The 144,179-nt window shown below is 25.8% G+C and overlaps 6 protein-coding genes and 1 pseudogene across 11 annotated transcripts in view; 3 read left to right on the forward strand and 4 right to left on the reverse strand.

Moving 5' to 3' along the window:
* Nucleotides 1-453, forward strand: part of LOC112604193 (N(4)-(Beta-N-acetylglucosaminyl)-L-asparaginase-like) — a 3,379-nt gene extending 2,926 nt beyond the window's left edge. Inside the window, exons 5-6 of the mRNA XM_025353119.1 lie at nt 16-123; nt 200-453. Coding sequence (XP_025208904.1) covers nt 16-123; nt 200-428 — 337 coding nt within the window. The 3' untranslated portion in view covers nt 429-453. The remainder of the gene's footprint in view (nt 1-15; nt 124-199) is intronic.
* A 4,821-nt stretch (nt 454-5,274) lies between these two features.
* LOC112604170 (zinc transporter 1) lies at nt 5,275-21,925 on the reverse strand. 3 transcript variants are annotated; one of them, XM_025353075.1, is made up of 10 exons: nt 19,552-19,778; nt 8,111-8,185; nt 7,566-7,764; nt 7,324-7,446; nt 7,012-7,252; nt 6,394-6,525; nt 6,198-6,323; nt 5,906-6,084; nt 5,555-5,794; nt 5,275-5,482 (listed from the first exon to the last, which is right to left on the reverse strand). In XM_025353075.1, the coding sequence occupies exons 3-9, from the start codon at nt 7,752-7,754 to the stop codon at nt 5,579-5,581; spliced, it is 1,206 nt and encodes a 401-aa protein (XP_025208860.1). In that variant the 5' UTR covers nt 7,755-7,764; nt 8,111-8,185; nt 19,552-19,778; the 3' UTR covers nt 5,275-5,482; nt 5,555-5,578. The 3 variants fall into 3 exon arrangements, with proteins under 3 accessions (XP_025208860.1, XP_025208861.1, XP_025208859.1); XM_025353076.1 differs by lacking the exons at nt 8,111-8,185; nt 19,552-19,778 and adding an exon at nt 21,836-21,925; XM_025353074.1 differs by lacking the exon at nt 8,111-8,185 and having other exon boundaries at nt 5,276-5,482.
* A 1,701-nt stretch (nt 21,926-23,626) lies between these two features.
* On the reverse strand, nt 23,627-31,386 carry LOC112604219 (isoleucine--tRNA ligase, cytoplasmic). The gene is made up of 20 exons (XM_025353153.1): nt 31,268-31,386; nt 30,428-30,584; nt 29,715-29,865; nt 29,464-29,652; nt 29,118-29,392; nt 28,839-29,054; nt 28,580-28,770; nt 28,318-28,518; nt 27,858-28,055; nt 27,646-27,784; nt 26,748-26,921; nt 26,289-26,680; nt 26,116-26,218; nt 25,836-26,051; nt 25,565-25,762; nt 25,237-25,500; nt 25,082-25,152; nt 24,892-25,012; nt 23,981-24,150; nt 23,627-23,812 (listed from the first exon to the last, which is right to left on the reverse strand). The coding sequence occupies exons 1-20, from the start codon at nt 31,384-31,386 to the stop codon at nt 23,641-23,643; spliced, it is 3,717 nt and encodes a 1,238-aa protein (XP_025208938.1). The 3' UTR covers nt 23,627-23,640.
* Nucleotides 31,387-32,168: 782 nt separating this feature from the next.
* Nucleotides 32,169-34,733, reverse strand: LOC112604160 (UDP-glucuronosyltransferase 2B33-like). The gene is made up of 4 exons (XM_025353061.1): nt 33,716-34,733; nt 32,841-33,060; nt 32,544-32,763; nt 32,169-32,472 (listed from the first exon to the last, which is right to left on the reverse strand). The coding sequence occupies exons 1-4, from the start codon at nt 34,553-34,555 to the stop codon at nt 32,187-32,189; spliced, it is 1,566 nt and encodes a 521-aa protein (XP_025208846.1). The 5' UTR covers nt 34,556-34,733; the 3' UTR covers nt 32,169-32,186.
* Nucleotides 34,734-37,947: 3,214 nt separating this feature from the next.
* On the forward strand, nt 37,948-40,374 carry LOC112604308 (annotated as a pseudogene).
* A 14,474-nt stretch (nt 40,375-54,848) lies between these two features.
* Nucleotides 54,849-71,498, forward strand: LOC112604245. The gene is made up of 8 exons (XM_025353195.1): nt 54,849-55,333; nt 58,951-59,045; nt 65,010-65,207; nt 65,317-65,427; nt 66,178-66,415; nt 69,435-69,678; nt 70,021-70,223; nt 71,225-71,498. Exons 1-8 carry the CDS (start codon nt 55,231-55,233, stop codon nt 71,389-71,391), a joined length of 1,359 nt encoding a protein of 452 aa, XP_025208980.1. The 5' UTR covers nt 54,849-55,230; the 3' UTR covers nt 71,392-71,498.
* Nucleotides 71,499-75,275: 3,777 nt separating this feature from the next.
* On the reverse strand, nt 75,276-112,184 carry LOC112604360 (tubulointerstitial nephritis antigen-like). Of its 4 annotated transcripts, none has more exons than XM_025353349.1 (9): nt 112,056-112,184; nt 111,876-111,929; nt 84,258-84,534; nt 81,246-81,309; nt 80,861-81,059; nt 79,823-80,118; nt 79,063-79,277; nt 76,132-76,283; nt 75,276-75,937 (listed from the first exon to the last, which is right to left on the reverse strand). In XM_025353349.1, the coding sequence occupies exons 3-9, from the start codon at nt 84,532-84,534 to the stop codon at nt 75,746-75,748; spliced, it is 1,395 nt and encodes a 464-aa protein (XP_025209134.1). In that variant the 5' UTR covers nt 111,876-111,929; nt 112,056-112,184; the 3' UTR covers nt 75,276-75,745. The 4 variants fall into 4 exon arrangements, with proteins under 4 accessions (XP_025209134.1, XP_025209132.1, XP_025209133.1 ...); XM_025353347.1 differs by having other exon boundaries at nt 111,876-111,934; XM_025353348.1 differs by lacking the exons at nt 111,876-111,929; nt 112,056-112,184 and adding an exon at nt 97,017-97,036.
* Between the last annotated feature and the right edge of the window lie 31,995 nt (nt 112,185-144,179).

Consider the following 144,179-nt stretch of genomic DNA (forward strand, 5'->3'; position numbering starts at 1 on the left):
TTATAAATACTGCAGAAGAGTTGGTGACTCTCCCATTCCTGGATCAGGTGCTTATGCTATGAACACAGTTGGTGCTGCTGTAGCAACAGGCGATGGAGACATATTAATGCGATTTTTACCAAGGTAATACTAATATTTTTGCATAGACCTAAAAACTAATTTGTGAATTGATTTGTATGTGTTTCTCTTTTATTACTAGTTTCCATGCAGTTCAAGAAATGAAGCAAGGCTATCTTCCTAAACATGCTGCTCAATTAGCCATAGATATGATTGCCAAATATTATCCTGACTTTAGTGGAGCAGTTATTGCTGTTAATAATTATGGAAGTTATGGTGCTGCTTGTCATGGATTTGACGAATTTCCCTATTCTATAGTAAATTCTGAACAGAATAAAGTGTTTATACTTAATATCACTTGTACCAAATAAAAATCATAAAATTGTTACTATTTTATATATATAAAATATTAGTTAATATTTAAGAGATAATATTTTAATAAATTTTATACCTATTTTAAAAATAAATATTTGTTTTTACTTGTTAAACAATAAATAATAATTTTTCAAACAAACAAATTATTAGATGAGTAGGGTCACATTTGTTTTATTGATTAGATTAAAAAATAATTAGGTATGATGCTAATATGAATCTGAGTTTAATGATTCAGTGAGTAAAATTTGATTTTTTGTGCATTGATGTCCCTCTACCTCCTTTAGTTACCACGTGCTGGGAAATCAGGGCTGTAGGTAGAAATTTATTATTATGGATATTACAAACCAATATTTAATGTAATTAAGTTCTGAAAATGACATTAAAAAATAAAAAATAAATATAGAATTCATGTTAAAATACTTTCAATTTTTTTTTTATTAAAATTTGTAGTAATATATCTAATTTAATTCTTTCGTAGTTTTTATATAAATTGTCTTGAATAAAATATCATTTAACCTAGTTTGGCTAGAAATAGTTAAAAACATATTGTTTAAAAAGAATAAGTTTCTCTAAATAGACGTCACCATTTTACTATTTTACTTTAATTATTGGGATAAAATCATCTGCACTATAGATCTATAATTTGTAGTGGTGCCCTGTAGTGGTGTAGCCAGGATAATAAAAGGGTCCCCGCGGATCAAGTATAAATTAAACTAAGTTTTTTACAGTTTTCCTTAGGTTTGTTGTTTAGTTTATTGAACTATTCAAGAACCAAGTTTAGTTGTGTATATACACAATAAATATATATTATAAACCCCCAATGTAAAATGTATTTATTTTTTCATAGAATCATATGTAAATAAAATCCATAATGATATGAACATAACTTTAATATTTACTATTTTTCTTGTTTTGGCTAAGTAATTGATAAAAAATGTCTTTCAACTATAATATTATTTTTAAAATTTAATATTAAATAGAAAGGTAATTGAAGTGTGGGGTGCTCCTGACTGCACCACTAGGAATATCAGTAAATATTTTAAAAACTTTTTGAAACTTTTTTTTATACCCGCCGTTATGTCATTTAATTTTATCTATACAATTTACTTCTGTTTTTTTGACTCCAGCCTCATTTTACTACATAAACAAAAAAAAATAATAGTTTATTTGATTAGACTACTTTAATGTCATACACTCATACCTATTACCTATACTTATCTAATAAATATTTACAAAATAAATGTCTTGGTTGTAGCCGAAAGTACCGTTATATTTTAATTCACCGAGTACAAGATAATTATAAATTAGTAAATTATATTTTTTATGACTCGAATTTGGCGGGTGGGTGACTGATAATTGCAGCTTATTATGCATTTAGAAGTATCAACATGCTGCATTGGATCGTTTAGACGCTCATGAATGAGCGGCGCGTGGCTTGACGCAGTGATAAGTAACTTATAGGCTATAGCTAATATATTATTATATTTTTTGTGACTCTGCGGTAACATTTGATATATTTAAAAAATATGACAAACTTAATACGCCCTTGTGGCGTGGAAATCCATTAAAACTGTTTAAAAAGACAAAAATGTATTTTATTAAAAAAAAAAATTACACACCCTTCACAATATTAAAAAATATTTCACTATTAACCTATTCATTTAAAAATAAATAAGCATTTATATCAAACATAATAACTATATTAACTACAACATTATTTTATACTAATATTATGTAGTTTGTTTGTTTTTTTTTTTTTTATTATTGAATTTAGGTAATAGGTATCAACCTGTTGAGCTTGGAATATTTTCATATCGTCTTAATGAATTCACTTTCTTTTTTTGCTAACCGATCTAATATAAATTAATATAAAATGTGAATTTTACTGCAGGCGCACTTGGCATCACGCCGATCACGGCTACAAATACCTATATTCGTCCTCGGAATATAATATCATATAATAATAACAACACTATGAGTGGTATACTGGTAGGTATTTATTATTACAGACGGACGTGGGCTATTAAAAAAGTACGATGTAGATAACCGGATGCTCTCAGACGATGCCCCGTCATTCGCCATGTATATAATATTATATCGATAGTCGACACTGTCTAAAAAATAAGCAATACATTTTAAAACGGATGGAATACATGAAATCACGATCAACAGAGGTATGTTTTATGAGTCATGTGTTCCCATACCCATAGTAAATATGTTAATATTAAATACCTATATGGGAATAACTTTCCAGAATTCCAGCAACACTAACCTATAGTCTATAGGTGCCTATAATAAGCCGGATGAGCCATCAAGAAGATTCGCAGTCAGGCCTGTTAGTGCTTTCTTGACATCGGTCCCTTATTTCCTGACGAAGTACATAATTTTAAATGGGTAACGTCATCCTACATACCTATATATTTTTTTTTATTTTCTAGCATTATTATATGTTATTTATTTGTCAGCGTACTATAGTTTAAATTAATAAGTCTATCGAACAAACCCTTGATGTTTTTAAATTATTAACATTAGAATCATAATATTTATCATTATAGGTAGGTGCAGTAGTAATTTTCGACTTAATAACACGATAACTCAGATTATACAATCTTTTCATCAATCACCACAAGGGTTTAACTCATTTAATATAGTAGCGAGCTGTATCTGGTGGATTTGAGGTAGAGGCAATCGGCTCCTTTTAACCTTTTTTTAACAGATTTATTTATTTTTTTTTGTTATAATATGTTTAAAAAATTTTAATAGTTTTGTAGTCTGCAGATAATACATTTGACTAACTACCGTTATCACTAGACAGTAGACACTAATACTTAACATCTTTAACAAACATAATTGCTCAGTTATAAAACGTTTATTAATCTATAAGTAATATTAAACTATAATTATTTAATATTAAAAATTGAATCGCCTACGTGTAATTCGTTAGGTGTTAATATTCTGTGATAACCTATTGATGGCGCGTTTTAGTTATATAAATATTTTGAAAACGGTGAAATTCTGTTTTCGTTTAACACATGCGCAACATAGGAACTTATTAGATATATTATATTTCCAACGTAAATCGTAACGATTGATCTGAAGAAGTAATTATAAAGACTATAAACACCACGGTTATATAAAAAAAATAGAAATGAAAAAAAAAAACAAAATGTTAGAGAAAAACGCTGATGAATCGATTGATCTCAATCAATAAACTTTACTATAGGTATATTTCTAGTATTTCTACATCGGCATAACTTAGAGTAAATTCTTGCTCTAAGTAATATTTATTTATATATTTTATTTGTTTACATTATAGCAGGTATTAATTTAAAAACCGTGATTTGATTGTTCTAAATGTAACATTACAATTTAACTGATAAATAATAATATTAATTACAACATTTATTGCGAAAAAAGTGACAAAGAATAAACTGAATTGAGACTCCGTAACATTTTTGCAATGGGTGTTGAACCCATTTACCCATATGAAGTACGGTGGTAGGTACGGCAATTGAAAAAGGGAGTAATTTCTAATAGAATGGGTAAGCACACGGAATGAAGTAGGATCCAGGGGAGGACTGGAGGCAAGTGCCACCCCCGTTGGAAAAAAATATTAAACATTTTTGTATTAGGGGGGGGGCTATATCTATATTATATAATTTTTCCTTTAAAGTGCCTCGACCGTAAATACATGTTGGATCCGTCCTTTGGTAGAAGAGAGAACATTGGGTATGATTTAAGTGATCTCTCAAGAAGTGAAGTGATGCAATGATGGTCAGCCTAAATGCGCCAAGAAGCTTAAGTAGGGATTCGAAAGGCGGAGGAAATAAGTGAGTAATTGTGAATAGGATGTTTGATTTTTAATATTAAGGCAGCATATGAAATAAATCTGTTTTTATACTCGTTCTAATTTTAGTTCATCACCCGCCGAGTATAGATGCCATACCAGTACACCACTACCCCATATTCTAAGATAGAAAGAAAGTAATGATAAATAAAAAAAGCAGAGACAAGAGCTAGGTGAGAAATTGATGGTATTACGTTTAACAAATACTAATATATTGAGCGCTCTATCGATTGTAATATAAATACAGTGGTGGTCAAAAGAGAGCGCGGGCGTGAGATAGATATCTACGTCTTTAATAACAAATACACGATCGAGAATAATAGGATTATAGTACCTAGTGGTGGTGAGGATGGCGAGTTGCAGTATTTTAATAGGACATAATGGGGTAAAATTAAAAATTTATTAGGAGGAAAAAAACTGAGAAAACACTATCTCCCTCAGATTATGCCTCTGCCTTGCTTTGCGATAGACATACACAGAATCCTTGTTTTTAATCCATTTAACATTAGTTTTAATATTTTCCACCGCTTGATTTTTCATCCGTGAGAATCCATTATATTTGTAACTTGTATTTACAAATACTTACGATTGTCAAATATTATCCAGACATTAGAGCGATTATTATTGTTGTTGATAACTGTATGGACATTATTGTACTGCTTATCATAGATTTGACAAATTCCCATAATTTACTGTACATCTTAAACTCTAAAAAGCCTCTACATTTTCACCACATACACCAAATACAAATTATGTAATAGCTATCATTAGCTACATTTTTTGAAAAAAATGCAGCTTATGTACTCTTAAATAAAGTTTTAAATGTGAAATGTATTACTATAATATTATATTGCAATCAGTGAAACATAATTTGTAATCGTCATTTTCAATAACATTTTATATTACAAAAATAAAATTATAATAAAAACAAATACGTTTTTGTACTTGTTAAACAATAATTAATAACGATTCAGTATAAATACATTCATAGTAACACAATAATGAGTACACATAGGAACGCATTTTTCATTAAAAAAAAATATATATATGTATAAATATATATATATAATAAATGAGGTCAATATAACCTATTTACACATGGTACCTATAAGGTAATCAAATTTGAAATATTTACTTTTGAAAAATTTGTAAAGATTTATCAAACAACAATTATTGTTGGTGAGCAAGACGATTGTTTCAACTCTAAAATAAACAGAATAAATTATATAGGTACATTTCGCATCACTGTATCGGAATGTGAACTGTTCGTTTTACCTATAAATTTGTTTTATTTGAAGCTTAACATTGTTGAATTGATTCAATGTCATTTGGTTCACAGCAATTTCTATCGAAACACTCGATATTATTGCACTGAACCAAACACTGTCCCATACCATATTCTGGAACCATTTGTATATTTTGATCGTCTTTGAAAAACTCTGGTTGAATAGTCACTTCTAAAATTCCATTATCGTGGAAAAAGTTAACAACCGCTTTATTTATTCGCAAATAATCCTTGAACAAAAAAATATTACAAGATCAATCAAAAACAATTAATCCACATAAACACAAATTAATGCTGCATGTATAAATACTATAAAAAATATCATTATATTTCCATTTTACTTGAGGGTTAAGAAACATAATATGTGCAGTAGATATTATTTTATCTTCAGTTAGTTGCCATATGTGTAGTTCATGTACATTTACAATGTCTGGAAATGTTTTCATCAAGTTTTTGCAAATTACATCAATATTCATATGGTCGGGCATGGTTTGAAGAAGAATTAAACACGATTCTTTCACTAAAATATTAAAATGTAAAAATAAAACATTACATAATACTAAACTTTAGAGCAATTGATGCGAATAATTGGAATCAGAGAATCACTTTTTAAACTTGTCAAAAATCACTTACTATTTGGATACTTAAGATAGAGCATTATAACAGCCGATATGATTGAAATTCCAGGATCAACAAATTTGCCTATACAAGGGTCAGTGAATAATACGATGATAGAACAAATCATCACCATCGTGCAACCTATAGAAATATTTTATTTATTTTATTGTAAGTTTACTATTTTCCTTTATTTTTTACAAAAATATTCTACCAACTACATCTCGACATATTTCTCTTGAGCAACAGTTTTTAATTTGTATTTTTTTTTTCAGCAATTGACCAGAACTTAAAAGAGCATTGGCGCTTTCTTCGTCAGGAACTCTTGCGTTTTGAACAAATGGACCTGCATTGAAAATGTTAAGCATTTAGCACGACGTAAAATTTATATTATGGATAATATTATTATTCATATATTATGGTAATTGTTTCATCGTTGAATAAATATTACATTATTGAAAAATATGATATATTTTTAGAACTAATGTTTAAAATATTATTGTAGACAATTTAAAATAAGACGTATAATATACTTATATTCTTAAAATATATATAAAATAAAATAAATCACTTATATTTCCAGAAGTAATAAGTTTCATTTTGCATATTTTTTATCTGTATAGAGTAGAAACCATTGGCGCACTAAGTATAAATTATTGGTGGCGGGCCTGTACTATTAGAACGCTACAAATAAATATAGTTTAAAAATATAAAAAATATTTAGGCGCTAAAATATATTTTTAGGGAGCTAAGCTTCACTTAGTTGCGTTAACGCTATAACAAAAACACCATGCACGTCTAATCTATTAGTTTATATATAATTATTGTTAACCTCCTAGCAATAAGCAACAGAGTCCGTGGATGAGTATACCAACAACACCGATAATGAACACTGATATCGGTTGATGCATTGGATCTTGATGATCGATGTGTATGAGAGTTTGAATGGCTTCGACCACCAAGGAGAAACTAAGAGACGCCAAAAACACGCAACCGCCGAGCATTAAGACTACTTCGATCCTTGCCCATCCGAATGTGTTCTTTAACTTCTTCTCGGGAAGACGATGTACGCACTGTAGAAGTTGAAAAAAATAATGGCGATAAAAATATTACGAATCCCCAATGAATAATGGGCAATATTCACACTGGAAGACGATAATTGGCCAGACTTGGATACTGCCAAGTTGAACTTAGGTGAATCGTTCTCCACTTTTAGGATTTTTTCCACGCAACCTTCATTTGAGCACATCTCTTCATAATCGTTTTTCTGTAATATCACACACAAAATTACTTGTTAATTGCTGTGTATTATATATATCCATTTTATTATACTATTAAATATGAATAGTTAAACCATTAATATAATAGTATGTACTTAGTCTTTACCTTAATACATAGTACAGATCCAAAAAAGTATATAAGTTTGCATAGCATGTGGTACGAGTCGACGAGCAAGGTGAGTGAATGCGATACATGACTGAAAACTAGTTGCACTAAGAAATAACTTAATGTTAGTAAAATGACTGTATGGACTGCATGAGGATTAAAAATACGAAGCACTTTTTTGACTGACATTTTAAAGCCGCTGAAACAAAAAAATGTCAAATTGTAAATAATCAGATGAGTATTTTATACTATTATATATATCATATATAAATATAATACAATAGAAAATAAGAATACATTATAATTTTAAGTATCGGTTTAAAAAAAAAAATGTGTATTTCAAACGATTAATAATTTTTTCAATTTAAATAGTATGAAAGTTTTTAAATAAGTATGTTTACCAAAAATATGAGTAGATTAAATTGAAAATATATGTATTAAGTACACATTTTTTTTAAAAATTAAATAACCAATGTTTGAATAAAATATAATCAACATAAAACAAAAGAGATGAGTACAAAGATTTTAGGATATGAGGTACCTACTGAAAGAGGCGTATTGTATAGAAATTTGTTAATAATTGTATTTGAAAGTTTAATTCTTTGTGAAGTTCTGTTTACCTAAAAAAATGAATTAAATAAATGAATACTTCAACATCTTCATATTTATTGTTTTTATTTTACTTTTTTTTTTTTATTGATCTTATTTTAAGCCCGGCAACTAAGGCCATAAGCTTTGGATAGGAACAGTAAGTAATTTATGGTTTATAAGAACGTATTTACCGTTTTTTATGATAATTTAGTTACTGGTAAATTTTTAAAATTACCTTCTTAAAGTATACAATTCAATTTTCAATCTATTATTTAATATAGAAGTGGTACTCCATGATGAAACAACATTGAATCTTATTACTGCTACAAAATATGTTTTCGAAAAACCCCATAAAAAGTCCAAATTATTGTACAACCAATAAACTCGGTCGTTCCGCTCAGAATCTAAAAATGATTATTATATCTAAAGATGTACTTATTCGTGAAATAAATACATTTGTGAAAGAGTCTAACAATAGGTAATGAACAATTTCTAATACTTTTAAAAATAATAAGATTTGGATATTTGAAACTAGATAAAATAGCATGCGAGGTTTGATACACATTATATTTACAGTCATAATGCTAGCTGACCAACAATACTAATTATAGATTTATGATACTAAATATAATACTCGACACACAACGACAAGATTACCGCAGACTTTTATGAAATCGTCTATTGAAAGTACTTCTTGCTAGAAAATATTTGATGTGTCGAATAACTCGACTATTATTTACAGTTTTCTGCAAACTGGTAATAAACATGGACAGAAACATACCTAATATTAATAAATAATAGGTACACGTCGAAGTATTTTGATAGGATACATACAGACAGCTCTTAAGAGTTGAGCGATTCAAAATTATCAGTATTTGAAGTATTTGATGTTCGAATATGATGAGTGTATCATTTATTTAGTGATTGAATGACAAATACTAAATTGCTAAATAACAACGCTTACATTTTTGCACGTCGCGCATACGTAGTTATAACATGCTGACGAATGGGTATTATAATTTATCGCCAAAATTATATTTTACCTGTATATATTATATATTATTAAGTTCATACACTTTTTCAGTATTTCCCGATATCGTATAAAATTCCACACTAAAAATTTTAACTTTATAAGAACCAAGTGAGCATAAAATAAATACTGGCATAAGCACATAAGTCTATTGATCGAGTTAACTCCAGGAAAAATTTTAATTTATTCACAGAAGTCTAATCGAATTACTTACAGACAATAAATGGGTATGTTTTAGAAAAAAAAATAGTCAAACATTCAACATAGGTAGGTGTTTATCCATTTGCAAAATCTACATAGTATTATAATTTTAAAATCTTAAAGAAATTATACAACACATTTTATAATTTAGGCGTATTATTTCAATTAATAACTATATGGAATGTTGTGGTACAAGCTTACAGTTAGGCATTAAGACACATGTATCTTATGGTTGATCAGAAAGTTAACTTTTCAACCATTCATTGTTCTACCAGAGTATACACAATAAAAATACAAAAATATTGAATAGGTAGGTATTGCTGAAACATTATTTAAGTGAAGAATTTATCAATCTAATGATAACACTCCGACTTCTGACCTACGTACACGAATAAAATTATTAAATATAGATTCTTGAACTATATAATAGTCAATAGTCCTCTTATTATATTTTAGTTTTAACTTGTTTAAAACATCGTACAATATACTCCAAAATCATTCATAAAATGTTCTCATAGTAAGAAGTTTGTTTATTCTCGAAATTTAAGTAGTTATTAATTTTAAATTTTGAGCATTGATTCTTTAACTTAAAAAAATAGATAACGGACATTACACGGAGATTTAGTGCAACCCATATTATTATTTTTCATTTACACAAAAGTGGTGATAAATCATTGTATTCATACAACTATTTTGATCAGTCATAAATGCTTACATAAAACCAGTTAAGATTTTGATATCACAAATGCTATGTGTGTCGACGTGTTGTAAACCCATGAAATTTATTAAAATATGTTTTTCAAACTAATTGAAAAATTAAAATAATATAGGTACCATTTATAAATTATAATATTATAATACTTATTAGTTTAGTCGTGTTTTTAAATTAACTATAAACCATCGTTAAATAATTATCATAAAAATCAAATAATTATCTATTGTGTTCAATTTGACATTTTATAATGGATATATAGCAAGGATTTTATATCCTCACAAATTATTTTTCTTAAAATCAAACAGAAAATGCATGCCACAAAATATCTTCTTAGTTCCGATCAGAAAACAACAGGTTTGGGTATTTGTTTACATATATTGATATATTAATTTAAAATGTAAGGAAAAAGAGAAAATTCATACACTCGAGAGTAAAATATAGAAATTGTAAGATGTGTGTTTTAATACTGATAATAATATTTAAAATAAACGATTATATTAATGTATTTTTTGTTCTTTTTATTTTTAAATTTTTAAAAGATATTTATTTATACATTTTTAAGCCATACATTATTTAAATCTTAAAAGGCATTTATAATACCTAATGTAATGTTTTTTTTAAATTATATTATTATAATGTGGGCTTGTATTATTATAATAAATAAACATTCATACGTGATAAGTCATATTTTAAACAAGATAAAATAAATTGATATAAATTTTAATTTTACCTATGTATTTTTTACTCAGATTAAATAATAAAATAATTGTTTTGTTCAAAATAGTAACAATTATAAAAAAAAAAAAATAGTAAAATATTAAAAATATTATTAATAATATTCAATAACATTCTGGGCAAACGATGACCTTCAAAGTTTAAATAATATGTTGAATTAGTTGATGACAAGAATACTATGATAATATAACTTATTATTACAATCGGCTTTTTAATATATTGGTTTTAAAGAGTAGGTACTTGTGTATATCATTTAGACGACTAATGGATAAATTATAAGCACATATCATATGCTTATCTAACAAAATTATCTGTTTGTTGTTGTAATATATATATATGAAGCTATGAAAGTAAAATAATCATTAGTTAGTATTTAGCATAGTAAAATATAATAAAACACAACCAAAACAATTTAATTTTGTTAACTTCTATCAGTTTTTATAAAGTCATACAAGCAATATAATTAGTACCTATTGCGTCTATACTACATTATACTTAAATGACTAAATATATTATTTTGTACGTTTTAATATTCATAATAATAGCTGTTATCATAAATTTTATTGCATAAAATAATGACTTTAGTCGACATTTATCATGAACAATATGCATATTGAATTGCGTTATAGTAAAATATAAATGCATATAATATTATTGTAACTTAAATATATAAAATTTTATTTCAAGCAAGCTTCATTTGTGTCACAAGATCTAATAAAATCTGATTTTAGTTAAATAATTTTAGTTTTTACTTCATTTACTGTACCGAAAATTGTGTTAATCAAATGTACACAGGATTTTGAAAGCGTTCGATCGATTAATTCTTAACTCAGCACCGCAATGATATTGATTGGCCATAATTGAAATTTCATTAATAACTGTAGGAATCAATAAATTGACTAAAAAAAATTACTAATTTGCTAATTTACGTGACAAAATACGTTATTTCGCGTTTAGCATTTATTTTTTTATCATTGATTTTTTTCCTGTTCAAAGAAATAAAAATTGTACCTAATCACTTTTTATCGACACACATTAATAATTAGTTATTATGTATGTATACTCTAGTCTACATTCCTTTTCCTAATAGTGGTTATACATTTATGTTTTAAAATTAATTATGTTCATTTGATTTTTATTATTATTATTTGAACTAATTTTTGAGTGGGTATATCATTTTTATGAATGCTTACTCGACAACTTGTTCACATAATATATATCATATGTATATTTTTAAGTTGATTTTTATTTTGTACACATACGACATACCGAATATTTTTGAACAAAATAAATAGGAATTTCTCACCAATGTAGTAAACCCCAGTTCTATCTAAAATATAAATCTGTACTTGCATCTGTCGAGTAAATATTTAGAACGATTAAGTTAGTGTATACGTTTAAATTAGTATGGCTAATGGACAATGGGACAATCAAGAATTATTTGTTTGACTATATATATGTCGTATATTTTATTTACATAATTCTTTCTAACAAGAAATCCAAAGAAATATAACCATGTATTAAATTTTAGAAGATTAAGTATATATATAGTATTTACTATATATATATATATATATATATATATATATAGTAATCTACCTAAAATGTAAATGATAGGGTCGTAAGGACCATGTAAAGAATTTTAAACATTATACATCTGCCTTAATTTACGATAACTGGCTTATACCTAAAGGGTATATTTTCGAAGTAATTTTTATTAATCAGGTCTTTACTCCTAAATACTATATTTTACACATACAATATAATATATTAAGCTACTATTTTTCCAATACAGTGAAAACAACATATAAAACATTTAATAAAAATATAATTTCCTAAAAAGGTACGAGACATATTATAATATATGTTTAATTAATAATATTAGTGTTTTATCTAAAATTCTAGACAATTATGTTAAACCCTAATGATAGATTATTTTTATCTATCTCATGCAATAAATTATAAAATTTTTATAATCTGTGTATTAGTTACTCGTATATATTATAATAATATATATTATTATTATCTTAGTTAGGTATAGTCAGCTATAAGTACAATTGTTTTTATATATAAATAATAATATTATTTTACTTATAAGTAATAAAAGGTTTTTTTTTTTCTAAAACAATTTTACAATAACTATTAAAACGATTAAATGAATGCAAGACTATGTAGAATACTCCAATAAAATGATTTAATTATATAATTTTTGTTATTTTTAGGTATAAATAATAAATATAAAATACAGTCGCATATTATTTATTACTTTAAAATAACACACCAGTTACTACTAGTTACTACATTTAATACTAGTAAATGTATTTTGATTTTAATTTAGTGTCATTTTTGTTAAAATTTTTTTTAAATTACAATACTTAAATTATAAATATCCCTATATTTATTGGGCTGAAATGTTAATATATATGTATTATACTTGATAAGTAGTATAATAAGTAAGCAACTTATCCATTTTATAGAAAACATATATTCGCATCAATTATAGCCTATTTTTAATTTTTTTTCAAGTGTCTAAATTTTAAACTTAGTTTTTTTAATACAATACAAGTAATATAAAAGAGACATTATTGATGTACAATTTATTGAACGTTTTTCTTGAACAAATAAACCATCAATTGAATTGATAAAAGAGTTGAGGTTTTTAAGTAGGACAGATAAGAAGTATAAGGACATAAGGTGGTACGTAAATCACAATTCGATTGTATCTATATATGATACAATGTATAAATATATGTAATTCAAATACGGTTTCCAAAATATATATGTTATTATTATTATGTGCAGAACACCATATTATTATATTGTGAACAAAAATAAAATGATAAAGTGTGACGAACAAACGTTTACTGTACCTACTCGAGTAAAAACATAAAATTTGTTTCAATACAAGATTACCTGCATTGAAACTTAAATCGTGAACGAATATAATCACGGTTTACGATGAAATGGATAGTGACCAAAATAATGTAACGCCTATATAGTACAAACTAGTAATTTGATGAAATTTATAAAGATTACATTACGTATTTTTTATATACATTAATACCATAATAACGAGCTTATTATCAATGAAGATTTGTGATGCATACAATACAATAGTACGATACTGCTTTATAGTTAACTTTATTTTTGTACAATAATCAGGGTACAATGCACATAGAGTAATATTATGTACAGGCTATAAGTTAAATGTATACATATTTTTTTTAAATGCTTAAATTAAAAGAACTGTTAATAAATATGTGAATATCTTCATTGTTATTACACAGCTGCCCCACCTTGTTTTTGAAGACCATAACTGGTTTTTAATTTATTTCCCTACGTAAAATGTTCTTAAACTCTATTATCTACACAATCCCTACAAAAACATACTCACTATATAGTTAGTTTATAATGCTGCAGTTCAAACAACGTGGTTTTTAAAAATTTATATTACGAAATATACGAATATAATATATAACATATATCGTATTTGGTGGGTACAAAAACAAAACTAAAATGCAAAATAAGTTAAATCTATTCATATACATGACGAGTATAAAAAATAGATATGAACATTGAACAATATGAAAAACAATCCATCCATCTCATTATATTATATTATATTATTAAAATATTGTAATATAGTGATGACGCTTCAACTCGATTATGCGGCAAGTGGAAGCATATAGGGTTTATTAGGTAGGTAACACCGTAACTTGCATAGGTATTGCTATATACTATGTAAAAATAATATAAAACATAAGCAGTATATTATCTGCAGATAATTATAGACTTGTTGTTGCGCCTAGCTTTGTAAAATCGCATTGAGGATGGAATATGCCTAAATAACAAATTCCAGTCCCTTATGAAAATACATTATTATGGTGCCTAAAACACTTGATTCTACGTAGCTTATGAGTAAAAGGTAAAGATACCCTTGAACGGTTATCTTGTTTAGTATAAGAATTATTGTAATTGAATCATTTCCCAAATTCTGCTTACTTATATGTATATGACTATTATCATATCCGATAAGGTAACACTAACTGAACTAAATATCCAAGCACCCGTCTTCGCTTGTGAAAACAAAATAAAAAACTTTTAATTATCAAAACGTCTTACCAAATAACTGGTACATTGAAATAAATGTGTTTTTCTTTCACAGAAAATGATATCATTTGACGCTGTATAATTTAGCAGCAAAGGGGGAAATTATTCAAATGTTTAGACAAAACCAAAACATCGAAATACAATGTGTGCCCTTCCGTCCACTTCACTCAAATAAAAAAGTTCGATAATGTCGTCAGAAATATAAAAAAGTCCTGTTGTTTTATATATTTATACGTTGGCCGTATATATATATTATTGTATAAAAACACATGTTCATCGCCAGAGAAGTTTTGTATGTATAATATTAAAAGGGCACGCCAAATGAAAGTTTTTAAATTACATATTATTTATTCATTATTTTATGGTACAATGTACCTACCAACAAACTACTTTAATATTACACTAAATGATTATGAAATACTCTGATTGTATTTGTATTTATGACATTCTATATAATAATATTGCAGTTACTTATTATTTATTCTAAATAAATAAAAATGACTGTATCCTGTCTTCGAATAACAATTGTCATAATATTAACATTAATATTTAATTAATTACATTATAGTATATATTACACATACCTATACACGTTATTTAATAAAATAATAGTAACTGAGAATTTTATAGAATTATATGTAATTTATTCATACAGTTCTTTTAACATTAATTAGTGATTTCTGATAGCATTCAAACCTTAATTGATAGGATGCAGGTATTAGTTAATTACAGTAGTAATATAAACAACATAAATATAATAATCACATATTTTGTTTATTAACAATAATTAGATAAACTTGATCGTTCGATAGCTCTTTAGATATTATAATAGGACATTGATACACATGGCTAATTAAATTCATATAATATAATATAATATAAATATATTATATAAATAATAAATTAAAATTCACCGGGCATTGCAATAAATATAAAAATAAGCACTGTAAATTTTAATATATTATTGAACCCATTATAAATAACAATTTTTTAATTGAAATAGTTATGAAATGTTTTTATACTTAAAAAATATTTTCAATTACTTTATTTATCGTCCATATAAAAAATAAAATTGTAAGTTAAAACGTAAAAAACATTTGAAACATTTTTCACTTATCAATTTGTTAATTGATTAATAATTATTTTATATGTTTTACATTTTAATTAAAATGCGTGATAATTTAAAAATATATCTAATTGAGTTATAAAAATTTGAATATAAAATTAAAAATTAATTTAAATGCTATTACAATAATATTATCTTTTATATATAAATTGAAAAATGCAAAATTACATAGAAACAAACAAAATAAAAAATTTAGATTATTTTAGTTATCGTATTACGGTTATTAACTTCTGTATTTAAATTACAAACAAAATGTTTACGAATAATTTTATTTTGTATTCTAAATTTAAAATATTATGTCTATGATTAGTACCAATCTCTTTTAAGTATAGTAGATAAAACATAAAAATATAATCCATAAAACAACATTTTTCACGAATTTTTAAGTGCATAATATAGATAATATAAATACTTCATATTTACATTAGCTTAATATTAGATACCTACTTACGTATTACGTTAATTTTTCGGTAGGTATTGAATAACAACAATTTAAATCAAAGTCCTTTATGCTCAAGATACAATTATTTCTTCAAAATTACTTGGAAATATTGTAATGCTATGGGTTTTAGATAATTAAAATAAAATATATTACTATAAGTCTCCATACATTTTTACTATACATAAAGATTACTTTATTCAATGTAGTATATCAAACTATAATTGAATTCATACCTCTGAATATTTTTTAATGGTTGGTTGCATAACTATTATGTTTATATTAAATAAGAAATTATTAAGAATTGCCTTTTAGTACAAATATAAAACACGATTTATCATAAAAATTAAATTAAAATATTAAATACCTTTATATATTGTAGCCTCTATATTTACCTTTTTTAAAGAATAGAGTGTGTTATTTACATTAATTATTTAAAGTTGTTTTGCTCAGACGTCCGTCCATGTATTAGTGGAATTTCGAGATTAATTATTTTTTCAATTAAAATTAGAATCCACGAAAAATGTGATGAATATACTTTTTTATATTTTATTGTAATATAATTTTTAATTTCACATGTTAGTATTCAATAATTTATCATGAACCATTCAATATGGATAATAACTTAAATTCTAATATAATAAACATTTTGATTAAGTATAAAAGTACCTACATAGGTATTATAAAATTTGGTATAAATTAATTTTGTTATTTTATTTCATTGTACATTTGTACCTATAAGTTATCGAGATCTAAAAAACTAACATTTTTATAAAATAATATTTAAATATATCATAACTAATATTTATATAGGTATCTACACGTTATTAAAATAATATAGAATTACGCAATATATTTTATAGAATCAATCATAAATTCAATATATTATTATTGATGTATTAATTTATTAATATAATATAGAGTATAAGAATTAAGTCAAAATAAAAATAATATTCGTATTTCTCAATATTATGTATACATTATAAATTATAGAGTTCTTAGTTTTTCTCTTGTGTATTTTAAGATAATTCGTAAGTGTACAATATATTATATGTATTTATAGTATTTACAGACCTTAGTATCCAAAATACGCAAAACCGTATTATTATAATAATATTTTCAGATGATTGTGGACAGAAATAGATCAGGGTATATCATAATCCTCTAAAAGTTAGAACTGTGGGAGTTGCAGTGTTCGACCAATTAAGTTTCGTTTATTTCTACGAATCTGTTAACCCATCATACTATACATACAAAAATTTAATAAGCGTTAGGTATAAAATTTTATTAATATGTCCTTCAGTATAAGTTATCAAAAAATAATAATGCAATAATGTCTATTATAAAAGAAGAGTTTAACACAAAAAGAGATTAAATATATAATCTACCAAACATTTTATTATAAGTATTTTTAAGTTGAATAAAAAAAAAAAATATTTGATTTAAAAAATTAAATAGATTAGTATAAGATATAAAAAAATCATATTTAAATGAGATGTATAATGGGCGATATAAACTCATAGTAGATATTTTATCTAGAAAAATATATACTTGCAATTAATTAAAAAGTATATTTTAAGCAATTTTAAATTTAAAATGTTAAAATGCATTAGTTGGTACATTTAAATTTATTTAAAAAACACTTGTTGGATAAATTTTTTTAGTGAATTTTTCGGGGAATTTGTGGATGGATCTAAATAGTTTATATTACTTAACGTCTAATTTATAAAGTTGTTCATTTCCAGTAAGCTAATATAATACACATTATATTATAGAAATTAAATCATTAGTCTAATTACTTACGTTTAAAAAAGAATTTAAATATTTATTTATGTACCTATCTAATAATATATAATATGAACTAAAAAATCTTTTGAATTTATATTGATATACTCTTGAATCGTTATTTTATTATGCTGATCCAAAATTCACTACCTAATTTTATTAGTGATCATAATAATACATGGTTCATAAAGAAATATCAAGTAATAATAATTAATTGGGAGACTAAATCAATAAAAACGAAATAATAGTTAGGTACCTATATATTATGATCTTCAAACTGGTAAAGTAGGTATTAAATAGTTCCTAACTTGCAAACATAATATTATAGCTATTTCAATTTTTAAACATAAAAAAAAAAGAAAGAATAGGTAGCACATTTTTTTATAGGTAGTACACAATAAAATAAATTAATCATCTATGTACGGGCGGGTGTAATATATATAATAACATATATATATATAACAATAAGCAATTACTCTTGTCGTAATTTCAAACTTATAACTTAACATCTTAATCATTAATCAATATGGTACAGACGTATGTACAATGTGTACATATTACTCGACATATTATATTTTGTAAAATCTATAAAAATTTCCACATTAAACAAAACAAAAAACAGTCGTTATAAATATTGTTCTTAAAATCTTAAAAAATATATAACCTAAGAAATCCTGTGGTCGTTTTAAGATATTGGTTACGGAACATTTAAATTTAATAAACAACAAATTTGTACATCATGATGTAAACGATGACCAAATGTTTAGTTTTGTGTTATGTATTCGATTAATATTAAAATACAGTCCGCGCTACGTGCGTGTTATATGAATATTATGATACAAGCACATAAGACGATTGTCAGCCGATTATATATGTATACAATGTTCATATAGTATCATTATATAATACGCAGGCGTAATAAAAAATATATTAATTATAATATAATAAAATAGATCATGAATAATAATACGCTAAGTAATTCCAAATCAAACCAAAACCCACGTAGGATAGGAGATACTTATCTAAAAAACTACTTATTTAGTCGCAATATTGTTAAGTTTGTTCGAGACGATGAATCGCTGTGAATATTATTACACGGGTATTGGTCAATGCTCATTGCTTATAGATACACACGCCATAAATAGGTACTAAATGGTATTAATGTGTTACACAAGTAGGTATATTATTATACGTTTTATAAGTTATAGTCATAATATAAATAAAGTAATGTGGATAATATGGTCGAAAACTCACTTCTCGTATAACAATAATGTATATTAGTGTATTACTGCAGCATTAGATGATGGATTTTACTTGTGCGACGGACATCGAACATTACACGGACACATGTTAAACGAGCAGATGACAATCCGAGTGTACGCACGTGTGCGACCGTAAGTATTTACTTAAGATGTGAATACTGAATAGTGAATACTGAATAGTGATTTCGTGTCACAACTCACAACTCGAACTAGCGTGCACGCATTTGCCACTCCTCCTTTTACTAACGCGTACCACAACCTGTTCTCCCCACCCGACGAACGACGAGAAATACGAAAAACATTCGGAGATAAATAACGATTATTTACACCGAGCTGAAGTGCAACGGTTGCGGCGCCGGTGGCATTTTTTTATTTTTTTTTTTTATGATAAATTCGAAAACGGTACCGGATAGCTGTTTTTTTGATATACTCGTAATAAATTGTAGAACATTTTTTTTTACGCCCAACTAATATTATGATATCGTTTACACGCTACAGATGTAATATTATAATATAATGAAATTTTCCATTAACGACAACGGCAATGACGGGGTCAAGAGTACTAAAAAAAAAGAAAAACAGATGATTAAACCTTGCGGTTGATCGGAAAAACAAATTGAATGTATTTTATTATAATTATGTAACGCGTGTTGATATCGTGCACGAGTGCCGCTTTTTTCTACTGCGTAAATCTTACACGTCTGTTCAAAAATACAATTGTTGTTGTTCGGAGGGATTTTTCTCGTGTCGGCCGGGGTAGGAGGCTGCAGAGTCGGGGGGACAAGTGGATAACTGGCAACGTGCGGGACGATCGCATTTTTAAATAGACACGAGAAGCGAAAGTTGAATAAAAGAAAAATAATATTATACTCAACAACACTGCGATACAGTGGTGTGTGGACACTATGGTCGCTGTGATATAGCCATAACCTCGATCGAGTTCGTTTACATAAAATATAAAAATAATTAAGTCATTATGTTAATAAGTCATCGATACACAGGTGCCTACTACACGCACGTGCGTATAAAGCATTCGTAGGTACAAGAATAGTAATACAATAGTAGATATTTACGTGTTGTTATTCTTTTTATTACCTATCTATTTATTTGTCTTATTTTTTTCCCCCATTTAAGTTACTTTGGATTTGGACAGATTCAGCTCTGTGTTAGCATATTGATTAAAACAAAATAATAAAATTGCGATTGACAATACAAAAGCATATCAACTAGGGGGCTGGTAGCCGAATATATTATAATATTTTATTAGTACCTATTATAGGTACAATATACAATATTATTATTATACTACGTACATTATTATTACCGCTACCTTACGTCGGTGTAATAAAAATATTTCTAACAGCTCAACGATTTCAAATGCAATATGTAAATGTATTGTGTCCGAAATGTTTTAACGAAACCAATCGTTATTTATATATTCCACATAAAAACGTATTAAGTCGACCATACTAGACATATTTGTTTGATTGCTGTAATTTGTATATAGGTATAAATATTGATATTGGTACTTACCTTTATTTTTAGGCATAGTTCATGAAGTCTTAACATAACGTGACTGAATGTTAGATAAGTGGCTATAAAGGTATTAACGAATTTTTGTTGATCATTGTTTTCGAGTACATATCCATATAATATAGGTATTCAATATCCACAGGTATAATAGATAGAAATTTAGTTTCTACGATTTAAAAATAAAAATATGTATTATGATTACCTAATTGAATAAATATAGCAAGCATTGTATAGGATTAATCTCTTAAAACTTTTCATTAAGTACCCAAAAGCTGTATCATTATTCTTCAGTGATTCTACAAATAATGTAGTAGGTATACCACGGTATATCAATTTTAGTATACAAGCACTCAATTGTTATTCAAAGCGGTTAATGAAATATTGAGAATTTAAACGTTTAATCTTCAATACCTATATTTTAATACTTTATTCAAAGTGTTTTACAAGACAAGTAGTACCGTGTTAGTATCAATAATGGTCGTTGAGTGGTAATGAGATTATAGAAAAAAATGATTTCGCGCGGAACAAATTTACGAGTACATTATTTACAATAGATTCACTCAATGTTCACACCACATAGAAGAGAACTTTTTATCTGTGTCGTAGCGTTTTTATATTTTTAATAAAATATAAAAAAGAAGAAAAAAATTAATCCGTATGAGTGAATCATTTGAATTGTCTCAAAAAGTAATAAAAAAAAAAATAAATAAATAAAAGTACCTTGATGTATTATGCATACCTACATTTCTTTAATATGTATGGTAACAAAAAATTGGTAAGGCTACTGCGGGTCTGAGAAGCGTCCGAAAACCGTTTTAATGCAGGATAAATTATTACTGGTGATGTGGCGTACTCTTAAGCAATACTGTTATTACATTGTATTACAGAGGTAAGTCAAAATAATATACATACCTATTGATAAAAAAATTAATCTTTACTTATCACAGGTAGGACACCTGAATTTATCATCGAACGAAGTCCGTGTTAAAATCAAGTTAATTTTATTGTTCTTGTACATTTCTATAATCGTACTTTGTACTAATCTATATATATTTGTCTAGTATAAAAATGTACTAATATATACATGTAAATATGTACTAAGTAGTTACCTACATTGAATCTCATTATAAACATTGTTATTTTTATAAAAGTTAAATGATGAATTTCACTCTACCTACGTCGAAACGCCTTGACGCTGACAGAGAACCACACGCAGCATATTAATATTAAAGAAAAGAAAAGTGTGGGAAGGTTTCTAATAAAAAGTTGGGCAATATTAAATGGCATACTTCCAATAATTTGGTGTTAAAAAAGAACCGTTACGATTTATGTAGAGTAATAAAAAAATTCACCAACTAACGAGAATATAAATATTTTTTGTTGGTAGTTATTTTATTGTAAATTTGTAAATAAAAATAGAATTTCAAATTTAATCAAGCTCAATATTATACTGAATAAATGATAGTATTAATTTTGCATGTAGGTATTTTAAATTAAATTAAATTGTTAATTGTTATCAAAACCATAAATTGTAACAAAAAAATCGAAAAAACTATATTACCATGTTACAACTTTCAAAATTAAATCTAAAAATAATGGGGATCTATTACAATTCAAGTATTAAAAAATATGGTACATAAAATGATTATTCAAATTTTAAAACATGAAAATAACATTGAAAAAAAAATTGTCCATCAAAATCTTTTGTATATTTTAGATAGTATTTCATATACACGAACCACATCTATTAAAATCATAAAAAAATTTTACAGAAAAGGATGAAGGTTCATACATTTTAATAAACTAGATAGCTACAGCAGAATGCAGTTAATATTTGTGTTAATTGAAAACATAACATACAATTTAAGATTATTGAATGCTCTTATAAAGTAAATAAGCGACATTTAAAAAAAATCCTCAATATAATTATTGTATAAGCCATTAATCAAACAATTCAATTTTTTTTTGATATAAGAATTCCGGCATTATCTTGAATTACATGAAATAAAAAACAAATCAACAATTGTATACTAACAAAAAAAAAAAAAAAAAACTAAAAATATTTGTAAATTCTTACACATCTTAGCTAAAATAAACATTTTTTAGTTCTGTAAGTATATTTAGGTAAAATTGATTTTATATAGAGCTCATCTTTAAAATTTAGTTAATATAAATTTCAACATGTATCACTATTAACATAAAATTTGATTGGTTATATTTGTTCAATTTATAACTCACATTCTAACGATAAACATAATTAATATTAATTTTTTATAAGTTTTTATTGTTTAAATCACGGAACTCTTTTGATAATAATTATTGATACAGGTCTCATAAATGATTGATATAAACATTTTAATCTACACACATTTTAATAATAGTTTTTTACAATATATTTTTAAAATAAATAAAAATGTAAAAATGCATATAATTTAGATATGAATGACTTTAGGATGAAGACATAAAATAAAATATACTTAATTGAATAATTTTTAAATCATATTTATATTGATATTAAAAAGTATGAACACATTTAAAAAATAGTTCATTATTCCATTTGTGTAATGATAACATTATTTTCTTGTATTAGTTTGATTTGGTTTATTTTCAAGTTGAAAATACGAGCAATTTTCGGTTTTAACTTGTTTAAATCATTTTTATCATCACCTTCATGAAGCAACACTGTTCCAGTTTCTGATCCAAATTTGGCATTTATAAACCTAAATAAATATGAATATTAAAGAGAATTGATAATAATAGTTAAATTACATTTAGAATCTAAGCAATTAAAAACAAATTGAATAAAATAAAATTTTAAATAATGTATATAAATATTAAAAATGTTTAAAAAAAAAAAATACAACAAAATATTTAAAAAAAAAACTTACTGGGTAAAAGGTGATTTTTGTTGGTGAATCTTAAAGGTTTCAAAAGAACTATACTTTTGAACTACAATTGTTTCATTGTTAATATTTTTAAGTAAATTGTCATTTAATGTTTTTCCATCAGCTGTTTTGATTACAAAATCAATACCAAATAAACCAAAAATATTTTGTACCTGTAACATTTGTTTAAACAAAGACAGCATAAAATTACTCAGAATTAAATTATCAATATTCAGACAATATGCTTTACACACTGCTATTGTCATGTAATTAGGCAAGATATTTTTATTTTTATTAAAAATAAATTATAATCTTTTTTTATATTGTCCATTGTCTATGTTAATAAGGTTATTAATTTTTAAAATAAAACAAACAACGGTGAACATGTATTGAATTTCATTATTTTTAAATGTGTACCGTGGAGGTTTATTACATAAACAAATAATTATAGTTATCAAGATGACCACATAGTTATAACAAGTGTGCGTTACTCAAGATCAGTGATTGATAATCATTTTTATATCAATGAGCAAAAAGCACATAATTTTTTTTAAGGATAAGTGGTTAACTACTTTATTTTTTTTTTGGCAAAAATTTGCTATATAGTGAAGAAATGTTATAATAAATATCATCATAGAAAGTAGATATACTATACAATATTGTGTGTAAAATTTTTTTTAAAAAGATACTGGTTTTACAGCAACTAAGATTAGAATTGATCTTTGCTCAAGGCTAAGCACATTTACTAGTAACTAATAAAGCATAAATAATATCATGAAAGTTAAGTAAACAAATTTATATTATATTTATCAAATTATCCACGGACTATAAAACATAATAATTTATTACTATTTAAAAATATTAAAAGTTAATGCAATTTGGATACTTTTAAGTTGATTTTACATGTTACTTACCTCTTTGGTCAAACTATTAATATCTAGTACATTTTTTCCAACAGGGTTTTCAAGAAGAACTGTAGCTGAATTAGAAGCACCATATCTAGGAGTTAATCCATGGAGTTCTATGTTAACAAACCTTTAAGGAATATACAATTTAAACATTTTTTTCCATAAAAATATAAATCAATTAATATAAAATATTTACTTGCAAATTGGTAATAGACTTTGATTGTCGTTTTCTTTTGTTAAAGCAATTTTTAAATTGGATCCTTTAAGCTAAAAAAAAAAAAAATGAATTTTTTTGTAAAATTTTAAATATGCTTTAATTATTTTGATTTGTTTATATATGTAATGTATTACTGTTTGAGTTTCTTCAATTATCACATTTCCTACAGCTGATCCATCAATAAAAGGAACTTTTAAGACATTAACAATAAAATCATTAAATTCCTTAGCTACTCTGGATAAATCTCCTTCTGGATTTATACTATAATAAACTGTTATTAAATCCGTAGGTACTAAATGAGCTTTTTTTCGCAGTTTTTGAATTCTATTGATTATTTCACGAGCAGTTCCTTCATCCAACATATTTTGGTCTGGCGTTACATTTAATAAAACCAAAATCTGTAATCAATAGAAAAAGGTTATTAATTATTAGTAATTAATTATTGTAATTTTATTTATTTACATCATTATCTAATTGAGCTTCATATTTTTTAGCCATTTCTTCCGCTTCTGGTCCAGTAAAGTCGTACAATATTCTAAATTCAGAAGCATCTAATTCATGTTCTAAGACTTTAAGAAGTGGTTTTTTATCATCATCATTTCCTTCAACTACAGCAGATACTTCATTTTGCCATGCTTGAAGTTGTTCATTTGTTAATTCCTAAATAAATATTGTATTCAAAAAATGTATAGGGTATATATATTTAAAGTAAAATTTGATTATATTATCATACTCGAATAGCTGCTGTAACTCTTTTGAAATCAGATTTCAATCTAGATCCTAATGTTTTATGATCCGGTTCTGCTCGAAGTTTCACATATCTACTTTTGTTTTTTGTGAAAGTAATAGTTTTCACGTTTAATTCTTTTTCGATGTAACTACGAAACTCTTCTACGTTTTCAATTATTTTAGGATCATCAGCAATGATTTTCAAATCCGGAAGAGGATACTTATAAAAATAACAATTAGAATTAAATAAAAAAATTATAAAAAAAATTCTGATTAGTAATTACTTTGACTGGTATTGTTTTTCGATCTCTCATTATTCTACCCATTTCAATAATATTTTGCATATTAGAAACACTTTGTTCAATATTTTTATCAATCAAATGTTCTCTGTGTAAAATATGCAAATTTTGTTTTTAAGAATTAAAATATTTGGTTTTAATAAAAATTAATAACTTACTGAACTGTAGGTACCATATGGAAATGAACACTACGTTCTTTAAGATTTTCGATTTTCTTTAAATTTTGATACATTAGTTCACATATAAATGGAGTATATGGGGCCATTAAGCAAACCATTGTCATTAAAACATGATACAATGTATCTAAAGATTGTTGCCAATCTGCATGACCGCATTCACCCTTAAGTCTTTGACGATTTAATCTAACATACCAGTTAGTCAATACATCAATGAATTTCACAAGTCTTGGAGCAACTGTATAAAGACGATATGCTGCCATTTCTCGACGTATGAATGCAATCAGTGATTGTGTCCAAGATGTTATCCACCGATCCATTTTATTTTCACTAGGCGCTGAATAATAGTTCTTATTGGGCTTGTACATATTCCCCTATCAATTAAAAATAGTAAATAAAATTAGTATATAAAATATTTACTATTTAATATAAATCACATACAGATGAATCTCGAATGTTTTGTATGAAAAATCGATAAGCATTGTACCAAGGCAGAAACAAATCCTTCAATATTTCTTTAACTCCTTCTTCTTTAAATCTTAAATTCTCTGCTCTTACCACAGGAGAATTAATGAGATATAAACGCAATGCATCAGCTCCAAATTTGTTGACAACCTATATAATTAATATGATTAATAGTTTTTTTTTTTTTTAAACTATGTAATAATTGTTTAATAATTTACAAATATATAAATTTACCCAGTTAAAATTTTTAAAGTCAACTACATATATAGTATTAATATAATATATTATAAAATATAGATAATACAAGTTGAAGAATCCTGATAAAAAACTTTTATCTATGTAACTATTATGAAAAAAAAATATTTAATAACATTTCATAGTATATAATATTACAATACAAATTAAATAATAAAAACTCTGAAGTTAAAAATAATTATATTGAATAGTGAATAATTTTAAAATTGATTTCAAATAAAATTTTATAATCAATTTTAACTTCTATGTGTATTAACAATAATGTGCTAGTACTCATATTTTATTAATTTTAAAATTGTATTTTTTTTATTTAAATTAATTTTAAATGGATTTGCTTTAATTTTTAAGAATAAATTTATATAAATCAAATAGTTAAATTTAGATTAACTTCCAATTTGTTTTCAAAATTTTAATCCTAATACATTGGTATATTTAAAAATATTTGAAAAAAAAAATGTTCATCATTTTCTTACACTAAATTAAACCATAAAAATTATTTTATTTTAACAATTAACGTATACCATAAAAAGTATACATCATTTTACAGCATAACTAACTATCCCCCTGTCTTTACTACAATCATAAATTAAAATACAAAATAAATAATCAATCATGATACCTCCATTGGATCTGGGTAATTCTTTTTACGTTTGGACATTTTCTGTCCATCAGAAGCAAGTACCAAACCATTTGCTATGAGGTTTTTAAACGGTGGCTTATTAAATAATGCTGTTGATATTACTAATAATGTATAAAACCTAAAAATATGATTGAATTAAAAAGTTTGTTTGTATATATTGAATTTTAAATAAAATCGTTGACTAGTCTCACCATCCTCTGGTTTGATCTATTCCTTCAGCAATAAAATCTGCTGGAAAACTTTCAGAAAATTCTTTTCTGTTTTCAAATGGATAATGTTGTTGTGCATAGGGCATAGAACCTGATTCAAACCAACAATCAAACACTTCAGTAATTCGGCGTAATGGCGGGAAACCAGGTCTAGCCGATGGAATTGTCAATTTATCAACTCTAAAATAAATAATAATGTTTAGTATTATTACTCCATGGAATAATTAATTATTTAGATTAGCTAAGAACATTTGGTTATTTATGATACACTAAGTCATATTTAAGATTCCATTAATTTACTCTTAATTCAATATATTACGTTAAGCGGGTGTTAATGTAAACCAGCAAAATAAATATTAATATTTACATGAAAGATGTCTATAAAACATATAAAAAAGCTGTAATATTTAAAAATCAAAGATGAAAACAATACAAATATTACGTTTCACGGTGAAGATCAGTTACAAGAACTCCCGTCATCTCATGTAACTGTTCAATACTACTAATACAGACAATTTCTTTCCCATCCTCAGATACCCAAAGTGGTATTGGAGTACCCCAGTAACGATTACGACTGATTGCCCAATCTCGGGCATCTTTTAACCAATTTCCAAAGCGTTTATCCTTGACAAAATTTGGTACCCTAAAATTTAAAAAATTAACTATAAAATCACAATATTATAATTTAATAAATTATTTATTACCAATATGTAGTACTATTGCAAGCTAAGAGATCTTGACTCATATGTTGCACTCGCACAAACCATGATGGTACAGCTTTATAAATAAGTGGAGTTTCCGATCGCCAACAAAATGGATAACTATGCTTAATTGAAGAAGAATTAACAAGCCTTCCTGCTTCTTTTAGGTATTTTATAATGTTTTTATCAGCATCCTATAAAAACAAATCATAATAATCATACATTCATACTAATAAAAGATTATGTTAAATTTTATAATTACTTTGACATATTGGCCTTCAAAATCAGTAACAGGAAGAACAAATTTTCCACTTTCATCAACAGGACAAATAATATCCTGATCTCTAGTAATTACTCCAGCAGCTAAGCATACTCTATAATCATCTTCCCCAAAATATGGAGCTTGATGAACTATACCAGTACCAGATTCAGCAGATACATACCCATCAGTTAATACAATAAAAGCAGTATTTTGATACTGTAAATAATATCATGATTAATAAGTAATCAATAAAAATGAATAGTGTATATTAAAATTTACTTGTTTGAAATAGGGAAAAAGAGGTGTGTATTTCAATCCTTTTAATTTTTCTCCTGGAAATTTGTCTAAGATAGTATAATTTTCTTTTTTCTTAAATAAAGTTTCTAATCGGGCCTCCATAAGAATAAATATTTTGTCATTTAAATCTTTTACTTTCACATACATTAATGCAGGATTTACACATAATGCTAGATTACTTGGTAAAGTCCAAGGTGTAGTTGTCCATGCAACTAGAGAAACTGAAGGATCATTTTCAAGAGTGAAACTAACTATGACTAAAATATAAAATACATATAAAATATTAATATATTTATATACATTGGTACTTGTTATCTTTATTATTAACCTGCAGGATCTACTACTTCTTTATAATTCTGGCCAGATTCAAAGTTGGATAATGGTGTACTACAAGCAGTTGAAAATGGCATTACTTTAACACCACGATATACCATACCTTTATTCCAAAGCTCACTGAATACCCACCATACACTTTCCATAAACCATGGATATAAAGTTTTATAATCATTTTTAAAATCTATAAAAATTAAGAAATTTAAAAAAATACATTAGTAAGTACATACAATAAATTTATAATACCAATCCATCGTCCTAATCTAGTGACAATTGTCTCCCAATCACTAGCATAACGCATAACAATTTTTCTACATTCTGCATTATATTTATCAATTCCCATTTTAGCAACATCTTCTGGTCCCTTTATTTCTAAAAGCTTATCAATTTCAAATTCCTGAAAGAAATTTAAAATTATAGACCTACTGAATTATTTATTTAATTTGACAATATTGCTAATGAGTTAATTATTAAAAATTATAAACAATTATAAATTAATTAAAATATAATTTTTAAAATTATAATCTTTATTATTTTATTTTTTGTTATTAAATATATAATCTGTAAAAGTTTATTTACAATAAGCTTAAATATGCAATGACAAGACTTATGTGAGAATTGAGAAAATAAGTAACCCAGAGGCTATACTTTATACTTAGTTTGGCATTATGACTGAGATTAGAGTGATTAATTAGTAAATAATATAGCGATTTTTTCTTTATCGTAATCAAACATATTAAAAAATAATTTTAGAACACGACAAAATAAAAGAATCAATTAATTTAGTACAAAAGCATTTTTAAAATAAGTTTATTAGGAGGTCTATTTTTTATTGAGAAACTATGCATAATTTTTAAGCATGTTATTAAAAAAATATTAAATAAACTTGATAATTTTAAGCCCAAATAAGATCAATCATTATAATTATTATCTAAAAGAGCATTATATTATAATATTACCACTGGCAAACCATGAGTATCCCATCCAAATCGGCGTTCAACATGATGACCAGTTTGATGTGCATACCGAGTAACTACATCTTTGATTGCACCAGCTAATATGTGACCATAATGAGGAAGTCCAGTAGCAAATGGTGGTCCATCATAAAAAGAAAACCTATCAAAATGTAAATATATTTTATTTTACATTTTAATATTATTTTTATTAATTTATTTAGATAAGCAATCTTAAAAATTAAGTTCTTAAGAAAGATTCTTAATACGTATAACTTTATACCTCTCTTGAATAAAAATAATCGTCTAATACTTTATTTAAGTTTAAATTAAAAATTTCAATTATTTACATAATTATACATATGAATTTATAAATAAGTGTTTGTGTTCCATATATCTATTACAACATTATGAAGGTGATTAAAACAAATTATATGATTATTTTGACTTGGATTAATGTCCAGTGCCAATTTAATTAATAAGTTTTTTACAACAGTATTAGATTACACATAATAATGAGCCCAAAACTAATTTATTTTCAATGATTTATGTTTTCATCTCAAATAATTGATTACCCCTTTTTTAATCTATAGTAAAAATATTTCTTTTATTAACTATTTATACATAATCTTCTACGTTAGTTCTCTTCTCACTAGATATTTTAGTTTTAACTGTTAGTAAAAATCAGTACAAATAAATAATGTTAGCTTGTATTTGAATGATGAACTGGTAGGTATACGTTAAATGCTAACTTAAATTTTTTAATATTGTTTTTCAGTTTTTTTAAATACTATTGTTGAATACTAGGGTCATAGTTATGTTAACCAAAAACTCTAAATTAATTACCTGGGTTTTCCTTTGGATTGCCTTAGACATTCATGAAATACATCAGTTTCTTTCCAAAACGCAAGTATTTTTTCTTCTTCCTTTGGAAAATTCAAGTACTCTACGGCCGGTTCTACCATTATATTACAAGAACTTTGCGAAATAATTAACTTAAGTAACTATTCAACGTGTTTTTTTTAATTCCACACAGCGCCACAAACCACAGTGAACGATACAGAACAGTTAACAAGCCAACATCGAGACCATGATTTTCTATGATAAATACCACGATTAATCATGATAAGTACTATCAGTACCAAATTTTTGAGGTATGTGATAATTGTGACTGAGTTCATGAGATAGAGCAGCAACGCCAGTAACAATAGTATTAGGTAGTAGGATACCTACTCATTGCTCAATGGTTCATGAATACGAATTATAATTAAAGTATAGGTAAATAAAATTTTAAAAATGTCATAAATTGTTTTATATATAAGTGGATTAAAGCCATGGTCACAAGATAAGATATTAGATAAGTATATATTTAAGGTTCTGATTTAAGATATTTCACGAGTTTTGTCAAGATTTTATTAAACCTGGACAATTTATTTTCTTAAAACGCATGTGTGGTAATTTAAGTTTTTCTTTAATAATAAACAATTATTTTACTACCATTTAGGTACCTGTAATAATATCGTATCACACTAATACTGATCAATAAAAACTACGAATAAACTATTAATAAATTGCATTGAAAGATTATTTCAAATATTTAGAATAGGTAGATACACAAAATAAAATGCTTTATTTGCTAAAAAATATAATTTAATTGTATTTTACTTTGAGCAATAATAAAATGCTCTTGTACCAGTTGCATCATATAATAGGACATAGGTATATAGTTTAGAAATACCTTGTAATATAATAGTAATAATATAAATTATTCAGATTTAGATTTAGCGCTTCTAAAATAACTTGAAAAGTAATTAAAAATAGATTTAAACATTTGTTGGGTAACAAAAATCACAACAACAATAAAAACTAATATAAATGCTATAAGATCCAAGAGATAGTATTGATACCACGATAGGTTAAGAGCGTAAGATTTCAAATGAGGAGCTCCTTTATGACGTAGGATATACTCCGTCCAGTACACAACTAAATTTGTCGGTGACATAGGCCGATCCTTAAATATTTTCGATGCACTTTTAGCATTTGCCATGTACCTGGAAAAGTACACAGTAAAATGTTTTTATTAATTCAAAATCTTAAATATTTACAAACAAGATGTCTTTACTTTTCATTGTTGAGTAATTCTAAAATATTTTTTAAGAGCGCATCCTTTGTTACAGACAAAATATCCATAGAAATAGCCATTTCTGCATTGACTAAATTGTCGATATTTCTTAACTGATCAGCAAATAAAGGAAATCCAAGAATAGGGACACCGCCATCAATAGCTTCGTATAATCCAGAGATACCTCCGTGGCTGATGAAGAGTTTCACTTTCGGGTGCACTACAGTCAATAAGGGTTAAGCCTTAAGTGTTACAATACGATTTATATCCCGGCAATGTTAATTAAGAAAATATTACAAAGAATTTCACGTTGAGGTAGCCACTTTTTAGTCATTACATTATTTGGCATTGATTCTATTTCATCTTCGTATTTCAATAACACTCTTTGAGGGATTTGTGCAAGGGATTCAATAAATGCCTTTTTTATGTGTTCTGGTAATGATGCCATTTTAACAGTTGAACCAAAAGTGAAATAAACTACACCATTAGGTGACTGTTCAATAAATTCTAGTATATCCTGTTAACAGATTTATTTGTATAAAAACAGATGGATTTGTATGATATTATTAAACCTATATAATGCCAATAAGTACAAAAAAAAAAAAAAATATAATAATTTTAAATGGACTTTTATTAGGTAATTCTCAAATAATATTTTTATAAGCCTAAAGATTTATATTACTAATTCTTCTTTAATTATTCAATAAATAAATTATATTATTTGTTTATTAAATTTAAAAATTTGTTTTATATAATATGTATATATTCTATTGTTTAAATATCAGGTGTTTCAATTAACTAATTTTATTTGATCAATATTTGTGATGTTTTATAAAAATTTCCAACAGATCAATATTTTTATAAATATTTTTCTGGTGTAATGTAGACTGGTGTGACTTACTTATTTTTTTATGCTAGTAATAACTCATAAGTATGCTGATTATTATTACTTTTCTTTATTCATTGAACTAAAAATATTTTAGATCTTCTTATCGATATTAATTTAATATTTTTGATTAATTTTCAAATTTTGTAAGAATGAGGTAAATGTGTATTTAAATTAATCTAGGAAAAATATATTTTTTATTTTCTTTTTTTTTGGAATTAGGATAAATTTTAATTACATACTTCACCAAACATCATCAGCAGGTTATACAAATTATAGCCCTTACCTTTGGTAACTTCTTGGGCGTTTTTAAATGTATTCCACCAATTTCAATGACGTTTGATGGGATTGGACTTGCCGGTTCGATTGTGAAATGTCTGTTTACAAATATTAAAGATGGCGGGATTGGTGCATGCAAATCGTACTCTTGCGGTTCGGTGAACTTCAATAATAGTTCATTAAATTTGTTTACGACTGTGCAGTAAATTAAAAGAGCACTGTTGATTGCTTTCTGGGAAAATGTTTTTGGAAGGCCAAAATTTGCTATATTAACGGAAACTACAGCGGGATTGGACATGTGTCCCGTGAATTTATATTCCATTATATTCATGGTTGGTATTGGCATGACGTATATGAGTGGTAAATTCAACTTAACGGCAAGGTACGACACGCACTCTGAGAATAATGGTTCAATTAGGACTATGTCGAAGTCAGAACGCGTATTAGTCAATATTTCTTTCATTTTACTATTTTCATAAACTACATTGCACATTGTTCTACTCATCGCTGATACTTCATTAATAACTTTAATCGGATTTCCGTATTTATTCAACACTTCTTTTAGTTGTTCGTCTAGTAGTGTTTTAGATTCCTTAAAAGTGTTCACTTCTGTATAGTTTTCATGATTACCTTCGGAAAATGGTGTGAATACGGTGATATTGTGTCCATTGTCCACCAACACCTGAAGAATTGAGTTCATAAAGTTCCAGTGACTTCTTCCTCCAACCGTCTCCACGGCTAATATTCTCGCGCCGTCAGCGGGCGTAAGTATCCACGAACCAGCAGACGTGTAAATTAATATTAAAAATAAAGGTAAGTGTAATTTATATGATTTTAAAGCCATCATTTAAAGTTTGAATAACGTTTGTTATACGCGTTTGAACTTGAATTGTTATACTGAACAGTATTTCAATTTCGTTGGTTTTTTTATGTTAGTAGTGTGGCATAACCATTTTTAATCTTATTATACCTATGTTAAACGTTAGACATTAAGTTTGAAGTAGGACAGGTGTGTTCGCTGCAGTGTTTACACACATACTATTGTACGTAACTATGATTGGCATGATAGGAGCGACAGAGTGGGCTAGCAGAATAAAGCAAAGCAACAGCGTCATCGCGCAAGGTCATTTGTACAAATCTTTCCATTCTAATTATAATTGAAGATTTTAAAACCAGTATTTTAGTGATAAATACTCTATAGTCTATACAGGATGTCTCTAAATCTTTTTATTTTTCAGTTGTTTTATCTACTTTTATTAGTAATTGAATTTTTTTTTTTAATAATTACCTACTGTTTTATCATTTAAATTAGTTGCTGACTTATCTTATTTTGAAAAACTAGTGATGACTGTTAATTATGTTGATGATTTATGTAAACATTTAAAAGTTAAATTCTAAGTAAGTCCTTTAAGTATTGTTGTTTTTGTTAATGTAATTTTTTTAATAGGCCATTATTATTGTTCATTGTTTCTAAATAGTTTCTAATTAATAACTTTTATGTTATAATTAGTTATTTTAGAATATGATTTGAATGATGGATGTGTTGGTTTTGGTTTTAAAATGGTTTTTTGAAGACATGTTTAATAGGGAAATACTTATAGTAAAAAAATAAAAATGCCCTATTTTTTTAAAATAATTTAGAAAAACTTAAAAAAAAAAAAAAAAAATACCGAAAAATATAGGTACTTATTTCAAATAAGATATAATAACTTGGTAAAAAAATTTTTTAAACATTTGATTTTTTAATTTTTAATTTGATTGCACTACGATATTATGATTATTGTTTTTAGTTGTCTTAGATTATTTATAATAATGATTTTTATTATTATAACTTTGGTACTTATCTAACATTAATCTTTTTTCTTATTTGTTTATTTTAATTTGGCTTTGATTTTAATAAATTTGGTTCTCTATTACTCTTAAAATATTTATTAAATTTAAGTTAAAATATTTAATTTTATAATTTATCTAGTTATGAAGAATAAACTAAGTTTATATATATATATATGTTACGGTAAATGATGTTATATCAGAAATTAACGTTATTCGCCGGTTATTAACGTTATTTACCTACGAATGTGGGAATTATCGTTATTTTCTAGTGAATAACGTTAATAGCCGTATGATTTGGGAAATTTTGATCTGATTATAAAATAAAAGAGGTTATTGCGGAAGATTTAAAAAAATAACCAAAGAACCAATCATCAAAGAAGACAAAATCGGAAATTAAATCATAGAAATCGCAGAAAAAAATTCGGAACTTGGTACTTAAATATTTTTTAATTATTTAACGATAAATTTCCGAATTTTAAATATAACAAAAATAAAACTAAAATATAAATATTTGAAAATTATTTTAAATATTTTTTTGATGATTGTCAAGAAAATATTTGTATTGCATGTAAAAATTCAAAAAAAAATTTAGAAAAACAAGGAGAGGAAATGATGAAATTTTCTAAAGAAAAGTTTCCTCAGCTTGAAATAGGCTTAACTGTATGTGTATTTATACCAAACGTTAATAGAGCTCTTGGTTCTATGCAAAATATACTATTAGTTGTCACTCAAGTTGAACATGATTTATACAAACTCTGTAAGTTAATTCTTAATGAAAAAATATACTATTAAAATTAAAATTTGTTTTATTATTTTATAAATACGGAATATAGTTTTCTTAAATATTATTTCACATGCCAAAAATAGCTGTTTGCAAATAAAATCTATTAGACATGGACAATGTGATAAAATTAGCAGATGGTAGACAGTTGACACTGAGGGAAGTAGCTAGTAATAATTCGGTTGCGAGCCCTCGAAGGTACAGCGTTGTCATTGCAAGACTAGTTGTAATAATAATAAGCATTGTGCTTACCTTGGGGCTGAAAAATTATGTTATATTAAATGTCATGGGAGTAAAACTTGTAAAAATAAATAAAAAATAATAATGCATTTATTCTATTTTTAAAAATATCTGGGTACTTACATAATTTTTCAAATTGTAGTATTTGAGATTCATGCGCTTATCTGATTTATAACATCAATTACCTGTGTATTTGGTCATTAACGTGATTATCCAGTTTATAACGATAATTACCTGTATATTTGGTAAATAACGTTAATAACCGGTGAATAACGTTAATTTCCACTTAACATCATTTACCGTAACATATATATAAAAAAAAAAATGAACTTGAACAAATTACATCATCGATGGTGATTATAATTATTTTAATAGTTTTATTAAACTTATATTAAATTATAATTTAATTATTTTAGAAATTACAATATTACTTAAGATACTTGAACAACAATAACGAGTAGGTGTTGATTAATTTTTCGCAATATTAGTGTAGTATAATACAATTAAATAAAAGTTCAAGTATTTATTAGTTAATAGATTATTGTAGTATTATATGAATAAATTTTATAGAAATATAGTAGGTTATTTTAAGGCTGTAATAAAGAAAAAGTATAAATATAATAGTATGTATAAAAACTGATTTTATTTTATTGTTTTTATAATAATTAAACATATATATTTACGATATTTTTTAAAATTTTGAAAGCAAATAATAGTAATACTATAATAGCAATATTATAGTAGTTATAAATGATATAAAAGCAATTAGATTCGAGAAATAAATTGATACAAAGATTGATAACCAAATGAGTAGAATATTTTTTTAAATTTGGTGTTTATTTGTTAAGGATAAGGATAACCTATTTAGTTTAGTGAATAATACGATTTCAATAAAGACTTCGGTCGATGTTTTAATACTCTTACAGTGGTTTTTCAAATTATTCGTTTAATTTGAAATTTTATAGGTAGACAATTAAATTTGTATTACACAATCGTTATTTTATATTCAAAAATAATTTCCTTTTTACTGTGGAAAAATTCTTTAGTTGTATTTAAAATGACAATAGAAACAGTTGGAGTTGGTTTTTAATTCAAAGTGTATTGTTTTTTAGGTGTTTTAGGAAAATGTATCAAAATACATAATTTGTTTTCTATAACAACAAGTAGTAGATACTAGGTTAGATATGCGATTCTTATCCATTTTTAATGCAATTTTTATTATTTTCAGGTCATTTTATTTATTTGTAATGCATAATATTTTATTGTACAAAATTTTATTGTGAATTAAAAAATCAAAAATATTTTAACCAAAAAAAATTGTTTTAATAATATTTGTTTAAATAATTTTTTGATAATTCAAATCTGTATTAAATGTTAATCGTTCTATGTATAAATGCAATAACGTCTTATTCATATCCATTTACATTATTGGATGTTCAATTTTCAGTATACTGTTTATTTATTGTGAGTACTTACGTTTAGTATTTTATTTTAGTATTATTTATAGTCTAGTAAAGATGAAAATTCTGAAAGTTAAACGGTAATTTTCCCATCACTTGTGATGTTGTGTGCCTATAAAAAAATATTGGTCATTTTTTAGAGTATTATAGTGTTGAAAATGCACATTTAATTATTTATTGAAACATTTTTTAATAGCTTTTACGGTATTTAAATCTGGACTTAACGTATAGCCAATCCAAAATATTAAACTAATTTATTGATATTTTTTGTTTTATTTGCAAATAAAGAAATGTCAAGAATTGAAAAACCGACGTTTACAGCTCATTTAACCCAAATATTCCTCTATAACTGATAAATAGTATTATTTTTGAGTGCATTGTAAATATAGTTAATTTTTAATATTATCGAATTAGTTTGTATACGTTTTTAATCGATATCGATACGTTACACAGTAAGCAATATCATCTTGAAAAAATGATAATATTATAAAATATACCTAATATATAATATTATCATGTTTTATTATTAAATTGTAAAAATTAAATTTTTTTTTGATAAAACTAACTGGTTCAAGATTTTTGTAATTTATATTCATATGTTTTTTACGTCGAGGTAAATATTCTTTTAGAGATAATAAATATTATGTGCATTTGAATAAATTACTTGAAACTAATTTGAACTTGAATAAAAAATAGTAAAATATAATAATTTTAAACTTTAAAACATATAATATTAGAGAAAACGATAAATTTGACTTTAATAATTTATCTAATGGATTTAAAAAACCATCATGACGTAATAAAGGGTGTAAAACTTTTGGTTTATTAGCCATTAATAGATATTTATATTGTGTACTCGTATTAGCTCTTTAGATTATATAACTCTGAAACTGTCATTGGCAAGACGTAATGCAGTATAATTACTCCAATATGTTTTAGTAATTTAGTGTAAGTGTTTGCAAATGATAATCCCGCCTAGCTTTAAAAAAAAAAAAATTATGTGTGTCACAACGGCGTAACATATAGGCAATATAGGTGTATTTCTGTGTTAAAGAACAAAACATTATGTTTAAAAGTATCTTACATAGAATTTTTGTAAATATTATTATTATATTTTTGTTTTAAAAGAGTATTAATGTTATTGTTTCATACTGTTTAGAGTTTTGAAAAAAAAAATTATTATAACACTTAAGTCATAAATTATAATCTATTGTCACAAATCATAAATGTTCAACATAAAAGTCAAATGCTGAAGTATTTAATGTAATAATTTATGATTTATTTTACACCAACAGTTTTATAAAAATAACTATATAAGTATCAGATTTAACCTCTCATCATTGATTATAACTAAAGCAAGGACTTTCATGCACTAAAAAATCATCAAATATGCATTTAAAAATATGCACTTGTACATCAAAAAAATTAATACACTAAAATTTATAGCTCTAAAAATTATAATCTTCCTTTAAATATTTAATTTTGATAATTTTATATTATCTCTCTTTATAAGTTTTAACTGAATTTGATATAACTTTATTGTAATCTAATTTACAACTATGATAAAATGAGTCACTTTCATCTTAATGAGAATATAGAAACAGTTTAATATAATAATTTGTGTCCTTAATTATGAAAAATATTCACTGAAAAACATAATTTTCGAAAAACCTTCAAAATATGCACTACAAACTAAAAAAATGCTCTTATAATTAAAAAATATGTCCTTTAAACCCAAAAATGTCAAAATATGCATTAAAATTTTTTAGATTTTGGTCACAAACGTTGTGAAATGTATTAATTGTATTCTTGAAATTGTATTCTTACTCTACATATGAAAAAATCAACTAGAAAAATATGTGAATGTATGAGAGTCCTTGCTCTAATTATAACCAATGCTATCATATAATATTTTTTATTAGATATTTTCGGTGTGTACTTACATATTGATGCATTTTAAATTTGTATTAATAATTTTTGGTAACGTTCTTACAATTATATTTTTATCAAAATGTTGTCTCACTCAAATATACGTTTCAGCTTGGGTGTTTCTGACGCGATCTCTCTTAGCTTCTAAGGTCAACACAAATGTAATTCAAGAAATCTTCATCAATTATGGAGGTGATATAGCGGATTGTTTCACGTAAATGCCGGTTTTCTCAACGTTAGCAAGTGTAGCTGGATTTTATATTCGATCGAAAGGATCCCATCGAAAACCGATCCAAAGTCAGAAGTGATCGAAACAATACCAAATCAACGTTCTTTTACACAAACAAGTGCTGTCCATACAATTTAATATTGTTAAATATATAATACATGATATAAATATTCTATGCTGATAAAATATTTTAATACAACAGCTTTTCACTTCAAATTAATCAAAATTTTTACACTGATTGTTAAAATTTTAGATTTATAGAGAGTTGATGTGAATGTACCTATAAGATTTATAATGATCTAATATGTTGTGTTTTTTGTGTGCTTGACATCACTTTTAAATTTTAAGAGCAGAAGACAGTTTCATTTTCAGTTTTCTGAGTAGTTTTGGGTAGTGAATTGAATTTAGTTGGAATTTTAGCATAAATTTTACATTATTTATCAAAATAATTGAGAAAAAAAAATGTGGAAAAACTAGATTATGTACGTAAAATTTCTTTACAATGAATTAATTTTATTTCGAAATATTGACTAAAGGAACTTGAAATTTGATATTATCATGCAAGTTATTAATTTCTATACGTAATGAAATTTTAAATTTTAAATTAATTTAAACTAATATTATAAGCTATTATTTATGGAAAAAGTTATATAAATAAATATATTATAAAATATCTTGAGAAATAAAATTTCACTTCATTACTACTTTGATTTGTTTTGGTATGTAATGATTTGTTGTTAAATTACAATTTAACACATCTATAATTATAGTTATTACTGAATGAAAGTATGTACACTTTTCAAAATCTAGGTATTAGACAGTAGAGCATATTCCTCTATTTATTTTTTTTATTGATTTTCAATAACTTATCATATGTGTAGTTTTGAATTATTGTGAAAAAAATTATGAAAATATATTATCGTATTATATATAAAGTGTTGAATCTTTTTCATTTATTAATACAAATAGTATAAATAATTTTTTTTTATATTCACTACAATAAAATTTTATACATAAACTATGAGTTACTGTTTTATAACTGCAAAGACTTTTATCACTTATTTTCCTAGCGGTATGTAATAATGAAATACAATTTTGTATTTTGTTGATTGATTACAATATTCAAAAAACAATTTTTTTTGGAGGAACTCACGCTATAAAAACCAATTACAAGCTTGACAGAAATTCTGAGAATATTAGGATCTACTAGTGGTGGAAAATGGTACATTTTTAGGGATAAACCTAACGATTTTGTTAACACCATTAATTTCGGTAAGTTAACATAATATAGATATTAAACATTGATAAAATATGTTCTTTTTTTATCATAACCAAATTGAACAATTGCGACTTTCATCTAGTGATAAACAGTAATTATTTAACATTTTAGATTTTGAGTAGTACCACAACGATGTGCAGTATATATTTTTTTTTAGTCTAAACATATTTTTTATAGTAGAATAATAATTTTTAAAATTGAAAATCTTTTATGATAACAAAATGAATCTAGTTTGTAATTTAGAGAATCAAAAGCAAATATTTTCTATACCTTTTTTCTTTATATATTTGTAGATATTTGAATTTTTTGACTTTTTTTATATTTGCAATGATAAATTTTAGTTTTTAAGTTAATAAAATCTTGAAAATGTAGTTTAAGATTTCTTATAAGTTATTAACGGAAACAAAAATCTCAAAAATTAATATTTATTGTTTCTACTTAAAATTTTAATGAAGTACTCTTAAAAAAACAGTTTAAATAATTACTATTTGTAGGGATTAGAAGCTTTTTGCTTAGATGTTTGTTATTATTTTCTCTATACGATAATATTTTAAAATATTTCGATTAATTTAAAGTTATTTATAAATAGTTATACGGAATATCGTTAATGATTTACGACTTGTGAATTAATGATAGCTAGGTATTCTATAATTTATAACTTTATAAGTATATAAAATACTATTATTTATTTATTTAGATAAACGCCTGGTGGCTTAAGTACAGATTTATACATAATTGACAGAATGTCTATAACAAATGATTTAAACTTGTAGTACAATCGTATAGTTATGATTCATATAAACAACGTTAAATATACAATGGAATATCATTATTATTTTTTGGACAGAAATTAGTGATTTAAATAATGACGTTTATAATATAATCGATTTATTTTTGACTTTTAATTAGTTCAACCTATATATATATATATATATATTGTATTAATAATAGAAACCGTTTGTATTTTTATGTTATACATTTTGGAATTATGTGAAAAGTTTAGTTAAGTTATAATGTGTAAGTGGCTCAAGAGGAATAGCTAATAATAAATTTCTAGTTCAACGAATATTCTGTTTTATAGATTCTCATTACTACACATACATTTACCACGGCGTTTTAGGTAGGCAATTTATAATAATACCAATAATCACATCGGTCATTAATGAGTTTCTATTAAAGCTCACGATATTGACCGAGTATTAACCAACACGTGTACATATATCTTAAACGTATTAATACCCGTGTAATGATTTGTAATGACACGTGTTATTAAAATATAGGTGCATGTGTAAATCCGTATATGTATTTAAATTTTGTTTTAAATAATTGATTTATTTAAAACTTGTTGGCTACAAGTATAAAATCTATAGTAAGTTGTTCTACCCATATATTAACCGTAATATATAGTTAAACGGTAAACCTCAAAACCCAATGTCAGTTATGACCTTTCAAGTGTTATGCGTTAAATTATATGATAACATTAAATACGTTTAAAGTTTAATCGTGATTTTTTTATTGTGCCTTAGTGTTTGTTTCGTTCAATTTCGTTATCACGACTACTGTGAAATGTAAACTTAGATAAAGTTTTAATTGTCATTTATAAAAATAATAGTTTTGCATTTTCATCCGACGTGACGCTATGATTGTCTTAACAACCGTGTATTTTTTTTTATTTTGTATAATATTTAAGATACGATAATTGAAATGAATAATATCCGCAAAAGTTGGGCATAGCAGTATGCTAATCGAGTAGGAAATAAAGCATATTGCAGTTTGTGTTCTGATGGTGAAAATAATGAATTCAGTTGTAACGGTGGATCCACAGGATCTTTAGGAAGACATTTAGCAATAATTCATAATATACAGCCAATATCCAATCATTCTAAATTAAAAAAGTATGTACATACTTGTTTTTAAATCACTCTCAACCAATGTCATAAACATTTGAGCTTAAAACAATCATATAATTTTTAAGTTATTTTCCGATTATTTTTTTTTCATGATAAAAATACTTGACTTGTTTTATAAATATTGATGAAATTTTTTTAATTTTTGTTGAATCAAAATACTTAAAAATTTAATACGAAATTCTTCATAAGTTTGTCTTAAAGTAATCAAAAATTATCAAAATATGTGGATACATTTTTTATTAGCATTGAGTTAAAATATAAACAAAATCATGAATATTCAAAAAATTATTTTTCAGTTAAAAATGTAGAAACCTTTTTATATTCATAGTGTAATACAAGGTTGTTAATAAGTCGTGGTTGCAATAATTGAAAAAAAGTTGAGCGTAATTTCATTTAAACATTTTTATGAGTGTCTAAAGTTTTAATTTTCACGAAATTAAAAAAAAATTCACTGCTTTTTTTTATTAACTATAGAGATGCTAGTTGTCACGAAATTGATAATCCAGATATTTTCATTGCTTCCACATCTATCTCGACTCAAAGCACTTCTGAGTCACAAATTACTTATAAAAATCATTGTCAACCTAGAAAACGTCGTTGAACTTGTTGATAGAGTAAACAATGACATTTATTATTTTGAAGAAACGGAACGTATACATCAGGCACTAGCTAAAATGATTTCCATGAATCAAATGCCTATATCATTTTGTTCAAGTGCTGGATTTGAACAATTTATGAACATAGTGAAACCTAATTATAAAATATATAAAGAAGAAGAAATTAAAAAAAAATTAAAATCATTTAAATTATCAATTCAAAATATTATACAAAGAGACTTAAGAAGTGCTAACAATATAGCTTGCACGTTTGAGTGTTGGTCATCATTATCACAGGATAGTTATATTACGGTTACTGCACATATTATTTATGATGAATGGTGTACAAAGTCATATATGCTTACAACAAATCAAATGGACGGCTTCAAATCTTGCACATCAATTGGAAAATACTTTCAAAAAATGGGAGATTGACCAAAAAGTTATAAAAGTAGTTAATAATAATACAAAAAGTATATTAAACGCTGTACAGTTACTGTTAAATGTCACAGAAATTAATGGCTTGACGTGTGCAGCTTATACCGTACAACTTGCGTTGAAACACGAGTTACAGAAAGAGAATATTAATTTATTAATAACACAATGTAGTAAGATAGTAAGCCATTTCAAAAATTCAAACTTAGCTAAACATGCATTAAAAAATAAACAAAACCAACTTGGACTAATCGAACATACTTTAGTACAAAGTAGCACAACTAGATGGAATTCTATATATTTGATGTTGGATCGTCTTTACACAAATAGGTGTGCAGTATCAAATGTTTTAGCTGACCGTACAATAATAAAGTCAGCCATGGAAAAAAAATTGGAAATAGTCGAAGGTGATTGGATGAATATAGAAACGTTGGTTACTTTACTGAAACAATTATAGATTATTACGAATGTTCTTTCGAGTGAAAAATATTCATCAGTATCGATGGTTAGACCACTTATGTTTATACTAATTGAAAAACATTTAAAAATAAAAGAAAATAATAGTGAGATTAGCTTATATTTAAAAAAAACTGTAATCGAACAACTTACTGAACGTTTTAAATTAAAATTGATACCATCAGGTATCATATCTGCAAGACAAATTGCCCCATTTTTTGATCCTAGGTACAAACATTTGGAATACGAGACAGCTGAAGTTAGAAAAAATATTCAAGAAAATTTCAAAATACTATTATTTGATGATATTAATTATAAATTTTATGATAACAGTACACCAACGTTACAAACTGATCCATCTGCAAACAAAAAGATTATTGGTGGACTCGAATTTTTATATGGCTACGAAAAAAATAATATATATAATGCATCGGCGCAGTATCAAAATTATTTAAGAGAGCCATAGCTCCGTTATGATTTATGCCCACTTGAATGGTGGAAATCTCATGAAAAGAAATATCCATTATTTGCTCAAATAGCAAAAAAATATTTATGTATACCAGCAACGTCGGTTAGTTCAAAACGTTGTTTTTCTACTGTTGGAAATGTCGTCACACCTATAAGAAGTTGCTTATCAACAGAAAATGTTAACTTATTAGTATCTTTATACCAAAACCGTCAACCGTTGTAAATCTAAAGGTATATTTAGTTAATTTTTATACTCGCAAGTATTAAGTTATTTCTTAATTTTTTGTTTTAAAAAATCGTTGAACATATTAATATTTTTTTTTTTTGAAATTTGCATAGTTATTTATTTATATTATACAATAATTAAATTATAAAAAAGTGTGGCTAATAAATTGTTAATATAAGAACAATAAATATTTATAATAACAGTTTGATTTAAATAGGAAGAATAAAAATGCTTCAAGAGTTTTTTTAGTATAAGAATTTAGAATAGATGGAAGAGTTAGTTGGATATCTCGAAATTTAAAAAAACCAAAAAGACAAAAATAACTATTATGTATAAATATTAATTCAATCACGAATTCTTATAGTACAAAAGAAAATATTACGAGTTTGTGTAATGGTAATTATGGATAATTTCGCGTGTCGTTCATGTTTATCTTTTATTATTTTGTCTATGCTCCTAGGGGTGAGATTAAATATAATACGATATATATATAATACAATGAGATTTATTGCAATTGTTGCGATAAGTCTTCTAGTTTTCAAGTTTTAATTTTTACGGGCAATGGCATGTAATTTTATCAAAAATGAAACGTATTATTATTTCACCTACGTCATATTATAATGATTGTTTTTGATTTTCAACCATTCGTATACAAACATTGTCTTATTCCTATCTATTTTAATTTAAGCGTTTTTAATGCTAGGAAAAAATATAATTAGGATAAGTTTGTTTTACGTCTATCTTATTCAATAATAATTATATTTTATTTTACATAGAGTAATTACAATTATAATGAAACGAAACGAAGTTATAATACCATTTTAAATAGCTATATTAACCTTGTGAGTATTAAGTGTAACCTTGTAAATAATTATTTATAATATTTTTTGGATTTTTCTTTAAGTTGAGTTTTAATAAACAATTTTTAAGATTTGTTTATTCTTTATAAACTGTCTAGATGAGAAATTATGATGGAAAATTTCAAATTACCTACAAAAATAACAAATAACTGTAAGATTTTATATAAATGACCTTATAATTTTAGTATTAAAGCTAAAAACAATAATAATAAAAAAAAAAACTGAAAGTTTTTTGCATCTATAGAAAAATTAAACCAGAATTTTCATCAGTTAAAATAATATAAAATCAAATAATGAAAATCGAGGTACACTAAATTTATGTATTTATAGTTAGTTTGTTATACCCATGCTTACAGAATATTAAAATAGCATTTAACACATTTAAGTTAATTGTATTTGTTAACTAATTGAACTGTTTGGTAAATTGTCTTAATCTTGTACTAGGTACTGCAATTTCAACAGTATTGAGGCTATGAAACTAATATATCTTGTACAGAAAAAATATTATATTTTCAATTTTAACTTCTAAGTCATTTAAATAAATTATAAATTATCGTTATATTTATTGTGTGATAACAAAATATCGACCATAAAACATTTTAACTAGAATAGCTTTTATAGTTTTTTTTTTTAGTAATTCATGTAAATATCCTTGGCATTTACAAAAGCTATCAAGAAATACAATTTATAATAATTTTTTTTTTTTTTTTTTTTTATTAAGTAAAAAAGACAATCCACAATCTATACAACAATATGCACATTAATTAGATGAGATAAAAGAATACAAAAAGAAAAATAACAATGAATATTTTGATTTTGGGGAATTTCCCAGTGGTAACACCCAGCATTTGATATTATTTATTTAAGTCGGTTAAGATGGATTTTTTTTTTTTTTTTGTTAGGACAGAAGATCCCTACACCATTTTTTTTTTGCGACTTTTGATTATTAATTTTGTCAGTAATGTCCACGAATCATCTCATGATAAGATAAATGGTGGTGTTTTTATTTTGCATATTTTTGATAAAATGCATATAAAAGCATATATTGAATAAAATTAATTTTATTGCATATTTTGATTATAAGAACACGAAAAATGCATGTTTTATAGTAAATTTCGTAATTAATATTTATAATTTACACATAAATTACGTGAAATGTTTCCAAATTTACCTTTACCTCCAAAAACAATGTTGACACAATGGGCAACGTGGTTGACTGCAGTAACGTATTATGTAGATAATTTTAATTAAATTAAATCTGTGATTCGTAATGTACCAGGGTGCAGAGGAAAGTAGGTGGAGGCAGATGGATTTAAAGGCTTGAATTTTTTTGGTGTTAGAAGGTTTTGCGGATCCCCATAACTGGATACCATACGTCCATAGTGGTTTAAGTAGGGATTTATAAATTAATAATTTATTATTTAAGTTCATTTTAGATCGCAGCATAGGTCTTAGTAAATGAAGACGAGAGTTTAGGGCTTTACGTTTGTTTTTAATTTTAGAATTCCAAGTTAGTTTACTATATAATATAAGGCCTAAGTATTTTACTTTGGAGCAAACAGGGATTGGAATATTGTTCATTGTAACTTGTGGGCAAGTATTTCTTTTTAATGAAAACGTAATGAATGAGGACTTAGACTCATTTATTTTGATTTTCCACCGCTTTGTCCATATATCTATAGATGGATTATATTAAGGTATCTTTATATCATTTTGGAAGCTGTAGCAGAGCTTTCATGAGAAACCGCGATTGTAGTGTCATTAGCGTAAGTACCGAGTTCAGTAAAAAAAAGTTTTTGGTATTTTGTGAGTAAATACATTGTAAAGGAAGGGGGCGATGTCGCTACTTTGGGGAACTCCGGCTAGAGTATTAAAATAGTTCGAGTAGCTCGAATTCTGACGTACAACCAAGGTTCGGTCGCTCAGGTAAGATTTAATTAGTAGAAAGTAAGGCGCTCGAAGAAATTTTTTTAGTTTGAATAAAAGACCATCATGCCATCTTGTCAAAAACTTGAGATACATCTAGAAAGGTGGCTGCACAATAGTGTTTTTTTTCTAACTACGAGGAAATGGTATCAATTACGCGATGCAGTTGGTGAATGGTGGAATGGTTTAGTTTGAAGCCTAATTGCGTATCTGGAATAATTTTTGCTTCAGTAGCCAATGGGAGAAGCCTTTTTAGCAGGATCTTTTCGAACACTTTGGATAAAGTTTGGAAAAGGCTGATAGGGTGGTAAGAGATTGCTAATTCGGGAGGTTTATTTGGTTTGGGGATAAGTATTATTTCAGAGAATTTCCAGATTAGTGGATAGTATGATAGGCGGAATATTGCATTATAAATGTAAGATGGTAAAATAATTACTTTTTTTGGTAAGTTTTTGGCAGTAAGATTTGTAATCTGTTCATAACCTGGAGCTTTTTTTGTGGAGTTTTTTAATGATAAAGTCGGTTTCACCGGGGTTAGTATGTTTAGCTGGAAGTGATAGGGTAAAGCAGCGTTCAGGGATTGATTGATTATTAGATTTTGGTTTTCATTTAAAATTATATCATGTAGTGTAAAGATTTTTGATAAGTGTTCGCCAAATAGATTTACTTTATCTATATAAGAAATGGCCCACGAGTTGTCATCATTGCGCAGAGGAGAAGGAGTTGATTAAGTTTTTAAAATTTTTTTTGTTGCTCTCCAGAGGGAGGAGTTATGTGATGTTAGGTTTTGGATATATTTATTATAGGTGGAAGAGCTGTGTTGAAAAAATACTTTACTCAATTTGTTTTTTAGTTGATTATAAATAAGTTTATTGAACGGGTACTGGTAACTTTGATATCGAGATCTAGCTTGACGTTTTTCACGAATGAGGTATTTATATGGTTCAGAAGAGAGTAATTGGTAATGTGTGTTGAACTGGGAGTTGTTGCTAATTGAATGCATTCATGTATATCAGTTGTGAGCTTAAGGATTGTATCATCGATGTCATCGCTTGATTTTAAAGAGTGATCTAGCTGAGTGCGAGTTTCGATGAATGTTTGAAAAATGGGCCAATTAATTTTTCCAGGTAATTGGACATTTTTCTCGAGATTATTTGAAGGGAGCATTTTGGATTCGAGTATGATTGGTGAATGATCGGATGATAGATCGTTTATATTAGAGACATTGAGATTATAGTTACTTGGGACTTTTGATATAAAAATATCGAGGATATCGGGGCACCTATTTTGGTGGGAGGCCTAATATGTGGGCTGAGGGGGTGGTAGTATTTTTATGTTTGAATTTTCTATTGCGAGAAGAAGAGTTCTGCCCTTAGTGTTGGTTTCAAGACAGTCCCATGACGAGTATTTCGTATTAAGATTACCAGCGACGATAAAATAGTTCCCTTGTGTTTCAAAGAAGTTTTTGAAGTTATTTGTAGTAATTTTAGGACCAGGAGGGCAATAGGTAGATGAGAATATCAAATTGGTGTATTTATTTAAGGATATGAGGATGCTGGTCGTTTGAAGATATGTTTCACTTATCTTAGGAAGTGGCGAGTGAGTTAAGCTATTTCTTACAAGTATTACCGAGCCAGCGTGAGCCGAGTTGTCCAGGTGATTTCTTTGGTACGCTTTGTAGCCAAGGATTTTAATATTTTTTAATTGGAGTTAGGTGTGATTCAGAAATCATAGCTATATCTATATTATATTAATTTAGGATTGCTTGAAGTTTAAGTTTATGTTGCGTTATATCGTTTGCGTTCTACGTGAGTAATTTTAGATTGAGTTTAGTTTCCATTGTTAGAACTTAATTTGTTAAATAGAGATGTGAGAAGGGTTATTAGGGGATTAAGAAGTGTTATGAGGGGAGAGATTAGAGTTTTTAACTTGGATATGAAAGTTGTAAGTTAGCTTGTTAATAGTTGATGGTGGGGGGGGGTCGTTTATATGGCTTGATTTTATCTCATTTGATTTGTTACCTTTAACCGCTTGTGATAATGATAAGTGCTGGGTGTCGCTGTGTTTATTTAGAGATCTTGCGGGAGCATTGATTAGGTGTGACATTACTGTAGGAAGTTGGCTAGTGGGTTGAACTTGAGGTGTGTCGGAGTTTTCTGTAGTTAGTTTTGAGATGATGATCGGTTGTTGTTTTTTACGAAAACGTTGGAGGTCTTTGTGAACAGTGCATCTTCTGTAGTTAGCCGGGTGGGCTTTGTTGCAAAGTGCGCATTTTGCAGGTAGGTCCTTAGATTTGAAGCATTGATCCGAGGTATGGTTTTCGCCGCAACGGACGAATTTAGGCAGATGGTTGCAGTAAGATCTAGTGTGGCCATACTGTTGACAGCGATGGCATTGGACTAGATCTCGTCTGATGTGTGGGGCTTCAATTTTGACTTTGGTGAAACATATATTATTGATTTTGAAGATGTCTTAGTTGTTTGGAGATGGATTGAGGTCTACAAAAAAAAAGTGAAAGGGGCTCTTTTGATTGAGATTTTAGAATGTTAGTGACATTTTTAACCAGAAAACCTTGTTTTTCTATTTCTTCTTTAATGTAATCCGTAGGGATTGTATAATGCAGATTCCTAATTACGACTCTGTAGGATTTTTCTTCGTAAGTCTAGTACGTGTGGTATTCAAGTTTGTGCTCGTTAAACAATGTTATAGCGGCACGGTAAGAACTGGCTGAGTGAAGGTTTATTTTTATGTTTTTTGAATTGGATTTGCAAAGGAAACCCTAGGTTTTCGTTATTTGTTCAATGTTTTTACACAGAGTGATACAGTTAATCGAAGACGTTAAGAAGATTGGTGTTGGAGGTGGTGGTGACTCCTTGATTTCTGTGTTAATTTAAAGATCCATATTATCTACGTTGGAGTCGAGTAGAGAATAGCGGTTTGGTGAGGAGAAATTTGACGACTCGTTTGATTTTTTTGTGCGAGGTGAGGTAGTATTATTAGGTGACCTAATTCGTTTGTTGTTGTCGACAATATTCCATTCTTGGTCATTATCTGAAGTGGCAGACGGAAAGGTTACGTCCTGCGTCTTGTGAGAAATAGTTTTAGTGATAATTATCGGAGATAATTTTGGTTTGTTTTTAAATTTATTTGTGTCTAAGTTGTTTCATTGCATGGTGCAGTAGTTGATAAGTTGCAGGTCACGGCTTACAGCCAGTTTGGCGATGGTGGTGACAGAATTGGATTAAGTTTTTGTTTAAACGCATACGGAAATATACGAAAAAAAACGATGATAATTATACCGAGTATAGGATCGACTTGGTACTCATTAATTTTAATGATGTGATAAGCGAGGGGCGATAGTGTGCGTGTTACCGACGACTTACCATGTGGAATTGATAATAAATTTAAATATTCTGATTTTTAATATAATGAGAAACGACAGTATATAACTTATAAATTATTTATTTTACTTTAAAAAGTGTTAATGAACAAATCTTATTATTTTTTTTAAAGTTCTTTATAATGAATTATTCTTAACTTTTTCTTTATAATTTTATAACATATTAATTTATTAATTATTTACTGATTTTTATATTGATCCTTATACGAAAAATACTGTCATTATTATAATTTTGTAGTTTTTAAATAATATACCCGAATAATAACAATTCAAATTAAGTTTAGAATATTTCTTTCAAATTACACTTGATAAAGCATGGTTTCAATTTGACACATTCATATTCAAATGGTTGGGTTATTCATTGATCTTCGACTACCATCACAAGTGCTTGTAATTTCGATCATTATAAAAACGATTCCGCAAAAAATATTTGAAAACAAATTGAGATAATTTGGTTATTTTGTAAATCGTTTATTGTGCTTATTGTAGCGTAGAAATTATCATAAACTTGTGTTTTGTATGGTATTTATTATTTTTTGTTAGCTCGTTTTTACGTGAACAAAATTTCACTAATCAAATTATGTTTTATTCAAATTACATACAAGCATAGCGTATTAAATTTATAATGGTTTGTGACTAAAATAAGTAGTAAATATATTTTCTATACTTACTAATTTAAGTAAAAAATGTATTATAATTTTTAAATATTCAAATTTATTTATTTTTTTCAAACCTATATAATATTATACTGGTTTATGGAAACTTATTTTCTCGTATTTGAAAAATACTAATTTGAATACTTGGTCAAAGGCAACTGGATAAATCAAATTTTTAAAGCTGATTAAATTGATGGTGTAGATATTTTTAATTATTTAGTTAGCAATAATAATTTTCAAATACCTAGCGTTTGAAAAAAAAAAAATCGTTCGCTGAAGATTTGTAAAACGCAATTATGTTTTTGTTGGTCATAGTATATTAAAATGTATAATTATTACTAATTATACACATGTTTATGTAAATACTATATGATGTAAAATGGCATACATAGTAATTTGCATGAACTTTGTATGGGTATTCCAAATGTACGACAAAAACAACTATGATAGAACACAAATGGAAATATTCAAAAATAAAGAGGATAAAATATGACAGAAAATTCGTGTAAATAAATTTTATTAGAGACGATTTGTTATCTTCACGCGTGCGTGTGTAGTGCATATATCTTGTGTTTTTCATGTTACTTCTTGTTGATGAGCTGTTATAAAAAAAAAAAATCGCTTTTTTCATATAAGGTTAGAACACTCAGATATGAGTTTAATTAGAAACAAACCGGATTTATAATATTACAGTATTTACACTGTTTATAGTGGTTTTTTAGTAGAGTTAAACCTTGATCATAAACTTAATTGCATGACATACGTAGTCCTTGAATGTACAAAATTCTTCGCGTTGATTAAACTATAGTCTGCATACGTATATAGAGATCCAGAAGATATTAAAATTGCGTTAAACTATGACAATTACACGACAAAATCTTAATCACCATGGCGTTATGACTAAATAACAATATCATACCCTGCAGACCTATATTTTATTGAATCCGTGTCTATATTCGAAGACCCTGATCAACATAAAAGTTGACATGTTAAATCAAAATGTTAATACATTAGTTTATATCTTACAGTAAAAATGATAGCGTTCAATAGAATCAATATGTTTTAATTCAATACTTCATCTTTCTATTTCTCTCTGAACAGAGTAAAATAAATTATTTTGTTATTTAAAAAATAAAAATAAATACTTGAATTATTTTTGTTTACTTGAGTATCATTGTTTGATCAGATAAACTCATTAAAAATACATTTGTAAATGAAGTTACGTCTATAAAAAAACGAAACGCGCCATTTTAAATTAATTTTTTTGCTAAAATTTTAAATGATGCTACTCCATCAATAGTATTTATAAATAAAACATAAATATACGACATTATAAAAATGCAATTTTCTGATTCTCGATAAAAATCTACAGTTAATTATTATGTTGTACAATTAATACATTCATAGTACCGGACTCTTTAGTATAATAATATAAATTTACATAATATTGTGTCTTTAATAGGTGAATACTAGGTGTTTAACTGCATTTCGTATCATACCTACCAGTTTACTGATCAAACTTTAAAACATTTAGAGTTTATATTCAAACATAGAACAGGAATTTAATAACATTTAACTTTTTAAATATTTGCACGTTGTACGTGCACTAAAATAAATTTGTCATGATTTAATATTTGAATAGATTGATTGGTTTAAAAATACGGTTAGCAATAACTTATAATAGCATGCGTAGTATAATGCAGAAAAAAAAATGTTTAAAATAATATTTAAACAATATCAACTAAAAAAAAGGTCATTAGCAGGGACAAACACAGTGTTACACCGTGTATAATTGAGTTCAACTGAGTATAAATTTAAGCTCTCAGATGACTATACCATAATAATATAATATCGTTAATGAACACAAAAATAACATATTCGATTATTAGTTGAATGTTTTTAGTAAAGATCGTGAAAATCTGCAAAAACTGTGTTTTATCATCTGATAATCTTAGTACTTGATATATTAAAGTATGAAAAAATACGTAATCCGTTATCTGACTGTAAAAATGAGAGAAATTTAATTATAGAAAAAATTCGCAGTATTACAATAATGTGTACATTATCTACTAGAATACTATATTCTACTGAATTACTGGAAAAGATCACGAAGCTTAAATGAACCTAAATCGTAGTACAAATTTAAATTTTCTCGACGCTGCCATCGTCGAATCACATTGTATAGTCTAATATCTGGTGTCTAGATTTTAAATTGTGGACATTACTACTCATACTTAACCTATTCAAATGTTCGGTTCTAATGTTTTTTTCGTTCCGGTTATAAACAACTTGCATATTCTCTCCATCACCTTCGGTGGAAATCGACGAACGCCGGTATATGTTTAATTTCCCCCACCCAATCGTGAAACAGTGCAGAATTTTGCTACAATAATAATAATAATAATATTATTATTATTATTATACCTGTGGCTCGCGAAGTACCCCCTTAAAAGACGCGTTTCATCAACTCAACCGATTCTGTCGATCATTCGTCGACACGAGCTACTATCTTCTACCGTAGTATACGCAATAATATTTTATTACATTTTATTATATCATGCAATCGACAGCATCGTTATCGTTTTTCTAATATTCTTAAATTTCGTAGCCGATACAATATTAAACACTTGTGTTTTGACAGTTGGCATATAATAAATGTAAAATTGTTTTTGTACTTTCGTGGCACAAAAATAAAAAATACAATAAAAATATTATACATTAGTGAGTTTAGTACATACATTACCACTAACACCGACGCAGCGACGGCGACAAACGAGCGGAGAGAAAGTTATAATAATTATAATACAAATATTATAATATTAAAAACCTGGAGAAATAATGAACATCTTAGAAATGTTGGCCGTTACAAAAACGGTTATCGTCTTAGCGTTCCTGACGATGGCTAATTGCGGGATCTTCCACGCCATAGTTGATGAACCAGGTAAGAAAATAAACCTATAAAATATGAATGATGATTGATGACGTTAATAACATTCAATCATTTAACGCGTAAATAAAACACTACTCATTAAATATCGTATTGATTTATTAATTCCTCAAAAAATGTATTTAACATACGAAATATGTTATTTATTTTATAATATTTTTTTAAATTAAAAAAAAGTAATTGTTACGGAAATAACAATTTATTTGACATATTTATATAGAAAATGTATGTTGTGCACACTTGTTATTCTAAAATTGTATATTATTTACAATTAAATGTTTGTTTTTTAAAACAGTAATTTCTGGTAAATCTTCCTCTGTTGACATTTATTTTATAAATAACGACAACGTACTTATTATGTTTTTATATTAAAAATCTTCAAAGTGGAATTTTTTTTTTTAATCAAAAAGTTAACTTCTTGAATAAATTGAAGCAATTATAAATTTTTATTATCATTATAATTTTATATAAAATAGGTTTTGATTGTAAATCAATAAATCTGTGGAGCTGTATTTCGTTGGTCTAAACTTTAAATATCATTACCTAGGTACTCATTACTAATTTAAATGGAGTTACATTTAATTACAATTTTTATAAATTATATTCTGCTCTAAATTATGAATTACTTAATACTTCTCAAATTACATCACTCGCTATTCAATGATATCTCTTTATAAAATAATAAATATTTAATAGTCTCAAAAATCTTTTTATCAGGGGATTTTGGCTTTTGAAGAAGAGAAAAATCAATCATTCCTTGACAAGTTCCAATAACTATACGCGAGTGCGTTAGTGCATAAATAAAATATATTTTATCAATTGGATTTATTTGATTAGAAATTAAAATATAATATAACTATAATATACTTGTAATATTTAATTCGATATATCTATAATCGATTCCTCTTTAAATACTTTCACTCTGTTTAAACATAATAGTACAGTCGATAGATTGTTATTTGGGGTAAATAATTTTGTAATGATTTTCTTTTTTGCGCACACTTGATGTAAAATAACACTTGCATTTGTAAATTATTATATTCTTATATTAGTTAAGTTTTGTGAATGCGATAACCCAATAATATTAAAATTATTATCATGTACCTTAGTAAATATTATATAAATTGTATTGCAATAATAACGCAGGTTTTATGTGTTTGCGGTTTGCGTGTAAATAAAATAAAATTTTACTATTTAGATATTTTTTGTTTAAAAAATTGTTTTTTAAATTATTATAAAATATAATGTCAAGAACTTTCTCATTATTTAATTAAAATGAGTACGTTTTAAACTTCACTAAATATTTATCGAAATTTAGTATGTTAACACAAAGTGCAAAATATAAATTGCTTTCAATGTGTCTTACTTTTTTTTATGATTTTCTTTCATTTTCGTTCCATAAAATATTGTCTTTCAGGATTTTGCCTGACATAATCTACAGATTGCGAATTTAGTTTACGTTTGTTACGTTATCGAAACTTTAAGATATTTTAGATTTGGAGGTTTACGACTAAAACCTATAAGATATCTGTCCTAACTAATGAAAAAAAAATCTATCGAAATCATTCAATGCCGTGTAGTTAGGTTAGGTTAGGTATGTAATAATATAAATAAATAAGTTTCTGTAATATGTTCATAAACAGTAAAATCATTATATACGTATATTAAGTGTATGGAATCAATAATTGATGTACCTATGTTTACAATTTTTGTCGATTTCCACGGTATTAATAGAAATGCATGTTTTTTTTTTTAACACATAATAATAGAAACAAGGCTAAACAATTAAATACCTTTTTTTTTTAAATTTAAATAATTACTTTTGCATATTAATAAACAGTATTTTTTTTTCAATGATAAACCGCCAAAGAAGTTTCCCACCATATAATTATTTTTAAAACTAATTTAACGTAGTTAACTCGTCAGATTTATTCGTGTAGTATTACACTATATTTGTTTAAATTAATCATCGGTTATTAACAATGAGGACATGACCGTTATTAGTACAATGTTTATTTATTCAACATCTTATTTTTGAAAACTCAACTGTTTCAAAGTTGAAATAACTTTCGAAATATTTTGTTAAATGTATATAATACTTAAAAAAAAAAAAAAAACAATATTACAGCGTGTTACTGTAGTTGACAAATACAGTAATAAGTAGATGTGATATATCGGTACTAATTTCATTGTATTAATCGAACTTATTAAAATGTAGGTACAATATACCAAATATCTATTATACTGTGTGTAGGAAAAAAAATAATTATTAACATATTTTATTAAATAAGGCGCGGGTGTCAAAAGTCGCTGTTTCATCTGTGATAGCGAGATAAAAAAAAATCATAAATAAAATATTATGAACTAGGTATGGTATATATGATATTTTATATCTATCAGGAAACAATAATATGTACCGTGTGTTCATGTTGTTGTGAAAATCATTTGAAATATTTCAACTTTAAACGGCCATAAAATAAATAATATGTCAAACGTTTTAGGAATAAAAGATTTGGCTTCGGAATAGTTCTTGAATAATCAAAAATTATATTTATATAATCTATGGTTCACCATTTTATACACTTTGATTGGATAATTATTATTTTACTACTATTTAAACAGAGTTTTCTAATGATAAAACGATCGGTTCGTATAATGATTTGTGTTTTTAATGAATTATTACACATATGTCTATCATAAATAAACGAATAAATAAATTATCCGATATTACTCATAGTTTTTCAACTTGATTTTTAATCATTTTAATAAATTATACTTTACGATGTGATTGTTATCAATTATATTCTTTTTTATTGCCTATATCGATTTTGTAACGTACTCTATTTTTACAATATAGATACATTTATTATTTTTTATCGAGTTATTTTAAATCCGATGAAACCTTATTATTTAATACCGCGTTTCGACCGAGTGTCGTTTCGACGATTATCGGTCATCTGATATCGGGATTGCAGCGTACTACACACTTCACACACACACACACACACACTTCACACACACACACACACACACACACACACACACACACACACACACACACACACACACACACACACACACACACACACACACACACACACACACACACACACACACACACACACACACACACACACACACACATATATATATACATACACAAACGACGCGCTGGGATCGTAGATCATAAAATAAATATAAATTAACGTTTACTAATATTTTATTATTGTGTGTATGCGCACACGAGACTACGAGAAAAAAGATTTTGGAGGGAAAACATCATCGGGAAGCATAAAACCCGATATCAACGCAATATATCGCACATTGCTAAACGCGACAGACTAGGTTTAAAGTAACAATATTTTTTAGTACATATATATTATATAAATTTAAAATAATAAATCCGCATAATTGGCTTTGCGATTCGTGTACGGTTTCGGCCCTGTCGCGCACTCGCGATACGCGTATAATATATTTTTGTCCAGACCGTTTGACCTTAAAATAAATACAGTGTTATATACCGTCACCGGTGGCCTAGTGAAATACGCTTTTTGTCCAGTCTAAGATTTAAGTAAATATATTATATTAAAACAAAAACTCGATAATGTCAGTTTTAGGATCATGTTGTCCGCCCGTGTCCCGAAGGCAAAACTCCATACCAGTACACTACGTGACGGGCACACACTACGAAGTCGGATACAGCGTTGTAAGTATTTAAGCTTGTACATAAATACTATACCCGTACACATTAGTTATAATATTTGTGCGAATATTGCATTTCATAATGATTTTTGTAATGTGACAATATTCAAGATTGTGTGCAGCAAAGTGTGTAATAGATAGTGATTATGAGGATTGCATGTGTTGTCGGACGCTTCTTGACATGACGTTGTCGTCATCAATTGGAATATTAAGTACCATGGGTGTAATTTTAATGTATTTATAACTGATATTAATAACATAATACTGATAACGAATTCGTGTATTTTAACAAGGAAAAAAATCATGAAACAGAAAGAATAATTTTAGACTTAATTTATGCTATTTTGAAAAATTCAGATGTATTTTTACGTTACAAAAGTTACGTTACATCTACAATAAACAATAAGGAATAGTAGTTTTAGTGCATTTTTCAGTGTAATTATATAAAGGTACTATAGTTATCTCGAAAGTAATTTTTTTATATGTTTACACGCTGCGTTGATAACGACGAGAAAAAAAAACTTAAAAACATAAAATAATTTAGGTATTAATGTATTTAGTTAATATCCATTAAACATTAACAAATAATTATATAATATTACCTATATTATATTATATATTACACCAAATATGTGAGTAAGGAATTTTCGGAAACCTTTACCTGATTTATAATGAATTATTAACGGTTTGATAGTCGGTACTTTCTGTACCTCAGTACCTGGTAATGATATTTATGTATAAGATTACGTATATCTTAGAACTCTACTTCTGTATTAGCATTATATATATATATATAAATGTGAGGTATAAATCAATATTTTAATATTTTTATGACTTATCTTTATTAAATATTTGTACAGGTTGGTCAATACCTAGGTAATTCTAGATTAGATAAGGTGAACTTAAGTTCATGATAGTAATAATAAGGTTTTTATTTTGTTGTTTAATTTTTTTAAATTGAATTTGGTCATGATTTTTTTATACTTACGTTGTATTTTATATAATACCATAAATAATAATAATATATTATCTTTTATCATGATTTATATTGTATTCGTTTATTGACCATTGTTATTAATGCTCGTCTATTTAAAAAAAAATATATCACCTTTTGATATATTTGGATATGGACGCTTCCTCCTTATTATATTTTTGGAAACCTATATCTCGTACAATTTTGTTTTATTGTCATCAAATGGATTGGAATTTTTTATTATTTTGTAAAATTGTATTTAAGTTACTAAACGTGATAGTAATTTATTAGTGTTGAGGTGGGTAAGTTCGAACACGATAATGTAGCAGATTGAAATGGGTTCTTCAAAATAATAATAAATACATACAATGGAAATATGTAGGTAATAAATAATAACTACTAGTTATGATATTTTTTAAATTTTAGACTCATAATAAAAATTGTATCTATACATATATTGAATAGATATGAGGAAGTTGAAGAAAAAATGCATGGTCGAAGAAACTAGTGTTTTTCCTAGTTATTCGTTTTGATAAAATTACGTATAAATGTGACAATTTTATTATACACACGTCACACATATTATATTTAGCTTACGGATAATAAGTGATGCCTTTTATGTTAAACATAATGTAAGCATACGACAAACTGTTGACGTTTGATATCTTAATGTTAATAATAAAAAAGTTTTATAATATTGCTTTGCTGTACTTAAAATAGCTATTGTAACTACACTCGTATAGACCCGTTTCGCGGTGTTATTATAAAATGTTGTTTATACGTTTCGTTTTATCAAGATTGTATTTAATTAATTGTCTACTGTTTTTTATTGCATATCCGTTTCTAATAGATTATAATTTATAATATATGATAATATTAAAATATATGAACTGCGCATTCTATAATATTACTTAATTAATTTACATTTTCCTATAAGTATGAATATAGTAATATATATAATTATAGAGTGTAAATTTGAATATATAATGTTGAATCCAATTGCAGAGTTTGGCAAAGAGTGAGCGATTTTTGTTGGTCAAATTGCATTTTTAATATTTTAAACTTGAATAATTGTTACGTACCCATAATTCATATTTCATAGTAATCATAAAATGTCTGTAGGCATGTTTGTGTGTAATAAATACGTACTAATGATATATATAAAGAGTAAGGTTGTCCCTGTATTTAAATATTTATGTTTTATCTTCTTAAATGTATAAATTATAATCATTAAATATTATACGTTGAAGTTGGTCATCAAAGATTAGTGTCTATTGATGATTCAGTTAATAATATTAATGGTAATCATAATTTCAAAAAAATAGAATCCTAGTTTTCGTTGTACTACTATGCACATAATTTTAGACCGTAAGGTACGTATTATTCCGATAAACTAGCTTAAATTTACTTCAGTATTTTATCAATTATTATGCCAAGTAGGCAACTAAGATACATACAACTAAAATAATTAAACGCTTATTTAAAATTATCGTAAATATTAGGTTTTTATTTCTTTGATTTCTTTTTTAGTCTTTCATTAATTTTTTTTTAGATATATGAGAAATTAAGTTTTCAAATTTTAATGAATTTTGAATAAAATACATTTTAATTAAAAAAATAAAATATGAATATCTGTGAATAATTGATTTTAAATTATTTATGATAATCAAAAGTAAACAAGCGTAATAATTTTACACATCAATGATACATCAATTCTTTTATACCTAATTGTTTAAAATTTAGGTGCATCTTATCAGGAAATTTATAAATTTATTAACTTCATTATCTATATTATATAAAGTTGAAATAATAAAAGATGTTTATTAGATAATTTTGTAATTAAAATATCATTAATAATTTAAAAACTATACATTAGAATTATAATTATCGTTGTAATTATACAATAGATATTTTTATGATATAATATATTATTATTTAAAATCAATTAATTACATAATATTCAGTAATTAATTGACAAGACACCTATACAAATTTGAAATTACCTGTAATATCGTTGATAAATGCATTATAAAATAATATATAATATTATCTTGTTATTGTTTAAGAATTATTTTCTATTAGCATATTTATAAATAGTTCATTTTGAATATTTAATTTAAATATATAATCTATTTAAGAATATTTATTTATTTATTTATTTTTTTTTTTATATCGAGAATGACTACTTAATTAATGTAAATGATAGATCAAATATCAATAAATTGTATATTGTGTAAATAATTTATTAATTAATTTATTACATTATACTACATTAATAACATTACACAATTATTATTCAAATTGATGCAGCTTATGACTATCTAACAATATCCAAAACTCCATAAATAATAGCCGTGTAAATATTGTGAAGTTCATTACGTTATTAATTATTATAGTACAGTATAAATACGCTAGAATGCTAAATAATTATAATGTATATTATTTTATAATATTGTAGAAGTGACTTATTTTTGTATAATACTATTTAATTACAACCTATTCGTTATTGAAATATTCGCACTTAAAATTACTTTCATAGTTTTATGCATTATTAAAATAAAACTTGAGTAAGTGTTATTTATGATTATGGTGTTATATACAAACAAGTTTCTTATTAATCGCTAGGTACTTAATATACTAATCGGATTGAAACAGTGTAGTGCGTACTTATATAATACGCAGGTATAGTAACTGCTACCTATTAACTATTGTAAAATATGTCGAAATGATATTATATATCATGTTATTTTTGTTATCTTGATAAATCAAATACTCGAAACATAATTTACATAAATAAGTAACATCAGAAAATTTTAGTAATTTGATACAGAATCTATTTGTTTTAACCATGGACAGCTGGATTGTTGGCTGGTGCCTCGTTTCTGGTATCCAAATAATTTTTATATTAAAATACGTGTAAATACAAAATATATGATATATATAGGTATTACCATTGGACATTGATTATGAATACTAATATTTATATTTAATGAGTGTATAAAATAGCTATTCTAATTTCTAATACACGAACACGCTCAATGGCTTAGAGATTTTATAGAATAGATATTACATTCACGGCCAGTCGTAACTTCTTTTCAATTTAAAATATATTATGCTTTTATTAAATCATTATTAGCACCATTAGAACTTCTATAATTTATAAATATGAATAATTATTGATTATTAGTTTATACATAATGATTTAACATGTCAATTTAATTAGAATTCTCGAATAACCACCAACCGTGGTTATTAAACGATTATAGGTACGTATAATTATATTAATAATATAAACATAATATGTTTATTATGCTCTCTAAATAATAATTTTAATTTATTTCTATCGTTAGCGACACACACAGCATTAATGTATCAATTATTATGCGGACGGTTTGGAATAAAATAATAAAATAAATATTATCTAATGCACGACAATTTTTTGCGATTCCGGATTATATTGTATATCATGACTCATGAACGACATCGAAAAAATTGTACAAAATATAGTACACGCCACTTGTAGTTATTATTAGTTATTATTCGAAACCACCTGCACGTGGGTAAATATCTCACTATCACTTCAATAATTATCGGTTTGAAAAGAATATCGACATGTAATAATTAAAGATATTTGTGGCGAGTGTATTGCAATGGCAATTCTCCTTCGACGGAACTAGACGACACTGACTAGTGACCGCCGTTACCGGATTAGCCCAACGGGAGTGCATAAGTATCGTAGGATTAATATTTTTTTTTTCGAAGGTGCTCAGGAAGTGTTCCGGTCGATTTACAATACTCGCGTACATAAAAAATGTTAATCTTTTTATTATAATCACCTTCCGTTTTCCTCGAATTTATAATGCAGTAGTTATTATACAGTAATTACTGATCTAGGTACAATATTGTGCAATATTATGTTAATTAATTTAAGAATATTATAATTTTTGCATCGAGTTTTTTAAAACAAATATTGCATGAGACTGCAAATTGCAATAGGTTATTCCTACTTTTTACTCTACCTTATTCCAAGGCGCGGTGGAGAGGAGCTTATAAAATTTTTAATTTATGTAATTGTAAAAAGGATTGGCATTTTATTTATATAGAATACATGTATTAAATTAAATTAGTGTTGTAAACTTGAAGGACGTATCACCGCTAATTTCCAGTAAATTAACACGTTGTCACAAAGTGGCTATAACTACTTAATTAAAGTGATTAGACAAACACCACTATGAAAATGATAGATAACATTATTTTTGAAGGTGTTTGCTGTGTTTTATTATATAATTTCAACTAAAAGTTTTAATTGTTTAATAAAATAAAATGTATAAATCTAGAAAATAAGTATGTTAGAATATCGAAAGATCAAATTTAGATTTCCTCAAAAATGCTTTTATCGTCTATTTCAATAGTAAGTGTTGTACCGCTAAATATATGTTGGAACTCGAACTGCACCAGCACATTTTAATTCATTTTAATTCATTTTCAATATGATTTCGATAAGGGATCATTTGTAACTTACACTGAACTGGTATTTCAAAATATATTATTTAATTTTTTTTAAGTCATTAAAATTGTCTAAATTAATCCCTTAAAAATGCATTTGAACCATTAATTATGTTTATGTAGTTTAAAAAATGCAAAAATATTTATGTTACAATTAGGTGAATCGAGGTTGTTAATATATTTATTTACAATTTACATAATTATATGACTATATGAGTGAAGATAAAAGTGTTTGTCATTGTTTGGAGATCGTTTTACGGTACTTTAATACCAACGTAGGATAATAGTTATCATTCGACAGATTAACTTTTTGAAATGTATTTAAAAACATCCATTTTAACCAAAAAAAATGTCAAAGTAAGAAAGAATGTACATTGCAATGTACAAAAATATTAATTATACGAATAGAAAAAAAAATCATAAACAAATATAGTTTAGAACAAATATTTTACAAACTCCGTATATAATTTATTATTTATCATATTATAGGGGCGGACTTTTGGATCAATGATTAAAGAATATGTACGCTCGTATGAGCCGCTTCAGAGTGAGTTCTTACCAATGTACGCTCAACCGGAAGGACGGCAGATTTATGAAGAAAGTTTAAAGTCCACACAAAAATACTTTCCTCAGTATGTGATCGAGCTACAAGGCATGGCTGATGGATCGGGAGTTCCGTTTCACGAGGTATCTACTTGTTTTGTTACTATTATAAATTATAATCAATAATAATAAAATGTATAATATTAAATAACGTATTAAATACTCATATGAAAGAAATTTAAATATATTTCAGTTATTTTTAATGGCATTAGATGATACGCTGCCAAAAAATTTAAACGTTACAAGTAAAGACAAAGGACCGACAGGATGTACTTCATTAATAATTAATCAGCCAAATTCACAGGTAAAATAAAATGTATAATCTATATATCTACTATTTCTTTGTTTTTATCGATAATATTAAGTTAAAAATATTTTGTTAATACATTTATATGCGCACAAATGTGTCTTAAAAAAAGTACAAAACTTATTGAAATGTGTAATTTTTTATTTTTAAATTGTAGTATAATATTATTTTAATACTTTATGAGTGTTAAATTTATCAAAAGTAATTTGAATTGTGAAAATAAGAGAAATATATCATAATTTATAATTCTTAAACATATACATAGGTAGGCTATGTTATATATTGTTTCGCTAACTACGTATATAATATACTATTTACTTAAATACCATATTTTCATATTCATTTTTATTTAATATAATTTTGTTTCATCAAACTAAAAATAATCATTTATACTTATTAAAAATAAGCGATAATCATGTTATAATATAGTGTACCTAAGTCTTATTTAATTTTATTAAATAAAATAATAAGCATAAATGTTAGTGAAATCGGCACTAAGCATGTTTATTGCTTGAAAATGTTTTTTATTACTTAGGTACCATGTAAGTCATTTGTTCAAAACTCATAAATCATGGATAATTAATTAGATTCTTAATTAAATTTTTTTAAATTAAAAAAATATGATATCAAAACACGATTAAATAGTTAAGCGGTAACCCATAGGTTAAAAAATATTGAAAAAACATGTTTTTAATACAATTGTTTAAGTATTATACCTATAAACACGTACATAATTTTGTTGTGTAGTTGTTAGGGCACACAGAAGACGCGTTGTCTGAAACGGTTAATAATTATTACATCATGGCTGCTCATGTGGTGCCTGGCGAATCCGAGCTGGGTGGCAGATTCCCGGCCAGAGAAGAGAAGTTCAAAGCACTCACGTATGCTGGACACTTACCGGGTTACGCTAGCGGTCATAACCATTATGGACTGGTGTTCTCAATTAACACAATATTCGTCAGTAAACCATTGAGGGGAAAAATTCGTTAGTATTAAACTAATTTATATAGATCTCACCCACATGGATAGATATACACGTACATATGGTTAAACAATAATTGTGTACAGACGCACAGTAACTTAATGATGCTAATCGGCGGTATATTTTTCATATCATACGATTCCGTACATTGAATGTATTTTATTTGAGCAAAAAACTAATTCCGTACTTATATATAGAAATAAAACAAAATCAATCTATAGAATAGCAGATGATCCATAAAATTTGCAAAAGCCATCGAGCAATTTCGTAGTTTTTAATTTCACCCTCCACCATTTTATGTAGTGAATAGTTATATTAATGTTAACTGGGGATTCAAATTTAACCAATTGTGAAATTGTATTCAGTAATGATAAGAATTTAAATCTAATTCAAAAGTGCCTAAATTTTAATTAAAATATACATCAAATATAAAATCATATTATTTATAAATAAATATATGATTTATAAAAATATTTTGGATTCTGAACGGAGTGATGAATGTATTGATTTTACAATGATCTGTGTTTTTTTTTTTTTTAATTTTTTTTTTTTGTTTCTGTGTACAGCATAAGTAGTCAAAATAATGCTTCAATTTCAAACATCGGGGGTAGTTTCCGATGGCAAAGTGAATATCCTTGGTGCATTATAGAAGTAAAAAGTAAACATTTACCAACAGTTTTCAAAAAAATCGAGAAAAACAAAAAAAAAATGACGGAAAAACGAGAATTTTTACGCAAAACCAGTTTTTGACCAAATCGATTTTTTTATATGGTTGTAATTCAAAAACTAATCACTGTAAATTACTTGACATTTTTACCAAACGTTTATGTTAGTGTTATTTATATACAGTTTAATTTTCAAAAATTTTTGACTTTTTTTGAGTTATTTATAGACCACTGAAATTATCGATTTTTATAAGAATTTTTTTTTGAAGTGCCAAAAAATTTTGAAAATTTAATATAAGATTCTTTATGAGCTTATTTATTGTAGCTAAAAAAAAAAAAAAATTAAAAATCGTTTGTCACAATTTTTTTTTTATAAACGTTTATAGTTCAAATATTTACGAAATCTATCGAAAACGCGAAATTTTGAAGTTGAAAAATCATAACATTTTTTGTGTTTATAACTAAGGATTAAAAATACTTCACTATGTTTTCCCTAAGTTTTCCTTCAAGTAGCTATAGTAAAAACTCAAAGCATCATTATAGGAAAAATTTTAAGTGCGTTTGAATTTTAAATTTTTACAAAATAGCGTACGATAACGATTTATCCTCAAACGATTTTAAATATTTGTTAATATTCAAAAAGTATAAATCGTAGATACTTGAAAATTTTACCAGTTATTTAGATTAGCATTTTCTTTACGTGATTTAATTTTAAAAATATTTTGACTTTTTTTGAGCTATTTATAGACAACTGAATTTTCAATTTTTCTGAAAATTTTTTTTTGAAGTATCGATAAAATTTTTTTGGCCCAATCAAAATACTTGAAAATTTAATACAAAGTTTTTCATAAGTTATTCTTATAGTGATCAAAAAATTTTAAGAATACATATGCACAATTTTTTTTTATTAGCATTTGAAGTTCAAATATTGACAAAAATTCGTCAAAACCATGAATATTTGCAAACTATTTTGTAGGTATAATTCATAAAAATTAATAATTATTTGATTAACTATGACTTTTGAAAATGCGTCCTAATTGAAAAATAAAATATTTGTTTTAAAATAGAATGTATAACAATATTTAAATATAATATATCCTAGACTGACAAATCATCTCCGTTCAGAACCGTTTTTCGTATACAATGATACATATGATTGCATTCAAATTTAACCTACCCTAGTCCGAGGTTCACCCCATCCTCTAATTTACAGCAGAGCGGTACCTACTTACTTGCTTTTTATGTTTTTAATGTTTGTTCTAACTGTCTAAAAAATAAATACATTTACAAGCATTTTTAAATTATAATGATTTATATACTCTGAAACTTATAACTCAATTGAAAATAAGAATAACGTTCAAACATAGATAACTTTCTTACTTTTAAGAAGAAGTTGCACGCGTATGCATTGTATTTATCTTATAAATGTATGATATGAGAGGCAAATTTGTGTTTAGAAGTTCTAATTTTAAGTAGTAAACTTAAATTATTATTATTAAACGAATCTATTGTCAAACTTAAAAGTAAGAACATAAACCGCATTTTTTTCATGTATATTTTACAATATTTTAATCTTTAATAAGTTATGAATATGTAAGATATTACAATTTAGAAGTTTTCATAATTAACTTAAAAAATTAAAGGAATAAAAAAATTTACGAGTAAACATAGAATATAATATTATTACTTATTATATTTAAGTTTAAAAAGAAGATAATAAAAGCAAATATTAAAGCTGACTTCACAAATTTAAAACTACTGAACACAGATTTGCTTAAAGCATTATAATATCTTAAGGAATTTTTTTGTTATTCGATGGATTTTGTGTATCCATAAAGGTAAATTGTACATAATTGAGTTTTACCCATAGAGATACTGAAGATCAATTATTTAGATACAGTTTGAGATATACTGAAAACTAATAAGAATAATTAAGTTAAAATTATATACATTTATATGTAAAAATATTAAGAATTCTATTTATAGAACCTTGACATATAATAAAATAAATAAATGTTAAGTATTTTTTATTTTCACATACTAGTAAATTATTATTCATTACCAATGTTACCATAAATTTCTTTAGAACTTCATAACTTTTTTTTTTTTATTAGATGGGTAATGAAATTTTGTGACAAGTTAAAAAAAGTATGTTACAAATTATAAATTGTACACCTTTAAAATGTGTTTCCTGAATAGTTACAAAACTGACACTGAGTGACACATGTATTTAATCATTTTATACTCAACTCATAACTTTTTTTTTTTGGTTTCATTCTAATCTTAATTGATGTACATAATATTGCTTAATAATGCTTAATAATATTAATAAATTTCGTCTGTTTTGTGTTTTATAGCCCGAGAGTTCATCACGAGAGCACTGTTGTCTTCGCGGGCCGACCTGGGTGAGATCTTGGATATTTTGACCAACGAAGGCGTAGGCACGGCCGATGGATTCAACGTGAACTTTGGTTTTCTGCACGTACCCAAGGAATCGCGTGTTTTTCACACAGTAGAAGTCACCCCAAAAGTCGATTGTGACAAGTCAGAAGTTTACCTCGCAGACTTCGGTATAGGAAACAACTCAATACATACCAACAGGTATATGTGCACGCGTGTTATTCACCATTATAGTAATTATAAATTATAAATACAAGACGAATACCCCAATTGTCTTTGGTAGTAGTGATATAATTTAATTTATGTAAATTGTATTTACCAGTCGTGGTTAAATCTAAGCAAATAGTTTGTTATTAGCATAGTCAAAGACCGATTTTTAGATAAATTGTACAGAAAATTTGGGTAAGTCGTATATAATACGTTTCTGAATTTTTGACATCATTATAATATGTTGATTTTTTTAGATCTGTTGAAAATTGTCACCCGATATATCGTATTACTATATTATAAATATTTGATTTATATTTTTACTTTTAATCTTAGATTACTCCATCTGAAGTACCCAGAACTGGACGAATCCGCTTACGGGAGCAGCGTGTCCAGGGAGAGCCGGTACAAGCAGATAACGGCAAACAAGACCGCTGCGAGTTTTCAGGACATGTTGGAAGTGCTAGGAAATAGGGACGACAAACCGTGGCCGATATTTAGTGATAAGTCTGACGCCAGAGTTAGCACAATTAATTTGGGTAAGCGCGTCGGATTATACGTATAATGTTAACAGTAGTGAATATTGTGTTTATTTTTAGTTTTTTCTTTATTTTCGTGTATATTTATTCGACAGCCGGGTTTGAGCATTATGCAAAACTATAAAAGATATTAAAAAACTTTAATAGGAACTAGTTAATGGTTATGAACAAGCATCGAAATAAAGGATGCTATGTGATTTAGTTGTGTGTTTGATAATGTATAAAATGTATGTGTGATGCGTGTATCATATTATACGTTAATAGAATGCGTCATACCGATGTACCTATGCTATATTTCTGCACATGTGCAACACATGGATAAAACATGAGATACTATAGTCTATATTATAGACTATGTAATAACAAATTGTTTTCACACCATCTATTATACGAAATAGTTGTGACAGTAGCAATTTAAATTCGATGCTTCTGAAAAAATAATGAAATCTCTGATTACAATTTTTATTACATGATACATGCGTAGGTATTTTGATTTTAAATTGTTTGTTTTACTAAAACGTTTGTATAAAAAATTATACCTTTATTTTTTGCAATAAATTTTATGGAAAAAATTTTAAATGCTTACTCAGAAATATTGTTGTATTTGATTTTTACATCAAACGTTTGTAGTTGTAAAATAACCTTTCAAATTGCCTATAATTTGTTTATTGGATGTCAATAAATTAAATAACAATTATTAATATCTATAAATTGACTTTTTTTCATATTCCATGAGTGAGAAGAAGTGGTAGTAGTGATGATGGAGAAAGAGATGATGTGTGATGCAACTTGTGGTCTTGATAAATGACAGTAAAATTTTTTTGTTATTTACGATAATTATGAATTAATACTGATAAATGGTTAACTGTTTTTACTTTTGACTTTTATCGAGGTAAATTGTTTTTACATACGAGCGAACTATTTTTTATTTTACGAACTAACAATTTATAGAGTGTTTAAAATGTTATAAATTATAATACTTATCGGTTTGATTTACATAGGTGTATTTGACTTTAATAAGAAAACTTGGACCATGTGGTCCAATGATCCAATCAACAACCCACCTCTATTGCAGTTGTCACTAATATTCACGGACTTAATCAACCCACTAAAAAACGATCTAGTCATTAAAGAAGTCGAAGTGGTCGAAAATCTTTATATTGAGTAATAATTAGATACATTCATTAAGAATATATCACCATATAGTTATATTATACCAGTATGTAGTACCTATACATTATATTTAATCGTTAATATTAATTATAATATTATATCATGCACATATTATATTACACAATGTCATCAAATATCTACTAAAAAATAATATCCTTTGTTGAGTTATTAAATTTATATTAATTGTTGTTAAATTATTATTATATTAAACATATAAATTATTCATATAATGTAATATAACACTAATATTTTATATGTATATTTTAATCGTGTTTAGTAATAAAAATATTTGCTTGTCTAAATAGTATGGTTAGTAAAAATAAATATATTTTTAAATTAAATATATCTTGTAGTTGTTTTTATATGATCAAAATGTATTTATATTAGCGTATAATAATATATTATAAATCCAAATATTTAAATAGGCATATTTAATATTTATTATACCCCATATATTTAATTTATTGTTAATTTCAGAAACAGTCAAAGAAGTTTTTTGACAATTGAGTGCGGAAAATTGAGCACACAAAAAGTAAAGCCAGACGATTGAACTTCGAGAAAATAGTGCAAGATGACTATTAGATGAAAAGAAAAAAAATCAGAAATAGCGATATAACGATAAACAAAATTTTATAAGAGAATCACACAAAATTATACGTATTATTTAAGCAAGTGCAATACTCACGGTATCTATAATTTTCTATATTAGTTTATTATTGAGATACTATTTATACTTATAAATAATAGTTTTTTTTTATTGCTGGTTGAGTGTGCTATTGTATAGTTAGTATAATTTGTTCATGTCACATTTTCACACTTTAACCTGAATACTATTTTCTTTTCGTTTACATTGTACGGTTTTAAATCTATATATTTTTACTAATATCATTATTATGGAATTTATCAAGAGTAAAAAATTTTTAGAACTTAAATGTTACAATGGATATTTATATAGGTTAAATAAAAAAAAAAATTGGTGATTTATCGAGTGTATTTCAAAAAATATCATGTTTGGATTTGTTTGATGGATGGTCAAAATTTTAATAATAATAATAAAAAAGTACTATGACCAATGAAACCAATTGAAAATTTTCAAAAATTGATGCGAGAAAAAGCAGTGCATATTTTAAAAATAACGGCAAAATATATTTACTGAACTTAGTGCTCAAGCGTTTTTTAGGCCTAGTATCCTTGTAACAATAATAATTTAACATTATAGTATTTACCTATTCTACCTATCATATAGGTAATATTATATTTTAGACTATAATTAACTCAATTTACTGTTTTACTAATAGAAAATAAATTATAATATATCTTTAAAAATAAGTTACACATACTGAGTTATCATAATATATTACAACCTTTTCGCCTAGGTTATTTATCATACCTATATGCAATGATTTATTATGTATTAAAACTAAATAAAACATAATCGCTATAACTTTATTGCTGAATGACTTCTCCAATTTTTTTTTGTTGAACTTTGGGTAATAATTTCATTCGTATTTACTGTAAAAGGTTAAAATACGATACAGATACGCACTTCATAATATTTTATATCGTTATTAAAGTAAAAATAAGTTATTTCCAACAACTAACATGTAATCATATATGGTATCATTTAAATTGATTTTTTGGATGAATATGTTTGGATAATAAAGCTTTAATGAGTGTCAAATGTTTTTAATTCAAATAACGTGCATACTTGAATACAATAATAGTTACTTCTGATATATATATATATATTAATGAAATAAAATGAACACATAAGTATATTTTTTAGTAAGTGCTTATATTAAATGTGCTAAATCTTTGTTTTTAACTTATTGGTAACATATAAAAAGTATCTGAAACGTAATGATTTAAATCTTTATTAGTATAATCTAAAACGCACAAATAAAACCGAAATATGGACAAAAAAAAAAAAAAAATTACTAAAATAGATAGTTTAATCTATACCAATATAGTAAGTAATTCGAAATTTTTTATGATAATCAGTGTAAAAATATTGAATACTAGATAGAGCTTTTAATTAAGCTTTAATTTATATAAATTAGTTTATTTATTTAGTATTAGCTACTATTTAGTATGATGAACTAACGATTTATTAATTTTTAGTTTTTTGCTTATAAATCTGTTATTATTTTCATGAAAATCATAAACTTGATACACTTTAAGTCTCATATACCTAAATTGGTACCTAATAGATATTTTATTAAAATATTCTTAGTGCGTACACTATGTTTTATTTTAAATGTTATATGAATATTTTGAAAACATGATAGGATTGATACGTATTTTACTAGGTTAATTATAGTTATTATACTAACTACTTTATCGTGTACTTAAATTTATTTTTTATAATTTAGTCATCAATGTTTAATTTTTTTCCTATTTTAATAATAAATTAACATAACTATGATATGTATAATGTCTACACAAGACATAAGTATAAAATAATTAAAATTCAATAGCTTAAAACTGTACAAATATTTCGATAAAAATAATTGAAAAACGTTCTTAGATGTATTTATATAGTACATTATAGCATTAAAGAATAGATTTTAAATTCATCGTTAATGAATATTTATTATATAATTTTGTTTTGTACATTTTCTAGAGTTTGGTAAGTTAAATTAAAATTTTATTCATATGAATAAAATAAAATTAGTTCACAATCTCGTTCATTTTACCTAAACGACTTAAAATACCTTGTTGGTTTTTATATGAAAATAACTATAACTTTTCCTTACCTTATGGTTCTATTTTATGATGTATTGATCACTTCGTAAAGGTGTAACACTTTGCTTGTAATTAATGCTCCAATAATTTTAGAAAAAAGGACATAGTATTAAAAATATAAAAACCGTATGTTAACATTTTAATTTAATTAATAATTATAATTAATATTAAATAACATATTTATATTTCTCACTTTTATTCTTTATTGACCCTTTATGGATTCGCATTCCAGATTATAACTTTTTAAAAACAAAAATCTGTTTTCTTACAATTATTATATCAATTAATTTCGTATTGATATAAATACATTTAGACATAAATATTAGAACATAGGACATTTTTATATTTAATTTTACCAGATATAATAAAACTTAATTTAATATCAACATGAAATATTTAAATAAATATGTTTATAATGATTCAGATTAAAAATATTCTAATACATTTTTATTAATTATAAATAACTTTTATGAAGTAAAATAAACTTCCAATATATAGATCAACATCATCAAAAATATGAACAAAATTCAAAATATTTAAGTCGATTAAAATTATTTATCATTGAAAGATTTAATTTAATTTTGTTCTTTTGTGGTCTGATAACTTTAATTTAGACGCGTGCTTAACGGGAAATTTCCTGCTAAGAAAATTTATATCATCGACCTAAAATCATAGGACTAGTAGTTCTGGCGTTAAAATTAAAAAGAAAATATTATATTAACCACGTAATAAATTATTTAGATGGTTTAGTTACTTAATTTTTCTTATTCGTCCAATAATACCTACTTAACAAATTCCCCTTAACTTCTTCATCTACTTTTTTTCAAAGTCAATTTTTAGAAAGTTAGTGGCGTTTATAGTTAATAAAATCTAAGTTTTAGATTTATTTTTAGTTTTTAGTATTCTTATAACACATTTGTGTATTTAGATTTTATGTATTGATAAATAGTAATATATAGTACTATTTTATAAAGTTAAATCTAATTTAATGATATTCTCTGGCGAAGTATTATAGATTTTATAATCAATAGCTTAAGAGTGGGAACTTTTAAATTATTTTATCAATCAATAAATGCTTTCATAAATTCTAAATATATATCTATGTCTTCATGGGTAAGTCGGATTCGGGTAGTCAGTCCTTTTATGGTAGATTGGCCACGGTGCTCCCGTGTTTTTTTTTTTGTAAGACAAAAAATTGTTTAGTTAGAAACTTTGTGTTTGAGATAATTATCAGTCATTTATAATGCAGTTGAGTTTAAGTATAAATTATTTTGTGCACTGTATTTTGCTTGTTGTAAAATATAGTAATATTATATATACATATAAATATATACTATATTTACATATATATTTATTATGTATATATTATTATCATATAAGTAGTGATTATAAATACCGAACAAAGTTCGTTTATGAAATGTTTTTTTTTAAATTTATTTTGTCGTCTACTTTTGTTCGTCATACGTATATTATATACGGTATATAAGTATATATGTAGGTATATTTTGATGTTTGTGGTCCAGCATGATTTTAGATGCTGTGAAGTAGAATATTTTTTCCAATCTGGTTCGGACGTGAACTTATATCATAACCGCAGTATTTGATTAAACGGAATTTGACTTTGGACCGTTTAGCAGGAATACGTCATATCCCAGCGGATTTCCAGTCACATCGAAGTCGTCGACGTCTGCCCACGCGGCGATGACGAAATCTTCGATCTCACATTCGTCGACACCCTTCAGTATCCGGAAATATCCATTTTCACCCCACCATCTTCCCCATGAGTTTGATACAATCTATGAACATAAAAAATATAATTGTATTATTATAATTTGAACGAATAGAGTGAGGAGGCTTTGTTTTCTAAAATAGTATTATACTATACTACAAAAAACTTAACTAATTGTTCAATAAAAATATCAAAAAAAAAAAAAAATGTTTAATTTATTCTAATTATTTGTGATTTGGCCGTCGCGTTAGTCTTACTTACCCAATATTTGACAATCCGACCGTTATGGTACTCTTCACCCCAACCAACGATTCTCACCGAATGGTATCCTGTTCTCGATCCCGACGCCAAATTTGAACATCTGTACACACCCGATTTGTACATGAAAAAGTCTCTAGACACTTTCATGACGGCTGAAAGTATAAAGTCAACAATGTAAGATTAACTCCATATCATAATATAGTACATTAATGAAAAACATTATACTTACCTACTATATATACATATCATTGTATAAGTATTATTAATTACTAATTACTATTTCTTATATAAAAATACGCATTATCAAAGTAATTATTATTTTGGTTAAAAAAGTTTTTTTTTATATGCTTGTTATATTTATTAATTATATTTAGGTCAATAACGCACGATTTCAACATAAGTAACTAGCTAGGAAATAGTATGACGCTCGAGTGAAATATCGTTATGATTATCCTGAATTTGAGTTAAAATTAGAGAACTTGTATGACATCGAAAATTCGTGAGTCGTATACTAAAAAAAGTATGCAAGTTTTAATCAATATGCTATTTTCATAGCTATTCAAATATTATTCTTAATAGGAATCAAACCCAAGGTGATCGAATGTTTAAAGTAAGTGAGTAATGACAAAAACATATACAGAATGATCTTGTTGCAGTAAATTGCTATTTGAAATTAAAACTGGTGTTTATTTTGATAAAAGCATTTATAAAGTTATCACACTATACAGTGTAAGTTTATTTTTATTTATAATCATTTGTATAATAGATAAGATATGTGAAGTGACAGTATAAACCTATGCTCTCGATATGTTTTACACACTATACTACTCTTCTAATCTTTAGATAATATTTATGCATGATTTACAATAATTTCAATATTTATAAATCATAGTACATTATTATGTGGAAAAAAAATATTAATTGTGTATATAAGTATGGGGTGAATTTGTTATAAATTTCCATTGGTATATTAATTTCGCATTATAAATTATTAATATATTTACGAGTGTAGTAGTTATAGTGAGATTCTGAACGTCGATGCAAATACGATAAAAATATGATTTTTAAATTAGAAAACTACCGATACCATTGTACACATTTGTCATTGTACCGTATTGAAATACGGGTTTATTGTCAAACAGTAATTGTCTTAAAACTCGTATTGCCAAAGAACTTTATTGTTGTATAACTCGTATTGTCACTGCAACAAACACGAGTTGGAACTGTATTGTCTCACCTACCTACGTGTTCACTTTACTGTACAAATTATTCAAACCAGAACAATATTTGCAAAGACTGCCTTGAGTTTACTTTCTCACAATGTCCGATCAATATAAAACATTATGTGCTAATACACGTTTTTATTCATAAAAGCTGGTACGTTTAAATCACACTGTTTATCTAGCTGCCAGCTAGTATGAAGTAAGATCGAAATTTTACGAGAAACAATAAAATACTAATAATACCGTGTTTTGTATTGAAATACAATATGTTTATTGCATAGATTATGTTTGTAATTAGAACGTGTAATTCATTAATTTATGTTGAATGATGACTGGTCATCGATACAAGTAAGATATAAGCGTTATCTAGAGTTACAGCTTTTAGATAGCGTTAATTTAAGAACACAAAAATAACTCGGAGAAAGAACGGTTAAGTTAAAATATAGCATAGGCGTATTTCGAATTGCGAAGGTCATTAGCGCGCACACACGTGTGTGTATTTAGGTTCAAGTAATTACAGGCCGTTATGCATCTTATTCGAACCTTGACAGAGTTTGCATTTAACAGATTACTGGTACTTATAATACATTTATGTATGCATAATATATTATGTAGGGTAATCTATAAACTAATAATTCTTAGAACTTGCTATTGTGATTATAATATTCAAGGATGTATCTAAGATTTTCTTGCCTTATACAATACAATTTTATTATCCCTTTATATTAATTGTTTGGTTGTCTCTATTACGTTTTCATAAATTGTTCATAATTTTATAAGCTATCTTTTAATTGCTGATAAGTGATAATACTATACTCGTATAATAGTCAGTCTAGTAATGGTACTTTGGTACTTAATATTCAACTTCCCCACAGTATCTTAATAATATTCATGGTAAATTTTATTTAAATGAATGGATATAAAAACTTAAATATTTTTATTGGAAAAGAGTACACATGGTATCTATATTTTGATTGTCATAATACAATGTATTGTTATTTCTACAACATAAATTAAATTTCAATTTAAATTACAGTTATTCAACTGAAATTATTAATTAATTAATTAATTTTTATCTTCATTTATATATTTTTTTTTTTATTTATTCCAGATTATTACTTATATAATAATAATTTTTTTTAAACAAAACATAAACAACTTAAATAAACGAGTAAAACAAATATCTAAAAGTTATTAGAACTTTAAAAAATACTATATACAGCGTCTACAGTCATTTTTATGTACAGGAAATAGCAGTAATAATCTGTAGTATTTATAGTAATAATTGGTAGGATAAAATTAAATAATAGTGCTCCGTTAAATAAAAACGATATGTGGTTAAATATTGTTTAAGTTTTTAAATTATTTAATAGATCTTTTTTTTTTTCTGTTTTAAACCAACAGCAGAGAAGGATCTGTGTGAACAATACTACTCCTCAGTTTTTAAATTATTTAATAGATCTAGTAGGTGTAATTAAATGCGTATAATATATTAATATGTGAATTGTAAAGTATACAATATTATAATTTTAATATAATTATCCTTTTTGAAAAAATTAATTGTATCTAATATAATAGAATTTGATTTTTTCCCTACCCCCTGAAAAAACAGCCTGCACTTATTATGACTATTACCATAAATTATGAACATCGTATATGCATACTATTAAATTATAATAATTTAAGCCACACGCGTTGAATCACATACCTTGCACTGGTCCTGAGGTCAAAATTTCGTGCATTATACCTTCTTCTGTGGCTACCCGGTAAACAGGACCGACTCGGTGAAGTCGAGTTTTGGTCAGACGGTCGTTATTGGATCTTACGCGACGCGGACACTGCGCCATAGACTCTTTCTTCTTTTTTGAAACCGCGCACGTGGACATCTGGCCTTCCCAAGGGTAACATTCCTCTGTGATCAGTCTGGGGAAATATATATAACACATTAATAGTGTATTACGATCGTAGTTTTATTGAAATACAATTTAATTAATATTTATTATACATACTAAATTACTTTCTACTAGCAAATTCAAATTAATTCCTCTAGAAATACCTAAGCCCCCATCGGTGAAAAATAAAAATTATTCATAGTTCTGTTCTTATTGTATATCTCAAAATCATGTGATATCGGTGTAACCTACATTGATAAAATTATAGTTGTTTTTAATTATTGTATTGCGTACGTGAAATTTAAGGTAAAACATTAAAATATTACACAAAATATAAATATTAAAAACACATGTATAAATTGAAATTAAAAATAACAACAAACCAAAATATATTTTTCTATACAGTTTTCAGTAGGTAATTAGTAAATAATTTGCAAAATAATAATATTGTGGAATTATAAGAAATATTGATGGTTTTTCATTTTATTACAAGTATTAACAATTAACGACAAAACGATATCTTTGAACTATCCTCTATTGGATGCTTGTTTGATTGCGCGTAGTGTTCGAACTCACCCAAACTTCCTAATCCAATTCCACGCTCTGGTCAAATGGCCGCCTTGACATCCTTGTTGATTTAGGTTGTTGCACGACAACAGGTGTTGTGGGGACAATACATCGCCGATTGTGCGTTTACTCATAATTCCAAAACGGTCGGTGGTAACTTGAACAGTGCTTATGGCCCAAGATGCACCGCACCAGCCTTGGTCGATCGGCTGCGAAATGTATCTGCCCCAGACTTCACGGGCATCGTAAGACCGTCGCAAATTACCTCGCTGGAATACGGCTTTTAACGGTTTCATTTGCAAAATCTGAATAATACGTTAAAGTTCAACATATATATTATCACAAAAATTTATAAAAGCCAACACCATGTTATAAGTATTATATAAGAATGGCTATATCTAAAAATAAAAATAAAATAGTATTTTAGTTTTAGCCTAACCCACTTTTTCTAATAATCATAAAAAAATTTATTAGTGCACTACTACCGATAATCTTGACTGATTTCTCGGGATGTTATAGTTTTCCAATATTTCAAAAACTTGATTTTTTAAATTCGTGTAAATGTGAAATAAAATAACAAGAAAAAAAAATTAAACCATACTGCAGATAAGTGTAATTATGAATTTAATTTTCTACTTTGATTTAATCACTTCAAATATCTATAGCTAAATAGCTTATAAGAGTATAACTATTTTTAGTTAAATATAATTTTTTCCTACAAAATAGAAATATTTTTAGTTTTCATTTTTTTTTTTACCCGATTTAAAATACGAGAAATAAACCGAATCTACTTAAACAATTGTTTAACAAAACACGTACTGATAAAATTTTATTGGGATAATGAGGCATAGTTCTAAAAAATGGATAGTTTCTTATTAAACATATGATTCTAATCACTTTAAATTCATAATATCATAAGAGTATTATGGTATAGAAGATAAGTAGTTATATGAATTTTAGAACGTATATATCTAATTATAATATAATATTGTTATTACATCGGGCAAAAAATTAGTTGCAACTTTATAATTACAATTTGATACACACCTTTTTTTTAGAATGCAGTGTACCTAGCCGCAGTTGCAGGCCCTCGTCGTATCTTCTACCCCAAAATTCACTATAATTGCTGGCCGACCATCCGAACCGATGCGCTTGGTGTCTAAGGGTATCCAAAATGTACGTGTCGATAAGACATTCGTTGGAGCTGCACATCAACTGCATTTTGCCATTGGATTCTTGACATCGGCTACAGTAATTAATGTTCAAAAGATATAATAACTACCAATAAAAAACCTAACTTAAATTGCCAATTCATTTATAATTTTATTTCTATCATAGTTTTTATGATTTAATTAATTAATTTGAATTTTGTGAAATTTGAATTTTATGACATAATTAACTGATCATTATTATTACGACCGATTTTACTAACCATTCGTTACAATTGAGGTTGACTGTTTCTCCATACTTATATGTCTGGCCATTGGAATAGCATTCTGCACAAACATTAAAAAAATTATTATTACCTTATAGATTTGATTATTTTTATTAAACTATTACCATATTATTATATACAATTAATACGTACAATGTTCACCTTATAAATCTTTACAATTATACTTAATATTAATTGAAAATACCATGATTTAAAATTACATAGTTTTGTCTACATAATATAACATTAAATATTATCAGGACGTTGCTAAAGTATTAGTTATTATTTTAAGTACGATCACAAATACGAATACTGCAGTATATTAATTATACATGTATAATGTATAGTACAAGTATACAATATGTATATTTATATTCCAAAGTATATCATAGCAAGTAAAATTATAAATACATTTTAAATTTATTTCGCATGGTAAATTATTGGCATTCGCTTTTATTACATATCGAATGTATAAATAATAAAGGTGCCTTCATTTTATGTTTTCATAGATATTAGTAGTTTTTAAATCGAAACTCAATTATTTTTAATTCGGAAAATTGATTAAATTTAAATTATATATATATATATATGGTTCAGTTAGGTTAGGTTGATTAGTTGTTGGAAATAAAAAATAATAATTGAAAATGACATTTATATAAAAAGGAGGTCTAACAATTTCCTGAGTAGTGAAGATTACCATTTGGCATTTTTCAGTGAGCCTCAAACACGTAAATACAATAACATGAATTATTTCAAGCACGTGAGATCATCTCAATTTTAGTTTATAATAACTGTAAGATTATTTTCATAAATTCATATTATTATTGTTCCAAGTACATTGCAATGGTGTAGCGAAATTTATTAATACTATAAGGTAACTGATCAGTAACAGTTGGCAGCTTGAATAAGTATATTTCAATCAAAATGATTACTAAGAAATTGATTTGTATCGTGAATAATATAGGTAATTGTAATATCGTAAATTATCAAATTTTATATGAAATTCAGAAAATTGTTTTTGGTTTTTATCAAACTAAAAGCGGGGAGCAAATATTTTGAGAGATTTTTTTTTATAAAATTGTATATATACCTAATATATTATATTATATAATATTTAACATTATTAAAAAAATAAGGATTGGAAGAGGAATGCCGCGAATTCGTTGACCCGGGGTGCTAACATTTTTACCTTACATGATCCCGAAATAGCATTTAATAATTTCAGGTAACATAGTAATATTATTATAATATCTATATGGTAAATATTATTTGCACACGCATTTTTTTTTATCCTTGCGGAATAATTATACCACATTATTACAGAATTTTGCACATGAATGGACGAGGAACAGCTGGAGGAAGTCGACAATATAGCACTATAGGACGTGAAAAATACCGAAACAATGGTTGTGGTGTACGAGATGAAAAATCGAGTATAATATTATAATACGTATTTATCTATAGTCTACACACTACACAGTACACGGCAACTTGCACGACACACGTCGACGCGCAATACAATAATAAGTAATAATAATAACAATAATATGGTTATAGTCGAGTGTGAATTATTATAATTTAGGTTTCGCATTGGCGAACAATAATACATAAAAACGATTATAATCAAATACGAATAATACGTAAAAATGTAATATTATAAATTTTATTAAATAATAGGTAGGTCACACATTACAGTAATTGGACATTGAACAATTAAAACGTTCTCATGGTCTTTCTTTCCTACCCGAGCCTATTGATTATATCTTACTGTATAGTTTCCTTAGGTAATTTATCTAACCTATACTTATAACTCTTTAAAATCACTTTTTCCCTTGCCACCGGTTATACTACATATTACTACATATTCGTCCATGTGGATCCCTATGTTTTGGTCATTCTATAGATAAAATTAGGTTAAGTAAAGTTTTCTAAATTAGTATTACAAAATGTAATTACCACACACCTTTTATTAACTTACAGTTAGTGATACAATTTATGTTGAGATGTTGAGATAAATAACATATTATAGGTATAAAATGATGGAAAAATGGTATCACTCTGCTATATGATAGGTGTCGATAGGTGCTTTTAATATATTCATCATTATGACAAATGTGCTAAATAACTCAAAAAGAGTCAAAAAAATTTTAAAATTATATTACGTATAGAAAATTGTGATGATTATATAAATATTATTAAAAATTTTAAGTATCTACAATTATTCATTTTTTAGTTATCTCATTCAAAAAACCAAAATCGATTTTATCAAAAATTGGACTTGTGTAAAATGTCCTGTTTTTTTTTATTTTTTTTTTTTTTGGTTTTGTTTTTTTCCGATTATTTTGAAAAGCACTGAATTTTCAATTTTTTTTTTAATACAAACTATAAATTGTATTTACTATTCAAAACTATCTTCAAAATTGAAAATCAAAACATTCTTTCGACTATTTATTACTATTTTTGATCGGGTTATTCTTTTATATCCCATGGCAGGGAAAGGTAATTGGCGGCCCGTGAGCTTTTTATTTGGCTTGTGCTAGATTTTAAAATTACACATCATAATACAATTTTAAGGTTAAAAATTAACATTATAAGCAAAACAAATGATAATTAAAATGTACATTTTGAAAGACTTTTTATTGCTTTCTATGCTCTAGCCCGCTAGATTTTAATTTTCTAAAATTGGCCTTCTAGTAATTCCCATTTCAATAGTTGTGACATCTGTAATTTTGGCACCAATAGCTATATAGAACCTTTATTCGATATTAAAATGAAAATATAATGAATTGCTGTTTTTTGTATAGCATTATGTGTTTAAAAGTGTAATATGTGCCTATGTAACTAAAAAAAACTTGTTATGTGATGTCGTTATGATGTAATTAAATTACATTTTCTTTAATAACTTGGGGTGAAATGACATATTTTTAAGGTGATATATTTTGTTAACCTTTTGTTCACTTTATTACACATATTAATATGGTTAAATTATATTGGTATAGGTTTTCTCACGTTTGTTTACTGTCGGCGCTGGTTTGGGAACAACTATGTGTTTACAAAACGACAAGAAGTCGGGACAACAGTCTTCGGACCGAGTGTGGTTGCAAAAGTCATCGCAGTAACACAACGTGTCCAGTATCGGTACAGTACAGTCGTCTTGTCGGCCTTTGCAACAACCTCTAGGTCGAGTAGAACAGTATTGGCCTGCCAGGTCTGGACCGTATTCGAACGCCGCCGCACAACCTAACGCCACCACCATTACGGCGACCACGGTGGGCGACGTCGTCATCTGTAACATAATTATTACCCAAACGTGTCAGACGAATTATTAATATTATATTGACTATGTTTTTATAAATATTATTAAGTTCTAAATAAATATTGTTGTGAAATAAATTACACTTTCAATATATTTATTTTTATATATTTAGACTATTTTCATAGAATATGAATATCATAATATTATGATAATATGTCTAATCATTTTTATCATAGAATAATTACATGATTTGATTTATGCATGTAATATCAATCATAATTTAAATAAATTATTCAATTTAAAACATATTTTGTAATTTTTACTTGGTGGCACCGTGGTTTTAATAGTAAGTTATTGACTTGATAACTAATCTATATTATATTCATTTTCTTTCGACGAAATTATTGTAAGAGAAATTGGTTTATCTTCAAAATATAACAACTAATGTTAATTTGTTTGATATTTTACAGGTACATACATAAATATATATATAGGTATGCATATTTTATTCAGCAAACTAATAATTCGTACATTTATAACGATATGTACTCATAAAGCAAACATTTTTTTAGAAATGCTTCAAATTTACTTTAATATAATATTTATTCGCGGAGACAAGTTTAATCTATTGTAGTTTTATGTCTCCTAAAATATGTAGTTAGTATAGTAGTGAATAAAAATTGTAATTTATGTAATCGATAATAGTTTTAAAGATGTAAATTTTTGATCGTCAGTTTAAAAAATGTGTCTTTACATTTAAAACTTTGAGTAATCGTATTTTTTCTATCCGACGATTCACACGTTTTAATCGCACCCACCCGAATGACAAACTCTTCGTAAAAAAAAGATTACAGCATGTAAAAATTACTTTTTATTTATTTTTAAATCACTTATAAATAGGTATACGAGTTAAAATATTTAATATCATTTTTGTTTTCATATTATTTATAAAATTAAAATGTATTTATAAGTTGGAACGGTATGATATTCATATAATAAATTAAAAAAATATTATTATTGCACCTTAACGATAATGACCCAGTTACGTCGTATATATAAATAAGTGCATATTATTATGTGTGGCCAATTAATTTTCGAGTAAATAGACTAGTCATGAGAAAAATTGAAAAATCACTCTGTCAAAAGATCTTCTAGTTTCAAAACTTAATATACTCCCGATACCAGTAAATAGTAATTCTTTATATTTCATAAATAAGTTAATTTATTATTATTATAAATTGTCGTAGAGTTGAAAATTTTACTATGAACGATATTTTACCGAAATTCCGTTAAATTGTACTTTCATTTTATTTTATTTTTTATTTGACGACTATTCGTTTTACTTAAATAATGAAACAATGAACATTCATAATCTGTAAATTATTATTTTTCACAACAAAATTATCTGCTAGAGTAAGAGGTATCAACTTCATTAATTTTACATTTTTAAATTAGTCTTTTATTCATTTATTGTATGAATATAATAAAAAAAGTTGAATATATATTTATTCTAGATTATCTGTTAATTACTTATTTCTAATATATAATGCTACTCCGCGGAAATGTTCTCCCACTTGAATTAATATAGTACTAATCTATAGGCATCTACTATGAATACATAATTTTAGTCTGACTTTTCTATATTTAACTTTTGTATAATTTAATAAAATCATTGTGTATTACCTGTATTATAACTAACCATTTGTAAAATATTTTAAAAACAAAAATAAAAAAAAAATTCACTTTTTTTCGAGTATGATATTAGGTAAGAGTTTATTTTTTTATGAATAGCTATAAATAAAACGAAGAATAAAATAAATAGTACTTAAATAAAAGTTATTACTTATTACATATATATGATTATGTATATAAATGTATTGTATACGTATATTACTCATATTTAGAAATTACGGACTATCTCTATACATAAAATATAACGATTGGATTTTTACTGTAGCCTGCAGGGTTGTTAATTGTTATATTTTTATCACAATGTGTACAGTCATATCTGACGCAAATACACGTTGTTTTTATATTCGTATTGTGTAAAATAACAAGTATATACTTTATTTAGCTGCGTGCGAGTTATACGACGTAAATAAACATCTGATATTTAATGTTAAACTTGAAATGGCTTGTGGCCCTTGAGATGAAGTTTGTTTTTTTTTTATACTTAACGACATATCAAGCTTTAAATACCAACGTACATTATTCTCATTATAAATACAGTGTGTCCAAATATAATTTTAACACCAAATGTCTATATAGGGAAGATATTTAATTTAAATCTGTTTTTTTTTTTTTTTTTTTTTTTTTTAGTCGGAAAAGTTATAACCATATTAGTATTACTATTGATACTAGTATTCAGTCATTAAGTGTATGGTTAGAATATACGTTTTGGAAAAATTCAAATAATTATATCACGTTTAGCCTACACAAAGAGTGTTCTTTAATCACAATGATTTTCTTAAGATTTTTTACTTATTTTGATGTAACTAATAATTAAATTCCATCAATTTAAAATTTTAATTTTTGTATTATACTTTTAGATTTTAATATTACAATAAATGAAACAGTTGTGTAACAATAAGTATACGTGTTGCTCGAAATCACATAAGTTATGTAGTTGATGCTCATATATTGATGTATGTATAAATTGTTGTGTGTTTAAAATAGTGAGTACCCGGATATTGGGCCACTACAGTATTACATAACAGGTAGACCCAGTTTTGGGTAAACTATTTTCAATAATTTTGTATTATTGTATATTGTAATTGAGCCACTATTAAGTTTTAAATTTTAATAAAATAATATTTAATATAATACGTCATGCAGAAATTGCTACAATATCTAATACTGCAGTGCCCATAAAACTTTATTTGAAGCGATCATGTACGTTATCTCAAAAGGTAATAAATTATTCAATATCAAATAGAATAGTATATATTATACATATATATTAATAATATAATATTTATATGTCACGTCTTAGTATTCATAATATTTTAAATGTTTTATTGAGAGATAAATTAGAAGTTTATATTAGAATTAAAATCGTAGAAATATTAAAAGCCAGAAAACGAACTTTAAGCTTTAACTTTAATTTCTTGATGAAATTAAAAATACGAAGAAGGTGAAAAAACAGATTTGAATTTATTTAATCTTTATTGTATTGTTTAAAAGAAATAATTGTATTTTTATGTATTAGAACTTAGGTTAACGTTATATATTCGTATATTTTTCTGTCAACATTTATCGCCCAATCTTCAGATAGTAAAAGGTAAACAAATATTTTATACGAAGCTGATAAATAAAATGTGACTTAATTACCGATCTCCCCAAAATAGTATTACTTAATTATTGCAAAAAATTTCTTAAATTTATTATGTGAATGTCAATTAACTCGTATTTAGGAAACGTTGTAGTAACAAATTTTTAATGAGTTAAAATTAATGGAATCATTTAGGTTTATCTTAATCTATAATTAAAATTTGCTTGCACTTAAGCAAAATTGATATAAATCAATTATCACAAATTGTGTAGTTTAACTTATATACTTTGATTGAAGGAAAATCTAGTTTAATTGAAATTATTGAAGGAAAAATATTTTACATCACTTTTAACTTAAGAATTTTATCATCGATATAATAAATTATATGTTGCATGGCTATTTTATGTGGATCGTTTTAAAGATTTGTTTTTTTGTATATTTAACAATAAACTAACAGTATCATATAGAATGAAAATGAATAATGAATATTGTTACTCCACTTAAGTATTTTACATTATTGGACGTTAATAAGAAAAAATATCAGAGCCAAGATTTTTTAATGTTAACGCGTTTTATTTCCAAATTCTGAAACATTATTAAAACCCATCGACCATATTATTATAAAATAGGTATCTACACAGTCGTGATTTCTACTAAACAATGGCGTATTGGTTAAAAATAAATTTTTAAACTGATTACGCATTGTTTATAATTTACGTTACCTATATCTTATAAATATTTATTGGCCTAGAATTTTACACACCTCATACATCTTATACATTTTAAAATGTTCTCATTTCTTTGTTTTTATATATTGGCCATCTATATTTTAACTTATATTAAAATATTTCATAAAAAATGTTATTGAAAAATGAACAAATCCGTTTTAGAAATACGCGTTTGCATATTTTTAAATCTAATTTTAAAAGATTAAAAATAAAACAATAGTTATGTAATATCATATATAAATAATCTGTTTTATTATATACCTACTAAATTAAAATTTTTCTTACGAAGAATTTCAAGTGTAATAAGCATTTAGGAATTTGGAAGTAAAAAAAACATTGAAGAATATTAGTTTTGGTTAACATATTAGTGCTGTATTAAAATTCAGTCGAAGGATAATAATTACAATAATTAGTTTAAAGAATCATATTATATATATCAAATAAGTAATAAACAATTGAAAGACACTGATAAAACTTTTCAAATTTCCCATAAAAACAAACTAGTTTCAAAATGCCTCTATTTGTGTTATTATACATTGTTCAGCTTCTTGACACCATACTTATTCTGAACAAGCAAGTTTTGCGAAATGCGAGTATCAAAAATGCTTATAGCGATATTCAGATTTCTATTGCGGTTATTCGACTATCGGATAATAATTATAATATTCATTTTGTCTGATATATTAATTAGTTTTCTCTTTAAAATTTATATAATACATATTATGTCATATATATATGATCTCGTGATAATTTGATTAGATTAAGTGTTATTAATTATATTATCATTGTTTTAATATTTTAAACAACTCCATCGGTGTTAAATATTATTACCTAAAATAATGTAGGTACTGATTTTATATCATATGTTATGTATTCTATTAGATAGATTGCTATTATTCAAGTTACTCACCGAAATGATGTCGAATCAAACAGCTCTAAGACGATCTATTATTAAAAAAAAACTCAGTTACACCGCACACACATACAAATGCGCGCGCGCTGGACACACACAGACACACACGCGACACACTACACTACATAATAATAATAATTATTTTATGATGTTACAGATATAATCGATTTGTCTCAGATTTTCAGCCATAACGATAACGACTGTGATAATATAATAATATGATTCGTAGCAGAAACACCGACTCGCTTCGAAGAAATTTATATCGAAATAGTAACAATATTTTACTGTAGGTATTATAACAGCAACGTTGCTTAAATGTAAGACATAAAAAATAAAAATATATTTCACGCGGTCGTTTAGGCAGATAGTCTCGGAATAGACTGTCAAGGAAAGTGCAGCAATCGTCAGATTATGTCCGTCTACGAATGGCACACATACCTCTATTGTATAGACGATATAAAATTATATTATTTTAATAACACGACGATGAGCGCTATTGTTTGCTGACTACCTCTTAAAACGCATTTTACAGACGTTGCGTGGTCGGCGCCACGGCGACAACAATATAATTATTAGCAAGTCAGTATTTCGGGCAAGACTACTACGTGTCCTTTTTAAGTGTATGTTTGTGTTTAATGTTTGTTTACATGTTATTCTGATAGGTGAAAATCTGAGGGATGAGATTATATAATATTATTATTATTCTTCAGCGTATTTGAAGTTAAAATGTATAATTTTGATATGACAGTTTTTTTTTGAAATCTTTGAAATATTAAAAAATGTGAAATGTGCAAGCGTATTTTTGTTAGGTTAGGTTTGGTTAGGTATGAAAAATCTTGTTCTTAAAATATATTTTATTTGCACTAAGAGAACGCTAGTTTCGCATTTTGTTATACATTTATTGAATTCTTATAAGTTATATTACAAAATTGCGCACTTTTAAGATGACATGTGGTCAATTTTGTGATTATATTTTTATTTTTTTTAGTTATTAGCCCAATAGCCAGTAAGAGCTAAGCTGTTACTTATATATTATAATAATCATAAGCTGTATCCATGGTGACTGTGGGTGCTCGGTGTTACCATCTACATTTCTACTTCAATTAATATGTTATTATAATATAAAAATTGATAATACCGGTCGATACTAAAATGTTATACTCAATATTATAGTTATTTATATTAAACATTTATAATTCAAATAAAAAATAATAAAAATATATTACATCTAAAAACAGTATACGTTTGATTTTGATTTCAAGATTTTGTTGATAAATAAATAAATAAGTTCCGTGTATAGTGTATACGTATATTCGTGATAAGGTACTGTTTATAAAATGAGTAGGTATATATTATATAAAGTGCTTAACACACATTAAATGCTTTTTTATTGATTTTTATAGAAATCTTCTCACATTTAGTAAGAATGAAGTCAGATATTGATACTAATAAATAAAACTGTAGAAAATGTTTATTATATCTTATTTATTTGAATAAATACAACATTTTTTTTTTTTTTTTAGTTATAGCAAATAATGAATAAATAATTTCAAACAAATGTTTAAAATACATTTTTGTTTAAATATCTATTTTTATAAATCATACAAATACGATAAAAATAATTTGAAACGTGTAAAATCGTACTGTAATTAATGGAAAAATTACTTATTTCTTTATTTTTAATCAATAAAATAAACTTTTCTCCTCTTAGTGTATAATAATATAATGTAAACTCGACCATTATTATTATTTTAAAATACACGGATGTTTTCAATCAAAAAAATTAATTGTATTTCTTTCTAATTAAACACATACCACGTGATGTTAATCGTAAACGATAATTATGACACTGCAGCAGAATGTAGCAATAACTCAAAAAAATCGTATTATGTGCTGTAATGACAAATGACTGCATTATCATAGTGATCTTATAGAGATTTTTGAATTTCAATTCTCATGGAAAACTTCCATTATCGCGTATAATATTATTACACAATAAGTAGGTAGATGGATTCTACGTAGTAGGCGCATACACTTGTAATTAATGCGATGAGATATTTTTCATTTAACGGTGTTGAGGTTTTTCATATTTATTTTGTTTATTTTTTATCATTATTTCATAACGAATGTTGTAGCATCGGGATTAAAAAGGAGTAATAAACGCCTGCCTTCTCGCGTGTTTGTATTATAATATACTTAAACAACTCGCGAGGTTTCTCACCTCACCCGCATGTGCATTTTTCCATTCCACTAATGAATAAATAAAACATTTAAAACACCAATGATATTCAAGCATACGTGATATATAATATAGTTAATGCATAGCGCATAGTTTTAAATACGTGTTTAACACACTCGCCGAGGTTTATTTACCGACATTCCTAAAAGTTATAAGTACCAAATAACAATCGATAAAGATACGGGATGAGATATTATAATACATGCGGAGTGGCAAATACCTATATACGACATATTTGCAAAAAAAAAAAAAAAATAATAATAATACTAATATATAATTTCAGATAATATTATAATTCAATTATCATATAGTTTTATATAAACCTGATAAATATCTGTTGTAATATTATGTATATTGTATACACCTTTAATGCTATAAACGAAATATAGTTTTACGTGTTTTTTTATTCCCTCTGTGGTTCTGTGTAATGATGTGTAGTCATATAAAAGACCTTATGCCAGATTTAGCCAGAATAAATAAAATTCAACGATTATATGTTTTAAAATCGGTTCCACTAAATCTGAGAAAAAATCATTATTTTATTTACTGAATACCTGCTCAAATAATTAAATACAATGTTCGCTTTTATATGAATTAATATTTTTTTATAGAAAATTAAATTAATAACGTAGATTGATTTCACGTTTAACTTAACACACTTTAGCTATATTATGTGTCTGTCAAGTTAATTTTAAATTTATTTTATTTTGATATATTATCATCTGTACTTACGTGTATTGTGTATACATTTTTATTTTTTAAATTTGTATCGGTAATATATCCAGTTTTAATAATTTGTATAGTATTTAATATTTATTAAGTAAATTGCAATGACTAATAAAAAAGATTATTATTATTTTTGTTATAATAATAGTAAAATAATATTATTGGTGTTTGACAAAAATGAAATTTAGTGCTTAATAATAAATCTATTGATTTTAATTTTAATAAGGATTATCGATTTTATTCAATTTAGCGGGTTTTATTATTTTGCAAATATTATATAAATAGTATAATATAAAATATGTGATTGAATAAAGTTTAAATACAGGTATCTTTCTCTTTCGAAGTTATACATGAATATATATTTTTAGTATTTTTTATCGTACATTCACTCGACATACATACACTACTACGGATCGTCGAATCGTGGTCGCGCATTACACTTTTATCAAATCATATGACCATGTATAAATTAAAACTGTAAACTTTTTTTTTTAAATTAAATGATATAACGAACGATTACCTTTACTTATCTACCGTTCGGCGTCTGACTGAATATGATAAACGTTTTCACTTTATCATTGTGCATTTATGACAAAAACGTCACAATAATTGCAGACTGCAGCGTACGTTAATTACAGTATTTTTGATTTAATTATTATGCGTAATAAACTAATATACGGCCGAACTTTATAATTCCATGGAGTTGAAGCTGTTTTTGACTATGACTAAAATTTTTTTTGAAACCAATATCTTTATTATTTTAATGATCATGAATTGAACTTAGTTGATACATATAGATATTTAGCTTAATTCTACCACGTATTATGTTAAACTATAGTTTTCCAAAATGTTTATTACGTAGTATAATTTTTTTAAATTTTCTTTTAATTCTAAATTAATTTTTGTTTATTATTATATAATGAGATTTACAGTCAATACTCTAAGGCAAAATAAGTAAATGTAATATAGGAATATCATATACAAATATGGATAATTAAATTGTTCACAATAAATTATACAAAAAATGTGAAAAATTTGAGGAAAACAGCTATCCATTAGTAACACTTTCGTTAATTATTAGTATTATTAATTTTTAATTAGATGTCAAGTAGGTCACGTCATCATTTTCGTCTTAACTGTTTTGGAGGGTTACCAGGAATTTTGAAAGTAGCAAGATTTCCTATAAGAGGATTGGAATGAGATAGTAAGCAAAGATGGTAACTTTATATTATGATTTTGCTTCTTTGTGCACTGACAGAATTTAGAGATAAGAATGAATAATATGGTTAGAAACATAAGAAGGGGCATTTAATAATTTATTTAGTGCGATGTTTTGAAAGGTTTGTATATTATTTACACTGGATATTTTTGCATTACCTCTGCGCTGCAAGCCATGTCTAAATAAGTTTTATTAGTGATTTATAAATGAACAGTTTAGTATTGATGTGTGTATATTATTTGTATTGAAGAGGCTTTTTAGAAGTCGTAGTCGTAGATTTAAATTTAATTTTTTAAATTTCATATACCGGGCCCACTATATTAATTAATTATTAAATTGATTTTTAAAATAAAGTCGGTACTACAAATGCAGATAAATATTGAAAAATATACTTGAAAATAGTTTTATCCTTGTCTACAATTTCATTATTTTTCATCGTTTTCCAGGAACTTGAGCTGCTGTGAAACTCTATAAATCATATTTTGTTATCACACCTACATATTTATATTAGCATTCTCATACAACACATGGTTGTCAATATTTAATAACTATAACAAAGATAATAGGTGATTTATGACACAAACTAAATCCATCAAATCTCGGAATTGGTTTTTTTTCCAATGATATATTTGTAGATATGATTACAGTTTATTTTGCTATAGATAATCGAAGAATTGACGTGACCCATCACAGAGTTTTAACATAGTTGCGATAATGCAACGTTCGCACATTATTACAAAAATATTATACGTTCATGCATAACTTCCCACTTTGCGTACATAGTGTTTCCGCCGTAGACAGTTCCTAGTTGTGAAATACCACTCGCAGTTGGAATTCCAAAACATAAATGGTTTAATTAAACAACAATTCGTCTGGCGCCAGAGATACCATGCTAAAAATACTACTACTAATAGTAATAATACATACTACGAAAAGAGCGTTTCAGAAAATTAACGAAATAAATAAAAACTATCAATAATAATGATTTGTATGCCATGATTGCAAGCAATGGGTTCAGCGGACGATATGACGATATATCATTATTACCTATTACTAAGTTATATACTCAGACACGCGCCCATAAGCGGTTTAACCGACAAAAATCAAATAGGAATGACGGCCGGCCGACACCCGCCTGTTTAACAATAATATATGTATATAAATATGTATGTGTAAGTAAGTTTTATATATTATATGGCGGCGATGCATCATATTATAATAGCCGTGAGGCGGCGACGGAGGTACGTCAAGGTTGTTAGCAGACGCATATGTAGGTAACATTATTTTAATGCAAAATGCAATGTGTACCTACTACCTTTAATGTATTCACCATGGCGTGCAATTCAGTGTTTTTTGAAAAACACTGCAATTCTAATGTATACAGTGAATGATGAGTTCGAGCAAAAATGTGTTGATGAAAACGCATCATGAACTTTTTATAATATAATATGTAGTTTTTTATTACAATAGCCTCGGCCCTCGGGTGTCGTAATTAAACATATACACTAGTAGGTTAGATTAGATTTGATTTTTGACATTTTGAACTTGAGTCTCGATACACGGTTATTTTTTATTTATTGATTCATTATCATCTTCATTTAATTTTATATCCATATGAACAAAATATTTTTTATTCAAACTTTTTTTGTTTAAATTATGAATATGTGAATATATAAACAGAAGCGTGTTAATTATTTTTTTTTTTTGATTTCTATTTTAATTCAGTATATCACTCACACTTAAGATTTTATACACCTTGATTTAATACCCATAAATATTATCTATTTATTAAATTACAACTAGATAAATAATTGTTCACTTAAACTATTATTTAGACCAATATTTGATGTGTCAATTATAAACGCAAGTACTACACTTTTAGAAAGAAAAATATCTATGTAGCTTCTTGTATGCTAAACAGTCATAATTCCAATGTAATAGTATCCTAAAATCAACAAGTCAACGATTCTCAAGTCCAATAAATCGTGTAATAAAGGTTCAGTTTATTAGTAATTTTCTATTTTATAGAGCATGATATAAAACAATAATACAATTTGTCGATATCTTTTTAACAATGTCAAACTATTGTTACTGTATAATCTGCATATTATCATATAATATATCTATGAATTTATGAAAATATAACGTATAGTGTATAATAATCATAAATAGTACAGTGAAAATAAATAAATATAAACAGGTATTGCCGACTGTCGTAAACTAATCTACAAAGTACAAACAAAATTTAAAAACAAACGAAATTTAGTAGAGTGAAATTATTATACGAGTAGCATGTTGTTATTTTAACTACCCGGTACAAGTTTATTCACAAACATTACATAGAAATAATGATATTAATATACTATATTATGATATCAGATATATTCGTATAATCTCTATTAAATTGTACTATAGTTCATATTTCATTATTTCATTATATTAAAAAGTGGTTTATGTGATTTAAAATCAAAGTACAAAAATATCAATCACATAAATTGAAACTAAACAACATTTCTAAAACGTACATAATAATATGGTATTATGTCACCGTTGTATCAGTGGAGAAATAATAATTTATGACCATTTATAATATTATAATACTATGTACATGATTCTATAAAATCTAGTACAAAATTATTATCCGTATATGTACCCCTTCATGAGTTCGTGGACAAGAAAAAATCCTTCAGTTATCGTATTATAATTATAAAAAACATAATATAACGAATACGTTTAATATTATTTAAAGTTAAATATCCGTCTTATTTTGATGTTTTCTGGTTAAGGTTGACCCGCATCTATTTAAAATTAAAACTAAAACTGATCAATAATAATTAGGTATATGGAAAAATCTATTCGTTTACAGTTTACATGGCGTGCTCAATAACAGTAAATTGACAGACAATACACTTTTATATTTTAGCGATTTCGTTTATTTCATTATTGCGTATATAAGGAAATATTCGTAAAGATTTTGGTCCATGTGGGGAGGAGGATTTCATCCAAATATTGATTTTAAACCATATATTTTATCATATTCTGAGTGAGTTAAAATGAATGACACATGCTTCAATAAATCCGGTGTCGCACGTTGAACCTTGTATACAGTATTAATACGTCACTTACAGCGATTTTTGAGCTATCGTTATTATGACAATTTAAGAACATTAACAATACACTTGGACGTGAAAATAGTTAAAAAATTAAGTCAGTAGTTTTAAATTTCTCACGAGTCTTATAATGACAAATATATTGAACACTTAATGGGCTACGAACTGTTTTATTAATGGGTCGCATTACAAGCTATATATTATGTCACATATTGTACGCTATATTATATATATTATGGATGGCTACGCTTCAACCGTAATGCGCATAATAGAAATTATATGGTTTATTACTTTATTAGTACCTACCTATATTACGATATTGGTGTCAATGTAACACGGACCGCCCTTGAACTTGCGTGTTAGCTTGTGATCGACGTACATTACAATATTTTATCATCGTATGCGGTTATTATTCGAACATCACTCTAATCTAATTTTTAATTAAAGGTTGATAGAAATTTAAACGCATCCGTGTACAATTATAAACATTACGTTAGACACTATGCTCGACACGATTCGAATATTGTTAGGACGAATGGAATTCACGGTTGAGAGATTCTGAAAGAAGATACGAAGAAAATCAATAATAGCAATATCTTGCATATAATATTATTATATAAACATTACGGATAGTATGTAGAGTTTATAGTAAATATCGTATCGATTGGTTATATTTAAACAGATCGTATGAAATAAATATCTACAAACGTTTTACGTGATAATATCCTTACTATATAATAATATTATTCGCATAAGTTTCAAGTCGAGTCGAGTTTACAACGAGACAACAGCGATAAACTTTCTTTTACGAATGAGAAGGTATATTGTATTATACACCATTGTAAATTGCGCGTTATAGTCGTTTTGCATAATACATAGGTAGGTTCGTTTCGGTACACAATACAAACAAACGACATCAGTCAAATATTTATAATAAATAACCCGTATGTATAATAACAGCGTCCATGTAATATACGTATGTATATTAATACTTACGTATTTTTATTTACAATATTAACATACTATATTGATTTAGTGTGTGAATCCATTAAAACATTTTAATATGTACACGTGTTTAAGATGACAAGACAAAAATTGTAAAATATAGATAGCTGTACTATTAGATAGATAATCACTTTAAAAAAAACTATTATTATTTGCATTATTCAAATCGAAGTGTCCTTATGACGTGTTATGGGCAAATAATTGAAACTTACCGTAATATACATAGAAACATCGTGATTTACATAATATGATTTTTACAACTGCGATCTATATTTATACCATGATATTATAATTATTTCTACAGAAAATCTTTGAAGGTAATCACCAGTGTTATTTAAAAAACTGCACCTAAAGATGTCTATGAGATGTGCTAAATAGTACTGGTATGTATGAACCAAATAACTTATTATTTTTTTTTTATTCCTTTTTTCATTTTTAAAATTGTATAATATATTTAAAACCCCTTATGGTGTAGGTATATAAATTTATCAATTGAAAATAATATTCAAGGTGATTCATTGATTGCAATATTAATTTTCTTTAAAGTTTTGACTTTTTTGAAAATATTTCATTGTAAGTATTAAAGTTGATATAAGCAAAGTATAGGAGTATTCCGTAAAATATTAGTTTACTCACCGTAATTATGAAAAATTAAAAAAAAAAAAATTTTTTTTTTAAATTGCTGGTTTGCAACAATATCAAATTATGTAAAAGTAGTATTTTAAAAAAGTTAAAATGTTTTTAAAAAAGTATAGACGCTTAAACGGACTGTCTTATATGCTTATCAGAAAATCTATTAAAAATTCTATATTCAGTTGTCAAAAATAAAATAATAACGTTTAGATATATTTTTAGACTAAGTTGTCAATATTAAATACGAAACAAATTCTATTACAATCAATTTAACTGATAAAATAAATAACTTAAAATACAATCAAATAAGAATTTATAACTATGAACACATTTCAAGCAAACACAATAATAAGGCCTCATTCTATTATTTGAAATATGAATAATATTGTTTCTAAGACACAAAATTTGTTTTTTTTTTTTAACGTTTTAATCAAAATCTCATCTTAAGCCTTAAGGAATTCTTTAAAAAAAACTATAGGTGTGATAAAAATATTTAGTTATCCAATTTTCGTCTAATGATTAAAAAGTAAAAGTTGGAATATATTTTTTTATAAACAATTTATAAAAACAATAGTCACTGAAGTTTACCAAAGTAAAATTTGCTATCAAAGAAAAATGTATTTCTCTTTTCTTTGATCACATGTAAAATGTATGTATAAAAAATGTTGGCCAAATTAAAAGAATTGTTGAAAATATATTTGTAGTGTGATCATAAATAAAATAATTACAATTAACTAAATATCATATATACATATATCTTTTTCCATTAGGATATAATTACATTATACTTTCTATACAATATCGATCAAGTTTTAAATCAATTGGCTGTGTGCCGAATCGAAAAAAGTTTCTTATTTTTTTTTCTCCCGATTGCAGATGCGCGGGTGGTCTTATGAATACACAGCGTGATATAATTAAAAACAAATTTTAAATAATAAAAAATATTGGTAGCCGATCGCATTCCATAGCCCACACGTTTGTCTCATAATAATATTATATTTGATCAAACGACGTAACTCTTTTATTGGCACCTGTACAATGGCTTCGAAAGAGATTAATAATAACGAGGGGGAGAAAAAATACACTGTCTTTTTTTTTTTTTTAATAAACCGGTAGGATATTAATATGTTAGATTATAATACTTATATATTGTTTATTTTGCCCCGAAGGTGGTTCGAAGACGCGCGCGCGTATAGAATTTTCTTCGTCCTTGAGACATATATAACCACATCATATTATACGTATACCTAAATAGGTATACATAACAATAAGTACGTATAAGTTACATACTAGTACAATATGCTTAGTTTAAGCGTAGATAGATACATGTTTATAAGATCATCTGAACCCTACTGCCGTACGAGTCTAAATAAGGTATATATTAATCATTACATGAACCATTACGATAGGTTTATCATTGTTGTTATACCATCATGATAAAAAATATAAAAATTATTGATAATTTAAACTATACAGGCGTGAAAGCATATTACGTATATCTGTACGTATTTGTATAATATTGTATTGTTATATATTTTAAATTGCAAAAGTGGCGTTCATAAAATGTAAAGAAGCGTCGCATAGTGGTTTTTAGTTTTTACATTAACTGTGTCGACTGTGAATCGTTGTTAAATATTAAATGCGGTGGAATTCAACTATTAAAATTTACAATCACCCATGTATTAGAGCTTGTTATCACAATAGAACATATTAGTAACTCGTATAAATCGAAATAATTAATGGGACTAAAATCAAAACAGACCCAATAACCACGACAATATTTGATTTCGATATAGTAATCCAAATCAATTTGTAAAAAAATCTAATGAAACATATCACATTATACATAAGATACCATTATGAAATGATAACTATTTGCTTTTTGATTTATTATCTCAAATTTACAATTATTTGTCAGATACTTAGATTTGAGTAAGTAAATTCAATAATCAATTAGTGTTGAAGATATAAATATGTAATAATAATTTTTAATAAAGAACAACAATTAAGACTAAATAACATTAAATTGTGTGTAAAATACAAAATAAAAATGTTAAAATAACAACAAGATAATACTACCTACTTAATTTTATTTATATTTTTGTGTTCTTAACGTATGCATTTATTTCAGTTATAATTTTAATTTTTCTAAAAGTTGAAGTGTAATGTAATATATTTTTAATACTTCTAAACAAAAAAATATATATGTAGATATATTAGTATTTATAAACTGAATAAAATGTACGAAGATGTATTCAACTGTTTTATTATATAATTTTAGAAAATTTTTTTAAAAAACTGACCACAAACGAATTTATATCAAAATAATAATATTCATGATGTTTATAAAAACGAGAATTTGAAAATTAATTTTTGATCCCTTATCATTAATACAATATGTTGAAGTATTACGTTTGCGTGAGTTATAATTTTTTTTAGTTTAAAAACTTCCTTGAAAGAATTGACATAGCCACATAGGTATTTTTTTTAACAATTGTGGATAATTTGTGAATTTGTCAAATTATAAAATAAAATAAACTCTTGTTATGAAAATAAGATTTATCTGTGAAAAGTTTCTATATAAAAAGTTCATTATAACTTTAAGCGGGAGATTAATGTTTTAATAATACAGCTATTATATAAAAAGAAAACAATTCACCGACCGAGCATACTTATAGTATAGACATAATGTGTATACAATGTGTAGGTATACATAACAATATGCGCTACCGCCACATTTTGACTAGTCACGATGAAAATTCATCACTACCTCATTATTACACTATGTCTATGTCACTATGAACAAAACTACCTACCTACACTGGCACTACAATGAAAACATTATGCCTAATAATATATTAATATGCCTACCTATCCAACACGCGTTTGGATCAATCGCGTTTGTCATCGCGATAATATTACATACATAATAATATTGCATTGTGCCGAGTTTGCCCTAGTTGCGCCTATCCTTGTAGACGCATACCTATATATTTACTACCGGCTATAAATTATATTATTATCATGCACGACATCCGGTCAACAAAATATTGTCATTATCTTGCTTTATCTCTCCGCCGGTTTGGCCTCTGTAAATTATACGTGATACGTTTGCCACAGCGTTGAGTTGATTATAGCCTAAAGGTGTACAATACTTATTCTCAAAGTCGACTTTTGCATTTTTCTGAATAGCAATAATGTACCGACGTAGCGTGGTAAACACTATTTAAAAGCCACCGTAATAATCGACTTGGACGAGATGTAGATGCGGTATGGTTTAATGGACCACTCCGTACACGAATCGGACCGGGAGTACCTGCGGCCGCAGATCGTTCTATATTTATAAAATATAATAATATATTGTACGCACAGTATGTGATTATATGACGCGGAATCGATCAACGGAAAATAGTTATTTGGACGATTACCAATCGATCACGGTTGTCCGAGGAGAGTGCGCTGCCGCAGCGGTGTACATTATAATGGCAATTTTCGACGCCACCGCGATTTTGGCACCCATCGAAATTGGGTCTACGTAAAAATATACGCGTGAATTGATAACGGTTTCGCAGATTACGTGCAAGTGATAAGTGGTTACGTTCGGGTGTGTCGAAAAACATAATGCTATAACACTGAGTCGAGCTTGATCACCCAGAAACTCTACTCACGACACCAAAGGGGCTGGGCACTAACACCCGACACGACGATTATTACAATACTGTTACGATATAATATACTGGCTGATCACGTGTCGCCTGTGACAAATTAAATGTCCATGGGATTTACTAATTCCTCAATTCCGTTAAATATGAAATTCGCAGATTTATACGTAGATTATTTATTCGGATGGTTTTAATTGATCAGTGGACTAAATATTATTATACATATCGTAAAATAGAAGCTTAATTATATTATATTTGTTTATACCTAATGTTCTAATTGTGTGCATATACTTAGGTACTTATATCTATTTATAATAAGATTTTATTATTACACAGATACCACAACATAGAATAGGAAAATCAGAACTCTATGTATATTTATCGAATTCGCTAAGATGGTTCGAATATAGATCTTTATACAAATAACACCAAAGAAAAAACCAACAAAAACAAAAAAATAAAAAAAAAAAATACAATAAGTATTCAAATAAAAAATATACGAAAATAAAAAGTATCGGTATAATTATTATTATATAGTTTAAATTTATATTATTATTTTGTTTGAATATTTTATTGACCAAATACTCCATGCTTGTTTTTCGATATTTTTATTCTTGGATCTATGTTATTAATATACACAATCATACCAGCTACTCTACATAATATTATTATATTTATAACGATATTCTATTAGTTAAACTGATGAGGACTTCAAGGAAATCGACGTCTATGCACAAGTTGACCGATAAAATACATTTGCGAAACGATAGCTGTTCGTCAAGCACGCGACATGGAACACCACTCGCCATTGGCTATCCAATAAGATATTTAAAAGATATATTGCAGGCCTGAGGAGTGAAAGCTCAGTGAATGTTATCAAACCTACCCTGCCAACGGAGGGATACTGCCGCAGTGTAAATACTTTTATTTATACCGTTATACTAATATAATACGTATTCATATGCGTATTATATACAGGCATATCATTTATTACTATACATTATACTCGGATCTGTTGACCCGATTGTAAAATAACGAAACGCGATATTTTCGCGTCCGCCGCGTGACAGATAGATCGACATAGATGGCTGGAGACAATCATCGAGATGTCCGACAAGAGATTAGAATAATATATCATGCTTACTTTCAACCCTCGACTAGCAGATTATACAGGTATGAAAGCGACTCTTACGTGAATCGATCTTCGAGAACGGAAAGACGACGACGACCGTGAACCGGAGATTACTGTGCCATGTAGATACATAGTAATTATTATGTATAGACGTATTTATTATTAAAATGCATTTTATTCTCTCTAATAATAATTGCTGTTTTTTTTTCTTCCACTACACGATTAATGTATACATTAATTTACGTATTGAAACAGCTAATCGGAAATACACGATGACATAAAACGATAATTAAAGTATCTGCACGTGTAGTGGCGTATAATGCGTACCTATATATGTACCTACTTACTATTGTAATAATAGTATAATATAGGTCAATCTAGTTACTGAGTTGTTTTTAATCACGATTTAACTAAATAAGTACACAATAATGAGGACTATAGTTGTCGTAACATTATTACAATTTATAATACACGACAAAATCAATTCGTTTACAGTCATTGAAATTTTACTATGAACTACATATATTATTAAATAAGATAATTTATCAAGGAAGCCCACCCCCATTTTTTTTTTTAAAATTGAATTATTAAAAATATGATCTCTTGGAAGTTTTAAATATACTAAAATACTATATTTTCGAATAGGTGCTTGAGATTTTTTGTTCCACTTAAGAATGGTCCAGTTTTAAAAACTTCTGTTTTTTTTAAATAGGAACCCCTCTTTTCTTTCTTTCAATTGTTGGTCAGATATTTTTTTAAACATTTTTATGCATCTGAATCAACATTTAAAAATATATATATATATGTGAAAAGATATTTAAGAAAAAAATATTATCCATGTGCAAAAAGTCCATTTTATTTAATATAGATATATTATGTTTATTGTTTATATATATATAATACATGTGGTCGTATATGAAATTTAAGTATTTTTTATTATTTCCCAATTAAATTTCAACAACCCGCCACTTGTTTAGTGTAGAGAAAATACGGTACATATATCAATCGTTTACTATTTCCACTATTATACTGTTTTACCATAAAAATTCATCCTATCCGGCCATATTATAAAGTTGAAATAATATTTAATTGAACCAAATTAAAATACAATTATTAACATTATTTATACGTATCAGTATTATTCCTAGTCCACTTCGATCAAAAATCACCCCCGATACTATCAATTTGGAATTTTCAAAAATCTTGTACTTACACAAATATTTAATATGTAATTTGAATAAATGTAAAAAGATTTTCTAAACTTTTACCTTTTTTTTTCTTGTAATCACGGAAGAATAATAATGGGTGTGGCTAAGGTGATATGATTTCAGTACTACCAAAGGATGAAAATTATACATTCATCAGTTTAACTACACCATATATTAATACATAATTTATAATTTTTTTTTAAATTTGTACGATTATCATTCAGTAATAATTATACTTTAATTAAAAACACCATAATCTCAGTTCTTCCACAAATCAAATTTCAATGTTCTAATTTTTTTTTCCGTTTCTAAAATATTATAATATATATGTCGTAATTTATATAATATTATGAATTCGTGAATTCTATGTTATATTTTTTAAATCGCTTTAAAAATAGATATTAGTACGTACTAATCATTTATACTCACAAAAATGCTAATTTGTGTACCAATTATATGAACTTTATTTTAGTATAATATTAGTGCTAATATGTGCCACATATCAGTTATGTAATAGCTCTAGTATAGATCATATTTTTTTATAATATTATGGTTAGCGCCAAAAAATTTAAAAAATATTAGTATTACCATATGAAAACAATTTTTTTGTGAGCCGAATTCTATTTTATTTGGACGTTAGGCTGTTAGAGCCAACTTGTTCAAAATAATCGATATTATTGTTTTTTATTTTAAAAAAAATAAGTATTATATGTATTAGTATTTTATTTTGATAACTCTATGATATGCTCTATAAATTAAAAAAAAAAAAAACATATGATGATCGGATTAGTAAATCCAAAGCTATTCTATTAAAAAAATACGAGTTAGAACGTTAACATACTGGCGCCTTAGGATTAAATGTTAAGGGCTAATTTAACTAAAAAATAAAGATAATTGAATTAATATTTATATATTATTCACGTTATATACATTTATATAAATATGAGAAGAGATCATACAAACATTATTACGTATTTATAATATGCATAATTCAAAGATTTCATTAATTCTGAAATAACTAAAAATAAAAAGTGGGCAAGTAGGTAACCACTTTGCTTTAAAGTAGGATTTGAGTGTATTTAATCATTAAGTAGGTCACTGCGATATATTATGTATTAAATTATTGCATACGAACAACGATTCTGAGTGGAGGTCTGTCAGCCTATCTAATAGATACTAAGTATTTTATCATATATTTATATTAATACTAACCTAACTAACCCGCCACAAACTGTTTTCGTTTTATAATATAAGATAATTTTACTATTAGTAATACAGTATAAATAAGCCATAGTTTAAAATTAATCTAAATAAATGCCAATTCATTAAGTAAAATATAAAAATGTACACAAGAATGTCAAATCTCACAAATGTGTTTGAATTATTACAAAATAACTAAAATCGTTATTCTTTATTCAAACACCTAATTTTCTAAAAATGTTAACTTCGTTTGTCTATTAAAATAAAAATGTTTCAATGTCTTTTTAAAATTGTTGAGTTTTGTAAAAACTTTTTATGAAAAAGTTTATATTAAATGTTTAAATCTATTTAAGTTATAAAAGCTCAACGTTTTGTATATTTCTAACTACAATATAATTTGCATTTTTTTATGATTTTGATAAATTTTATTATTCAAATTTTGGGTGAAAAAAGTGAAAACGCTGACATTTTATTTAGGGGCAGGATTGGTATAATGTTGTTTTTTTAATTAAAATAATTTTATTTCGACCTGTACATTTGAAAATATATTATATAAAAATGACATAAGTACTAAATTTTCATGTAAACAATTTTCAAAAGTTTTAAGTGGATTGGATAAAGGTGATCTGTGTCAATTCAACCTTTGCAGCTGTATACGTAGCTTTTCAACCACATAAATATTCATAAAAGTCCATAAGTATTATAGAAAACACCACAACAGTGATCAAGACCATAAGTGGTGTACGTAAAATTTTTAAAACCAAATTAAAATGAAACACATATAATATAATAAACTATATCCTATGTTAATACAACCATTTTAAAAATTTACGTCTATTTTCATTACATATAATTTGTAAGTATATTATACTATTACACTTAATAAAAGCACTATCCCCAATTTCACAATTATTTTGACGAGAATAATAAATTATGTTTTTCATAACAAAATATAGAGTTATACTAATATAATAACAATAATACGTATAATCTTCAAGTACATAATACGAGCGTTAGATAACGTAGGTAACATAACATATTATGCATTAATCTATGGTATTTGTATACCTAATATCTGTATTATCACGACATCGTGTATTCATGTATACATCGGTAATTTATTTTAAAAGTTGTTTGTTATCAATCATTTAAAATCAATATGTAAACGGGTACACAGTACACCGAACACGCATTGTAATTTATATAATAATGTGTCTACTATAATTATACGTCCACCTTGAATGTCTAAGTATAATAAAAAATCGTAAAAGATGTATGTAGGTAATATGTACGAAAGAAAAGTACACAATATATCTGTTAAAATTGTGTATTTGCTTAAGAAAGTTCACAGTAAATTTAATTAATTTTCCTATAATATTAAATCACTGAATATAATATTTTATAAAGTATTGCTATAAGTTTAACGTATCGTTTAGGCTAATGTTGCAACAGCTTATTTCATTTAAATCGAAATAATAACACAACCACGAGAAATAAAATATTTTTTTTTTTTTAGTAATAGGAGAGAGATCTGTTATCATGTTCTACAGATTTATATACATTTTTGTTATTATTTATTATTGTAATAATGTCTATATGCAAATATTCTTCATCTAAAAAAAAAAAAATATAAAGAAAAATAGATTTTACCTGCTTGAATATGTATTTTTGAATAATTACGTTCACATTGTGTCTTTCGACTTTTGTGCATAACGCCGGGCGAATCTCATTAACCGGTTTTAATATGCTGCTGCTACAGGTGTGGGTGCGTACAAAAAGGGTCGTTTAGTTGGTGTTATTTTATTAATTTATTTATTATTATTTTCTTAATACTCTTGGTGTATTCAAATTTAAACGTGGCTTATTCACAGTCACAGTCGGTTTGGCAAACGCAAGTTTCTCGTTAATGCTAAACAACCATCAAATTTTGGCAAAAACATTTTTTTTTAAGACGTTTATAATACTGCTGCGGCAGAATCCTAAACGTTTAAAATTAAATAATTTACAATAGAACACAATAAAATGCTTTTCGTCTCGTCTGTGTACCGTAGGTATTTTTTTGTAGATTTTAAAGACGAAACAACTGATATTGTAGCAGTATACAAGATAATAACAATATATTGTGTATAGGACTTGTGTAAACCAAATATATCACAACGACTCTTGTTGCAGCCGCAGCACTCATAGATAAAGAGCTTCTTCACTCGCATTTTTTCACTATCTGTTTGACGTACGTAGTAGGTGTAATATATTAATAATAATAATAATAATAATAATAATATAATAATATACTGTCGTTTAAAACATTAGCATCTAATATCTTATTATGCACAATAATATAATGTATTATTAATGAGAGTTTGAATAAAAGATGTATTTAATATTATTTAAGATTACTAAAGTTTGTTTAAATATGAAACATATCTATTATCATGATATTCTATATAAAAACTTGAAATTTAATTTTATATCTTATTGTATAATATAATTAAATATAACCCGATGTAACATTACGACGAATTCGACAACGTTACAACCGAAATGTTATATCACAGTATTATGGTAATGTTAAAATCTTTTTGTGATATATTTTTCAAATTTTAGGGAACAGGAAATTTAAATATGAATTATTTAAACTGAAAAAACATTACTCATGCTAAAATTATTTAGAACTTTGAAATTATCAAGATTAATTTTATATTTATTATTTATTTTATTAATTAATAATGGTAATTTGAAAGATAAAATATTAAATTTAAATCGAAATCTTTTGAAATATCATTTATACGAGGTTTTATTTTTCATTTATTTTTATGGGTTGTTTACATTGATGTGCCAATAATATTGAAGGATCTAGTAACCTTTAAATTTAGTTTTCAAATTTGTAAAAAAGTCGGTGAAAATGTTGTATTATAAAATATGATATCTAGTTGCCTATTAATTTATTAAATTGGGTAATATAACGATAGTGTTTGGTACTTTACTTAAAATGAGAATAACATAATATTATTTTATTTTTACATAAAATTATAGTATTTTGATACAGTTAATCAATATAAATAAAAATCACGAAATAAGATAGAGATTAAATTAGGAGATCATTAAAAATTTTATTAAGTATACATCTATGATAATATCAAATAATAAATTGGTTAATCGTTTTATTACTGTAATAAATATAATTGATAATTAAATACCTATTATACAGATTATTAAAAAGCAAAATGTACAACAGTGAAGCATATACGTATATTATTATTTATTACGTATATTTATATTATACATAGTCGATATTTTACAAATTAAAAAACCAAAATTTAAATGTCTTTTATTCTTTTAATTATTATTTTACATAATAGCTTATTAAAATTCATCAAAGAATTTTAATTTAGTATTAATTTGAATATGAATTTTAAAACCTAATCTAAAAATGTCCACTGTTTAATTGATAAAAAAATTAATAAATATAAAATTCTTCTATAATATTTGATGTATGCTTAGTATTTTGGAAAAATGCCCTCGAGTAGGTGGACGCCCATCCATAACCACGTGGTCGGTCGTGGTTTCTGATATTTTTTTATGTTTATTTGACGGATGGACGTTAGAATCTCGTTGAGAAAAAAAATGAATCGCTGCCGAATCATTATGATAACCGTGCGTTGGTTTTTCGTATTCACTTGGCAATAAAGTTAGCAACACACGTCCGACTGTGGTTTTATAGAATCAAACGATTTTATTCATTATTATTAGGGCTAAGATTTATAATATTATGCAATATAAAATAGTAGAATATTCATTTAGTTTTGTTAAAACATGATAAAATATGCAATAAAAATATGATAAAATAAACATTGAGGTTACCGATAATTATTAAACTATTTTTAAGTGAAACTTCTAACTTTAAAACAGGTTAAGTAAAAAAACCAAAGTTACTTTAAAGTAAGTAAATAATTGTCAATTATGCTATTTGGAATACATTTATAAAAATTTTAATAGATTTAAAATTGTTTCTGTTTAGATGAAACTACCGATTTAACTAATTTAATATGACGCAATATCTAACCAAGTCCTATCTTACATATGTGCTTATGTATTTATGATTGGAGCTAAGAGAAATATTGGAAGTATTGCATAACAAGACAGTAATAAATGTCAAAAATATTTTTTCATGGTATGTTATTGCATTATTTACCTTTATTTGTATAATTGCAATAGTGATATGGAAAAATAGGGAAAATCAAAAATAGATAATATTTTATAATTGTTATCAATATTTAATAAACAAAACGATTTTTAGACATTGAACTAACTAAATTTGTAATATGATACTATTAAAAAAATATATACACGTCAAAATATAATAACCCTAACCCCAAGTATTATTGTGCATTATATATTAATATTATAAATAACATTGATGATAAACGTTGGGTTAGTTTGATTATAATCTGCAAAAACCTATTGCAAAGGTACCGTTTTAGAAAAAAATAAATATCGATCGTGTAAAATATTTACTGATGGTAAAACGATTATTGTAATTGTTAAATTCTTATTAATTTTTGGATTCAATTTATCAATTTAAATAATCACCGTCCGTGTACACAACGGTCAACTGTATGTTTATATTTGTATTACAAAAAAAAACTGTCTATAAAGTTGATATATTCGAGTATTTTAGACATATTATTTTCATTATATTATGTGCTTAAAGAGGAAATATTCATTTTTCCCGCTGTGGACAAAACAACTATCCTTAAACCACGTAAGTATATAACAATATTTGTCTTGAGCTATAATCTACATACAGGTAAGTTAAGCGGCGAGAGGCATTAAAGGTATTTTGCTGATACTGCTGTTATGAAAAAAAAAATTATTTTTCCATTAAATGAAATTTATTAAACTGCAGTCTAGAATATTCTAAGACTGTATTATTGTGTGATACTCAACATTCTACAATACAAGTTTATTGTAATATTAAATTCTCCTCGATGTTATATTTATAGTGAGACTGTAATATATTATGTATAATATAAATTATTATTACGCGATGATAAAATAAAAATTAAATCATTATTAACAGGTACGTTATTTATAAACAGTCACGCGACTAATTGGTGGCGTGACGACAAATCAAATATTATGAATTAAACTTAATCCTCTGTAGATAAATTTTGCGAATTTATGTTTTTAATTTAAGCATCAAATATTATTTAGAAAAAATAATGCAATTAAAGTATCAAATTCATTAAGACATTATTAAATTATTACACAGACATAAAAATATGCAACTGCGAACTACGTGTTTTTGCGCGTGTCTAATGTAACTTTTAATTTCATGCTTGCCATAATGTTAAATCGTATAAAATTATTGAAATATTGCGTTTATTAAAACTTTAAATTATGAGTAAGTGAATAAATGTAGATAAACAATATTCAATACAACAGTGATCGTATTATAAAACTCGTTAATATTGTAGTGGAGATCAATGCAAAAATATATGAACGAAGTGACATTCTATTGTTTTATAATACATAGTAAAATTAACTCGTTTATCTAATAAAATCTAAAATATTTATTGTTGAAATGAATTGAAAACATTTTAAGCACGATTAAAAAGACCTATCTTTACACTTTTCGGTGTCATTTATTATTATAACGATTAATAATATTATAACAGAGATATAAATAATTTACGAAACGAACGTCCGTGTATGAAGACTTCATAATACTTGTAACACATTGTTGTACCTATGTTTTTATAGTATTGTTTTATATTTTGCATGTCGAACCCGTCACTACAGTGGGAATGTGAAAACAATAATTCGTTCGTAACTTAAATAAAATAGTAATTAAGATGTTGACCGAGCACAACAGTTATTTATTAAGTGCTATCGAAAAAAATGTAAAAAATGTTGTGATAAACTCAATGTACGTTTGCGTTTACGAAAATTAACTACCTGTGGACTGGAATAATATGTATGCACGTGGGTATACAAGAATTTCGAACAGAACTAATTGATATAATACATATGAATTAAAAAAAAAATAACATTATATTATATTATATTTTATGATGCATATTGCAATGACCACTTTATCAAATCTATATTATATGGCTGATAAAATAAAAAGTAAATTTTTCGCAAAATAACCCAGTGCGTATTACCTATTTACCTGTTTATTATATAATGCGTTTATTCAAATAATTGTGCGAGCTCATAGGTATAATATATTTTATATATAATAATAATGTTAAAATGCAATTTTTTAGAGTAAATATATATACATAGTATGTTTATAATTACAACAAAAATAATTATTTACCTTATGTATTATTGTGTCTTGCGTATGAAAAGTCCAAAAGCACTATGTTGTATTCTTGACTTGAAAAAAAATATTGTTTTATTATTTTCAAAGAAATTTTTTTTTGTTTTTTTTTTCTTTAAAAAAAAGATCGAAAACTGCAAACAAAATTATTAAATAAACAGAACGAATGGTACTTACAACGTTTAAGTGACGAAAGTTAATGTGTCTGATGCACGCGCGGCGGTGACGAGGCTTGTGTCACAGCACCGCTGAACCTATTACACTGCACATAGCACACACATTGTGAGTAGCGATCGGTGTCTCGGGCCTCGGCGCCGTTGGCTGGCGCGCGCGGGATCTATGATCTCACCTATAGAATCATTCGGCCCGCGAGTCGAATATTATAAATATATATGTGTACGTATTTTTTTTTTTTTTTACGATCAACGCGCACAATGCACATATAATACACGCGATGACTGAGGCGAAAAAACGCGTACGTTAAAAATAATAATAATACAACGTCCCAGCGTATATATATTATACATACATATAGTATACGTTATACGTACATACATACATACTCACAAACTGAAAATATGAATTACAATCGATTCACACATTCGTTGTACACAATATTATTTATTGATTACATGCTGACAGTGTATGAGAAGATTTTTAGGATTTCCGAAAAAAATCAACAAAAACAAACACCACTGCAGCCACCGCCGCACTCTAATCAACAAACGAACAATTTGTACAAAATATTTTGATTTGATTTATTTCACCGAGTTTTAAAATAATCTTGTAAATAAGTATATATTATTATTATGTGTTGTATTTGTTTTAATCGTTTACAGACAGAGATGACATAATATTATTGCTATCTCACGAATTTTTTAGTTTACGAATCGGGATAGAATTCGAACAAAACATTTCGATGACGACTTGCAAATGAAACAAATTTCAACTTCATATAACATATCTATAAGCGCCCTTGAAATGAAATATGTAAAAATGATTTGCGTCATTTAACGGTATATTAAGTATAACGGTATAATACAATGTTGTACTTAAGTAAATGACTTTTTATAGCTTTTTATTTACCTGTCATCTTGTGTACATAGTATTTTTTTTCTTATTATTGATATACGCAATATTTGTCATTTAAATGGATTTGTGTTGGAAAACAAATACTGGAAATATAACAACTACTTATAATATGTTTATGTTCAATCATAACTGATACGCGATGTTTTGAAACAATTACCTTAAGACAAGTAAAGTCATATAGGTCAATATTGATTTATATTTACCTAAATACGCGTGCTTATGGTATTTAAATATATTGTAAAATAATATTTATTAATAAAAATTCTTCATATAGTAAGTATGAAGCGATTTATTTTTAATATTCTGTATAATACCAATCGTATAATATTTAGATAAATAAAAACGCTATATACATAAATATTTAGTACTTATATATTATATACTTATATATTAGTTTATACTTATAAAATTTTCTATTAAAACTATAAATATAATTCCAATGGTTGACATATTATAATTTGAACGTCATAAATATCCGACGAGTACAATAATTTTTCACGTTACATTTATTATTGTTTCCTATAAAAGAAAATTCAATATTCAATAATATTATAAAATTAATTGAACACTTATACGAATGAGTCACGAAACGTTAAAACTGATTTACAATATTACATTAAAATGTATGCGTTCATAAGAATAATAGGTGTGTAGGTATTGATAATTCTAAAGCAAATAAATACGTTACAAATGTTGTTTCAATAATTTTTTTTTTGCAAACAATTAGTTACTATTAAACTATTATAATATTCTCTGTTAAAAAATTAAAACCCATTTATGTTATTGATAAACAAGTCTATTTACTATTTAGTATATTTTATTATATAGGTACACCGTATTAGTAGTACATACAAACACATTGTTATTTTTTATTAATTTATATTTCGTACCACATTGATGGATCTCATTAAGAAAAGCTTGTTCACCGGCTGCATAATGTGTAATATAAATTAAGTCATTTGGTATTTACAACATTGCGGGGTAATATAAATGCACTCGAACCTCAGTATATCACATTTATATTATTACGCAATGGAATTCCTAAAATATGCATAATCCGTGCATTAAAAATTCCTAAATGCTATTAAAAAATATTTAAGAAAAAACTATGGAAAAATCTTTATCTATTAAACGCTATTAATACCAGTTTCAGATCTAAATAGACGCTGTTGAGAGAGAGAGAATGAACGAAATAAAGATGTAGAGTGACTTTTTAACACAGACAGTATTTATGACATCACGCCCACGATTTTGAGCTGATAACCCGCAGGCAACAAAATAAACATCGCCAGTTGTCCGCAGATGATTAACCTAGTACTTAAAAAAAAAATAAATAAAAATATATTTACGTGGTAGGTAAGTGGAAGTCGAGTCCAATAATTTAGTATAAATCGCGATGTAGTCTAGTTACGATCACATATTATATTGTTCGTTTTTAATCTTCACCAACAAGAAACGTATAGGCCACGCAATATATTATAATATAATATGTATAGCAATATTATACAAAATATATTAGTTAGAATTTACTGAAGAATTAAAACAAGCTTAATATAATATAAAAGTAATAAATTATTTAGTGAAACATATTGTTTATTGAGACAGTTGTATTGCTCTTTACGAGTATAATACCAATCATATGATTTATAAAAAATATCTCTACTAATATTATACAATAGAAACAATCGAAAATAGTCTGCACAAGTTAACGATAAAGAGGACCACATGATTAACAATAAAATACTATTTATTATTATTTGGTTGTAAAAATTGTTTAAATATTTATAAAAGTTTTTGATGACACCACTACACATTGTCTATATAGGTACTCTATTATATAAGTGTGGACTTAAATTAAAAAAAAAAAAAAAACCATGAAATATATTATTTACTAGCTATTTAAAAAAACTAATATAATTTTTAGCCTATTTCTAAGCTATATAATAGACATGTATTTGTGTTCAAATTCTTATTAATATACAGATACTTTTAAGCAACCTATTGTTTAGTACTTTATAATAGATTATTTTTTAACAAAAAAACATAAACTAAACATTACCTAGTATGCAAAATGTGTTAATAAATTTTCCCTAAAATAGATATTGACAGGAAAATAAATAAAATCAATGATATTTCGAAGACTATTTCTAAAGAGTTTTTCATTCGTAAACGAAAAAAAGGCTACAACAAATATTTTGTGCAAACGTATAATATATATACCGTGTGTTCACCAATTTAGGGAACATTGAATTTCTCGACCGGATTAAATTGGTATAAATCAAATTTTTTACAAGCTAGTGGTATATAAATAGACACTTGTTAATAAATTTCAAAATTTTTATCATTTCGGTATGCGCATGGGCAATAAAAATATTTATTTTTTTTTAATAGCAACACCTATTTTAAACACCATATTTGGATAGGCATAATTTTTTTTAAGTAATTTTAATATCAATTATGGTTATAAATTAAAAATTGATTAAATAAAAGCCATTTCCTTTTTAATAAATAAATACACTTTAACGATTCATTTAAGTGCATGAAATCATTTATAATTATTTATTATTGGTTAATTTTTGAATGTTTTTACATATTTTTTTATATATATATATATGTTTTATATTCAGATAGAATGAAAAAAAATCATATTTAAGTACAGATAATTTAAAAACAAAATTGTATTTAATATATTTTAGAGTTTTTATTGTATATCTTATGAATTTATTTCATTTAGGTAAATCTTAAAGCTTTAAGTATTGAGTATTGGACATTTACTCTTATTATACGTCGGCAATATAGATATATTTAAAAAAAATAATTCATTTAAATCTTCATTGACTGAATAAATCCATCAATCCTCAAATATAAAGTTTAATTTGATACTAAAAAAAAAAGAACAATTTCAAAATATTTTAAATTAATTTTTGGTTTATGATTTTTTTTTTAATAACATTATTATATGACAAACTAGCAACCAGTTCTAAGGAAAATAAAATTTGTCCTTTTAATATGCGGTATTTAAAAAATATCTATATTTATTTATCTATATTATTTTTTTTAATTTCAATAAGCCGTTGCTCATTATACTTTATATTAACTATTAAATATTATATACCTAGATATTATGTTTTATTTGTATTTTATGTTATTATTCTCCTGAAATATTTAGAAATCATCTACAAAAGTATTTACTATATATATATATATATATAAAGATTGAGAGCTTTTTTCTGCGTTTTATTTTGTATAACTACGTGTAGTGAATAAGCATACATATATAATTAAACAAATATTATCTTACTGTGGATAAGTACGCATAAAAACATATTTTAACGTATTTTAGTATGAAACCCTGATAATAATAATATTATAATATGCATTACACACAATGCCGCTGATAGTTGAAGAGTATAACGTTAAAAGTTTGCAAAATTACATAATATTACACTCAACTATGGACGTTTTGACGATAAATGCATTAATCTTATACGTCACTTTTATGAATGAATTTTAGTTTCATTAAGTATGCTTGTACACGTGTAATGTATACGATTTGTATGTAATGAATAATCGTTTTTGTTTATCGAAACAGCATTTTTAAACATAAATAGTGGCATATACATAAAAGTCTGTGGAAAAAATCTAACTTATCACTTAATAATCTTCTATGTTTTAAAACGACTATACGATAAAATAAAATTACAATTAAAAAAGTCAAAATCTATAAAAACATTTGAATTTTGAGTTACTTGTGAAAGAAATGTTATTTAATTGATATTTATCTATACGCTTGCTCGGTAGACTAAAGTATAGCTAATGTATGCTGTCTGAGTCATGAGTATACTATCTTAATGCATTCATAATATATATTGTACATAGGTAGAAAACTAATACAGCTATTAAGATTAACAAAATTAATTATTGTAAAATGTAAATAATAATTGAAACATTTTTTTCCTCTAATTTTTTTTTTTTTATTTTATTTTATTATCATTAAAATTAAATGGTACTTGTCTATAAAATAATTTAATTGAAAAAAAAATGTATGTAATTATTACTAAATATTTAGTGTGATCTGTTTTTGGCATAAATACAGTTTATTATCCATACTTATTTTTCAAAATATTTGTTGTACTTATAGCATTGAATCAAAAATACATTGTAGAAATTATTAATTTTTATATAAGTTATACAATAAAACTAGAAATTGATTGGTTTCTTTAAAAATTGAAGTATTCTCAATAAAAATGCCAATTAATTATTTTATTGAATTTTTTTAATTAATTAAGTATGGGAAAACAATCAAATATTGTCCATGACCAACCGTATTTAATTTTTAAATAATATTGAATTACATAAATATTTTAAAATTTTCATTGAATTAAAAATAGGAATACATTGTTATTCAACTCCCCTCTTCCTTTGAAAACTATTTTTACTTAAAATTAAATAATAATAATAAAAGAAAAATTGTAATTGAAATTTTTAATGAGAATATCATTATTCTTGAAAAAGTTAAGTATTTTCAAGTTTTTATGGTTTTTTTTTTTCAAACACTTTCAGTTTAAAGTGTTTAAACTCTAAGTCTAATCTCTTAGGCTTTTAGTCTCACAAAAGGGTAAGATAATCTTAGACTAGAGTCACATAATGTTTTGTTTTCAATATAATATGTTTACTTCTACAGCAAATTAATTACTTTCCATTATTTTATGTTATATAATTATACATTAATAAAAACTGTTCCTTTTAACATAGATCATTATCTCTAATTGTATTAATATTTATATGTTTTCTTTATAAATTGCCGTTAGACGTAGAAATAAAAAAAAAAAGTTTCAAATACATATTCAAAATATGATAATTAAAAAATTTAAAAATTAGCATCGATTATGAATTGTTCCTTGCATGTTGCGCCCATTGAAAATTGTCTTATAATATGATGAGAAATATGTGTCGAACTTGCGAACGATATCACTGAAATTAGAAATAAAATATGAAAATATGTATACACATATAATCTATGTCACATAGCCTCGCAGAAAAAGGTCAATATTTGAAGGAATTGTACAAAAGTTGAAATTTAATTTTTGAAACACTAAAAAATAATTACTGTTTCAATAAGTTTAAATAAATATTGATACCTACAAACATTAAATATTACAAGAACCCATATAATCCTGATATGATTTTAAATTTGGTTTCTGAAAAATTAATTAATGTATAGGTAGTAGGAACTGTACAAGTTTACAAAAGTACGCTTATCTATCGATATGTATTTATATACAGTATAACAGTAAATAATTTAGTGTTATTATAAAGCATATTCTATACAGGATTTTTAAACTCATTTTGCAGGGTATAAAAAGTAAAAAAAAATTGTAAGAATTTCTTTGAAACTATACCTACCATTGATACTTTTATTAAACTTAAGCCAGTTAGGATTTACCATTGTATCTGGTTGTTTCATATTTAAGCGACACGGTTCGGGAAAATGTGATTACGCCGATCATATTATTAAACACCTACTTATATTATCCACAAACGGGACTCGCGGTCACGCAACGAATGTATGAAATAAATTAAGCTTGTTATGATAACAGCAGGGACATTACAGTATTTAGAATGCATTTTATGGGGATGCATATACACCCGGGTAAAAGCATATATTGTACCTCGTCGACGACGGTTAAGCATTATAAATAAACCACCACCGGGTGCAAAGATTAAAATTATAGTCAGCCGTCGGAACAAAAAATTAAATAAAATAATATTAATAATGAATGTCATTTTTTTTTTTTTTTTTTACTGTTACAAAGAAATTTTAATAAAAAAAAAAAAAATATATATATATATATATATATAATATGCCCATTCACCAGGTGTCCCATATAACGGTGGTATATTATATTATAATCTATACGGCATATTTGAATTCTCCAAGGAAGGGATATTGCGATTATTTTACTTGGACAACAATAAAATAATATATTGTATACATATAGTAGTGGCTTAGTGAAAGTGAATAATACATGGTTAATAAAAGGTTCATTAGTATCTACAACTGTCTAGTATATATGATTATTGTATAGTACCTACGGGAAAAAGACACTAACGTACGAATAAACAGTGTGAAAATGTAAGATACGAGAATACCTAATAATAAATTACTGTGTATAAGAATAAGAATGCTGCTAGTATAATAAATAAAATAATATTGTGCATCAGCATTTGCATAACGAACAGATTCAGATTATTTGGCAATAGTTTTAAAAATATAATATATCACGTTAGAAGAATAAAACATGACAAAAAAAAAAAAATATATATATATATATATATATATAGTTGTTTGATGATGTTAAACACATTTGATGACAAATTTACATATATTGAGATTAAATTGATAATTATTCTTTCAAAATACAACATGAAAATGTTAACTTGTCAAATCTCATTCACTAAAACATTATTACTTAACAATGAATCGAGAAAACTATTGGATTTACATTTTTTTAACCTTATATCCACTTATTCTACTTATACATTTTTATTTTTTATTTAAACAAGAGTGGATATATTTTTAATTGTCAGAAGAAATCTTGTTTTTATTTTTGTCGTTTGAGTAACCACAAATAGCTACAATCATAGTTAAATGACACGATATGAAAAATATACATTTCTAAAACCATATCTTCAACAATTTATTACAACATTTTTGTAACATAATATCTTATAGTTTATTTATATATAAAATAACAGATAAAATCAGTGTTTTAGATTCTAAGTGAAGCGACGATTGTATTGATTTTACAATAATCTGTTTTTGTTTTACATTATGCATTCAATAAAAATTCAAAAATTCATTCGATTTTTAATTTTTATAGTGGTTTTGAAGAGAAAATTGGATCAGTTTGTATTGTAATAAAGTAAAAAATCTGGTTTTCGATAAAATCGATTTTGTTTTTTTTAGTGTAACTCAAAAACGAATAACCATGGATACTACTTGGAAATTTTATTTTATTTTTATCTATAAATGATCAAATTTTTAAAATATTTCAATTATTTTTGATCTGTTTATAAAAATTTTAAATATAAATTTTCTTTCTAAAAACGTTTATAAAATGTAAAGTATACGATTAAAAAAATGTTCTTGTTACTGAAGAAACAAGTAGATGCTAATAGTACAGCTTATTTATAAGCAGTAAACAATTGTTATTAGATATATAGGAATGAAAAATTATTGTCTATTGATTAAATTTAATATACAGACATATTATATAATTTATAAATATATAAATCCATAACAAAGAACTGGATAATTAATTAAACTTAAATTTACCTTTTATAATAATTTTTTTGTAGAAATTTGGAATTCAATAAACAAATAGTACATATCCCTGTAGATAAAGATAACTAATTCTTTTATTCTAAAATAAATAAATAAATTATTATCTACCTATTTAATAAAATTTTATGTATTATGCAATACATGATAATTAAAATAAATAATATGAATAGATATAGCCATGTAGGTACGGTCTACTGGTGAATAGTGATTTATATTAAAACTTCCAAGTAGATTATTTTATATATTTTTTCACACTAATAATAAAATTACGTTTTATTACAAAATGTATTTTTCTTCAAATTTTTAACCATGAAAATTGTATAAAGTTTATTGATACAATCATAAATGAAAAATGTTATGATTTACGTCTATAAAATTCCTTTATTGTACAACTTTAAACAAGTTAAAAATATATACTTATAAGAATATGTATACGTATAAGATATAATGTATATGTAGTTAGCACTTATAAAATATATGAATTCATGCATTGATGTATAATTTATTTTAATTTTTAGGAATTTACTAATTACAATTGATGATTTGTGAATATCAGAATAAATAATGGAACAGAATAAAATAATGTGTATGATATAAAAACAATTGATAATAATTGTTAATCTTATATCTGGACTTCAAGTAATTTTTGTGAACTGCAATAATTATTAATAATGTATCGACAATAATAACGACTCGTTGTCGCCGTACAGGTTGCTGTTGTTTCAACAGTGGAGTGGCCAAGTGGGAATTATTAGTTTACCGAACACTAACAAGAGCAGAGTGCATACCAATGAAGAGTATTTGTATTTACCGTAAAAGATGGGTATTAACTGTTTTACGTGAACATAAAATACACAAACTATATTCATAATAAATTCATGAAATTTTTTCCGCATTGAGGAGAACTTTATTTGTGGTGTAATGTTCTTATTTTCTTTTAAAACTTAACTTAATGTAATTTTATAAGCTTTTGATAAACACATAATATAATACGTGTTTAAGCTTTAATAACTCTTTTCTTAATTATTTTAATAAAATAATAAAATTACTACATCATAAAAATAATTTCTTTTTATATTATAAAAACTTTTCGAGTGGTTAGAATTCTGTTAAAACGTATTTGAGCAAACCTCGATTTTGGTTTGAAAACGTGTATAGCGTCTTCGAGTTTTAAGAATTTCAAATACAATTAAAACAAAATAATAGCATTATCATTGCACTAATTGTTAAATTGTAAATTGTATCTATACAATAAAAATGAAATAAATGTTAGTAAAACCAAAAATATCTTAAATTTTTAATATTCCACTCATGGAGTTATATATTTTTTTGAATATATAAATAAATAATAAAAGAACATTTTAAACCTCTAAGATTGTTAAATTTATTTATAATAATAAAATATGAAAATAATCCCTCAAGTGGCGTTACCATAGAGTACCAGTGTGAACGTGTAACACAAAGATAAATAAAAATGTGTTAATTTAAAGTTAAAAAATAATTGGAAAAATTAATTTAAATAAAGATAAAATAATATATAATAATATTTGTCTATACATTGAAAATATGAAGGGTTTTAAATATTATTGAAATTTCAAAACATATTTCAAAATTTCAATTATTATCCTTGTACTTAATATGTAGCCTAAATAAAAGTGCATAAAACCAAGCCAAACCTAACTATAAATTTAACGGCGAGGTGAACCAGAGGTCTAAATTTAATGCACTTAAAGTAATATAAAATAATGAAATTGTTATTGTGTATTCAGATGTTGCCATAGTATTCAGACGGTACCTTATAAAATGTACTATATTTACAAATTTTAAATATAATATTGTGTATATTACACTATATATATAATATTATAATGTTTTTAAATTAAATAACCTGTTTATTGTGTGTAATTACTGAGAGTGGTGTATGTATAACAAATCGAACATAAATTGATGTGATTTTTTAATTTTTGATGACATAACAGGACAATTTTTACGAAACAATCAAATTATTTTCAAATGTCATTAAACTCATCTTTTACATAAATTAAATAAAAATATTTAATTAATCTCGTTTTAATAACTCATTACAATTTAGTTGATGCTTATAAAATATATAAATACAAGTTTTATGCTATCATATTCCACAATAATTTAATTAGTATTATTTCTATACTTACAAGTTACTCCACAATAATTCATCAGCGTTTCACACTTCCGCATTACATTTTACATGAGCAAATAAATTAAGAATCAAGAAAAATTCATTCATCACTTAGCTCAGAATTCAAAATATAAGTTTCAAGATTTCGAAAAAACTATGGGGGGGGGGGATATTTTATAACCCGATGGAAAGTTCTGTTAATATATTGTATTTGTCTAGTGATGTTAAGCTTGTATACTTCTGCTGATATAAAACGTATTGATGATAGTTCTATTCTTATATTAATTATTTTACTCCAAATATGAGAGGCTCTCACTTTTGGACTAAAAATAGTAATGTATTTTTAAGATTTACGGGAAGAGTATTATTTTAAATCAAAATAAATATTTATTTTAAATTTTATAAACAATATTTTACATAATAATATCAAAGGATTTAGTGATTTTTTTGCTATTTATATTTAACAAACATTAATGAATTTGAATGAATAATGTTACTATCTTATGAAAAGGACTCACACTAATAAATTAAGTCACTACTGGGCACTGATGAACAGAAACCAATAGTACGGTCGATGAAGCGGCTCGCTGACTAAGCTAAATCTGATAACGAATTTCAATAGTCAAAAAACTGTTACGTGCTTACTTCATAAACCGAGCGTGAGTCACACATAGTGGGATCTATAAACAACGAAATAATGAATGATTTAATTATCATATTATAGATTTTTCTATATCAATAGAAATAGATAATAGTCATGTATTTTAAATTCAATGATCTACAAGGTGAATTAAATTATATACGTACTTTGTAATACAAATGTAATTAGTATTTTTTATTATTTTTTTAAATATTCTAAATTATTATTTTTGAGTATGATCATAATAAAGTTAGATTATAGAAATACATTTTTAAGAATTTAATATTGTTGTTGTTGTTAAATTCACGTTTACTTATATATATATATATATATATTCATAATAAAGTCGAGTAAAAATGTATAAATGCTTAAAAAAAAATATAAAACTAAATTTAACTTGCCACCAAAGTATATTATTGTCAACTAAGTGGAATAATCGTTTTGTATTATTTATAAGCGATAAAATAATTATCATGATTATTTAGATAGGTACTTTTATTTTTAAATTTAAATTCCAAGTCTACTACTATAATTAAAAAGATCTCTATTTATTTATTGAGCTTTATGCGAAACAAAAATTGGAAAATACTTCTAAGTTTTTATTCTAGTGTTAAATTGTAAAACTATAAGCTTAATATAGATGGTTAATTTATTTCTTTTAAACTGATAATGCGTTATTATCGAAATGTCAGTTAGGAGTATTGTTTTTGAGCGATTGATTATGTTGACTTGTCTTTTATCCACCACTGCATAATAGCGTGTTTAGACTAAACTTTAAAATTAAATCAGGTTTTCTTAGCTTAGAATTTTTTTTTTAATGAAATTAAACCAACTGTTTATTATATGTTTTAAAATACTATTCATGATGACAAGGTTTAAAAAAAAAATTGAATTCAATAAAATCTTATGGAAATAATATTATCCATTGTATGTATTAAAATGAAGAAATTTTTGAATAATTTAACTATTTACCAGTCCCAAAATGAATTGGATGTCTATATTTCTAAGCATTATACTATATAATATTAAAGATCTTCGGGAAAATTTGAACTTCCTATTAGATGCTTAATATGAACTTCAAAATCGCTATAATTACTCAAATAATTGTATTATTTTTACTTTCTGTATATCTATTTATCTATATACAAATAACGACACTTTTCGCTACAGACATGTAATAAATTTAAATTATGGGTACATTTATTGTTATAATTAATAATTTTTTAGTTGCTTATGTTTGCTGCTTTGGAAAAATTATTCATTTCAATAAATTCCATAATAATGCACGTTTGTATGTGTAAGTTTAGATATGTCATTATTGACAATACTCTTTTACAACATATATTTGATATTAGAATGTGTAGAACATATGTTTATTATGTGATATTAGAAATACAAAAATGATTTCAATTTAAAACTGACATCAAATTTGCAATATGCGCATTTTTAATAGATATTTTACGGTTTACTTTTAAATGCATTATTCTGAAGAATGTTGTTCGTACAACTGTGCGGCGCGCCCGCGCCGTCGTTTTAAAATAACAACTCTCATCAATATTTTATATTTTCAATAAATTAGACGCAATACATATTTTTTTAATGATCACAGACCACAATAACATACTTATTATTATGGTTGTGACATATCAGTAGAGTATACCAAACGCACAGTATCACCAGTGCGCTTGGGACAATTAGTAGAGAAAATAAATTTCAGGCTGTTTGCATACACAACGACCGTACTATATGTATGCGATGGCGGCAGCTTTAGCTGTTCTTGACGCCAAACGTGACATACATACACATAGTATTTTTCTCCTGCAGCGGTCGACAATGGTTTTTTAATGGTCTTTAATGATAATAACTATGAAAGTCGTACTTATTATTTGCTGCAATTTAATGGTCAGTGTCACACTTTATTACCGTATTTGATAAACAATTATAAGTCCATTTGTTTTAATTTTACCCTACTGCGGATTACAGATGCAAATACATTTTATTATTATTTGTGTTGGTATACTAAATACACAATATATTATATAAGTATAGTATTTCTGTTTTAATTTATGAGTGTGCTTATGTTTTTATTATTACAATAATTCGTGGCAAGTACAACTGTAAAATGCAAATATGAATATTATAATAATTAATTTAACAATAATATCATATATGTTATGATTAAGCCTTGCGCAGCATCTATTCAAAATAATAACAATAATAATAATAAATGAATACAATTTTGTTTTTGATATGTACATCAACAATGTACTTCAATGCATAATTTACGTATGTTTTTATTATTTATAAATAGAGAGGGCATTAATCAAGTATAAAACCACCCAAGTCTAAAACATAATATTATGTTTTTTCCATAATAGACTAAATTATAAAATACTCGTAATAATATAAACGGTGACCAAGTGTAGCACTGTAATTGACCTCAGTCACCAACGAATTTCTGAGGTCAAGCATTGGTCAGTGTCTCTAGCTCCTCCCAGATGAGTGACAATCAAGATTTTTAGTGTCAAAATCTTATCATATATACCTACGCATGTGCTCCAAATCGTATCATCCCATAGTAAAAATCGACTATATGCTATAATAATCGTTTCTGTTAAAATCTAAAACTATGTATAAATAATAATAAAAAAAAAAAAACGTCTATTGCAATCGTTTGTTATTACTTAATTTTATATTTTTATTGACAGTACATTTTCACTATGGCTGTTTATCAAAACAATAAATTATTGTTATTACGTTCATAGTATAAGTAGTTCTATTCGCCGATCTATCGCACTAATTCCACGTAGTTGTTATGTAATATGATCATCCGAACTATGTTTACCTATTAAGCTAGCTTTATATCTTTTATACAGTCTACGACAACCAAAGATTTGTCTATCGCATGAATAGCGTTCAAAATAATTTATTGCTGCGCCGATTCACCTATATACGTGATGTACGTACGACCAGTCAAATCATTATTACATAATTGAATTAATAATTATTGATTAATGATATATACCTATTACGACTACTCTCAGCAAATATAATGGGCAGTAATTTAAATTTATTCGATTAATATCGATGTATCATTATATACGAGATTATTTTATCTCGTATGCTCGTTATGGTCATATGAAGACTACACAAAATTATGATATAAATATAATTTGATATATTTTTTATAACTCCTGAGAAAACATTATTATAAAAATACGTTATTACCACAGTAAAATATTTTATCATCATATTTTAGGGGCACGATAACTTCGTGTACCTATAGACTGGTAGATTTTTATTATCTTGGCAAATTAAAATACGTAAATAGGCATTAATATTCTATTGAGTTTAGGATAGGAATTCTAAAAAATTATTATCAAGTGGTACCACTAATGACATAAAATAAAATATTTAAAATATTAAATCGGTAAAATATTATACCAATTTCTAATATATATATTTATATTTTTTAACAAAAAAAAATACCTTATATTTTTTGAATAACTGATTGATGAAAAAAATAAAATTAGTCATAATACAAGTTTAAAATGGTGTGAACTTTGTTGTCACCTAACTACTAGTGTAAGGTAAAATATATTAATACATTGCAATACACTATTTTACATACTACTTTGCAAACACATTTACAATGAATTCTTATTAAATCGTGTTTATATCGATATCCAATAATAGCATGTAGATGTAATACTTCTCTTTAAATGAAAATGTGTGCAATCAAGGAAAAATGGACAACAACAAAAGTTAGAAATGAACATCAATAAAATACAGCAAACTGTATTATATGTATACACCTAAAGAAAACAAGCTTCAACGAAAGTACTGTATTTTAACTGGGTACTTATAATATGATTTACAATCATTTTGAACAGTAAATTTTCACGCCAGTAAGACTGCTTACAAATATACTTACTAAATGTTAAATATAATTATATGTCGTAAATATTTTCAGGGAATATCTCACTGGTATCGTGTATCTTGCGAATACGGAAATTTCTAATTTAAATTTAGCCACTGTAAATCATATAATGTAAGTTTATTACAGTTTTTACAAAAGTTACTATTAATACAACATACAACTGTATACAAATTGATTTGCCAAGCATACATATCCCAATTTTTCTCATAATAATAAGTACATATTTTATTAAAATTTTTAAATTATTAGAATTTTTAAATATATACTTAAGGAGCATAATATTTTCACACAGCGAAACAATTTTTTTTTTTCAAATGTGAACACTTCTTTTGTATAACCTGTTAAGAAAAGTGATTTTTTTTAAGTTCATTAACTTATTAAAACCTAAAATCAAAAAGATATTTTCTGAATTATTAAGCTTAAAGTATATTTTTTGTCTATTAATATTTTTTTTATAAAACGTTTTATTTTTTTTTTAAGGACTTATTTATAATAACTTTTTAACTCGTCTTAAAATTTTCTATAATATGTGTTTTTTTATACTCTTGTTTGGGATTTAATGTAATACTATTTTATCAATAATTTAGGTTTAAAGCAAAATATAGAAAAAAAATGTTATGATTTATTTTGATAGGACAGGTATTAAGTTTTGTTTATTAATTTAAAATGTTTTTATCTTTAAATCATTAATAAAATTATAAACATATAATGATGTTATTATTTTTTGTATTAATGAAATGTAACTATATGAAATTTTTTTATGAAAATCGTTAAACAATAGTATTGTTATAGTTGTAAGGAAATAATGTTCAAAACAATCAGTACTTAATGATTTTTAGTTGGTACTTTAAATGGTCAAAAAAAGTGTTCTTAAAAATAACCGAGCAAAACAAAAAAAAAAAAAAAAACGATAATTTTTGTTTAAAACCAGTTTTAACCTAACACTAAAAAAATTAACCTTAAAAATGTTTGATTAAATTGTAAAATCATGTTTTCTGTACCTAATAAAATTATTCAAAATATTTTAACTCTTTTAGAGAGCTGATCAAAATTTAAAATTTTCTTATTTTATTTTTCTAGTTTTTTTTTTTTTTTTTTTTAAATGTAAATAAAAAAAAAAATCACTATTAATACAATTGAAAATTGAATTTTACGATAAACTACCCACAATTTCTACATTTCAGAGCTTTTTCTCAAATATATCAAGTGCACTCTTTTTTTATATTTGTTAATTTTTTTCTGGGCAAAGTCAAGTTATACAGCTAATATTTATGCGAAAATCCGTGAACGTCCGAAGTGTCCTGTACCTGTAAGTATTTCGCGGAATTTCCTGAAACAATCATTGTGAGTTAGGTACCTATTAGCTAAAGATGGCACTGAACCGTGAAAAAAATTCCAAAATTCAGAAAAATAAATAAATAACAGTGTAATAAATTATAATGGTATCGCCATGTGCTCGGGCGCGGACGAGTCGAACGAGGGAATATAACAGGATTGGTCAACTTGAAAATGTTCACGAGCCACACGGATTAATAAAAAATGTTATCAAGAGCTAAAATGTCTATAAATATACATTTTATATAGTTTAATAGTTTTTCATAAACGTCCGCAAATAAAAAATTAAAATTCATAATAATAATAAATAATTTTTGATTTCATAAATAAGACGTGAACCGCATCTGACAACGATGAGAGCTGTAAGTTGGCCATCACAATATAATATTATAAGTATTGTCGTTGTCGTGTTCGTCGTCGCCGCTAAACAATAAACCAATCAAGCGGACGCGACTTTGACCGTGGAATGTATACGTGCACAATATGCACTGTTATAATATATACGTATATATATATATGACGGTTGGTTCACGCCGCCGGTCGTAAAATTGAGTATTGTGATAATTATATAATATTTAAGAATTTACGGGTGTAATACACGAAATAAACATTTTTTTTTTTTTCGAAAATCGTTTTGTAACAGCGTGCAGGACTCTAAGCCGAAACACTGCGCGTATTTCGGATACTGTAGAGCTGTCAAACCTCATGCACGGTCGTTTTAAATAATGATGTATATTGTAAAATATTTAATCATTATTAAATGTAAAACGTTGATAAATTATATTCTATCGAAGAAAAATTTAAATATTATATAATGAAACATTATAATATAAAGTTTCTAATTATTTTCATTATTTTTCTCATATTCTTTAAATATATTAGTTTAAGTATTATATGATATATTTATGATATATTAATTGTTGTACTGTTATTGTCAATATTTGCCATTGGACTATCTGTCAGTATATTAAAATAAAATACAAATAAATAATGTACCCTACAAATACGTATAATTTCCTCCTTTACTTTTTAATGCACTTACCTATAGTTTTTAGTTTATAATATTGCATGACATATTATTATTATATAAGCGTTTTTGTTGTATTCAATATTTAAATTAATTATTGCTCAACCTGTAGGTTGTAAAAATTAATATTACAAATACTTTCTTCAGTTTGATTTTTAATAAATTACATTTTACGATGATATTTTAATCGATTAAAATTATATTGTGGTTTTCAACCCTTTTATTTCACAATAATTATTTTCAAATTAACATGTGGATAAATTATTATTTTTAAACAATCATAATTAGGTAATAAATACTTTAAGATCACATTTCTATTGCTAATCAAACCTATTATTAATTTATTAGTTATTTATGGCTAGAATAAAAATATACCGCACCCACGCTACCTATGTAATGGAATTTATTTTATAACACGGTCTTGTAGTGTAATAACAATAAAATTCATCACACTCATAGAAGTGTATAATATAAATTCGTATTTTGTAGATTTATGACTAATATGTTTAAATTGTAAGTTAGAATTCCAAAGAGAAACTTTTATATAATATAATTATCACTTAAATGACTCAATACGGTATTTAGAATTTACGAATATAAGTATAACTTCCAGGTTTGAATACGAAGCCCTCTCCTTCGATAATATTTCAAAAACTTTCCTAGTTTATATTAGTTAATTTACAAAACTATGTAATTATTCTTTAAATTATAGTCTCATCAGTACTTATCTACTTACCTACAGAAATACGAGTAATTTATATTTTTGTGTGGATTAACAGTTCTTAAAACTACGAGTATTTAATTTATACATAAAAAGTATAATGACTTATATAAGTGCATATCTTTTGTCAGACCCACTTCTGTTTTTAGTTCTTTTAGATCTATCCCTGCATGTATAATTACATTAACATAACATCGATATCGTTTTAACTGATAAAATTGTTGATGTATCCGGTCATCGTTATATCTTAGTCTTATGACTCATTCCTTGTTGAATCGTAATTTAGCAAAGATGTCGAACATATTGTACTATATATAATTCTCCAACTCTAACAAATAATAACTTAAATCAAGAGGACATTTTTTTCCATAAGGTTCATCATAAGGTTTATCTGGTCTCTCACTTTAACTTAATATAATTTACTAGATACCATACATTGTATATATTTTAAATTCTTTGTTTCCAAAATGTATTTTATTTATTATTACCTGTATACTTAAAGATTAAATAAAATAAAATTATAACTTGTTTTATTTTTTATATGTATGTTAATTATGTTTTTATATTTTAATTGAACATTTGAATTTCTAATTATTAAGATATGTCTATATAACATAATGATTAATAAATATAAATTGGATAGAACCGTGAATTTCTCAATATTACTGGTTATTCCTGAGTATATCCAAGAATTTCCATTTATTTACAATCTTGGTAATCGCCCAACCCTTATTAGGCCATAGTTTTAAATATGGTGGAAATTTTATATTTTTCAAATAATATAAAATAAATTCAAGATGGTTCAGTTATGGTTTAATTGTTTTTCTAGTAGTGAATTCGCATCACCAGATTACATAAATAACGTTATTTATAAATATTATTATGTTGTTTGGTTTACAGTAATACATAAAATCTACCAAAAATTTTTGTCACTTTCAATAAAAGTGTCATACAATAAATATACGATATCTTAAACAATTATCATTACAACAGGTGTCAAAATCAATTGTGTAAAATAATGTTGAAATTTAGTCACATTATTATTTTATACTTTTACTAAATTAATATTAATTTATCATTAGCATAATATATTAATATTAATATATTATTACCATAATATTTATTCAAATATCTATTATAATATTTAATGTTAGATGTATTATAAGTACGCATAATATGAACTTGTTTTTTATTTCTATAAAATGCATTTATGTATAGAAAAGTATAAGTGTAGAAAAAAATTTAGTTAAACGAGGAAATATATTTTTTATATATGGTACGCTGATTATATTAGACAGGTCAAAAACCAAAATTAAAAAAAAAAATAACTAGTTTATAGTATGTAAATATTATATTCATGTATTATGTACTAATATAAAAAAAATGTATTTCAGAGGTACGCAGCTGTATAATTTATAATCGACGATAAATTACATAAATAGGTTGTATAGTAATTCAATATACCTATGGTACATTATATTATTTAAGTACTATCAGATCAGAATTCAGTTATAATGTTTTGTTATGGTGAAGTATTTTTGTTTCTACTTTGAATAGACCTATGTTTTTTCGAATTTAACCATATTTTAGGTTTTGTGCGAAACAATAAATGTATTGATTTTAAAATGATGCGCATTGTTTTATTCTGCTTTTTTGTGCACACATTTTAAAGCTTTATTTAGTTGGTACTTTTGATTTTAATATTTATCAAACGTTTCAAAAATTATGTTTAAAGCACCATGAATATCTGTATTTGATGATATTTATATTAGATTTTACAGTGAGTTTTTATATCTTAAATACATATTTTCTTGTAAATTTTACTTGTGGCCGTCACTAAAAATCCTAGACTCTAGTATACTCTTATTAGTATACTCTGTAGATTCGACGGCCTCTACGGAACTGTTATTGAAATCAAGAAAGTTTATTCACGATGGCCGAGTCTTAACCAATAAATAACGTGCCTTATGTGTTGTGAGCTAATATGTATATTATATATTATATAATATTTAAATATATGAATTATTATTTAATGAGCCAGAATATAAAATTGTAAACACGTATTGGAATCGGCGCACATCTAATAAGTGTTAAAATATAAACAGAAAATAAATAATTATACACTTTCAAGTTCTAAGTCGTTTAAACATCGTCAATCTTTTGAAAGAAAAAGCTAGTATATGACATTATTTGAACATTATACGATACAGCGATATTAAAGCGTACGGAATATATACTAAAAATTAGAACATATTATAATTCATTATACTATGTAACAAATTGTATAAATTATACAATGTAAAAAAAAAAGTTTTGGTCATGTTACAACCATCTTATCATATGTTAGATATGTTTTTCTTGAAAGTTTATACTAATTTATTAAATCCTGCTTCAATAAAACTTAAAAGTATACACGTATAACTGTCGTCATGCCAATTATTATTATCCGAAAAGGCGTAACCATTTTTTTTTTTTTTTTTGATTAATACTTAGACATATTATATTCTTATTTTTTTTTTTGATTTATGATTGTCATTCGTTATTTTGCGTAAAAATATCTTAACACGCACGTCTCTTTCGAAATAATCATACATTTCAAACACTACCATAAATTAACGAGAAAAATAAATTAATAACAGCGTGCATATTGCGAACTTTATGAATAAAGCGCGTTTATTCTCGTTTATACACTGTGTTCCAGCCATTTCTGCAGTGCACAGTACAACATTTCGCGTTCAATTCGCGAGTAAACCACGTCAACGCGCATTGCGTGTATGCAACGCGACGTGTGTTTACAAGTTTACGACCCATCAACAGATCAGATCGTAATCCCATCAAAACACGCACAGGAGACATTTTCGACGAAACGTTTGCTCTTCAACGGTTCCAACTGAGATACTATTCTTAAATACCGCGCCCTGTATGTATATATTACGTATGATGTAATGTACGCGTATAATATGTATCTGTGTGCTACTGGTGCGCTGCAGTTAAAATAGTAAATGTACATCTATGCTGTGGTATGCCTTAACTACTTATTATTATGGTCAATTATTACGTACGTATAAACAAACTAGGCACAAGTGGCGTACAATATTGTAGTTCTATTGGCAAACATTTCGATTGGGCGAAGGAGAGTTTTTTTTTAAATTCACTATTATAGCTTAATAGATTTACTTAATATTTAATATTATGCGCAGTAAAATTTATTTCAATATATGATATGGTGTGTAAATAGAATGTTTATTGTAGGCAAAGCAAATTTTAGCGAAACTTATGTTGTGTTCAAAGTTTAAGCAACATATTTATGATTTTAGTTGGTGTTCTTCGTGATAATTATGTTATACCATCAGTAAATATTTGAAACTGGTTGGAGGAAGCAAGCCGCATACTATTTCCTTAGATTTTAACTATACCTATGAATTGCACGTGAATATTTGTAACTGTTACCTTAATATATTATCAAACGTGGTGTGCGACCATTTAACTCAAATATATTTCCAATGATACGATAGAAATGTCGAACATTTTAACATGCATACACACTTGTAATGTGTAGATTTTTTTTTTTTTTGTAAACAATTCTCTTATGACCGCACTTTTAAAACCATTTGCCACAATAATTTTACCCAAGCTATGATCCAATGCAATTACTTTCGACTTTTTAATTAATTCTTTACTAAAATGTTTGTTTTTAAACGTTAATAATTCGTTTGATTAATTTATTGAAAAATAGTTAAAAATAGTTTATACAAAGTAAATTAAACGTAAATTAATTTTTAATTTTTGGATACATTTTTATCAAATATTTGTATTATCATTAATACATTCATCTAAAATATAACTTTAAAGACTCGGAAATTTGGCGGTAACTATTATGATAATTGTACAACCAGAATAAACTCGTTTAGTTATCTCTGTTTTATCTCATTTTTCCGTAACACTAATTCAAAATTAAGTACACATTAACTCATTAATGAGTACATTTTAAAGGCAAGAATACAATTTATCTCTTCTTATTTAATACATGAAGACAACATTGTTGATTCATTTTATTGTTTTTCTATTCACGCTCGCACTAAAATAGAATCTATAACCAGAAATAAAGAGATATAAAAATTGCGTAACATTTGCCGCTGAAAGTTTAGCTTTAATGTGTAACTTTTTCGTTGTTTCTCCTGTGCACTGTATTAATAGATTAATATTAAAAAATTATAATATTGTTTTCTGCGGTGGGCGTGAGACTGAAAGAAAGAGATACTGACGGATATGTATCGCGTGAAGATTATAACGATGTAGCCACCACCTTTGGACGGCATCCAAAAGTCAAATAGAGTTATGTGGCACAATAATATATTGTGTATTAAAATTATTGTTGTTATGATCTGCAGTAATATACGATGAGATTTTTTTACTGGTAAACACTTATTTTGTTTCACTTCAACATATAATATTTGTTGTGTTCTTAAAATATGGAACAGGATTTATATATTCCAATTACATATTATAATACATAATGCACTTTTGATCTATTCGCCTGGACATAATTTTTAAATTATTTATTCAATACATAAATGTTTCAAGAAAAAATATTATCCTTAAGTAGTAGTTCTTCATACTTAAAAAAAATACCTATTATATTCATAAGCATATTAAACAAAGTTATGAGTTGGCTGAAATTATTTATAATCGTGCCACACAAATAAATAATTTAATGTGAAATACTACTTCAAAATCATAATTCTTAAATGGTAATTGAACATTATTAACCTGTTGAGAAAATTTAAAAAAAGTTTTAAATAATTTAATAATAACTTATTATTTGTTATAAATTTATAAATTTCCCTTTATAATATACTATTTTTTAATGGCAAAGAAAACTATAATTTTAGATAAAATGTTCTTATTTTAAATTAACTAGTTTAAATGTACTAAATTAGTGTTAATTAATTAATCATTATACCAGACGTAAAACTATAAAAGGATATATATTATTTATATATATACTGCTATTTATTATGGATACGTTGTTTATAATAGTATTATTATTGTTGTCCTTTTAATATGATATTAATATCAATAGCATAATAAAGATTATACTAGCGAATCAAACTTTTTTTAAAGTATATTATACAAATACAATGTCTCAACTATTGACGCTGATATTATGAAATGATGATATTTTAACTTGTTTGTAATATATTAATACCTACTTGGAATAATTTTAAATATTATATATCATAAATATTGTCAAAAAGTACAATTTTGAGAGATAAAATGAAAGAGCATTCGTGGGATAAATTATTCAACTCAAAACACAATCTCATAGTATTTATTTTTAACTGTAAGAATCCCCACAAACATTAACAAACTAAAAATAATTTATAAAATTCCATTTTTATAGGTACTGTTATCGGCCACGAATCATTAATATTATGTATATATAGTTATTCACGATTATAATTTTTATATTATCGTTATGGTTATTATACAAGCTGTGCACCATATGACATAAAGAATTATGTATGAAAAAAAGTAAGTACGCACCCCGTTGGTTCTGCATAGTATTATACCAACGTAAAATTACAACCATCAATTAAATATAGATTACCTATTTTATAATCAAGATAGTACAATATAAAATAATGATTTGACATACGTATTATGATAAATGCATTTCATAATCTCTCTCCTTTTCTCACACTCAATCCCTATTCGTTGTTCGATTGGTTTGGGTTAAATATATAGGTCAGTAGCGTCAAATCTAATAACCGATGTCGACACCACATCATTTTTATTTTCAGTAAATAAAACAAAACTTATATTTTTTATTAATTATGCATCTGCAGTGTTCTCATTTCACACATTATTAAGTGAAAAAAAAAAATAATTATAATATTATTACCGCAGGGTACAATTTACAATCGTAGGTCTAATTAATGATAAAGGTTTAATGCACCGTAACAATGTAATCGTATTTTATATGGCCTGTGTGGTTAACAATTTATCAGTTACCACAGTTTACTAAATAATTGAAAATATTCAACTACTCTTTCTCTGTGTAGTTATTAATGATTATAGTAATCGTTTTACTCAAACAATATTATTTATTTTGACAAATAACAAGAAAATTCGGAATACAGACAACACGGTTATAATTGATATGGTAACAGTGTAATTGTATCTATATACTGTACGTGGGTTGGTAATTAAAGAAATCTGGTCGTTAATATAATATTTCGTTTAAGCATCATTCGAAGAGGATTAAGTCGAATAAACGATAATTTTTTAAAGACAACAACTCACGATTAACCCAACCCTAAGCCGTCAGCCACTTGTAATAATTCCTATGACTAAATTTTGCAGATAATTCCAGTTTCACTCGGCGCATACTATACGGACACCGTTTTAAGCAATGACATCATCGTTTAATGTGTACCTTTACGTGAGCGTAATAGTTTTAATTTCATTCAACCGCGCGGGCGTAAACCTGAAACTTTCAAGTGCTCTGCAGAGATACAAAAAATTGTTAAACGAAGAACTCTGCTTTGTAGTTTGTATAATGTAAATATGTGAAGGCTATTTTTAGATAATAAATGCTACGCCAAATTATCTGTATTTTATTGAGTCTTTCTGTATTTCATCAATATCTGCAATTCGAAAATAATATTATAAAATGGTAAAAAATATTTAATGCCCTGATGGGTCATTTTTTTTTCTATGTGTCATTTGAAAATAGTGTTTTTTCGAAAATAAAAAAAAAGCTTTTATTGAATTATACATTTTTAGTAATATTTGTACCAAATCTTACAGAAAATACTGTAAATTTTACTATAACGAAATTCTCAACTTTAGAGAGCAACATACATACATTTCAGAGAAAAGCCCACATCTTCACAACGTGATTTTCTTAACATGTCAAATATATTTTTTTATTAGTCATATTATTTTGATAAAAATAACATTAATTCAATTAAATACTTTCTGAATTATTTTTATTTAAAAACCATTTGTTTCTTTTGGCTGATACTATGCAATCATTAATTCTAAATTTAATCAATGGAATAAAATAAGGGGAGAGAGATAGTTAGAAGAACTTGTTTTTTCTTCAAATTTAATGCTTATCGAATATTATATTACATTATACTACATTTAAATGTTATCAAGAAAAACTCCGCTATATTTACTAAAATAAGAAAGTACCTTGTATTTAAAAATTATGTTTCTGTGAATCGTAATACTATATTTGTATAATAATCATATTTTGATAAGTGATAAAAAGAATATCAAAAACTCTTTACAAACGACATTTCACTTTATTTGACTCAAGGATATTCTTATTCTGGGTAACTCAACCTTTTTTGATTAAGATTTATATAGGTATAAAATATTAATCTTGACATATAATTGAAGAAAATAGGTACCCCCTAGAGGAAGTAAAATGTGAACACAAAAAGTGGAGAAATGGTCGTCTACCTCATTTTAACGGCCACTTCCGGATGCATGCATCAACAAAGTCGATGTACTTATCATTTTTGCTGCAGTTTGTCAATTTTCAAATGAAATACATAAATTGTCAATACCGAAGGTCAAGCGTCAATGATCACACCCATAACAAAGCAACGCACGTCATCGAAATACACGTTGTTTTTACGACTGAGATTTACGGATACGTCTAAGAATTGAAATATAAATATATAATATTTCTCTATGTTTAGACGCGTGCATTTTATTATGTATTGATGGTTGGCGGAAAATCAGTTTCTCATGATAATTAAGTCGTCACAGAACAATCGCTTATTATTATTTCATCTGTTTGTATACGACTATTATGCAACAACGCAGAATTTATTGTGTCACCAAGTTATGTTAAAAATTTTAATGAAATGTACGCAATAGATATAGATAGACAATATTTAGAAGGCGGTGATTGAGTTATTGTTTCCGCGTTTCATCTACACATACTATTATTATCTATATTTTACATACTCGACAATAGTTAATAAATACCAACGCACACGACAGTTTATTATACTACATGGAGAGTTGAAATTTTTTAAATTGTTTCGTTTCGATGGACTTATTATTTACACATTAATATGGAGTTGTACATATTTTCAAATTTAAGGTTGTACATATATTCATACGAATATTACTGTTCATATTTTTTTTTTTTTTTAATTTTAGTATTTAACGTGAACTTATATTATGTCTATACTATGATAAATTATCATATTAAACGTCAATACAAATTTATAAAGGTCAGAATTGATATTTTATGTCTAGAAACGAGTAACGAAAATAATCATCGATTCTCGTTTCTTTTTCATCTTAAAAAATAAATAAATAAACCTAAATATATCTATTTGAAAATTAATATAATGCACTTGTCACTCATTATTAGGTTTTTTTTCTCTCGTTAAAATGTTTTAATTCTATGCTTGAATATTGCAATAAAATTGTTGAGTCGCAAAATAATTTACACGTTAAAAATAGCATGATATAATATAAACTACTATCTAAATAATTGTACTTATATAAATTTAAAAAATTGTAATGGCGCCAAGCGTGACAGACATTCACGTGTGTATGTGTTTTAATAAAGTATCAAGTGGTTAGGTTAGTGTATTTAGTGTAGGTTTATAAATTTTAGTTCAAGTATGCACATTTTAGGATTCGGAGATAACTATATGGGTATATGTATTGCCAAAATTTGACTTTGCTAACCATGCATGACCTAATCACAATGTGCCAAGTCTTGTTGTCACTATTATTTGTGTAAAATTTATAGCCAGAAGGGTGCCAAATATTTAGATTTTTTTTCAAATTGTTAGTTTTATGTTGAAAATTCGAGAACAAAAATTACAAAATTAGTGATGAGATGACTATAACAATAAAGTAACTATAAAAATTTTACTTCAACCCAATAAATAACGATTTAAATCTATTATTAATTACCATCTATAATCGGTAGGTTGTATAAATTATTATAAAATGTATACCATATACGTGTTTGTTAATCATCTATCGCAACAACTGACAGATCATAATAGTTTAATTGTTTTGTATAAAAACGCTTATAAATGAAAAAAATTTGCCCTAATTAAAACAGTATTCTTTAAAGCATTTCAAGAAATGTTTTTAACTTTCACATGCATGAAAGGTTAACAAATCCTAAGAAAATAATCATCTCAAAAATATATTATATAATCATGTAAATAACTACAATAGAGGTTTCATTATACTCGTAATAATGAATTATGTATAATATTACATTATGATCATAATATTATGATTGATCTATCCGTAGAGGGTGAAAGATGGGGCATTTTCACCTAATGACTTTTCAAAAACGGACATGAGATATTGCAATTGTTTTATCAATGTATACTATATTAAATCTTGCCGCCACCCATTCCCACTTGAAAAGGTCTGAGAGTACCAAATAAAGACCCTTTAGTCCCTAAAATTGATTCATTATACATTTGTTGAACTAAAAATAATAGTCAAGGATAATAATTAATACGATTAAATTACACGGAGAAACATTAAAATGTATAAGATATATGTAATATTTCAACTCTTTTGAATTTTGATTTAGTTACATCAGCATTCTCAAAACAAAATCATCCGATTAATAATTTACAATAAAACAGTGTAGTTCTCAACTGAAACAAAAAGGAGTTTGTATTACTAAACAGGCATACAAGTTACTCATTAAATAGCATAAAAATTTGAATATTTAAAAAATGGTATTTATAACTAAGAAGTAGGTACCTAGTATAATTACTGAAAAAATCCAAAAATCCGAATTTGAATAAATGTATACTAATTAAGCAATAAAATTGGGTCGAACATGCTTGAAGAATCATATGGTGTGTGTTAATATATACGAACGCCGTACAGGTGTAACCTAGGAAAGGTCGAGGATTAGAATAACGTAAAATACAATGTAGATAAAATCCATCAGACGCATTTGATTGCGCATCAATAGTATAAGACAATCATACAAGACGGTATCACTATATAGTATATAGTGTTATTGATTATTGTTATTGTTATCGTTGTTACATTAGGTACCTATCAGCGAATAGCAGTACATATTTAAATATAGATGTATACATCAATACATCACGTAATAATATTATGCTTAAAGCGTCATACGACAGAATGTTATAATAATGATAATTTATTGTTTAGGCCTTTTATACTGGCGATGGATGATGTCACACGATCAGATACGATAAGAATACTAAAATCAAATAATCGATTTTTACAGGGCGCTACAATATATTATTTTATTGATGTGATACGCATATGTATTTAAAATGTACATACTATATAATTATATTAAACACGCATGAGTACATGATCCACATGGATTGTAGACCGCGAGGTACGTAATATCATAGGAACGTTTTAGAATAATAATCATTTTATCGATTTAAAAAAATAAAATGTTATAAAAACCATATTTTGTTCTAAATTGTATTAAAAATATTTATTTTCATCAGACCGGGTTTTAGAATTTTTAAACCAGCACCTCGGTGTTAATTAGTTTTCTCTTCCGCCATAACTCCATTTTATAAAAATGAATACGTGTTTGGCAATTCCGTGGTTGGTAAATAATCGATAAATTCCGATAAATTACATCGATGACGTGCGATTAAAAAAATGAGTAAAAAAGTAGACATATTCATGTTATACCCATCTATTTTCTAAAAGACTACTATACTAGAAAATATAAATAAACATTTTTATGTCGTATTTGTCTTTTCACATACTGCGAATTTATTTCCTAGTCCATATTTACGATAACACAATCTGTATTCGTTTACTCCTCTGCTCACTCCATAACAACCCAATGATTTGAGACATGATCTTCAACCACAACATGTATCATATATATATATATATATATATATATAATACTAATACTACACATAGTGTAGGTACTATTTATATCTTAATTAATTATCAATATGACTATATTAAACCTATAACAATAATATTGGATTTTTTTTTTTATTATTATTATCAATATCTCCCAAAACCAGACATATTATGTTGTGCAGATGATTGTTTCAGTCGCCACTTGAGCGTCGTGAATGCCACTCTTATTTTACTACGCAGAAGTTTTCGTTTAAAGATATTATGTAAGATATCTTTTAACTCAATATTTAATAATCTACCATCCTTTTCCCCCAATAGTTTGACTGATACTAATATTATGCATCTCAATGTAATAGTCCTGCAGGTATATGACACGCGCACTCACCAGCGACCAGCCTTAATAGTTATGAGTTTAATACATTTCCAATAACGATTGTATTTTATTCATTTAACGATTAAAAGCTCCAGGCCTATAATTATTATTAACATAACGCAACTATGTGAAATTTGTATGTACACATTACGTTTTGGAGTTGAGTTAATAATAAAAAACAAAGTTTATAATAAAATTATATATGACGTATAATAGCATACATATATTAAATGTTAATATATATTTATACACGCGCACGAATTACAACAATCGAAAGAAGGTAGTAAAATAAAATATAAACCACACGGTCAAACGTAATAACATTTAATATTTTACATTTTTACCTCGAGTGTTGTGCGTTTGTAATAACTAATAACATTACAATCATAGGTAAAATAATAAACGATTTATCAACCCGCTGGGGATTTCAACTTAATATTATACATAATTATTGTTAATTTTTGTGCTACAGACTACGGTGCATATTATAAGTATATATACGTACAGATAATATAAGTCCCTATATTACCATAATATAATACTTTTTTATGCGAGTATTTTTAGGCAGATAGGTAAAAAACAACGGTGTGCGTGAATAATGAAATTTCACAGTATACTCGTATATTAAGTACAATACGTATAATAAAATCATGTTCGTACGGGTAATGTATGGTACACCAGTTGTAAAACGTTTATTTTTCAATCCCCGACCACTCCCACAACTGCTAATCGTCCATATAAGATCACAAGTTAGATCACTAAATTTGCCTGACCGTTGCAGTGGAATCCACGTGGAGGCTTAAGCGTAGGGTAGCTCTTATTAACCATGATCTTGTGGTTTTTGTTTTTAATTTCCAATTTATTATTATCAAGTCACTAAACTTTCGATCCGTATAAAAGAAGTATTTGTGAAATGCAAAATTCAGAGCTTTTCTCACATATATTCTCCATATTATAATTACTATTTTTAACACACACACACCGTGCATGACAATAACATATTATAGTATCCATATTATCGATACAATTAGTTATTTTTTGTTTAATCTCATTCGATTCGTTTAAATGTAGAAATAAAACATACTTTACACAATTACACTATATATTTTTTGTATACACATTTCGCGTAATGTAATGTGTGTAATGTGTAATTATAGTACACATTACAACTGTATAATAACGATTTATAACTTTCGGAAACCATTCATGCTAAGGAATTCAATAAACAAAATAATACTATCAATGAAGAAAAATTAAATATTTTTTTTTTTTTTTTTTAAGAAGCTTTCGACTGAAACAAGTTTAATTTTATAACTGGCATCTGTCTCGAATTCCTCTCTGACGCTATTCGTTTTTCCGAGAAAACTCGTCATTAATCATTTTCAACGTCTTATTATGATAATGCGGTATAAATATTTAATATTTATGGCATAAAAATATACGTAATCATCATTGAATTGAAATATTTGGTTTACAAGATTTTAAAATATTGATGGAAGTAAAAATAATACATTTATAACACCTATGACAAATTTTTAATGTTGCCACTTTAAACCACCATCCGCATTTGTGGTTGTAGTATAACTATGCGTTCGCTATAATATTTATTTTCTCTTTCTAATGCTAAAAAGCTTTTACTGTAATCTTGCAATAAATTATGTTTATTATGTGGTAAACACTAAACACTACCAGACGTTCAACGCTCTTGAGACGTTTTGATAAAAAAGTTCCTGTGTGGCAATAATAAAGAAAAACTCATGTGCATACCAATCTCAATTATTAAACATGTTTATCTGTATAAAATACATTTTAATGCCAAAAAAAAAAAAAAATGTTGAAAATCTCTTGGTAAACACGTGATATTGCAATACTATGTTATAAGCTGTATAATTTATAAAATAAAGTATCGAGTATGCAGTTATGATGCAGTTTAATCGACACTCGCACATCGAAAAATAGCATTCTGCATTTCCGATGTCATAAATCATGGTAAATTATTGCACATATAGTACTATAAAGTTATTCTTGATATCTATGAATTCGATCAATCAATCATTGTGTTATTATGTGAACAAAACGCCAACGTCAACATCAACAATGAATCAATCCAAAAGTATACAAAACGTCAGAACACACAAATTTTCACATAAATATTGTATAAGATTTTGGTATCAATAGTTTAAACAACAACGCTATACATATTTAGTTTATTGAAAATACGTATAACGTGGTTATTTTTGAAATTTAGGTCAATTCATATAGGCATATTTCTATAAATCTGCAATAACTCGGTCCAGCCAAAATTTGCTCTATAAATTTTAAATGTTTTCATTCGGAATTTTTGCTGTATATATTAATGTGTCTTTCGTGTGTGTGGTTTCGTAATACGGAAACAAAATATGTTGTTACACAAAATCAACAATGCCATAAATAATTATAGACAACTATTCTGCAGCACACTATATACAATATACATACCATTATCATATGCGTCATTTGTATGCACTCATATTAACACATTCAATGATTTATGTTTGCAATATAAAAATGGTATTTTTTAATGCTAAGAAAACTTAACTATACAGTAAGACTTTTTTTTTATTATAGTTTAACTTTATTGATAGTTTTCATACTGTTTATTTAATTTACAATTAGATTTTGAATTCAACTATGTGTGATTTATCGACGATTTCAAAAATCCAAAATTCCCCCAAAGTTATTCATTTACAAGTTTCATAATATTTTATAACAGTTTTTCATCCTAAATACTCTTA

This window comes from Melanaphis sacchari, unplaced genomic scaffold, assembly GCF_002803265.2.
Source record: "Melanaphis sacchari strain LSU unplaced genomic scaffold, SCAv2.0 Contig11_pilon_pilon, whole genome shotgun sequence".
NCBI classification, from domain to species: Eukaryota; Metazoa; Arthropoda; class Insecta; order Hemiptera; family Aphididae; genus Melanaphis; species Melanaphis sacchari.

Excerpts from the sequence above, each read along its gene's own strand:
- LOC112604160 (XM_025353061.1), bottom strand. The coding sequence starts at position 34,555 with ATGATGGCTTTAAAATCATATAAATTACACTTACCTTTATTTTTAATA. Across the intron at positions 33,061-33,715 it reads CGCCCAAGAAGTTACCAAAG|GATATACTAGAATTTATTGA; the intron begins GTAAGGGCTATA and ends ATCTGTTAACAG. Across the intron at positions 32,764-32,840 it reads ACCTCAACGTGAAATTCTTT|TGCACCCGAAAGTGAAACTC; the intron begins GTAATATTTTCT and ends TATTGACTGTAG.
- LOC112604219 (XM_025353153.1), bottom strand. The coding sequence starts at position 31,386 with ATGGTAGAACCGGCCGTAGAGTACTTGAATTTTCCAAAGGAAGAAGAA. Across the intron at positions 29,866-30,427 it reads ATACTCATGGTTTGCCAGTG|GAATTTGAAATTGATAAGCT; the intron begins GTAATATTATAA and ends AATTTCTTTCAG. Across the intron at positions 25,501-25,564 it reads AAGCTCAATTAGATAATGAT|ATTTTGGTTTTATTAAATGT; the intron begins GTAAATAAATAA and ends TATTGATTACAG.
- LOC112604170 (XM_025353076.1), bottom strand. The coding sequence starts at position 7,754 with ATGTCAGTCAAAAAAGTGCTTCGTATTTTTAATCCTCATGCAGTCCAT. Across the intron at positions 6,526-7,011 it reads CTGTTGCTTATTGCTAGGAG|GTCCATTTGTTCAAAACGCA; the intron begins GTTAACAATAAT and ends TTTTCAATGCAG. Across the intron at positions 5,795-5,905 it reads TTATGTTTCTTAACCCTCAA|GATTATTTGCGAATAAATAA; the intron begins GTAAAATGGAAA and ends TTTTTGTTCAAG.
- LOC112604245 (XM_025353195.1), top strand. The coding sequence starts at position 55,231 with ATGAACATCTTAGAAATGTTGGCCGTTACAAAAACGGTTATCGTCTTA. Across the intron at positions 66,416-69,434 it reads ACCATTGAGGGGAAAAATTC|CCCGAGAGTTCATCACGAGA; the intron begins GTTAGTATTAAA and ends TGTGTTTTATAG. Across the intron at positions 70,224-71,224 it reads AGTTAGCACAATTAATTTGG|GTGTATTTGACTTTAATAAG; the intron begins GTAAGCGCGTCG and ends TGATTTACATAG.
- LOC112604360 (XM_025353349.1), bottom strand. The coding sequence starts at position 84,534 with ATGACGACGTCGCCCACCGTGGTCGCCGTAATGGTGGTGGCGTTAGGT. Across the intron at positions 76,284-79,062 it reads GACCTCAGGACCAGTGCAAG|CCGTCATGAAAGTGTCTAGA; the intron begins GTATGTGATTCA and ends TTATACTTTCAG. Across the intron at positions 75,938-76,131 it reads GTCGGATTGTCAAATATTGG|ATTGTATCAAACTCATGGGG; the intron begins GTAAGTAAGACT and ends TTATGTTCATAG.